Genomic DNA, 144179 nt, shown 5'->3' with positions numbered 1-144179 from the left:
TTACGTTATTTGTAAATGTGGTTTGTCTGGAATATGAAACCCATCATCAGTAAAGGATGTTTTGACTTCCGAAACATGTGCAAACGTTGCTTTTTGCTTATTTGCTCTTAACACGACACAGTATGATTCCAGCTGTATGAAGGGCACGTGTTCTGGACACATATTCCACCTCGTATCCCCACAACGGTTGGCGACAAAGCTCCTTTCTTGTTCAAAAGAATTATCTGTTGAAAGCCGAGCCCACTGTACTATCACGACTTTTTAAAAAGCATGTGTTTATGAATCCCTATGAACGTTAAATTCTCCAATGACAATGTGAAACCTTGTGGAGGGCTTAGGTGTGATGGACTTTATTGTGCAAACATAAAACCGCCACTATGGCAATGTATTACTCACATCATTAACGTCAACAAACATTAATTACAAGAACATTGTCTGGAGAACCCATACACATTGCCTAGCCGCCGTATTAAAGGTTACATCTGTGAAGTAATATCCGATTGCATTGAATGGAGAAAACACAGGGAAACATGTCAGTGACGGTCAATATCTGTGTGAATGATATTGAATGTAAGAACCCTGCCTTTACCCTCCAGCTTGAGAAGAAACTCCCTGGGGTAGTGAATAGAATCTACGAGCAGTGACTGGCTTTTGCTTTTGGCACAAAAGTGAAGAAATATTTGTCAATTGCGACCTTTAATTGACAGTTAAGTTACAACTAATCGAAATAATTTATTGATACTTGAAAACATACATATATGTAATGATGTTCGTGAATTTCACATATCTGGGATGTCACATGGATTAGATTTCAGGGCATTGGAACTTTTATATCACCGTCATTCTCAATTCCAACCACTGCATGTATGGTATTTAGAAACAATCCCTCTGCAAATGGTTACAGTTGTACCAAGTTTTGTTATTCATATGCAATGTTCTTGCAATGACATACTTGTTAGATCTAAAGAAAATACAAACCACGAATCCATTACCCGATGCATGCCATTTGTCATCCAGCATTATTTCGGGCTTTCCTCCCGAATCTGGCTGACACACTTTGATATTTCTGAGATTCTTTTCTAAGCTGCTTTAAACCGAACTGACTCCTTCTTCAAACCATATGCTTTGCCCGGACCTGAGTCTGACAATCCAAAGATCATGAAACATCATGTGCATGTACCACACGAACACCAAAATAATATACTTTTGTCTTTTGTTATAAAATACTTTTGTATAGTTCACACGAATAGACAGTTAAAACGACAAAGCGCCAACCAACATGGGGAAGTATCGGAGAATATTCGTAGCGGATTCTCTCATGCTCCGCCAGACACAGCGTGGTCTAGTACACTTTACATGACCGAAATGATAGCATCAGACAGTTTCAATTTGCTCCTGAAATGTAAATTTGAACAGACTGGTCTTTTCCCGCATCAATAGAGATAATGTGAATTTGGAAATTAAAAAATATCGTTCGGTTGCTAAATAGTCTTTAAGTGTGCAACATGATGTGGTAATACAAATCCAATTTATAAAAGTACTTGGGGCATGTTCCTATTGCATACATCATGGGATATGGCATGGATCATCGACATTTGAAGTTTGGGCGATTTTTTTTCATGTTCTGGTGATCGAGTCACTACGGCAACATAACTGGGGACTGTTCCAAAGATACTCTAACTATCCTTTAACTGGCTCTTTGTTTACAGACGTGAATGTCACCTTAAATAATTAGAAAAAAAATCTATTTGTTTAGCTTAGGATGATCATTTTGGTAAACAAAGTAATATTGCAGAGCCTATTACACTAACAATCGAGGGGCCGTATCCATTGCCGTTACCTGTGTCCATACTGTTATGAGACACATGTCGATATTGTTTGTTGAAGTCTGTTGCAGTAAGTGATATAAATGACGAATGTAGACATGCTGAATAAGGCGCGGACACTTTCCATTATGATGTGTGACAGTATAATTCATAGTAAAACATTGTCGTATTCGAACAACAGAGATTTAGTTAAGATTCGGTAGGTGTCAGTGTTGTGCCACTAGGAGGTCAAGAGTAATCGGGAAGCTTCTTGAGCAGCTGTAATAATCAAGCTTAATAAAGAGGTTACCGGAAACTTTTCATATGTATAAAGGGGTCCGCACTTGTCTCTCGTACATCACATCAACACCAGTAGTTGAAAGTCGCCATTGGCGTCCTGGGTATTGTCGTGTGGCAGTGTTGTTGCTCTATATTTAGATCTGTGTCATATTTAGACAGCGTTTAAGAGGCTTCCACCGTGTTCTGAGCCACAGCATGTTACAGTGCGATCGGAAATGTACAAATTCAATTGATGTCACTTTTTCCTCGTAACTCGTGTTGATGTATGGGTTGAGTTCTTTGTGTAGGTATGGCATGAATTCATTGTTTAACGTTTAATTGTTTATGGAGTGTGTAGAAATGGATCAATCCCTATATGTAGATAGGGGTGGGGGGATACTGTTTCAGATCAGAACGTCAGATTCTACCTCATAATATGGCTCAAAGTACTGTATATGTTGAAAATGTCCTCAATGTCAACTCACATACTGTCATTCGTTTGGTGACCGAACCCACATGTGACATGGTAACCTGTACAGGCAGATATTCATCAACTCAAATTCAGTTCGATGTGGAACTGCTAAATGTGAATGTAATGTCTAGAATATTCAAATTTTCACTTGAGCTTTAACCCTAAAACAATATAGTCTCAAATCCAAACAATGTATACCTTCATTATGAGGGTTTTCCTGCAGACAATGGTGTAGCCAATTCTCGCTATGACATGTGTTATGTTATAAGAACAACTAGCCATTTCAGAGACACCAATAAGACCCAGAATACAATACTTATGTATTGCAATTCAGTCACAATGGAAATTCAGAATGTAGTCATTTCGACTTGAAATATAAACCTTTATAAACCTTTTGCCATCAAAGCGGACATGATAAAATGTAGTTAGCGTACGCATACGTTAACTGAGTCTGCAATCAATTCCCAAACAATTTTCAGATTTCTCTTTTGAAGTGCTGAAATCGTTGATGGTATTCCCTTTCAGCAAGGATAAACCTTTCAGACTAGAAAAAATCTGGTCCTTCCAGCTCATTGGTGTTTGATGTCACAACACAGAACATTGAAAGATTGCTGTCTCTGGGTTCACCAGTCATATTTTACTTTAACTAGCCATAAAATCGCTTCTGTGAGCATCTTTGTTCCTTCTTTACAAACAGATATGTATTGTGGCTTTATTCCTTGCTTGACCATGTAGAAAGGAAATATTAAGTGTCATCAGAGAAAAGCAACATTTATTCAGGATTTCTCCTGATAGCCCACACCATTGTACTTTGACACAGTGTGTTTCATCCATTTATGAAATGTAAACTTTGTAACTAAAATATACTGAAAGTCACGTTAGGGTATCTAAACAAATATTTTCATTCAAAATCAAAATCTAAATAAGGAGTGTAATAAATGGACCATTTTATCACTAAAGTTCAAGTGGTGTATGTTTACAGAGACAATCTGGTATTTCAACGCTCCTAAGTACCAATGGGGTCAGTTACAATACACGAGGTATCTCACATTGTCTATGAAATATTTATGCTTGAAAGTCACACATTTTATTTGAAATAAACTAAAAAAGGCCGTGGTGCGATTCTAGCTTGTTCACATGCTTGTGTTTATAAAACACTATCATATAGCGGTGAGGCCAGGTGTTCGCCAAAAGGCGATCGTATATCACCAACGAGTGGCACTGGTCGCAAACACTTGAAAGACAAATCAGGGGATCAATTGCAAAAGTACAGTAAATATGTATACACATGTATGTATACATGATATGCAAGTCATTGTCATATTTGAGTTGTTGTTGCATGGCAAGTGATCAGCCGATCACGCTCAGCAGATAAAGACATAGTTGAAAAGAGATATTAAATGTAATACTTATGAACACCTGAAACAATATAATACTCATGCATGCACAATTTCGTATCACGTTTCAGTACTATAAAATGTGAAGTTGCATAATCCAGCATACAATATAATCCCTTGAGTGATATCTTGCAACCTGACGTTGACATTTGATAACATTATATAGGTGTAGACGTTGTGCAATGCATGGACATGGCTGTATCTTCAGCCTTAACTGACAAGATATAACCAAATGTTGATGATGTTTACAATGATGTATCGACGTGATCCAGAGTTGTGTGAACGACGGTGTGGCACATACAATGGTGCGGTGAATGATCTGTTGGCCTTTGACACTTATTTCAGAGAGCGACTATATATCTTCCAAAGCTGTCAACATCCATTCTTGGATTCAAGTTCCACCAGTAATTTTCTTTTGTCTGTCTGCAACTGACCAAGTTCTATATCAGTGACATATATTAGCGACATCTGTGACAGAAAGGATTAATATCATCTGGCATCGGAAGACTAAGCTAAATGAAAGTGTATCGAATAATTCTGTGGGACACTCACTATGGTTTACTTCATTATAAAACAATATTGATGTTTTGCCCAATGTCATAAACATACCAATGTAGGAGAAATATTCTTTTTACATGTTTGATCATTTCCCAAACCAAATAGAGTGCATTAAAATTGTGAAGGCCCGTTGGTCGCTGAAACCTAATTGTTTCATATGAAATGCCACACTTCTTCCATTGGATAGTAAAGTAGGCAGAAATATCAGAATAAAGTTATTTTCGTTTCTCAGATCTCACGCTTCAATACCGTTATATCATTACTTAATACAAAGGTCAGCCACCTTTGTAGACGCTATTTTTTGTTATATTCCCATTGCTGTTGTCAATTTTCACTGCTGAAGGTCGAGCATCACTCCGAGGAAGACGACGAAAATCCATCGCTGTTTCATTGCCAATGTTGCTACAAGTGCCGACGAGTACCACTTTGCCTGAAGCATACATGGATTCGGGATCATATGAATGAACCAGAAGTGTTATGTGACGCTACTGCCAGAAGGGGTATTGTCATGAATCTTGTTGATTCGTCTAAAGGATACCACGTTATTCTTTTTCAAGACGTATGTCAACAATGCTGATATATTTTTTTACGAAAAGGCTCTTGATATAAGTCTACAATAACAATCACAACTTCTTTGCTGGAACTGGGTTTAAAGTCAGTTAATTATTGGCTGTCTTTGTGGGTACGGGTAATTGTGGTTATTCAGTGGACACAATCCAATGACAAGCATCAGCATTTCACCAGGATTGACATTATGGTTCCTTTGGAGCTTAACATGATCAGCTTGTATCCGTGTCTTAAACGGAAAATTAGAATGATCGATGTCATCTTAAGCGGAGTCATTCGTATTTGATTAATTGACAAAGCTATTAAGGTCCTAATAGAGAATGTACCTGAACAATATGAAACAGATATGCCATAGACCGATATACATCAGTGATTAGGTCACAAATAACGTCATCCAATACATTTGGAAACATAATCTACTGATATGATTACCAGGGTGTGACTAAAATATTCTGGTCGGGACATTGCGTTGCCCTTTGATGTGTAAATGTCATTTCCATCCCCCGCAGCCAAGATAAAGCTCCCATTATTTGATGTGGCGACACGAAAGGCCTTCTGATTGCAGTCAGACGCAACATCAGACAACATGTATTCTCAGAAAGTCCATGGTCCTTGGCAACGCTATCATTGCGTCCTTTCAGACTTCTTAATGTCGCTGGCCTTTGTGGAAAATGTAACGGTGTTAGTGGATATCATCCGTCTGTATATTTATCGTAAATTAACCTACACGACCTCAATATCAATGTCAGTCACTAATGTCAATAATGTCTACTCTATTGAATTGAACACTATATGTACCATACTCTTGACGCAAAATTTTATATGTCACATTTATGAAATAATTGTTGATGCTTCGGTTAAATTGTACGTAAACGTTCCACGGTGGTCTGTGATTGGTGCCTATGTAACAAAGAACTGTGGCTCTGGTTGTTGAAGTATGTGAAAATATTTCTTTTACTTTTCGTACACTAAGCAATGTTAGTGGCTGCTAATGATTGATGTGGTATTAAACCACCAAGGGCTGTCGGTGTTAGATGTTCATAGCGGTCTGCAGCAGCGTAATATAGAGCTATTTGTATTCGTGTAAACGCGAACATAGCAAGCACAAACGTTCAAGAAGTTATGGCATGGAACAGTTTTTTTCAATATGAGTTTCACAAGAATAATAGCACGTAAACACATAAAGTTCCTCTCATCATCAGCACAAACGTCTTGGTGGTGTGTTTTAACCAACACATCATCGTAGTAGTAGTGCCTATTCCTGGTCAAATTTGAGGTCAGGATACCGTGGTCTCGATCTATTTTATAAGGACAGTTGTACTGACTAAACAATCTTCAGGGTGAACACAAAATCGGTTGTGTCATTTGAATATGATAAAGGGATATCACGACAGGTCTTTAACTGCTTCCTGCAAATTATTGCTATTGTCTCTGATGAGTGCAGTGAACATATGAAGATTGACTGTAGAAACCTTTAGTATAAACAAAGAACTTAATTAAGCAACCCTGTATGATAGGTTTTCAACACATGCATAAAACTTCTCGTGGTGACCACGATGGAAAAACATGAGTTTTACTTTCCCGTATGATCCTTTGACTCATAAAAAACCCACAAAATTGTTGGAATCGGTACAAGGGGCACGCCATTCCTCGTGTAAAGCAGCTTCCAATAGGACCAGGTTCTCCACAGGAGGGTCCCTTTGTTGCACACGGCGACCAATCATGTCCCGATTATGCTCCAAAGGGTTAAGATCGGGGCTCATTCAATCGTGAGCTATGTCAGGGGGTGCTCAACTATGTTCTTTGTGTATATATTCTTTAGTAATTATTAGCGGGAGCATATGCTTGACGTGTATAGCAAGTGCTGTTGTGGTCAAATGTTAGCAGCGTTCAAAGTCAACGAGTGGATATGTATAGCTTCAAGTCCACGAGGGGCGGTGGGGTAGCCTAATGGTTAAAGCGTTGGCTCGTCACGCCGAAGACCCGGGTTCAAATCCCCACATGGGCACAATGTGTGAACCCCTTTTCTGGTGTTCCCCGTCGTGATGTTGCTGGAATATTGCTAAAAGCGGCGTAAAACCAAACTCAGTCAGTCAGTCAGTCAAGTTCACGTTCAAAAAGTTAAGTAATGGAATACTTTCTAAAATAATGGTTACACAAGTACCTATATGAGAGCGTCAAGAACGGCAGTGAGAAAGCACTTATCAATTCTTTTAATGTGGTGAAATAAAATAAATTCAATTTCTTTCATGACAAAGCAGAAGATATAGCACAAGATGAGTTGAAAACGTCTATTTTGAAGGATTACGAGTTGGTCACTGAGATTTCGATCCCGAAATTCAAGTTCACCAGATGAAGGTTTTCTCTTGTTTAGGCTGGCTGAGCACCTGGCTTAAGTTTCTACAACTGTGACGATGTTTTGGTTTAAATGTAGCTACCTAAATGTTTGAGCTGAAGATTGCTGAGGAATAGTGGTTACGATTTCTTGAATGATGATGAGATTAGATTACAATATTTGTAGTCCTGTAACACATACATAAACTCAAGTAGTATACACAATAGCGGTTCTGTGACATGTCTTTCCCAAGGCCTTAATTTTCCAAATTAAGGCCTTGGTAAGGCCCTAATGCAGTTCCATCATTGTGTATACTACTACTAAGGTGCATGCAAAATGTGATGAAAATCGGTCTAATAGTTTCTGAAATATTGAGCATGGGGGTCGGTCGGGAAAAGGCAAAATGTCCAACTTTTTGTCGTAATTCAGTCTTAATTAATCTAATGAAGTCATCGAGAGGGTTCCCAATGCCGTTTTGCTATAGCGTAACCATCTGCCGAGATGCATGCAAAATTTCACGAAAATCGGTGAAATAGTTTAGGAAATAATCTCCTTTTAGTAGCAGTGGTCGGTCTGGCGAAAGGCTAACAATCCAACGTATTGTCGTACTTGTTATATATTATCTAGGCGAGAGGTGTTTTCAGCCGAATGAAACGCAGCTCTTGGCAGTTCCCCCGAGCTGCCTTGCTACCATCTCGTTAGGACGTACTTGTAGCGATGTGTGAGCTGTCTGAAGGTGAATGAAACACAGGTCTCGGCAGTCATCACCTCACTAGAAAGGCAATTAATCATATTCCTAAAATTGTCAATAATTTCTGGTCATACTATATATTAACAGCATACTCTTATTCTAAAAAGATATAACCCCAGTATATCATCAATCTTAACGCTTTCACAATTTCTTTTTGGTTAGTTTGACATTGATCCTTTCCTAAGGTATTTCCGAAATATCACTGACGGTGGCGTAAAACAATATTCATTTCCAACAGTGTAAAATGGTATTAAAACATTTCTGAGAGAGCATCGGTATTTTCCAAAATATGCACCCGTCAGTAACAGTTCCGATTTCGTTATACATATAATTTACTTGTTCAGAGATAACATGTCCAATATTGACGTCAAACCATGACGAACAGAACTAGAAGGATCTTCATGTAGCATATTGTTCTGATATGTATGAGAAAGCTAACAGATTAGATGCTGTGTTTGACTTGTTACTTGTCCAATTCGTTTGACACTGACTTACCATAATCGATAAATATTTTCCATATTCCATAGTACATCACGCTAATATTAAAGTTGGAGAAAGTGATATTGTCACAAATGCAGACAGTTCTCTTTGCAGAAGTAGTTCAAATTGGTGTTTGTGACGTGATTCAAACCTTACGTTGCGTTGTATCATTCTTAATTTAAGTCACTAACATGCATTTGCTGGATACATTGTCAGCTATGCCATCTATCTGATATTCTGAGTGAAGTCACGGCTGTAGACGTTTAACTCACACATGTCTGTTCCAGTCCCGATTATTTGTTGGTCCCTGTACTAGCTTGGTTCAAACTGTTGTTTAAACGCTGGTGTATAAGAAGACATTTGCTTGCAGTTATATTATTTACCATCTCTTCTTGTACCCTTGACATAACGATTGATTATATGCTATGACATCTGAAATAATATACCGTAACTCTTTTTAACAAATCCGAAAGAAATATGCACAAAACATGTTGGGGGGGGGTATCTATATACAAAACAGCATGAAAAATTAACAAGTCGATTTACACCAATGATTTCACTTTGAAGAGACCTAAGGGGTCAGCGGTGTATGGTTAACAAAATTTCGTTTTGAGACAACCACTTTTTTGTGTTTGCCTTGAGTTTTGTGCAATTTTTAACCCACTAGGAGTGAAACATAAGACATTCATGACATATAAATCAACAAGCGATTTGTCTATTTTCTACCGCAATAAGTAAAGGCTATGCGAGACGATTACTTTTCGGAAAGTCACAAACAAATGCATAGTTCATGTGGTCAGATAACCAAATAGTTTTTTCAAATGTTATATCGATCACAATACAAGAACTTCCCTGTGATCTGATTGTGATGAATGGATTCGATCCGTGTATTACATAAATAGTGTTCCAAAAATGACGTCACATTTTTGTAGTTTTTCAGTAACGCTTGAAAAGATATCCAGCTCATTTACCAAAAGTATAGTGACCTGCATGTAAGTGAGGAAAGAACAGGGCAGTTTATTGGCGCCGAGCTGTCACTGAAGGAATGCCCTGCAGAATCTGCCGTGACAATGGTATAATATTTCAACGCTGACTTCGGATTCTTGTAAAGTTCACAATTACAAAAACGTAATATATTGGCAGTGAGATTTGGCACAATTGGAACATTGGACAATGTTGCATCGGCGTCAGTAGAATAAAAAACACGTACTGTTCATGTACAGGATATTTGTATGCAGTGCAACATAACAAATACAGCCTCAAAGTCGTTTGGTGGGATATTACAGAAGCATGATCAGATTGTTGAGACTTAATCTATTTTTGCATGTTACAAAAAGCAAGTTATAGCACATACGTTCAGTTAATATTATGTATAATGATAAAGCATCATGAATAACTATGTGTTGATTATGGACATTTTGCATATCATCGGTTAGACAGAGTGAGTCGGAAGACCCACTTAAATGGTCACCCCACTTCGCTGTGCAGAGGTGCATACACAACTCTATTTGAAAGACAGAGTTGCTCCAGTTATGCATGCGACAAATTTATCATCCTTGGCTCGAATCACAAGATACTGTTCAAAGATGCCTTAACACATACTGGCTCACTCACGCGTATTATGTATTATCCAATTATACCAACATTTAAATGATTAGTGTGTATAGTTTGATAACCAGCATTTGCCACTATTATAAGATTATTAAAAAAAACTCACAGTTGATCTATCCGTAAAGCTATATAATCAACATCATCAACATCATCGTAATCAGTGATTAAAGTTTAAGTTATCATATTAGCACATGTGTTTTTGTCCAATTGAATACAGTCACTTTTCATCCGGAATAAATATTTATATTTGTCACCATGATCAACATTATCTTAATTTGTTGCATGTGTACTAACGTACTGAGAGTCGCTTGAGTAGTGTAATGGAACAAATGTCTCTTTGAAAAGTTTGGGTACAACAGGATGCTCATTGTTTGTGTACCGTTTGTGATTTTGCTGGAATATTGCTAAAAGCAAGGCTAAGGAGTGCTCAGCAGGAGCACTGCAGGATGCTGTAAAAGAATAAAACATGTTTTATATTTATATATTTAGTACGTAACATATCACAACTAAAAGCCTTATTATCCTACAATAATTAATTTCATATGCGAAAACGAGCTTTGCGTTAGAGGCAACTGCAGGAAGCCACGAAACAAAAAGAACCATATTCGCTTAGTTTATCGTTGCTCCAAGAAGCCATGTAAAAAACAACCATTTGCGGGTGGTTAGTGGTACCTCCAGGAAGCCATGGATAATAACCAATCATTTACGGGTTGTGATGGCAGCTTCAGGAACCCTTGGGAAATAAATAACAATTTACGGGCGATGTGTGGTAGCTTAAGGAAGCCATGCATAACAGTAAAGCATTAATGGGTATCTACTGGAATACAGAGAAAGCCACGTACAACAACAAATAATTTGCAAGCAGTTGAAGGCAGCTACGGGAAGTCTCGGATAACAAAAACAACAACAACAGTTAATTGTGGCTTCAGAAAGACACGGGTAGTTGATGTCAGTTGATGTCAGTTGCAGGAAGCAACCGGTCGTAAAGAACTTTTACATACAGGTAAGGGCGACAGCGAAAGGTCACAAATTACGAGAAGTTACCGGCAGATCCGGGAAACCAGTCATTATGTACTGAAAAGTGATACCAGTGAGATTGGATACTTTTCTACCTGTGACGGTTTTGTGATAAGATATGGGAATTATTTCAGTAATGTTGTCCATTTATACTAGAAGGTAATGTATCAGTGAATTAGGCTGGGCAGAAGGACTGTATACTTCATGCAGGAGAGTTTACAAAACTACGAGCTTCATTATGTGGCATAAGGGTTAAGTTATACTAAACGTGTCATAAGCATACTATCAGGATATTTTGACATTTCGAAGAAGGGGCAAAGGTCGCATTCGATTGATTGACTGATTGGTTTTAACGCCTTACTCTGTAAAATTCCAGCTATATGGCGGCTGTCGGCAAATAACTACGTCAGGATGGGACAATTAAGTGATTGACTTCATCAGCATTGATCTCCCCATTTGACAGGCATTAATCAAGGCACCGAACCTGACCACCCTATCCTGTTAGTCATTTCTGGTTGAAGATTCAACTGGCCAAACTCTCTTGTCTCTGTCCGTGATGGCTTTGGGGTGCATATTCTACCTGGGATCCGAAAGGTGGACAAAGGTTGGCGTCAACGCTCTTTCGCTGATCAAAAGAAACATTTAGAGTCCAGTGTATCATTATGGCTATTTTAACAAGCATGTGTTTATGAAATCCTGTCAAAGTCCATTTCTCAAATCATGATATGAAAGGTCTTAGGTGGTGTAATAATAATATGATAATATACAAAATTTGTAATGAACTGTACAGTAGAAACATAAAACCGCCTCTATGGCTATCAACAACATCAACAAACATTAATCACAAGAACACTATCATGAGAACCCATATATATTCAATAGGTGCCGTAGTAAAGGTTACATCTCCGAAGTAATATCCGATAGCGCCGAATACAGTAAACACAAGGAAACATGTCAGTCAGTGCCTAATATTGTTATTATTTTTTAACTCAGCATTTCTTCCCTACAGACAGTAAAGAAACCTTAGGAGCACCAAAGGGATGAAATACTTACAGAATGATATCGAAAGGATGAGTAAAGCACCAATGTATAGATGATTAGAATTGGTTTCTCTCATCACAACGTCTGCTGTACACAGTACACTTTGTACAATGCTCATTCAAAGTGGTTTCAAACATTTTGCCTATCACCAAATTTAAAAGAACAGAACAGAACAACTTAGAACCCCGCTCATTTCTAATCGACACAATTTGGTGACAGCTGAAAACACGTGTGAATGAAATTTGTAGCGATACCCTTTCCATATATTCTTCATATCAGATTTCGGACGCCATATTGAAGAAATGTTTTTTTCAAGGGATTGGACCGTTTTATCACTGCCATTCTTAATTCTGTGTTATTCATCACATTTCGTGTTTAGTAGAAGTCACTTTGTTAATGGTTAGTGTCGTCATAACTTCATTATTCACCATTCCTTACGTTTGCTTTAATGATATAAGTATTAGATCAATAGCAAATATGAACTATGGTGTATATGACTATCTTCATTTCTGAGAAACCTATGATCGGATCTTTGAATCTAGTTTCGTCTGAATTGTAAAGACAAAAGTCTACCGAAGCAATAATATCCTGAGATCCTGATCATTTCTGACTTTCACCCAACATCAGGCTGTGACGCTTTGATATAACTGAGATAGTTTTCAAAACAGTTGAACCTTGTTTCATAGTTCCTACAACTAAAACATTTACATGAATATAGCGCCCACTAATCATTCATTTAAAGGCGAAAAAGGCTTTTGTTAACTGTTATGGAATATTGCTTGAGAGCTATCTCATGCTCTGCCAGACACATCGTGGTCTAGTGCACTTTACATGACCGAAATAATAGCACCAGACAGTTTCCATTTGCTTCTGAAATGTAAATTTGAACAGGCGGGACATTTTTCGCATCATTTCAGAAACTGAGAACTCGGAAGATTAAAAAATAAATGTCATTCAGTTGATAAATAGTCTTATCAAATTTTAACCATTTCTTTGAGCATTTTCCCATTACGTATGTTCAGAAACATTGCCAAATCATCAACAAGGTGAATACTACGGATGTTTGGACGATGTCTTAGTTCAGATAAATCTGACATATAGAAAAGGAAGACATTCACAGATCCTCAGACCATTCTTCACTGATGTTGTCTCATGAGAATGTCACATTTCGAGTGTATTCATAAAACACCCTCCACGTGGAATTGTCATTTTCTTGAAAACAGTATATTGCAGAACTCATTTTGCCAAGGATTGAAGGATCTTGGTCAGGTGCAAGAGTATGTTTGCCCACACCTTTATTTGACAGTTGTCCATACACGTTTTGTGGAGTGATAGATTTCAGATGCCGAGCGTCAAGGAAACCCAAATATGGAGTGGGTACATACGTTGCATTCTGTCATGTAGCAGTGAATTTCATTGTAAAAATAATTGTACTATAGCGTTTCTAGTGATATTCCGTAGTGGGAGAGTGTTTAGTAAGTTACTATATTTAGACGGGGAGGTCAACAGGATTCGGAAAGCATCTGGAGCTGCCAGACTGTACATAATTTACTGCCTGTATCATGATTTGCTGTTTGGATCACTAATTACTACTTATTGCACCATATGTATAATGTATATGTATAACTCCACTGTATATGTGCCGGAGGCCTTTTGTACAATAAACATCTTTGACTTTGACTTTGACTATTCTAGCTAAGTGATAGAATAGGGGTCCACGCTTGCCAGCCGACTGTTAACCCTGGATCTGTTCGGGAAGTTTCGTCCCTTTCGCTGAATATTATCATCATTCATTTCATTGACACCCCCCCACACACACACACACACACACACTCACACCCTGCAATTCTATTATAATATATTGCCATTGTAGTTGTACTACCACCGATTTTGTACTACCAATTTATTGTGCACTGCCACTGTAATAACATTGCAGTAAATGGTATTGATTTATTATATTCATTTTATAATACAACTGTTAACTTATAAAATTTCTTCGTTGTTTCTTGTTTTCACATCGAATTCTTTTACAGATTACTGTTCACATACTGTTTCAACTTGAAAGCCGACACGTAACAATTCCACGTGTCGACAGTTGACTCTATCTCTTTACTCTGTATTTTCAAGTACACCTTTCGAGCGTTTGTGTTATTTAGTTGCGGAGTACCCATTGAGTGTGTAGAAGCAGGAGGATTACTACGTCAGGACTCTCCGTGTGAGCATGCAAGTTCTTTCAGACAGTTTGCTCACAGCCGTTGTCGTAGGGTTTATGGTGAGAGGGTGAGTTTACTTTGAGCAATATTCCAGCAACATCACGGTTGGGGACACCAGAAATAGGTTTACACATTGTACTCATGTGGAGAATCGAACCCAGGTCTTCGGCGTGACGAGCGAATGCTTTAACCACTGGGCTACCCCACGGTCCCAGTAGAGTTTATAGTGTGGTAAACCTCCCTTCGTCACATTGCATGTTCATACCCTAGACTATTTATGTTGAGTAAACATCAATGCCAACTCACATATTACCACTCGATTGTTTATCAGAACTATTGGTAACATGTTTGCCATCGCAGGTAAAGATTTATCGTTGTTTTGTTTGCTGTTGAACTGTTCGACGGGAGCATGAACGGTTTATTGTTTAGAAGGTTCACATTTGCACTTGACCTTTAACCCATAAACAATGTAGTGGCGAATCCTAACAATAGCTAACTTCATGATGTCTTAGAAATAGCCATTAAGAGACACCGAAAGATCCATAAAGATCCAATATTAGACTTACAATAATTATAAGTTCCGAATCTAGTCCTTTCGCCATAAATCGAACTTATTGCACAGGATATCAACCATCAAAGCGGACATAATTATAAAATGTAGTTGGCTCACACATACGAATATTGAGTCTGCCATCAGTCACTGCATCAATGTTCAGACATCTCTTGTGAAGTGCAAAATCTACAGTAATCCTTTGCAGCTTGTATAACCCTTTCAGATCAGAGACATCTGCCCTTTCTTCCTCACTGGTGTTTGATGTCAGCACAGAGAACATTGAGTGATCGCTGTCTCTGGGTTCACCCGTGCACTTTACTTTAAACAACGCAGGAAAGTCCTTCTTGTTCCTCTGATCATCTTTACAGCATCAGTACAAACAGATACTCACGATGTCTGTATTTCTTTTCTGGAAAGGGAAAAGGGAAATCTTGAGTTATTCTCAGAGGACCAACAGATATTCAAGCTTTCTCTCAATAACCAGCGCCCTTGAAGTCTGAAACGTAACAATTGTTTTTCATTCAATTATGTATGAAATATAGATTTTAAGTAAAATATAGGGACATTGAAGTTGGAATTCGAAAACACACATTTTTTTGTAATTTCTGCGACAAAAATCATTAAAACCGAAATCATCCTCATTTTCAACGAAAACATAAGCAAGTTTACCCTTAAAGCATATCTGAATGTGTCAGAGAAATCATCTGTGTTATATTTGTGAGTGAGTTAATCCACATTTAGAAATATCAAAATAATGTCACAAGGCAACACAAAAATAGACTTGAAAACATTTTATCTGTGTGGGGATCCTACCCAGAACGTCGGCGTGACGAGCGGATATCCTAAACAAATTCAAGAAGGCTAACCCACCTCCACTTTCTAGTTTTTATTTTGTAAAAATACGTGATGTGTGAGTCGTAATCAGTTGTTAGATTATTAAGACAGTTGCTGCATGCTAATGATTAACTTATCTAGTTTAACAAATAGCGAAACGAACAATTAATTAACGCAATTAAGGAAACATTTTGTAAATACCAATAACTAGTTCATACCTCTTAGGAAATAGAGAAGCAGTTGTTGCATGCTACAGTCTAGCTCATCACGCTTAGCCAAATGGAAAAGCAGGTGAGACTTCTGAGACTGTAGTTTCATCAGCATGTTTTATTTTTCAGTTGTAATGACTTGAAAACAGCACCTTTTACTTACAATATAATCCCATGTAGGTCGTTCTGAAACGCAAAGATACGGATTTGTCTTGAGCAGTCATTGGGTAGTTGACCTACTGGAGGACCATTATTGGCATGAGTATATATCTGTCCGTATTGTGATATATTTTACGTTACTGTTTATAAGACACTGCTTGAATCCCAAGGGTATGATGGATATGACCTCAGTTAAGTCCAGTTACAATCTCGTAACACAGAATTACCCAGGAAAATGTTATTTTCTGTTTGAAGATACCTTGGATAGACTTAGACGCTGACCACTTACAGAGACTCCCGAAGCACCAGTATTGTTTTGTTTTGCAAATGTATATGGTTCGATGCCAAACAACATTGACTCGAATGCTGTAATGAGACACACGCTCTTTAACCACCACGAAGACACCGAAAATTGAACCCCCTTTCACTGGGTATTTATTTGCCTGAAACCGGTTTATACATACATGAATTCATGATTGAAGCATGAGTGTTATGTGGCGTTACTGGCGGAAGGGGAATTCTCACAAATCTTTGCGCCGAAGTCAAGAAAGGAATTTATCATTGTCATACCTAAACATGTTGTTTTATTGCTGAACGATGTTTCATAGCCCAGTCATCTTATTTCCGTAACTATCTGTTTGTCCTTTAATGTGTGAAACCAGCGTCGGAGATTCCAGAGAGGAAAGGACGCCATCACCCTTGCATACAAAGATGAGCGATCTTTCTTGTGCATCCGTTACCTTACAACGTTGACTTGCTCTTTCAATCAGTCATGTTTGTTGTCTTTGGCTGCGGCATAAAACACCATTGTGTAAATGTTCTTGAACTATGCCACAGAGAGAGCATTGACTTTTCAAAACATCCCCGTCAGTGTAGGCTCGTATCAAGGTTTATTTTAGAGATTTCATGTCAAACATTGACGTCAAACCAAAACTAGAAGGATCTTCATGTACGGATGTGAATGAGAATGTAGTCAGATGAGACAGTATGATTAACTTGTTACATGTACTTGTCCAATTATTTTGACTTTAACTTACCAATATCGTTCAGGAATTTCCATATTTTATAGTATGTCGATGTCATATTGAAATCTGAGAAACCAATATGGTCACAAATGCAGACATCTCATTTTTGCAGAAGTGGTTCAAATTATCGTGTGCGACATGGCGAATAGTGCTAAATACAACGCAACAGACGGTTTCATTCTTAATATAAGTCATTATAATGCGTTTCTTGGATATCAAATATATCAGTTATGTAATCGAGAAAAGCCGAGATGTCGAATTTTCTCCATGATTGCATTCCAAACACACCCAAGGAGGCGACCATTTTTTTCAACGAATTTTTGTGTGAGATTGTTTTGACATTTGACATTTGAGCAAATTTGTAACCCACTTGGAGTGAATTGTCTGACATTCTTAACATATGCATCAACAGACAATTTACCTATTTTCCCCAAACGAAAAGATGCTTTTGCGAGACAAGTGCTTTTCGGACAAACACACCAGCCCAAATATATATAATGAATGGTGCCCATATTCAGATCACCAAATAGTTCTTCTGTAGGTTATATCGATCTCAACACAAATACCTCCCTGTGATCGGATTGTGAAGAGTGAATTCGATCAGTGTATTACTTAAGGGTTGAGTAGTGTTAAAAACTGACTTCACATTTCTTGCTATTTTCCATTAGGTTTTGGAAAGATATTTATTTCACTTACCAATTTTAAAAAAACAAACCAGCATGTAAGTGAGCAGAGAACAGGGACCATGATGCAGGTTACAGAACTCAAGATCTTTGGTGGACATTTCAGAAACGTGATCGGATTGTTCAGACTTAATCAAAGTTGCATGTTAGTAGGAGTCATTTATTCCACAACGTTCAATTAGAACTATAAAAAATGAAAGACATACAGTGCTATGAAAATGGCGTTGCATGTGTACTCCTGTGATGATTACTGACATTTTCTATCAGCTTGATACGAGGACATCGACGATCTAGTCATGTGAGGTGCCACAATTCACATTGCAAGGGGCGCGTGTGGTCCTGTCGTCTAAAGCGTGCAAGTACCGGTGCATGCCGTAAATCCATGGTCCGTAGGTTCGAATCGCTGAATTACTGCTCTGAGCTTTCTCACAAGTGTGTATAATTATTTCAGAAGGTTAGTTTTTGCGAATATGAAATTAACAAAGGATTTCTGAGGGTTCGTTAAAGATAGATGCGGAAAGCCACGGATGACAACGAACCAATCATGGATAATTAGAGGAGGAAAAGATACGGACAGGTCAGCGAAACCAAGGGCAACAATACAAATGAACTTTAAGTTCATTGGTCGGCGTTACGTTATTTGTAAATGTGGTTTGTCTGGAATATGAAACCCATCATCAGTAAAGGATGTTTTGACTTCCGAAACATGTGCAAACGTTGCTTTTTGCTTATTTGCTCTTAACACGACACAGTAAAAATCTAGCTGTATGAAGGGCACGTGTTCTGGACACATATTCCACCTCGTATCCCCACAACGGTTGGCGACAAAGCTTCTTTCTTGTTCAAAAGAATTATCTGTTGAAAGCTGAGCCCACTGTACTATCACGACTTTTTAAAAAGCATGTGTTTATGAATCCCTATGAACGTTAAATTCTCCATTGGCAATGTGAAACCTTGTGAAGGGCTTAGGTGTGATGGACTTTATTGTGCAAACATAAAACCGCCACTATGGCAATGTTTTACTCACATCATTAACGTCAACAAACATTAATTACAAGAACATTATTGTCTGGAGAACCCATACATATTGCCTAGCCGCCGTATTAAAGGTTACATCTGTGAAGTAATATCCGATTGCATTGAATGGAGAAAACACAGGGAAACATGTCAGTGACGGTCAATATCTGTGTGAATGATATTGAATGTAAGAACCCTGCCTTTACCCTCCAGCTTGAGAAGAAACTCCCTGGGGTAGCGATTAGAATCTCCGAGCAGTGACTGGATTTTGCTTTTGGCACAAAAGTGAAGAAATACTTCCAGGATATATCAAATGGATGCAGATAGCATCAACCTACACTAGGACAACAGGTGTGTGATTGTGATTAATTGCGATTAATCATTAATTGTGTTGCATTGTTTGATATTATGTCATAACCGTTTACCGATTTCAAATCAAACATGCATTGTTGTCATGAAAAGAGTCATTTGTCAATTGCGACCTTTAATTGACAGTTAAGTTACAACTAATCGAAATAATTTATTGATACTTGAAAACATACATATATGTAATGATGTTCGTGTATTTCACATATCTGGGATGTCACATGGATTAGATTTCAGGGCATTGGAACTTTATCATCACCGTCATTCTCAATTCCAACCACTGCATGTATGGTATTAAGAAACAATCCCTCTGCAAATGGTTACAGTTGTCCAAGTTTTGTTATTCATATGCAATGTTGTTGCAATGACATACTTATTAGATCTAAAGAAAATACAAACCACGAATCCATTACCCGATGCATGCCATTTGTCATCCAGCATTATTTCGGGCTTTCCTCCCGAATCTGGCTAACACACTTTGATATTTCTGAGATTCTTTTCTAAGCTGCTTTAAACCGAACTGACTCCTTCTTCAAACCATATGCTTTGCCCGGACCTGAGTCTGACAATCCAAAGATCATGAAACATCATGTGCATGTACCACACGAACACCAAAATAATATACTTTTGTCTTTTGTTATAAAATACTTTTGTATAGTTCACACGAATAGACAGTTAAAACGACAAAGCGCCAACCAACATGGGGAAGTATCGGAGAATATTCGTAGCGAACTCTCTCATGCTCCGCCAGACACAGCGTGGTCTAGTACACTTTACATGGCCGAAATGATAGCATCAGACAGTTTCAATTTGCTCCTGAAATGTAAATTTGAACAGACTGGTCTTTTCCCGCATCAATAGAGATAATGTGAATTTGGAAATTAAAAAATATCGTTCGGTTGCTAAATAGTCTTTAAGTGTGCAACATGATGTGGTAATACAAATCCAATTTATAAAAGTACTTGGGGCATGTTCCTATTGTATACATCATGGGATATGGCATGGATCATCGACATTTGAACCGGGGACTGTTCCAAAGATACTCTAACTATCCTTTAACTGGCTCTTTGTTTACAGACGTGAATGTCACCTTAAAAAAATAGAAATAAAATCTATTTGTTTAGCTTAGGATGATCATTGTGGTAAACAAAGTAATATTGCAGAGCCTATTACGCTAACAATCGAGGGGCCGTGTTCATTGCCGTTACCTGTGTCCATACTGTAATTAGGCGCATGTCGATATTGTTTGTTGAAGTCTGTTGCAGTAAGTGATATAAATGACGAATGTAGACATGCTGAATAAGGTGCGGACACTTTCCATTATGATGTGTGACAGTATAATTCATAGTAAAACATTGTCGTATTCGAACAACAGAGATTTAGTTAAGATTCGGTAGGTGTCAGTGTTGTGCCACTAGGAGGTCAAGAGTAATCGGGAAGCTTCTTGAGCAGCTGTAATAATCAAGCTTAATAAAGAGGTTACCGGAAACTTTTCATATGTATAAAGGGGTCCGCACTTGTCTCTCGTACATCACATCAACACCAGTAGTTGAAAGTCGCCATTGGCGTCCTGGGTATTGTCGTGTGGCAGTGTTGTTGCTCTATATTTAGACTTATGTCATATTTAGACAGCGTTTTAGTGGCTTCCACCGTGTTCTGAGCCACAGCATGTTACAGCGTGATCGGAAATGTACAAATCCAATTGTTATCACTTTTTCCTCGTTAAGTCCCCATGGTTACTAGTATGGTGATCTACCTTCAGTTGTTGGCGATCTATAACCTGTTTTTATCTTGTACTGTCCTAACAGTGCTATTAGTTTTAACCTTCCACACTAGTTTTAAATCTAATTGTGATATTCTAGTTGTTTTACTGTCCTTCGATGACACGTTTTATAATATACACATATTCCATTTCAATGTAAAATGTTCTCGTCACGATATGGCTGAAATATTACCGATGTGACGTTAACTATTAACTCACTCACTCACCTGTTCCTCGTAACCCGTGTTGATGTATGGGTTGAGTTCTTTGTTTAGGTATGGCATGAATTCATTGTTTAACGTTTAATTGTTTATGGAGTGTGTAGAAAACGAACAATTCCTATATGCAGATGGGGTGGGGTGTGTGTGTGTGTGTGGGTGGGTTACATACTGTTTCAGATCAGAACGTCAGATTCTACCTCATAATATGGCTCAAAGTACTGTATATGTTGAAAATGACCTCAGTGTCAACTCACATACTGCCATTCGTTTGGTGACCAAACCCACATGTGACATGGTTACCTGTACAGGCAGATATTCATCAACTCAAATTCAGTTCGATGTGGAACTGCTAAATGTGAATGTAATGTCTAGAATATTCAAATTTTCACTTGAGCTTTAACCCTAAAACAATATAGTCTCAAATCCAAACAATGTATAACTTCATGATGAGGGTTTTCCTGCAGACAATGGTGTAACCAATTCTCGCTATGACATGTTCTATGTTATAAATAAGAACAACTAGCCATTTCAGAGACACCAATAAGACCCAGAATACAATACTTATGTATTGCAATTCAGTCACAATGGAAATTCAGAATGTAGTCATTTCGACTTGAAATATAAACCTTTATAAACCTTTTGCCATCAAAGCGGACATGATAAAATGTAGTTAGCTTACGCATACGACAACTGAGTCTGCAATCAATTCCCGCAACAATTTTCAGATATCTCTTTTGAAGTGCTGAAGTCATTGATGGTAATCCCTTTCAGCAAGGATAAACCTTTCATACCAGAAAAGATCTGGTCCTTCCGGCTCATTGGTGTTTGATGTCACAACACAGAACATTGAAAGATTGCTGTCTCTGGGTTCACCAGTCATATTTTACTTTAACTAGCCATAAAATCGCTTCTGTGAGCATCTTTGTTCCTTCTTTACAAACAGATACGTATTGTGGCTTTATTCCTTGCTTGACCATGTAGAAAGGTAATATTGTGTGTCATCAGAGAAAAGCAACATTTATTCAGGATTTCTCCTGATAGCCCACACCATTGTAGTTTGACACAGTGTTTTCCATCCACTTATGAAATGTAAACTTGTAACTAAAATATGCAGAAAGTCACGTTAGGGTATCTAAACAAATATTTTCATTCAAAATCAAAATCTAAATAAGGAGTGTAATAAATGGACCATTTTATCCCTAAAGTTCAAGTGGTGTATGTTTATAAAGACAATTAGTTACAATCAGTTACAATACACGAGGTATCTCACATTGTCTATGAAATATTTATGCTTGAAAGTCACACATTTGATTTGAAATAAACTAGAAAAAACCGTGGTGCGATTCTAGCTTGTTCACATACGTGTGTTTATAAATCACTATCATATAGCGGTGATGCCAGGTGTTCGCCAAAAGGCGATCGTATATCACCAACGAGTGGCACTGGTCGCAAACACTTGAAAGACAAATCAGGGGATCAATTGCAAAGGTACAGTAATTATGTATACACATGTTTATATACATGATATGCAAGTCATTGTCATATTTGAGTTGTTGTTGCATGGCAAGTGATAAGCCCAACATATAACCAAATGTTGATGATGTTTACAATGATGTATCGACGTGATCCAGAGTTGTGTGAACGATGGTGTGGCACATACAATGGTGCGGTGAATGATCTGTTGGCCTTTGGCACTTATTTCAGAGAGCGACTATATATATCATCCAAAGCTGTCAACATCCATTCTTGGATTCAAGTTCCACCAGTAATTGTCTTTTGTCTGTCTGCAACTGACCAAGTTCTATATCAGTGACATATATTAGCGACATCTGTGACAGAAAGGATTAATATCATCTGGCATCGGAAGACTAAGCTAAATGAAAGTGTATCGAATAATTCTGTGGGACACTCACTATGGTTTACTTCATCATAAAACAATATTGATGTTTTGCCATATGTCATAAACATACCAACGTAGGAGAAATATTCTTTTTACATGTTTGATCATTTCGCAAATCAAATAGAGTGCATTAAAATTGTGAAGGCCCGTTGGTCGCTGAAACCTAATTGTTTCATATGAAATGCCACACTTCTTCCATTGGATAGTAAAGTAGGCAGAAATATCAGAATAAAGCTATTTTCGTTTCTCAGATCTCACGCTTCAATACCGTTATATCATTACTTAATACAAAGGTCAGCCACCTTTGTAGACGCTTTTTTTTGTTATATTCCCATTACTGTTGTCAATTTTCACTGCTGAAGGTCGACGAAAATCCATCGCTGTTTCATTCTTATCGTTCTGCCTGAAGCATACATGGATTCGGGATCATATGAATGAACCAGAAGTGTTATTTGACGCTACTGCCAGAAGGGTTATTGTCATGAATCTTGTTGATTCGTCTAAAGGATACCACGTTATTCTTTTTCAAGACGTATGTCAACAATGCTGATATATTTTTTTACGAAAAGGCTCTTGATATAAGTCCACAATAACGATCACAACTTCTTTTCTGGAACTGGGTTTAAAGTCAGTTAATTATTGGCTGTCTTTGTGGGTACGGGTAATTGTGGTTATTCAGTGGACACAATCCAATGACAAGCATCAGCATTTCACCAGGATTGACGTTATGGTTCCTTTGGAGCTTAACATGATCAGCTTGTATCCGTGTCTTAAACGGAAAATTAGAATGATCGATGTCATCTTAAGCGGAGTCATTCGTATTTGATTAATTGACAAAGCTATTAAGGTCCTAATAGAGAATGTACCTGAACAATATGAAACAGATATGCCATAGACCGATATACATCAGTGATTAGGTCACAAATAACGTCATCCAATACATTTGGAAACATAATCTACTGATATGATTACCAGGGTGTGACTAAAATACTCTGGTCGGGACATTGCGTTGCCCTTTGATGTGTAAATGTCATTTCCATCCCCCGCAGCCAAGATAAAGCTCCCATTATTTGATGTGGCGACACGAAAGGCCTTCTGATTGCAGTCAGACGCAACATCAGACAACATGTATTCTCAGAAAGTCCATGGTCCTTGGCAACGCAATCATTGCGTCCTTTCAGACTTCTTAATGTCGCTGGCCTTTGTGGAAAATGTAACGGTGTTAGTGGATATCATCCGTCTGTATATCTATCGTAAATTAACCTACACGACCTCAATATCAATGTCAGTCACTAAACGCCTATATCAATAATGTCTACTCTATTGAATTGAATACTATATGTACCATACTCTTGACGCAAAATTTTATGTGTCACATTTATGAAATAATTGTTGATGCTTCGGTTAAATTGTACGTAAACATTCCACGGTGGTCTGTGACTGGTGTCTATGTAACAAAGGGCTGTGGCTTTGGTTGTTGAAGTATGTGAAAATATTTCTTTTACCTTTCGTACACTAACCAATGTTAGTGGCTGCTAATGATTGATGTGGTATTAAACCACCAAGGGCTGTCGGTGTTAGATGTTCATAGCAGTCTGCAGCAGCGTAATATAGAGCTATTTGTATTCGTGTAAACGCGAACATAGCAAGCACAAACGTTCAAGAAGTTAAGGCATGGAACAGTTTTTTTTCAATATGAGTTTCACAAGAATAATAGCACGTAAACACATAAAGTTCCTCTCATCATCAGCACAAACGTCTTGGTGGTGTGTTTTAACCAACACATCATCGTAGTAGTAGAAACTAACCATGTAAATTCCTCTCATCATCAGCACAAACGTCTTGGTGGTGTGGTTTAACCAACACATCATCGTAGTAGTAGAAACTAACCATGTAGTACCTATTCCTGGTCAAATTTGAGGTCAAGATACCGTGGTCTCGATCTATTTTATAAGGACAGTTGTACTGACTAAACAATCTTCAGGGTGAACTCAAAATCGGTTGTGTCATTTGAATATGATAAAGGGATATCACGACAGGTCTTTAACTGCTTCCTGCAAATTATTGCTACTGTCCCTGATGAGTGCAGTGAACAATATGAAGATTGACTGTATCTAAGCAACCCTGTATGATAGGTTTCAACACATGCATAAAACCTCTCGTGGTGACCACGATGGAAAAACATGAGTTTTACTTTCCCGTATGATCCTTTGACTCATAAAAACCCCCACAAAATTGTTGGAATCGGTACAAGGGGCACTCCATTCCTCATTTCTACAACTGTAACGATGTTTTGGTTTAAATGTAGCTACCTAAATGTTTGAGCTGAAGATTGCTGAGGAATAGTGGTTACGATTTCTTGAATGATGATGAGATTAGATTACAATATTTGTAGTCCTGTAACACATACATAAACTCAAGTAGTATACACAATAGCGGTTCTGTGACATGTCTTTCGCAAGGCCTTAATTTTCCAAATTAAGGCCTTGGTAAGGCCCTAATGCAGTTCCATCATTGTGTATACTACTACTAAGGTGCATGCAAAATGTGATGAAAATCGGTCTAATAGTTTCTGAAATATTGAGCATGGGGGTTGGTCGGGAAAAGGCAAAATGTCCAACTTTTTGTCGTAATTAAGTCTTAATTAATCTAATGAAGTCATCGAGAGGGTTCCCAATGCCGTTTTGCTATAGCGTTACCATCTGCCGAGATGCATGCATAATTTCACGAAAATCGGTGAAATAGTTTAGGAAATAATCACTTTTTAGTAGCAGTGGTCGGTCTGGCGAAAGGCTAACAATCCAACGTATTGTTGTCGTACTTGTTATATATTATCTAGGCGAGAGGTGTTTTCAGCCGAATGAAACGCAGCTCTTGGTAGTTCCCCCGAGCTGCCTTGCTACCATCTCGTTAGGACGTACTTGTAGCGATGTGTGAGCTGTCTGAAGGTGAATGAAACACAGGTCTCGGCAGTCATCACCTCGCTACCGTCTCGGGGGTTGCTTTGAGCGAGCGCCGTGGACGAGTATAAGTGTGTGTGTGCGTGTGTGTCTCGGCTCGGCTATGATGATACACGGCCGGCTGACTAGCGAGGCTACAGATGTCTGAAGGTGAATGAAACGCATCTCTCGGCAGTTCCTCCCATGGGGTCGCCTCGCTGCCGTCTCGGTATCACCGAGCGAGCGCTGTGGGCGAGTCACAGTGTGAGTGTGTGTGTGTGTGTGTCTCGGCTCGGCTCGGCTCGGCTCGGCTATTATTCACCATGTGCAGCTCGCCTGTAGAGCTGGCTGGCTGTTGGCTACATTATGTAATGATAGTTTTGGACGAGATTCCTCAATTTTTACGATCCATTGCTCCTGAAGGAGTAAAAATATGGTTAGAATGATGGTGGGTCGTCTCTCTCTATTGACAGTGGTACAGCTTAGTTCGATAAGTAGCTTTCATTTGCCAGTGCTATGAGCATCCTCTGGGGTGTAATGGCTACAGAGCTGGGCTCACTATTCTGAGGTCCAGCGTTCGAATCACACTTTCAGCAGAAACTTTTGTGACTTAGATGCCCTACTCAGTTTGTGTAGTCACCGCGGCTCTGATGTTAAAATTAAAAGGGGGTGTTTGTGAGAAATGAATTTAGGCTTTGAAATTGACGGCTGATAACACGAGAAAATACAACTCTGACATATTGTTGTGTTAACATTGCGTCTCTAGCCACATAGCATACCACATCCTAATAGCACACACAAATAATCATGAGAATTATCATACAGTGGGCGATCTAAAAGGGACTGTGTCGTGAGGTATGATCATCAACTCCTCTCTGATGAATGCTCTCGGCGGTCCGTCTTTCAAGTAGTACAAGTTTGGTCTGCCGTCTTTGATGTCGACAAGGTCTACGTTGTACGTTTTCATGGACCATATCTGTTACGCCATAGCAGAACGGCATTGGGAACATTCTCGATGACTTCATTAGATTAATTAAGACTTAATTACGACAAAAAGTTGGACAGTTTGCCTTTTCCCGACTGACCCCATGCTCACTTAAAAGGTAATATTTCAGAAACATTTCGACCGATTTTCATCACATGTTACATGCACCTCAGTAGTAGTATACACAATGGTGGAACTGCATTAGGGACTTACCAAGGCCTTAATTTGGAAAATTAAGGCCTTGCGAAGGACATGTCACAGAACCGCTATTGTGTATACTACTAACACATTTTGTGAAAAGAACCCTTTTCCAGGAATAGCTTGCGTTAGGAATGTTTGACTGGCGTTCTTGAAATTGGTGAGTAAAGAACGAAACATAAGACTTTACGGATATCACGTTCTTGTGTATTCCATAGAGCGACGTTTCGGTGTAAGCATCAATATCGAAACTTTGCTGCATGCAATACACATTAAGTTGAAATTCATACAGTTGTATCTTTCGTTTTTGGCGTCAGGATGTGTCACAGTTTTGCGATTGCCATGCATGTCAGAAGCTGCCCACTGTTCCTTGAAGCCTACACTAGAAGAATCATTCAATGTGTAATTATTGATTGTGTTGCAGCCTTGCCTAAAACAAAGTCAGTACATCAGTATTTGTTGACAATCATGTCCGCTTCAATCAGAATCCGAGAAGCCATTCCATTAAGGAAAATTACTCCAACGACTATCGTGAAAGACTTGATAAAAGTGTTTAACATCCTTGTCTTACCCAAAGTACTTCCGTTTGATCAAGGGTCAAATGTTAATGTAAGCGTTGTTTTAGCAGATCATGCATGATGACATTGTGCATATGGCTAGGGGAGATCTCATCACTCTTACAACCATGAATTTTATTTACTGTTTAGCAAGTGATAGAAGTTAGATGAAGGCATGCATTTGTCATTTATCAAAGCTAGGAAATACTTTCAGGAATCGGTCATTATGATTGAGTCTTTGATTACACTGTTCGATTACCACTTATTGACGTATGGATTAACAAAATGCGACTACGATTGAAAAATGAAAGGATAAGATGAAGCCTTCGCTGGCTGAAATAAATGCAAACTATTACAAGAAATCAAAGGATCGACATGTCTTTCTGCTGTATAGTTCAGGTGTTATTATTACCTATCTCTTTTCAAACCTGAGGTCAACATACGGTGGTCTCGATCTGTTTTATAGGAAAGTCACTAATGGTTAAAGCGTTCGTTCGTCACGGCGAAGACCCGGGTTCGATTCCCCACATGGGTACAATGTGTGAAGCCCCCATTTTTGGTGTCCCCCGCCGTGATTTTGGTGGAATATTGCTAAAAGCGGCGTAAAACCAAACTCACTCACTCACTCTTAATTGTGACAACATTAATTGTTTACATCAAGAAGTCCCGCGTAAATAATCCAAAACGGTACGTTTACATGTAGGTTTCATCCGTTGTGCTCAAGAGAGGAATCAAAGCCGATTCGTGCCGAGCGAACACATCAACCACTAGTCTAACCTACCGCACCTGTCGTGTTCAGTTTAATGTTTCTAATTTAACCTAACATATCATTCTTTCCTGGGATCCATTCCTAGTAGGTCATCTGTGTTCACATGAGACTTGGAACGTACATGTACTTCTTGTGTCACGCGATGTGATGTGGTTGGAATATTGCTAAGCTTTGCAAAAAGCGGCGTAAAATCCTTTGTCTTCATCTGGTGACATCTTTGCACAGTCGATGATAACATATTACAATATATCTTTATACTTTGGACATTAATAACAGTGTGTATGTGTTCATTCTTTTAGCTGAACCTATCTACAGTTGCTTTTCAGCATTTGTTAGGCACAATGCATACGTTGATCACGTTGAACAAATCCTTGAGCATAGGTATTTTGCTGCTACACCAAGGATCATAATGACGGAGAATCTGGGTATTATGAAATCATCGATCATGAAAATCTGCCACGGCTAAGAGGAATAACCGCAACGAGGTTTGCGTGCGCCTCAGACCACTGGGCCAGTGAGACAATTACTGCATTTACGAACAGATGAAAGTATTTTCAAATGTTGCTCATTCCCTCTCTTCAACAGTCCCCGTATTGCGTGAAACGCGGCATCAATTATACCCTCAGAGAGGAATTGATGGAGAAGTAACAAGTATTCATTTTAGTTTCGATGTTTTTTGGTAAGGTGTGTCCTATTCTTTTATATTGGGCTCAGAGATTGAATGTTGCACTGGATATTGCCTGTCAGTCTCCGTGTCTTGAGAAGTTGCCTATTACCTGATCAAATACACTTATGCCACTTTCCGTGCTCATGCACAATGTAACATCGCAAGAAAAGTTGACAGCGACACGGGTTTCTTAACATATTTCAGATGATAGCAATTTTTGCAAAGGAAAAATGTATTTCTTAAACCTACTTAAAATGAAATGCTTTCAGAAGTTTTATTTCCAATTCTAATCCCAACTTTAAAGTAACCTTTTTAATCATTGACTAAAGTATTTTGTCCCATCGGCAGGTCTTTCTTTCTGAGACAGGTTTACTGCGTCCGTCGAACACATTGAGCTTAAATCTCTCCGGCAATAATGTTTACATTGACCATTAACGTGATCGAATTTTAGAATGAATGTGTGTGTATTTGATGTATGTATGTATGTATGTATGTATGTATGGTATGTAGGTATGGTAGGTAGGTAGGTAGGTAGGTAGGTAGGTAGGTAGGTAGGTAGGTAGGTAGGTAGGTAGGTAGGAAGGTACGTACGTACGTACGTATGTATGCAGTTTGTTCTCCCGATCGTACTTTATTGTGACCCTCTCTCGCACAATATGGAGTGTTGTTCCCTCAATCGTAATGATGCCTGCCCATAGCATAACCGATCCACCGATTCAAGGTCTGAGGACGACATGGACCTGACGTTCATTTCGACATAGCCAGACACGACTACGTCTTTCAAGGAAGTGCACATCGGGACTAGCCAGGAACCACTACAGTGTTCACCAGTGACTACCGCTTGCAATATGATTTGACCGTCGAGCATGCTGATTAGCTGCGTGAACATCGTCTGACCCGTAACTCTGACCTGGGACATGGAGTTTATCGTCAACATTTTGGATCTATTGGTACCTGTTCCATAGTGTGCTAATCACAGACTATGAAACATTGAACGTATTGACCTCTTCATTCTGCTAGTACCACCATGTCTGTTGAAGCTCCGCGGCTTGCAAACGGCAGATAGATTGTTCACGTACAAAAATGAAAATGACATCAAATATAATACAACTCTGTAATAAGCAGAATCAATATGCATATGCTATGTGACATGATTTGGTGTTATGTTTTACATACACAAAGGTTCTTTAACATAAGATGTCGCTTTTTCCACCAGTGCCTGGTATCAATATTTACGTTTCATAATTCCCTCCTTTCTGAAGACTATGTTACCTATACTGTTCTGTTATTGCAGTGTCACTATTGTTTACAAAAGCAATTAAAGCAAGTCATTATAATTCACGAGTACTTTATAGGCAATATAATGACGGGGAAGCGTTACGAATGATCTACACACATTGTACCTATTGGTGAATCGCGTGACCAATAAACGCTTAAACATTTCTTCCGTTCTCAGAGCAGAACATATAGTTTACATGTAGCGTGTAAATACTGACTCCTGACGGATTTATATCTGGCTACCTCAGACACGCTTTTCCAATGAACACTAAACACACGCTTAAGATATAAGTTCATCTATGTAACTGCAAGACAAAAAGGTAGAAACTGTAGTTAAGATGCCATCAGAGAGCATTTAAAGAAAACGGTGACAATAGTAATCTCACAAAAGTGAGTTCTTCAATGAAGGGGTGTGCAACGTCTTGTTAACCCTAAACAAATCGCTCATGCAAAAAAGGAAATCGTAACCTCTTATCAATATGCACATTTTATGTTTTATATAATGACTTAGTGGGTTAGATCGCTGATTTTGTGTGCTGACAATAAGGTGCCTGACTCTGGATGGGACCTAACAAAAGTATTAGAATCGGTACTGTTACATTTGACCACTTTTTAAATGGCACGTGTATTCATAACGGAAACCGTTAGGTATTTGCTAGAGTGTCACCTGATGTCCATGTTCAGATCTACATTCTCGTGGCACACCTAAAGGTAATATCTACGAAGAATTCGTCTGTCAAGTTTCTATACTGTGGTGAATAGAAAGTAAGCACTTGTCCGCCTGTCCATAACCACTGAACATCAGACTACAAGGGAAATCTGTTGAAAATATGCTGTAAACAGTAAATAAATACCTCAGTGACCACACGTGTTTCTTACTGTCAGTTGATTCCAGACAAATCATATGAACATTAGTTATTATATACATTTATGTTCAATTCTAGGTAATTACTGAAATTGGAGGATTTACGTAAGCTCAAGACGTTGGGTTAGTTGGGACATTGGTCTTATTCAAACAATACATTATATTTGTTAATAACATACATAACATCGTCTCAAATGCCCACAAAGACTGTATTTCATTTTATTTGAACTCACCAAAATCGTCCCCTTGAAACAGTTATCAGATCTGCTATTTGTCATCCCCTTATGATTAAGCTGCCCAATACTCTGTCCAGCATGTATGGATACTCGGATGTTCATACTTATATTGCTGATCATCAATGACATTTTAATCCAACATTTACCTGTGTCCAAACTAATAGGTTACAACAAAGGTTGCACAGGAACACATGTCATCAATTCCAATTCCCAATGAACGTTGCACTGATCAGTATCATACTCATATGTGAGGGTTATAACTACTTCCGGGTTTATTCGCTCGCGCGTACACACCTTCCACACGATGCATTTAACACTCTGCTTTGACACAGTTCATGAGGGCATGGGTAAACAGTAATATGACAGAAATAATCGTAGCTGTTTGATTGCTGTTCCTGAAGGTTAATGTGAATGTGATATTAGTCGCTTACGGGTGTAGAATACAGCTGTATGTAAAGGGTTGGATCTGCCGACTCACATCTAAATCCAGTCAATTAATTTATATTATTAATGTTTTGTATGAATTGTCTTGTTTCTTGTTTGTGTTTAATGCCACCGTCACCAATATGTCCCCTATGCGACAACAGTGCGTTAATAATCAAGTTTGGAACAGACATCCCAGTGACTACATCAACAGCATGAACCTGTGCAACTAGGATAGGATGATATAAACACTACAGCTACAGCCTTTCTACATTTCTCAACTTCTCGGGTACAATCGAGCATTCACGTTCTACCAAGGTTTTAAAGTCTGTCATCCGACTTTTGCGCAAAACGTTCTTGATTGTTACAACATTCAAGGCCTCAGTAAATATGAATGGGTTGATGACAATTGACGTTAGTGGAGGCCATGCTGTCATCACGCATCTCCAACTGAAAGGGCCAACTCCAACAACCATCCTTGATGACACGGTGTCAATCTGAGTGATTCATGCTACTTTCTTTGTCATGAATATGTGGTAGGCAGCGCGAGGATGATCCCCAGATAAGGAACACCTTCAACCGCCACCACAGAGGAAGTGTTGATAACATTCTAATACGATTATCGATGATCGGTGACTCACCACTCGTCATGTTGTCTGAAGAATGAACTAGGAATGGCAACGGTTTCAGCACGCTCGGTTCCAAGGCTTCTAGCTCTTGATCAGAACCGCACCAGGTTCATTGTCTCACGTGAGGATTTACGTGAGAAGACCTAGCTGATATTGAGCGAATTATAACCACAGGTCTTGTGTGACTACCGACCAGAGTTTAAACAACAATAAAGAGGATTCTGCACGAAAACAAAGTGGACTACATCCTGAAGCGCCACACGATTAATTGCCATTACCTGAAATGATCTGCTTAGGCAACTACGTGGCGATGTCAAAATTTGAAGAAAGATCTGTCTGGCTGGCATTATACAAATCATTGTGCAAATGATAACGACTCCGTTTCTACTGTCTACTTACACCACTGGAAGGAACCCTTCTACATCAGTGAGACCAAGGTACTCCAGCGTCGGAAGGGATACTGTTGAAACAAGGCAATCCAGCGTATTAAGGCTCAGAACTTTCTACACCAGCAGATGGAGGCACTCCGACATGAAGGGACACTGTAACAGATGATAAAATAATCCATCAATGCAATCCATCGCTCAAAACCTTTCCGCTCCGTGTTTAGTGTATATACAACCCATTATCGGAGATTCCTATCTACAATCGTTTCATTGCAAGTTACCTGTCAATTGAGGTCAACCTTAGTGTCCAGCAATGAATTTAATTGATCACAACCTTGGGCAAAATATAGCTTGCTGAATACACTAAACATTGCGACCAAATATACGTTGAAGATTATCATCAACCTTTCACAGCGGAAGGTTTCACTTTGACGGAGACATCGGAAATGAAGCTATTATTACATTGCCGTTGCTGTTGTCGTTCTGGTGATAAGAAGTTGCCTGAAGCCGATTCACAGTTCATAATAACATAAACGAGTAGAGTTCTTGTGTCTGGGATCTGAGGAATATAAGGCCATTTCATTCTCAGATCGTATGTCAATCACACTTACATGTGTTTGTTAAAATGGGTTATTTTCATGAATCTATGACGGTCAGAAAAAATCCTCCACTGACATTTAAAAAAAAAATAAAGTACTTGAGTTGGCATAACAACATTGGATTTTCTTTGTGAGACCATCAGGGGATAGGGATAATCATAGTCATGTAGTGATTCAATTGCGTGAACGTATCACGAAGGTTTTCAGTTAAAGCTTTTCAATACCATGACACTAAGATTAAGCCACCAAGTGGATTGGCTTTTCCCTTAGCCTAAACATTTACAGTAGCCAACTTGAATGATATGTTGATCATGAATATTCCAAAAAGCACCAGTTTGATCGTTACGGATAATAAACAAGGCTCCATACAGTACTAAACCTTCAAAGTAATAGTCCGTGAAGATACGGGTTAGAATTGGTCTTCAGTAACCCATCTTTGTCGTTAGAGGCGACTAACGTAATCGGGTGGTCAGGCTCGCTGACTTAGTTGACACATGTCATCGTATCTCAGTTGCGTAGATCGATGCTTATAACGTTGATCACTGAATTGTCTGGTCCAGATTCGATTATTTACAGACCGGAATAATGCTGAGTGCGACGTTAAACAACAAACAAACCAACTAACCAATCCAAGTAATATTCTACGTTTCAGAAGGTACGTTTCAGATAAAATATTCAAGGATGAAATAAATGTACTATTAAATCGTGGGATACGCAAGTGAATCTTACAAAACACATGCAGAAGCAACAATCATACGTCGAGCAAAACATGCTTTCTCTTGTTTAGTCCTGTGTGGGCAATGCATTTATATGTACTTACAGATGTTTGCAGATTGCCTTATTTCAGATCAAGGCATGTATCTGTTAGCCCATTTTGATTGACTTCAAACGGAAAACCCATAGAAATTCAACTTTCTGGAGATTTAAAATTAGATTTGTCAAACTCGTCCATGCTCGTATCATGGTAGAAGACAGAAAATGCACATGATATATTGATTTAATAATAAACGTATGACTAAAATAGTTTGATGAGGCCATCGTGGCATCCTTTGATGTGTAAATGTCCCCTTCCCCTACAGCTTAACTAAAGTTCCTATTGTTTGATGTGGCGACACAAAAGGCTTTCTGATTGCAGTCAGCAACAACATCGGTTATTCCAGCACTGTGTACTGCGCTAGACGATGCAGCATATATGATTGTTAATTGTAATAAACACAGCAAAGTTGATTCCACTTTTACCCCACATGGCTACTAACTACTAACTAAATTTAGTTTGGTCTTAAATGCAAGTTAAGATTAGCTAAGAGACTAATTCGGCACCAGGCATAATATTCAATATTTAATGTGGGCAACCTAAATAATGATATTAACACAATATATAGTAGTGGTGTGACGTGGTGTTTTACATTGTCGAATATCCCCATACGATACTTCAAAAGGGCCACGATACATCGATTTTTAACTTTGAATATTGCCGAATCGCGATATCTGTCAAGAAAAAAACACAGTTTTCCCCTTCATAAGTAAACGTTTTCTTGGAAATTCTTGCGTCAGGAACTGTGTCAGACATAGCGCTCGCATGTTATTAACATTCACAAAGTCCGTGTATAAACTTAATTATCTCGTTTCCGAATGAACATTGAAAACGCTGGCGGAATTTGACGAAATACTTCAAAATGGTTTTGCTTTGATCTTAAGGTGTTTTATAGTTGGTGTTAGAATGAATGATTTTAGTATCGTGATACGTATCGTATTGCCACTCTTATATCGGGTTTCGTATCGTATCGCCGTGACGAAAATTTTAGCATCGTGATGCTGTTGCAGGTTGTATGCCAATACCAGCACTAATATATAGATAACATATATTCACATCACGCATGAACAACACATATAGAATGCGCACAAACAAGCTTAAAATGTATCTGAGATAGTATCTCAATGTCAGACAAGACAGCGATTTGTGGGTACGAAATATACCAAGTTACCCGAATACCAGAAATATTCCACTGTTGGGTAAGTACCGTCAAACGGATGAGGCTCTGACAAGATCGCCGCATTACATTAATTGCACAACGAATTACATTCAAAGCTTCTCCTGATATCAAAACATAATTCCGTCCAATAACAGGAAAGGTACTTGTAGCTTGAAACATCGGCTGGGCGGCCTGTCTGGATGGCAGAGGACAACTGTATGGAGGTCAAAGAAAGGGAGAACTGTATGGAGGCTATAAGCTACAGGCTGCATGGAGGCCATGGGCTGTATGGAGGCTACGGACTGCATAGTATGTATAGGTGTCACGGACTGGATGGAGGCTACAGACTATGAGGACTTTATGGGAGAGGTTGAGGTAAAGGAATGCAAACAGTTGTAAACATACACCTTCATAACACAATTTGTCTTTGAGTACGCTGCGGTGAAGTAATTCTGCATGGTTTCTGAATCTCATTCTTTCCATATTATTCTAATCTGGTCAATTTTAGAGGTAAACATTGCTGCAAATTTGTTTCATAGACATTTTTCTCGTGTTTTTACCAAGCTAGGCACAGAGTCTTGGCATTAAGCTTGAATTTCAAATATATCATGGTAAAAACACCAAACTAGGTTTTGTTTTTTTCACACTGGAAATGGCTGAATGGTACGAAAATGAATGTATGGTCGAGCTTCATACAACGTAAATATGTGTTTCATTAAATCGCAAAAAACGGTAATCAAATAAACTTCACACAAAACCTTCCTACCACACTGAATAATTCCTCTCGTTTATATGCTTGATTTCCGGATATTAAAGCCATCGTCTAGCCTAGTGTAAATCAACCACTGCTGCAAGAGTACTATAAATGGCAAGACGATAGACTCGCTGTTGAGCTCGATACCTTGGCGCCAGATATTCCTGAAATCGCTGAATCAGATGATTCGTCTATTCACTGTTACTGTCATACAACGTGTATCATGGTTTACATTTCCCCTGAAGTGCTTTCCTTTGTTCAGGTTATTTATAACACGTAAGAATTGCATCATATTTACAATCTTAATGTATTTCAACAAATCAGATATATGTTCCGACGCAGCCTATTGCTGTACATTATACCTTCTTCATGTATTGCCTATTATTTATCACTAACAGTTATTAAATTCGAGGACCGCCTCCGTGGTGTAGTGGTTAGAGCGTCCGCCCGGAGAGCGGAAGGTCGCGGGTTCGATCCCCGACCGAGTCAAACCAAAAGACGGCATGGTATCTCAGTGGGCTAGCACTATAAAACCAGCTTCAGTCTGGGCTAGTACAAGCAGCCGCACATACACATACACACGCATGCACGTCGTCATATGAGCGAAATATTCTCAAGCACGACGTAAAACCCAATTTCACCTCACCTATTTTATTCGATTTCCTGAAGTGAAATGTGCCGTTGTAGCCTGTCACCTTGGCGTTCATTGTAGGTTATCCACGATGTACTTTTATATTGTAAAATACTGTTTGGTTGTTTTATGTTGATGTTCACCTTCACAGTCAGCAATATTCCAAGTATACATTAAATGTCAGGATATATGACTTATCCAATGCAGAGAACAGTCATAGTAAGTATGGTTTAGCTATAGCAATATATAGGGCGGGGCACACCGGAAACGTGCATCACACATTGTTCCTAAGTGTGGTATCGAACCCGAGTATTCAGAACGGCAAGTGATTGCTTTAACCACTGTACTACCCCACCTCTCCTCGTTATACACTGCCGCCGTGATGTTGCTGGAATATTGCTGAAAGCGGCGTAAAACCAAACTCAGTCAGTCAGTCGTTATACACTGCTTTAAGTTTCGCCCTACAATTATAGGGATAGCTCTGGCCAGTAGGACAGGAGTTGGATGGCTGCATACGATGTCACCATCTTAACCATGTCGATCGTGAAGCTGTTAAAAACAATATATATTCAGTTCTCACAGCTTTTGCGAATTTCTGGTTTTGGCACGAGCATTTGCAGTGTCTAATGGCCAAGCAAAACAGCGATATTGTTGTTTCTGTTACTGACATTACTTCTGTGCAGGTACCGGATGCTTACACATGATCCTGGGAGGTGGGATAGCCCCGTGGTTAAAGCGTTCTCTCGTCACCCCGAAAACCCGGGTTGGATTCCCCACATGAGTACAATGTGTAAAGCCTATGTCTGGTGTCCTCCGCCGTGACATGGCTGGAATATTTCTAAAAGCGGAGTAAAACCAAATTCACTCACTCACCCACTCACTCGATTACACATCATCCTAAGCGATGGGATGCCATTGCTGGAACAGGAGATGTCACGAAACAGCTCAAGGCGTCTGAAGAGGCGCCCATATTAGCGTACTATACCGAGGGCCCAACGTCTTTATACATGTTTATTTGTTACAATATGTGCATTTAGCAATGACATTAAAATGTTGATATATAGACAAATCTTTCAGTTTAACACAAAACATCTCTAATTGTGTTATATAGAAAAACGAGATTTTCCGCCAACGAAACTCAACAATCTCTTTTTTTACATGCACTTTGCACATTTGTTTCTCCCCGATACAATTTCAGAATCTCAGTTCTTTATTCAAAATGGTTATCTTGCTATTGTAGTGTAAATATAATAGAAATAATTTCCGCAACAGGGAACGTTTTTTGTCAGATCACCTTGGGCATCGCCATGGTAACTGTATGTTTTACTGAATAAACTGCAACACGGACATGAATGAAAGCGAGGACAAGTTAACTGTGGCTGTAAACGTTCATGTTTCTAGTCAAACGCTTGACATTAAGTAATCATATTTTCCTTATATTCATATCCATATTCATAAGCAATATCCACGTGTCAATTATATGTTTTCTACTAAATGATATGCCCGTGTCAAATGAAACTAATCATTCTCAGCTAGTGATGACACGGGGTGTTCGAAGTTTAGCGTATGCTGCCTTCCAGATGGCATCCGGTACAAAGGCAAATTAGATACACCGGAGGAAACATCGGAAGATATGGCACAAGTCAGAAAAGGGAATGATTACAAAATATCCATTTGTGTCCATATGGATGCCTGTACGTACTCCATTCCGGAATGACACATCATCTAATTTCACATTCATTTTATATAGGAAGTTCATAAGTCTTCTATGTAAACTTTAGATCAGATGACAGATGTTGTGAGTTTATTTTTTTCCTCTGTCTTGTTTAGTTTCTATGTTTCTAATTTTGTTTTAGGAGTCTCCTTTGCTTTCTTTGTTTCTCTGTCGAACTTTATCGAGCAATTATGGTTAACGCTTCTCGTGAAACATGCACCACAGATCAGGGAATAGTGTTTTCTTAAGTTAGGACAAAGGATAAAGTTAAGAATAGGATACCGATGTATAAAGTGGTACAATCAAAGAATTGAACATTCTTTTCTGATATTGCAAAAATAAATAAGATATTCCTATGAAATCTTGAGAATCCACACGCTTTGTATACCGCTTGTCTCAAACACTTTTTGTGAAAGCAAAGGCAGTCTTTCTCTGATAGGATTGAATTTAATCTCATGGATTTGGTGCTACGTTTGTTTGACCTTGCTGCAATATATTCTTCTTCGTACGAATATTTATAGAGCTTTGGAATCCAATATGCAAGGTGTACATAATAACAATATACTGCACAATGTGATTAGGGATCAGCAACAGAATTTACGGTTTTGGTCTCCTTCGTTTTCTTATTATTTTAACACACGTTACCAAGCAATCATGGTCCTCGTTTTTGGTGAGAAATGCACCATTGATCATGCCCAAACTATATATCATAACAATCTTGAAGTATGCGTATAGTAAGTCCTAGTTTCAGTTAAGAATGCATAACCAGTAAAAGCATTCTTGCCTTAACTTGAATTGCTTGTGAATTCGAACCATCTGGACCCCAGTAAGGTGGCCTAGCTTTGGTTGTTGGTGGTCCATAGCCCGTGTTTTAGTGTTAATATATGTCACATCGAGTTGCATTTTTAGAATTGGAAATGATGAGTGTTTATACTTGCATTCTGTGATACGTTGCTGACGTTTTACTGTCCTTCGTGACAGATATTTATCATATATACTTACTTTGTTCTCGTCACTATATGGCTGAAATATTGCCGGTGTGACGTTAAATTTTAACTCACTCACTCACTCACTCACTCGAATCATCTGGGTTTGTGACAACAGGATGAGACAAGATTAGCTGGTTTGATGCACTCTCCGGATAAAAGCTACGAGGCGTAGAGTTACCCAGTTGCTCTCATGTTCAGGTCCCAACGTAGGTACAATGTCTGAAGAAGACGTATGTTGTTCCTTCCATGTTTCTTTTATAGAACGAAATAAATGTTACATATATTTCTTTCGTGATATATGTCCTATACATATCATATAACTGACCTGTCATAATCCTTAACACCTTCAAGACGCCCAAGGGACATTTCGAACACAGCAGAGGTAGCTGGCATTGGCCACAATATCAGTAAAAGGTGTCAGCCAAGTGTGACGCTGGTCATACACGTTTACCAATCTGGAGCATGCTTTTGTCACCAGGAACCAATGTTCGGCATTGAGAATAATTTGGCTTTCGAAAAGTATTTTCGGGCCCTGTCACGACTTGGGTCCGATCATTTACAAAGTGGATTGGGTGCACATGAGACCACTGCTTCTTCGAACGTTATGTGATAACCACGAAGGTTGATCAGAAAGAGTTATTTCTGAAATACAAGTGACATATGCCTTTATGGTAGGATTCTGTTTATACCACGAGCATGTGTTTATGAATCATTATCAAATAGTGATGGCACCAGGTGTTCACGAATAGGTGAGTGTATCTTGCCCCGCAGAAGACTCCCGTCATAAACATAAGCAAAGGTTTGCCAATTGATCCACTGTAGAAACACGAGTAAATATGGTACTATTAACATGGAGAAAATGGACATAGTTCTCCAGATATTTTATGATATTATATGCTTTTGGATATTGGAAAGATCACTAATGACCAAGGATCAGATTGGTAACGGCCATCAGACATAATCCGGGACCAGTATCTCTTAAATTTACAGAGCCAATGTGCAATACATTTATCTGTCTTTACGGCTGTTTGTATTCCACGTTGGTCAAATGCCACATATACCTTCGTGGCATACTCGCAATTGGTCATCCGCTGTACACATTTATTAATGATGCTTCGGTATAATTAAATGATATAATCTCAAGTTCACAATAACAATGTGGTCGTCAGTTTAACCAGTTAATGCGATCACCTGTGATAGCTGGAGTAGGTATGTAATACGGACGACAGTCACACATCATTCATTCATATATTCACTCAGGTAAGAAACTTTATTATCTTCTACGTTGATCAATCTTTATTCTATGTTAACTTTAATATATTGAACATATCTTCACTATATGTTACCCTTGGAAGTAGCCTCAGGTCTATGTGCAACGTGGCAATAGTCTGTGATATTTCCAACAACATACAATATCATAAAATATTTCGATTGCAAAACCGTGTCCATTTTCTCCATGTTAATAGCATAAATCAAAAAGTCAACTGAGAAATCCACAAACATATAAATGTTAAAGGTCACATGCAACCAAAAAATCAAACATAATCAAAACACAATTATCACTTATTCATGACATATAATATACATTGCTGATTATAAAAACACATATAAACAAAATTATAAGCGTACAATCGCAAATCAAAAGTGCAATATTTCGTACTTGTGTTTACTTCCCAAGAAACGAAGCAGTCGGGATACCGAACCCAGTCAGATCGGGTGGGTGTGCACTCAAGTGTAACGGCTGGTTCATTTGCAGATGCCCTCACTGTTCATTGTGTGTGTATACATAGAGATGTTGGGTTTTGTAAATACATGCTTATTTTATGTATATAACATTTTGCAATCAACAGACATCATAACATGTCACGTGTACAAGTATCACACCTGCCTTTCTGTGTAATTACATAATGTGATAGAGACCGAACTCGGGCCATAAATCAATGCGTTTTGTTTATGGTGTATAGCCTGATAGGTGTTAAGTTCAAATTGCATGTGGTCAGTGATCGAAGTTGTGTATTGAATATTGTCATTAGCAAACAGACAGGCAGACACATAGGTGTCAATAAAACAGACATTGAGTTTTGTCTGTGACAACGACATATCTATGTCACAGTTAGAAATTCTGTCAACGCTAAATAATGACATTGCTTTTAAGTATCGAACTGGGAAAGTGACTTGGTAAGAAGAACGTGTGGTAACAAATGAAATTATATAAACAGTTAAATCGGTAATCTACTGTCATAACATATAAAAAGCTCGCGCCTGTGAAATATCAACAAAACATTAGAAAATAGCTCACACCAAAGCCTTCACCGAGTATTCACCGGACAACCCGCTTCCAAGCTGCGCGAACCTATCTAACTGCGCATGTGCTATGAGCGCAGCGCAACCCAGCTGTTGAAACCACTTTTCCCCCAAGCGCTGGGGGGAAATTATTGAATCGTTTGAACTCCGATTTCGCACGGGTTTTTTCATCGCGTTATTTTTCAACTTTATAAGTTGAATTTGCATTTTTGATGATTTGTTTCGGTAACTCCATACCGAAAGGTATCAGAATCTGCAAAGTTGTGCTTTACGTTGCATGTGACCTTTAAGAATTGTTGACAGCGACACAAATGCAAGTGCCTTGGTAAGTCTCAGATGAATGCATTGTGCGACGAAAAAGTACAGTTCTTTATCCTTCTAAAAGTGAAATGCTTTCAGAAAGTTGATCCAAGCAAACAAAACTTTGAGCAGTGTTTTTGTCTATTAGCAGTTGTTTTATTTATATTTTTACTTATTCCCATTTACGAGCACGGATTTACATTTCCCCGTGAATGTCAGAATTCAGAAGTGCACAAAATGTTGATAAGTGTTGATAAGTTGAGTATAAAATATATGAATCAGAAAATATAAATTATAAATCATCGCTGACGGCTATTACTTACAAATGTACCATGGGTGGAAAAATCATGTCCAACTTAAGGAAGTGTATAGAAGTAGTTCTAATCTACCGCCTTGCTATATCCCTCGAGAGTACTTAATCACAAACACCATTTCTGTAGTTACATGACAGCATGTTATTATCAGTTGACGCAGGGCTATAACATTTTTGTTTGGTACTTGAGTGTTAACCAAAGTGATAACATAATGTAGGATGTGGACCCTTGACCGAAATATCCATCTAAGTCGAGTGTGAAGTAGGCCAGATCCATCTTCATTTCCCTTAAGGCTTATTCACGATGGCTGTTCATTTCCATGAGTGGTGCGGTAGCTTAGTGGTTAAAGCGCTCGCTCGTCGCGCCAAAGACCCGGGTTCGATTCCCCACATGGGCACAATGTGTGTAGCCCATTTCTAGTGTCCCCCGCCGTGATATTGCTGGAATATTGCTAAATGGGGCTACAACAATATACTCGCTCACTCACAACCCATTTCCAGCCTGCGCCCTTCATGCGTGAAAGAAAACAGACATAAACGACCTCAAAGTGAAAATGGACACTAGTTGCGACGTTATTTACTTATATATAACACTGCCAATTCTTCATATAAATTCCATGTGTTTTACAAAGTTGAGTCCTATTTTTGTCGGCTTGACTGTTGAACTGGACATTGCCTGTCAGTCTCCATGCCAGGAGATATGTCCGTTACCTGATCAAATACTCTTTCTGTCACTTTCCGCGCACATGCACAATGTTACCTGGCAAGAAATGTTGACAGAAACACATATATTTGGTTTAAGAAGAATGCATCTGTTCGACGATCAGTTGGTTTGTTTTACTTAAAACGTAATGTTTTCAGAAGTTACATGCATGTGACAGTTGATCAAATTGTCATTGAAAAGTACTTTTGTCGATTGCTCTTTCTGCTTTTGCAGGTACTGTTTCCATTGAAATTTTCATGGAATGTTAGAATGACTGCTACACTTTTCCTCCTAACTGTGCATCAAAGTCAGACTTGTTAAATTTAATGTATTCAATCATGTAACGACACATATACTAAGAGCGTTGTGGTTTTATTACAATATAACGTTTTTTTTTTTAAAACTAGTGCAAGACTAATCATTCGTTAAGATTCTACATCACCTTTCAGTGTATATCTTTGCAAGACAGGAAGCATAGATCCGAAGAGAAACACAAAATCGCCCTCACATTTAGTTGTTTAAGTTGTCTGACTATTGTTATGCCAGGGTTCGATTCCCCACATGTGTACAATGTGAAAAGACCATTTCTTGTGTCCCCCGCCATGATATTGGTGGAATATTGCTAAACGCAGCCTAAAACCACACTCACTCATTCACTAGTAAATTGTTAATAATATTTACGAACTGAAGATGTATGTATACGTACATGTAGGACTGCCTATCCTAACAGGTGCCACCTGATATTAGCACATATGAAACAGACACAGTCTCCTTTTTCTGGATATTGCCCGTATGTGCCTATTAAAGCTGAATCCCCTGGACATGTTTGCTGTTTTGAAGTATATGACAAATTTAGAAATAGCGTTATTTACACACATAACAATAAAAGTGGTAAATAGCAATCACAAGCTGGTATGATATATAATATCGGACGGTGTTCTATTCAAAGAGAATGTAACAAACGTATGTAGCCTGTATCAATACATAAGGGTATTTTTAGTGTTCCAAAATGAAACTTATTGACCTCGATGCCTGCTTGGCAGTCGTTATCTTCGCTGAGCCTTTTAGCTACATGCGTTGTCTACATGTATTTACTGATCATGATGCTACGAATGATAGGTCTACACGGAGGATACGGAAAGATCGGTACATGTATTTATGGAGGGTACGGAAAAGATGGTATTTACAGAGGCTACGGAAAGGTCGGTGGTGTACGGAGGCTACGGAAAGGTCGGTATTGTAGGAAGACTACGGAAAGGTCGGTGGTGAGGTTATGGTGGGGTGGGTATTGTAGGGAGGCTACAGAAAGGTCGGTATTTATGGTGACTACGGAAAGGGGGGTATTTATGGTGACTACGGAACGGGGGTATTAATGGTGACTACGGAAAAGGGGGTATTTATGGTGACTACGGAAAAGGGGGTATTTATGGTGACTACGGAAAGGGGAGTATCTATGGTGACTACGGAAAGGGTGTGTTTCCAGAGGTTACGGAAAGGGTGGTATTTATGGTGACTACGGAAAGGGTGGTATTTATGGTGACTACAGAAAGGGAGGATCTCGATGGTGACTACCGAAAGGTTGTGTTTCCAGGGGTTACGGAAAGGGGGTATTTACGAAGGCTGCGTAATGGGGGGATTGAACGAGGGCTACGAAATTGTAAAACTATAGTCCGTATGGCTCAAAAGCGGACCGATGAATTGCAATCTAACTCGAAAACTAATAAACATAAAATACTCAATGAAACGCTGATCATAATCAAAACATCATACCAACTCTGTGAGGTTTTTGCAGAATTTTTGTCCTAAAAATAAAAAAGTTGTTTAACAATCTATCATTAAAATATTGACACTTCATTATTTGTTACGAGGAAGGAGTGCAGAGAAAGGGACAGACAGGTGTTCGAGAACGGATGGAGACGGCACAGCACAGGTTAATGAATAAATAAATTTGTCTGTGAACGTGCTTCTCGAACACCTGGCTGTCCCTTTCTCTGCAGAAAAGGTAAATCTCCATAATTATGATCATGCCACACAATCTTCATAAAACATAGCTGTGCTTAATTCATCTCCTGCTTTGGGAATACATTACTTATCTGTCGATATTTTTACGGTATCTATTTACGAAATTTACAAATGATATGTTTGTATTTATATAACCTACGGCCACTACTGAAAACGGGTCACACCAACTTCATACTTTAATTAGATTATAAACATTTCTACACATTGTATTTAGTATTATATGCCTCATGCATATGATAAAGGCAGTCACGTAAAAAACAGGGATGATTGTACGTTAAGAAAGTATGAAAACAAACATAGGTTCATTGGTTTTCGAGTATTTAAATGACACATGTAAGTTTAGGTGCGTTTCATACTGTTACTGGTTGATATAAGGCTTCTTACTGGCAAACCCCTGTCGTACTACATTATCCTTGAAGTCAATTGTACGTTTGATATCCGAAATCCATCGCCATCTATAGGCCACGAATTAAGCAAAGGAATTGAATCACTGGGTCAAGATCCCGCACTGTTAATCATGTTATCTTGGGGACATATAATTTCCTCAGTCACATATTCAGCTGTCACGTGAAGGGTGTCCCAGTTTGTACACGATTTAAAGTTCTGTAAATCTTTCACCTTATTCCTACTCCGCTTAGTCTCATATTATCCAACATTATCTATTAATGACATATAACTGCCTCAAACCGCAAATAGTCTTTGTCAGAAGCACATGTGTATTCAGAAGAGGTGGAAAGGATAGTAGGTCAAATCCATGTTGGGTTAACTTTTTCAAGGCCAGCTTGAAGGCACGCTTGAGCCTGAAATACTGCGACTTTGTAAACGTTTATCACGTCGATGACATCATCGAGTCCAGGTATGATGCTGACATTTTTCAAAATATGTACTTTGTTTTACAGAAATTATTATCCGGAAAACTATTACAGTTTTTCTGTACCTGAGACATAGGTAATGTTGGATGGTATATTCATTTTATTATCAAAAAGCAAATTCAACATTGGACAATGTAATTAAAAGTGACCGTTGGCACTACTAATGTTGTAGCATCAGTGAGTGAGTGAGTAAGTATGGATTTACGCCGCTTTTTTGCAATTTTCCAGCAATATCACGGCTGGGGAAGCATTAGTATGACACACCGAAACCTGGATTTATTGTCACCATTCCACGACCACTCATGATTTCCGCAGATACGTACTCGTTTGTCTGAAGTTGATTCAGAGTTCAGAATAATGTCGACGAATCAGACATGTATTCTGACGATGTTACGTATGTCAACGCGTTGATGTGTCGACAGGGGAACTTGCTCAGAATTGAGACGAACAATACGTTGACGAAGACGAAGGAAAAAATGAGTTCAAACTATACAGAACATAATAAACAAATATACATGAATAAGGTGAGCAGAGTTCCAGCTCAACCCTAAGGCGTTTCCTACGAGCGGCATTATCCTGCTCGCGGTCATCCCTACACTGGCAGTCGGAATACCCGACTTCTTGACAATATAGATGTGAGCATATACATACAGTTATAGACAACAATGGAAGGCGAAGACTCAATAATGGGCAGATAGAAAAAAAACAATAGCACTTCCTTTGACCAGTTGATTTAATGGCAGACACGGACAAGGGGGATGACCAATTAAGGCTATAAATGTCATATACAGTAATTAATGAAAGTGGCAGAGTGGTACGGGTTTACTGACACTGTGTACACCGTGGTAGTGATAAGGATTAAGAATGCAGATTAAATAATTACAATTAAGTGCTACATGGCTTGGCTACATAGTTTTTGGTCTTTAGTAATATTTGGACGATGACTGTCCTGAATTAGTCGCTATGGCACAATTTTCAAACAGTTCCTCATTTCTAAGAATACCAGCTGAACACTACAGTCATGCTCACTGCTTTATAAGGGAGAGCAGTTTCTGGGAACTGGTGTATCGCTAACTTTGTTTACTTGTAGATCGGTTGTTTTTAGCTCCCTATGATCCTGGTATAAAGGGCGCCCTGTCTGATAGTGCCTCGGATGCCGATTAATGAGTTGCACTATTTCTTAACGCTCGAGCAACACTAAGTTGCGACAGGTCGTATTGCCGTTGCTCGAGTGGATCCCTTGGGTTGTTATCGACTTTTTGTCTACTAGATTGCGGCAACTCTCGGATTACCTCTTACCTATCTGACAGCGTGTCGGCAGCGAGCGAGCCAGACACTCAGAACAAACATTTCAACCTTACTTACACTAAACATAGATACTTGCTAAGATTATTCGCGCGAGACTATATATGATATTCTATGCAAATTCACATCACGCTCCATATTTGTTATGAACCTTTAAATACCGACAAAGAAATCCATGTTTGGAAGGTCTTTCCAAGTAAAACTAATTTCTTATGGGGTGTTATAGATAATGAAATTAAATAAAGGACACATATTCTAAGCTTGCATTGGTGATTTGGTTATTCTTAATCGATATGGAACCATCAAATGGATAAAATACTCCCAATTTGTAAAGTTGACATAATCAATCATTCAGACAGACAGACAGATTTATTCAATAAAGAGGCCTTGGGCCCATGATACATACTTTCCTGGCGACAACATAAAAATCTGAGTGAGAATATAGCTGCACAGCAGGCACAGGTATGCAAATTTGTAACAAATATTATATTATATGGACAAAATGCATTTATAAACCGTTGGTTTCAAATGATGAGCCCTATTGTGTACCAGTGACAATCATTCAGACTTTATTACATACACTGTGGCTTTATTACAGTGTCCTCCGAAGAGGGTACTTAAGGCCACATCATTCAATGTATGTTGATCATTGCCAGAATTTTAATCGTAGAATGTTTGGAGTTTTGATATATGGCTAAATTGCTGAAAACAGCTGAAAGGATGATCTAAATCCAGCCAGGGCCGTTGCACGTAGCAAAAGTAATATAAGTCCCCATGGTCCTTAGCATGGTGATCTACCTTCAGTTGCTGGCAATCTATAGCCCGATTTTATGTTGTGTTGTTTTGAAATGATTTAGCATTTTACACCGAACTCAAACTAGTTTTAATTAATTAGTGATAATCTAGTCCTTATACTGTCCTTCGCTGACAGGTTATAAAAATGTATAGATATATTTATTCTTAGTACATAACTATTTGTCGTCACGATATGGCTGAAATATTGCCGGTGTGACGTAAAATTTTAACTCACTTACTCACTTTATTACAATGTCACAATTGTTTACAAAAACAATTAAAGCAAGTCATTATAATTCACGAGTACTTTTATAGGCAATATAATGACGGGGAAGCGCTAAGAATTGCCTACACACATTGTACCTATTGGAGAATTGCGTGACTGATGAACGCTTAAGGTAGACAACTTAAGGTAATATCTTCCAGATTTCGTCTGTCTGGTTTCTACATTGTGGTAAGTAAGCACTTGTTAGCCTTTCTATAACCACCGAGCAGCAGACTACAAGGGGCATCTGTTGAAAACATGTTGTAAACAGTAAAGAAATATTTCAGTCACCACATGACTTGCTTACTGTCAAATGATTCCTCGACAAATCATATGAATATCATATGTTATACGTTCAATTCCTGGAAATTACTGAATTTACAGGATTTACGTAAGCGCAAGATATTGGGTTGGTTTGGACATAAACTATTCAGATGATACATTATATTTGCCAATAACATACATAACATCGTCTCAAATGCCCACATAGACTGAATCTACATTTATATGACCTCACAAATATCGTCCCCTTGAAGCAGTAATCAGATCTGCTATTTGTCGTCCCCTTATGATTAAGTTGTGCAAATACTCTGTCCAGCATGTATGGATACTCGGATGTTCATACTCATATTGCTGATCATTTTAATCCAACATTTACCTGTGTCCAAACTAATAGGTTACAACAAAAATTACACAGGAACACACGTCGTCAATTCCAATCCCCAATGAACGTTGTACTGATCAATATCACACTCATATGTGAGTTTTGTAATTACTTCCGGGTCCATTGGCCAGCGCGTACACACATTGTATTTAACACTCTGCTTTGATACAGTTCATGAGGGCATAGATAAACAGTAGTTTGACTGCAATCTTCGTGACTGTTCCATTGGTTTTCCTTTAGACAAGGTAACTGTGATAGTAGTGGCTTAAGGATGAGGAATACAGGTGTATGTAAATGGTTGGATCTGCCGATTCATTTTTAAATCCAGTAACATTAACACATATTCTTATAGTCTTGCATTAATTGTCTTGTTTCTTATTTGCGTTTAATGCCGCCGTCACCAATATTTCCCCTATGCGACAGGAAAATGTAAGTAATCGATTCTGGACCAGACATCCCAGTGACTACTTCAAAAGCATGAACCTGCGCAACTAGGATAGGATGATATAAACACTGAAGGGGAGGGCACTATTGCTACAGCTACAGCCTTTTTACATTTCTCAACTTCTCGAGTACAATCGAGCATTCACGTTCTACCAAGGTTTTAAAGTCTGTCATCCGACTTTTGCGCAAGAGTTTCTTGACTGTTGCAAAATTCAAGACGGTGTCAGTCTGAGTGATTGGTGCGCCTTTTCCAGGCCTCATATCATGCTCAAAGCACACAATCTGATCATTATTATCCCCGGATAACCCATATTACTCCGAGAGAGATGGAGGCACTCCGACCTCGGAAAGGATACTGTAACGGTTGAAAAAATACTCCAGCAATGCAATCCATCGCTCAAAATCTTCCCGCTCCGTGTTTCGTGTATTCAAATCATTATCAGGGATTCGAACCTACAATCGCATCATAGCAAGTTAATTGTCAGTCGAGGATAACCTTAGTGTCCAGCAATGAATACAATTGAACACAACCTTGGGTAAAAACTAGTTTGCAGTTCTATATGCAGAATACATTAAACATTGCGAAATAATAAACGTTGAATATTACCATCAACCATTCACAATTGAAGTATCAGTATGACGGAGACACCGAAATGAATCTACAATAATTATTACATTGAAGACGATTCACAGTTCATAATAATACAAACAAGTAGAGTTGTTGTGTATGGGATCTGAGGGATATAAGGCGGTTTTATTCTCAGATCATATGTCAATCACACTGACATGGCATTGTGTTTGTTAACATGGGTTCTTTTCATGAATCTATGAAGGTTAGAAAAAAATCCTCCACTGACATTTTCTAGAAAAAAAAAACTATATTGAGTTGGGTTAACAATATTGGATTTTCTTTGTGAAACCGTTAGGGAATAGGGATAATCACAGTCATGTAGTGATACAATTACGTGAACGTATCACGAAGGTTGTCGTCATTAATTTCCCTTTAAAGCTATTCAATATCATGACACTAAGATCATTGGGGTATTTGCAGTAGCTAACTTGAATGATATGTTGATATGTGATGAAACAGATTATTCCCAAATATACTAGTTTGAACGTTATGAATAATAAACAAGGTTTCATACAGTACTGAGCCGTCATAGTAATAACCCGTGATGTTCTGGGATAGAGGTGGTCTTTAGCAACTCATGCATGCCGTAAGAGACGACTAACGGGATCTGGTGGTCAGGCTCGCTGACTTGGTTGACACATGTCATCGTATCCCAAATGCGTAGATCGATGCTCATAATGTTGATCATTGGATTGTCTGGTCCAAACACGAATATTTACACACCGCCGCCATAGAGCTGGAATATTGCTGCGTGCGGCGTTAAACAACAAACAAACCAACCAACCAATCAAAGTATTGCTCTACGTTTAAGACGAAATAGTCATGGATGAAATAAAAGTACTATTAAATCGTGGGATACAGGAGTGAATGTTACCTCTGGAATGTAAATGTTTTCCATCACCTAACATCATTGAACAAGGCATTCAAAGCACATGCAAGAACAACGATCATACGTCAAGCAAAACATGCTTTCTCTTGTTTTGTACTGTGTATGCCATACATTTATATGTACATACAGATGTTTTCAGAGTGCCTTATTTCAGATCAAGGCATGTATCTGTTAGCCCATTTTGATAGACTTCAAACAGAAAACCCATAAAACTTCACCTTTCGAATTCTGGAGATTTAAATTCGATTTGTCAAACTCGTCCATGCTCATATCATGGTAGCAGAGAGAAGACACACATGCTATATTGATTTGATATTAAACGTATGACTAAAATAGTCTGAAGAGGCCATCGTGGTGTCCTTTGATGTGTAAATGTCATTCCCCTCCCCTACAGCTTAACTAAAGTTCCCATTGTTTGATGTGGCGACACAAAAGGCTTTCTTATTGCAGTCATCCGCAACATCGGTTATTCCAGTACCGTCTACTGAGCTAGACGCTGCAGCATACAAGTTTGTTAATTGTAATAAACACAGCAAAGTTGATTCCACTTTTACCCCACATGACTACTACTAATAAAAGTTATTTGAAAAAAGTTATTGGGTCTTAAATGCAAGTTAAGATTAGCTAAGAGACTAATTCCGCATCAGCCATAATATTCAAAATTGAATATTTTATGTGGGCAACCTGAAGAATTATATTGACACAATATTATAGATCACATAATATTCACATCACGCATGAACAACACCTACAACAAGCGCACAAAGTAGCCTAAATGTATGAGATTGTATCTCGATGTACAGACAATTCAGAGATTTGTGGGTACGAAATATACCAAGTTACCCGAATACCAGAAAAATTCCACTGTTGGGTAAGTACCGTCAAACGGATGAGGCTTTGACAAGATCGCCGCATTGCGTTGATTGCACTACGAATTCATTCAAAGCTTCTCCTGTTATCAAAAGATAATTCCGTACAATAACAGGAAGGCGATTTCTAGCTTTAAACACCGGCTGCGCGGCCCGTCTGGAATGGAAGAGGATAACTGTATGGAGGTCAAGGAAATGGAGAACTGCTACAGGCTGTATGGAGGCTACGGACTGCATAGTATGTATGGAGGTCACGGACTGGGTGGAGGCTACAGACTATGAGGACTTTACAGGAGAGGTTGAGGTTAAGGAATGCAAACAGTTAAAAACATACACCTTCACAACACAGACTGCCTCAAATAATGCAGCGGTTAAGTTATTCTGTACGGTTTTTGAATATATTTCTTTCTTTAATTGTAAATTTGGTCAATTTTTTAAAGGTAAACATTGCTGCAAATTGGTTTCATAGACATTTATCTCGTGGTTTTGCCAAGCTAGGCACAGAGTCTTGACATTATACTTGAATTTCCAAATAATATATCATGGGAAAATCACCAAACTAGGTCTTGTTCTATTCACACTGGGAATGGCTGAAAGGTACGAAAATGAATGTATGGTCGAGCTTCATACAAGGTAAATATGTGTTTCATTAAATCGCAAACACGGTAATTAAATAAACTTCACACAAAACCTTCCTACCATACTGAATAATTCCTCTCGTTTTGTGCTTGATTTCCGGATATTAAAGCCATCGTCTAGCCACGTGTAAATCAACCACTGCTGCAAGAGTACTATAAATGGCAAGACGCTAGACTCGCTGTTCAGCTCGATACCTTGGCGCCAGATATTCCTGAAATCGCTGAATCAGATGATTCCTCTATTTACTGTTACTGTCATACAACGTGTATCATGGTCTACATTTCCCCCGAAGTGCTTTCCTTTGTTCAGGTTATTCATAACACGTAAGAACTGCATCATATTTATCTTATTTCAATTAATCAGAAATATTTTCCAACGCAGTCTATTGCTGTACATTATACCTTCTTCATGCATTGCCTATTATGTATCACCAACAGTTACTAGTATTTAATTCGTTTTCCTGAAATGAAATGTGCTGTTGTAGACTGTCATAGAGCTCTTTGTTGTAGAGCTCTTTGTAAGTTATCCACGGTGTTATTTTGTATTGTAAAAGACTGTTTTGTTGTTTTATGTTGATGTTTACCGATTCACAGTCAGCAATGTTCCAGCTATACATTAACCGTCAGGATATATTACTTATCCAATGCATAGAACAGTCATAGTAAGTATAGTTTAGCAATAGCAATATGTGGGACGGGGAACACCGGCAACGTGATTCACACATTGTTACTAAGTGTGGTATCGAACCCGAATCTTCAGAACGGCAAGTGATTGCTTTAACCACTGTGCTACCCCACCTCTCCTCGTTATACACGGATTACAGTTTGGACCTACAATTAAAGGGATTACCCAGTAGGACAGAGCTCCCATGCAAACATGATTTAAGCCTGAAAGAAAATGCATGCCAGGAATTGGATGGCTGCATACGATATAATGTTACCATCTTAACCATGTCGATCGTGAAGCTATTAAAAACAATATATATTGAGTTCTCACAGCTTTTGCGATTTTCTGGTTTGGGGAAACATATATATGGCATGAGCATTTGCAGTGTCTAATGGTCAAGCGGAACACCGACATTGTTGTTTCTGTTACTGACATTACTTCTGTGCAGGTACCGGATGCTTACACATGATCCTGGGAGGTGGGATAGCCCCGTGGTTAAAGCGTTCTCTCGTCACCACGAAAGCCCGAGTTGGATTCCCCACATGGGTACAATGTGTCAAGCCAATGTCTGGTGTCCTCCGACGTGACATCGCTGGAATATTGCTAAAAAGCGGAGTAAAACCAAATTCACTCACTCACTCACTCGATTACACATAATCCTAAGCGTGGGGGGTATTGCTGGAATACGAGATGTCACGAATCAGCCCAAGGCGTCTATATTAGCGTACTATACCGAGGGCCCAACGACTTTATACATGTTTATTGGTTACAATATGTGCATTTAGCAATGGCAGTAAAATGTTGATATATATGTAACAGGCATGAAGTCAAACAATTATATACTTGTTTATTGGTACCAATCGGGTTTTATCATTGTATATAGTGTATATGATTGTTCAACAGACTACCGCTTGTTTATAATAAGTAATCTAATTAGTTGTTTGTCTATCTTCACCTTATGAATAATACTCTTATAGCTCAATCAGCTTATAGGGTCAGTTCATTCTTGTTTTAAGGGTAGTCAGGTTATTCCATTTTCGTGTATTTATTCTATTGTCTTGATCAAAGGACTGAAGCCTGATTCTTTGTCTTGATTGGTGATTTTGAATATCTATGTCACCAGCCATTTTTACACCTCTCAGCACTTTCACAATCACTGCACTGCATCCACAGGTTAGTTAAAATTTTTACTTACTAAACTAAGTATACTGTCTGAAATATATTAATCTTATTGATTGTATTAAATACCTTTAAGTAATCTTATGTGTGATATTGTAAATAGTTAGGGATTTATGAGCATGAATGTTATGAATGGAGTCATGGATGAATATGTCAGATCTCATTGTAATGGTTGTGTACTATTTTAATCTAATTGCATATTGTAAGCTTTATCTGTATGATTATTGTCCAAGGTGTAATAATCAGGAAATTGTAAACATGGAAGTTATATTTAGATTATGTATATGTTGTCTGCATTGTGTACTCACTTTCAACAATGTGCTGTCATTTATCTTATTTACACTGTAGGTTACACCTTCCGAGTTTTGCTCAGTGTTCTAAGCGTTGGCGACCACCCAGGTCAAAGGCTACACTTTTGTGTCACCCTCAGGGTATGCGTTTTTATAGTTTCTCATCTTGATATGCCAAGATGCAAATGTTATATTGCATGTATATTTATATATGATCAATCAATGCAGATTTAGTAAGCGTTTAACTATCAGTGACTATCAACTAATAGTTGTTTAAGTATGAGCTTATGTTTATGAACTTATTATGCAATTATATTACTGCACATCATATGTATGCAGTGGCTTGATAATAATATCTTAATTGTTCTTTGAAATATTTAATTTACCCGTGTGTATATATGTGAATGTGTTTGGAAATATGGATTGCATATATGTTATTATTATTACAGAGTGTCATGCCATAGCGACACAGCGACACAGCAAATAAATATATTTCTCACGACCCGCCGCCTTGGTCATTTTTGACTGGACCAGCACAGGCTGCAACATATAGACAAATCCTTCAGTTAATAACAAAACATCTCTCTTTCTTGCATGCACATTGCACATTTGCTTCTCCCTGATACAATTTCAGTATCTCACAGTTCTTTATTCAAAATGGTTATCTTGCTATTGTAGTGTAAATTTAATAGAAATAATTTCCGTAAGGGAACGTTTTTCGTCAGATCACCTTGGGCATCGCCATGGTAACTGTATGTTTTGTTGAATAAACTACAACACGGACATGAATGAAAGCGAGGACAAGTTAACTGTGGCTGTCAACGTTCATGTTTCTGGTCAAACTCTCCCAATACTGATGTTGACATTAAGTAATCATATTTTTCTTATATTCAGATCCATATTCTTAAACAATATCCATGTGTCCATTATATATTTTCGGCTAAATTATAAGCTCGAGTCAAATCAAAGTAATCATTCTCAGTTAGTGATGACAAGAGGTGTTTGACGTTTAGCGTATGCTGCCTTCCCGATGGCACCCGGCCATGAAGAAATATCGGAAGATATGGCAGAAGTCAGAAAAGGGAATGATTACAAACGCACAATTTGTGTCCATATGGATACTTGTACGTACACCAGAATGACACATAATGTCATTTCACATTCATTATATTTAGGAAGTTCAGAAGTCTTCTATGTAAACTTTAGATCATATGGCAGATGATGGTGTGTGTTTATTTTGTTCTTCTGTTTTGTTTAGTTTCTATGTTTCTAATTTTGTTTTTAGGAGTCTCCTTCGCTTTCTTTGTTTCTTTGACGAACTTTATCGAGCAATCATGGTTACCGTTTTTCGTGAAAAATGCACCACAGATCAGGGAATAGCGTTTTTCTTAAGTTCGTCGTAAAGGATACGGATGTATAAAGTGGTACAATCAAAGAATTGAACATTCGTTTCTGAAATTGCAAAAATAAATCAAGCTATTCCTATGAGTTCTTGAGAATGCACACGCTTTGTATCGTCTCAAATACTTTTTGTGAAAGCAAAGGCAGTCTTGCTCTGATAGGATTAAATTTAATCTCATGGATTTGGTGCTACGTTTGTTTGACCTTGCTGCAATACAATCTTCTTCGTACGAATATTTATAGAGCTTTGGAATCCAATATGCAAGGTGTACACAATAACAATTTATTGCACAATGTGATTAGAGATCAGCAACAGAATTTACGGTTTGGGTCTCCTTCGTTTTCTTATTTTTTGACAAACTTTACCAAGCAATCATGGTCATTGTTTTTTCGTGACAAATGCACCATTGATTATTCCCAAACTATATATTAGAGCAATCCTGAAGTACGCGTACAATAAGTCCTAGCTTCAGTTAAGAATGCAGTCAAACCATTGTTGCCTCAACTTGAAGTGGTTGTGAATTCGAACCATCTGGGCTTGTGACAACGGGATGAGACAGGATCACGGAACACAGTAGATGTAGCTGGCATTGGCCACTATTTCAGTGAAAGGTGTGTCAGCCAAGTGTGACGCTGTTCATACACGTTTACCAATCTGGAGCATGCTTTTGCCATCAGGAACCAATGATCGGTATTAAGAATAATTTGGCTTTCAAAAACATGAACGTATCTTCGGGCCCTGTCACGACTTGGGTCCGATAATTTACAAAGTGTACTGGGTGCGGATGAGACCACTGGGCAATCGACACGTTCATGCTTCATCGAACGTTATGTGATCATCACAAAGGTTGATCATTCCCTACCTTAGTGGGTAGAGTTATTTCTGAAATACAAGTGACAGATGCCTTTACACATCAATAAGAAATCTTTGCTAAAAGCGGCGTCGATGTTAGGATTATACCACGAGCATCATTATCAAATAGTGATGGCACCAGGTGTTCACGAATAGGTGAGTGTATCTTGCCCCGCAGAAGGGTCCCGTCATAAACATAAGCAAAGGTTTGCCGATTGATCCCCTGTAGAAACACGGGTAAATATGGTACTATTAACATGGAGAAAACGGAAACAGTTCCCCAAATATTGTATGACATTATAATGTTGTTGGATATGGTAAGTGTCACAGGCTAGTGACCACGTTCCACTATCTTAAACCTATCTTATTGGAAAGATCACTAATGACCAAGAATCACATTAGTAACGAGCATCGGATCTAATCCGGGACAAGTATCGGGACAAATTTACAGAGCCAAGGTGCAATACATTTATCTGTCTTACGGCTGTTTGTATTCCACGTTGGTCAGATGCCACATATACCTTCGTGGCATACTCGCAATTGGTCATCCATTAATTGTACACATTTATCAATGGATAGATATAATCTCAAGTTCACAATAACAAGTTTAATCGGTTGAATCGGTTAATGCGATCACCTGTGACAGCTGGAATAGTTATATAATACAGTCGACAGACACACACCAATCCGTGACTGTCTAACCAAAACACGTTTATTCACTCATTTATATAAGAAACGTTATTATCTTCTACGATGACCAATCTTTACCATCAAATTCATAATCAAATAGTGATCAATCTTTATCATTGTTATTCTATTTTAACTTTAATAAATCGCATATATCTTCAACATATGTTACCCTTGGCACTACTTTCAGGTTTATGTGTAACGTGGCAGTAGTCTGTGATATTTCCAATTTCCAACAACATACAATGTCATAAAATATTTCAGTTGTAAAACCGTGTCCATTTTCTCCATGATAACAGTACAAATAAAAAAGACATCATCTCTGAAACCCAGAAACGACTTGCCAAACATATAAATCTTAAGAAGTGTTGATAGCGACACAAGTGCCTTTGTAAGTCTTAGATGAATGCATTTCTGCGACGAAAAAGTACAGTTCTGTATCCTTTTAAAAGTTAAATGCTTTCAGAAAGTTGAACTTCTACTGCAATAAAGAAGTTGTCTATCCATAAAAAGTGTTCCTCTTCATTCAAGAGGTTCCTTTGCTCATGTGGCCCATTTTTGGCACATGCTTCGACAATGATTACAAAGTTGTAATCAGAATTGTTTGGAGGCTGATTACGGCCATGTTTGAGTAACTGACGGAGGTTTTATTGTCAAGGACAGAGGAGGCACCTGGGATTACTTGACCTACCGTTTCAAAGCTGTCAGCCACAAGTAGTAGAATTTACATCATGAACTGTCAAGTCTAAGTTGTCCAACACGTTCGTGTAACTGAACGGCCTGGACGACCGTATAGGAAAGGAAATTGTTAGTAGTTACTGAAATATTTTGGACACTGACTTTGTCTCAGAATATTATTTAAATTTCAGGCATCAATTCCCTCGTTTGCACGTTTCAAATTCAGGACTGTCTCAGTCTTTATCTCGAAGCAATAACAAGAACTGCGCTTTAGTTGATACTGCGGTCCATTACTGTCTGTATACCCACCCATGAGCAACATTGGCTGGTTTCGTTTAGTTACGTTTCAATGCCACAGAATACAGTCTTTTTGTTACATTGTGCTGTCCCAATGATCATTTGTTTTCAGCATTCCAAAATAATGAAACTTATCGAAATCGATGCCCGTTTGGCAGCCGTTCCCTTCGCGGGCCCTTTTTTAGTGGGTCTACGCATGTGTTTATTGAGGAAAAGGTGATATTGTTCGGATGCTACAGAAAGGTCAGTATTATACGGAGGATACGGTAAGTTGGGTATTGTACAGAGGCTACGAAAAGGTCGGTATATATTCTACGGATTCTACGGAAAGGGTGGTATATTATGGAGTTTACGGAAAGGGTGGTATATACGTACGGGGGCTACAGAAAGGTCGCTTTTGTACGGACGGTACGGTTAGTTCGGTACTGTATGGAGGCTACGGAAAGGGAAGTGTTTACAGAGGTTACGGAAATTTACGATGGCTGTGTTATGAAGGGATTGCGCTGGGGGTACAGACTGGGGTGTTTGCACGGGGAAATTAGACGTTTTAGAATGAAAGGTAACTGTTCGCATGATTAGGACTGTCCATCTTCATAAAAATTAGTTGAGCTTAATTTATCTGCTGCGTTTGGAATTGTAATACTTATTCCAAATATTTACGGTATCTATTGATGATGACGAAATTTAACAAATGACACATTTGTTTTAATATAATCTATAACTGTTTCAGATGTTGAACACGGCAACAACAAAACACGTGTCACTCCAACTTCATACATTATGTACATTACAGTCACAGTGCCTTGTTATTCCCCTCAGTCACATGTTAAGAAAGTATGAAAGCAAAGGTTCATGGGTGACTGTGTATCTATGTGACAGACATAAATTTAGGTGCGATTCACACTGTTACTGGGTAATCTAAGACTTCTCAATGGCAAAAATCTGTCGTATTAAATTATCCTTGCAGTCAGTTATACAATTGTATTCCGATATCATTCGCCATCTTTAGAGATGTCATATATTGCGTTGAGTCACTGGGTCAAGATCCCGCACTCACCGTTAATCTAATTATCATAGGGACATATAATTTCATCAGTCACATATCCACACTTACAGTCGTGTGAAGTGTGTCATAGTCTGTGTCCATCTTTCACTATATCCCTTATCCTCATAGTCTCATATCATTCCAACATAATCTATTAATGAGATATATTCCTTGTCAGCAGCACATGTGTATTCAGAAAAGATGGACAGGATACACAGTGGGTCAAATCCATGTTGGGTTAACCTTAAAAGGCCTGCTGAAAGGGAGTCTGAAATCTGCAACTTTTTGAAAGGTTATCACTTTGATGACGTCCTCGAGTCTAAGTATGATGCTGTCATTTTTCAAAATATGTTTGTTTTACAGAAATAAATATGATAAAAATCTTACATGGCAGAATAGTTGTTACGTTAATTTTGGATCGTTTATATTTTAAATAAAAACTACATTGCCAAAAAGCAAATTGAACATTGGGTCGTATAATTAAATGTGACCGTTAGCACAGCTAATGTTGTAGCATCAGTATGACACACCGGAACTTCCACCATTCCACGACCACTCATGATTTCCGCAGATACCCAAGATCTTGTGGTTTTTTCATCCCATCTCCACACGACTAAAATCAGCCTATTGTTTTGTGTGCCGTGAAACTGTAGCCCCTGACCACACAATAATGGAATCGTCTGACCTACTTATTTTCTTCGAAGTAGACAGTTACGCAACAGTTTGAAATGGCGGACGAGCCAGTGTTTACATTTTGCGAAAGGTTGAAATTTGAAGTGACAGTGGACAATACTTGACTGACTGTCGAATCGAACCCTGCAGAATCGAAGAATAGATCGATCAACCTACTACCTGTAACTCATCAAAGACTGTTGATTTTTATGACCGGCCGATCATGATTTCACGTACTGCCTCCACCCCGGCATGGGACAACAGAGTGACAAAGTGTACATGCACTGGACTGTGTCCAAGCGTTTTCCAAAGTAGATGAACATTACAGTGACAACCTCAAGCTGGCAGAGAGCAGAATTATTTTGTGAACGATGCAACGCCAACGGGATATGATGGAGTATGACCATAAATGTGGTGTTTCGCCAGCCCGTTAGATCTATCTTGGAAATTTCCCATTCTAAACGGAATTAAATATACCATTTACCAGGTAGGTAAATGTTTACTAATGTTTTGCTGCATATTTTGCATAGATAGGGATGATTTTTACAAGGCTTTCTGATTTATATGTTAGATATTCTTTTTGTTTATGTTTGGGGCTGTGTATTGTAATTGAGTTTGAATATTTTTATAATAGAAGGTAATATGATAGTGAGGTTCTCATAATTGTGTCATATAATTGTATTTTTCGAGTTTAAAAATGTTTTATCAGCATTTCCATCACGTCTGTTGTTGATATTAGTCATGTAGGTGGTCAAGCTGAAGTAGTGCGGCAGTGTTCTATACGTGCGCAGTGAAGCGCAATGAAATCAAACGCATTTTTAATCCAAAAATTTCCAATTGCCTAGGTGGAAAATTCGAAAGTCAGCGTCAAAATCCATGGAGTTGTTGTTATGATCCGCCATCATTATGGTCAAACGGAAGTAGTTCTCACAATACGATTTGTTAGTGCGCGGTAAAGCGGCCTTACAATCAGATGAGCGTCAATCCACAATTGATGCCGACTGATTTTTCTGAACAACCAATCAGAATCTAGTATTTTCTTGATTCATGGTAGAATCAATCGTTTGTCTGAAGCTGATTCATAGTTCAGAATAATGTGGACGAATCTGACGATGTTACGTACAAGCCAAGAATTACAAATTTCAAACAGTCCCTCATATCTAAGAATACCAGCTGAACACTACAGTCATGCTCACTGCTTTATAAGGGAGAGCAGTTTCTGGGAACTGGTGTATCGCTAACTTTGTTTACTTGTAGATCGGTTGTTTTTAGCTCCCTATGATCCTGGTATAAAGGGCGCCCTGTCTGATAGTGCCTCTGATGCCGATTAATGAGTTGCACTATTTCTTAACGCTCGAGCAACACCAAGTTGCGACAGGTCGTATTGCCGTTGCTCGAGTGGATCCCTTGGGTTGTTATCGGCCTTTTGTCTACCAGATTGCGGCAACTCTCGGATTACCTCTTACCTATCTGACAGCGTGTCGGCAGCGAGCGAGCCAGACACTCAGAACAAACATTTCAACCTTACTTACACTAAATATAGAGACCTGCTCATATTACTCGCTCGAGACTATATGTGATATTCTATGCAGTTTCTCATCACACTCCATATTTGTTATGAATTCTGTTAATACCGACAAAGAAATCTATGTTTGGAAGGTCTTTCCAAGTTAAACTAATGCCTTATGGAGCGTGATAATATGATTAAATACAGGATATATATTCTATGTTTGTATTGGTGATTAGCTTATTCTTAATCGATGTGGAACCATCATCAATTGTACAAAATTGGACAGTTCGTAAATTTGATTTAATCATTCAATGTCGGCAAAGGGGGGTATACATCATGAAATACATTATTCAGTGTACAAGACAATTTTATTGTAGAGTCACATCATTATGTCTTTTGTTACAGGTTAACTGATGAAGATCACAGATCCGATGACATAGGTACAGTTATAAATATGGACTGTCAAGTCCAAAGTAAAATATGCTCGAACGCACACCTCTTCCTTTTGCTGATATCAGACATGCCAACTACTGGAATCCGGCGCTGTTCCTGAACCAGTGCACGATCAGGCCTTTTCTTGAGATTAGAAAAACCGGTCGTTCTCTGACCAAGAAAGTCCAACAGATGCACAGTGGGGAACATGTTGCTAGATCTTGGCAGTAGTGCATAAAGTTGATTGCTATCGTCGCTATGTGCTGTCGTTGTCTTGTTAAAACAGAGTGTTTGATTACACAATGCCATTTAGAAATATATATAACATATGCTACAGAGTGTTTGAGTTTTGCAGAAACTAACTTGTTGATATGACGCTATGCTCTCAAATTGGTATCGAAAACGTAACCCAGCATTAACTGTACAGTTTAATGCAATACTGTTCCCGTTAACCGTTACCCTAGTTGGTGGTGTCCTCTGATTCTCCCACTAACCCTGGAGTGTTGGAAGCGACTCGTATCAGAAAAGGGAAGTTTTCTTTACAACAAACAACGTTCTCCACATCGATAACTGCTGTAGCTGGTTACGTCATATCACGAATCGTTTTCTGAGGTGGAAAAACTGCAGGTACTCTTCCACGTATGTCCTGGCCCCGATTTCTCGAAAAAACTTGAGTTTTTTCTCAAATTTCAAACTGCGTTTGACAAGTTTAACGTTTTTTTTAACTCAGTTGCATTTTTAAAATAAAAGACCCCAAACAACTTAAGTTATCTATCCATCAAACACATATTATCTGCTATGTTCGAGTTTAATATCGATTCATTCTGGGAAATGCACCTCAAATTTGAGTAAAAACTCTAACTTAAGTCAGACTTAAGTTTGTTTCGAGAAATCGGGGCCTGGTCGAGGATGGTCAACAACTCCTAGACTTGACCCTTTTATTGTCAGTTTGACGGAAACAAGTCATCCATCTGAGCAGTCCAAATGTTATGCAAATGACAATTTCTCTCTTCTCATGAAATACATTTGGCATGATTGTTGTAATGATTTGCAAATTCCTATCTTAAATACCAATGAACCCTCATTTCAGAGCATCTTACCCCCACTCGCATTGGTGAATTACATGTAATTAATGACGATGACTGCTTTGGTTGGAACATCAAGCTATAGTTTATTACATTAGAACATTCTAATGTTTGGTAAAGTTTCTTACGCCCGTCAGTTTATTATACATAATCTAATTACACATCTGGTGTTATGTCGTATGTGTGTACAGATGACTAACTTAGTCATTTAATTTGATATGGACAGCTATACATTATCAAATTAAAACTTGAGTAAGATATTATATATTTCTGTACAATGAACGTGTCATTTAAGTCGGTTGTTTATTTTCAGATGATTTAGTACAAAATATATTGCATAGCAGCTCTTCTCTCTGTCGGTGTATGTGTGTGCGTGCATGTGTGTGTGTGCGTGCGTGCGTGTGTGTCAGTGGGCTTGTGTGTGTTGTTTGGTTGGGTTTTTTGTTTTGTGTGTGTGCGTGTGTGTGTGTGTCTGTCTGTGTGTAACAATATTTTCTTTAATTAGGCAGGGATACCGTTCGACAGTTTCCCTTTTTGGTTTAAATTTTGAATAAAATTCTGATACATGTAAAACTGCCAGGGTATAAAGGTACATTGGTAATTACAGTTTGGTTGGATTATGAATATTTTCATACCCTATAGCAAACCTTTTAATACACTTATAAAAGTAAGAAGGAATATTACAAACGTTCCAAATTTAAGATTACATAGGGCTGCACCTGTCGGCTGTCGGGAATCATGATTATGAATTGACCAGACATACAATATATATATATATATACGGCATATCAGTATGACTTTGAAACTCAGGCTATCCACATCTTAAAATAACCAGTTGTCCTAAACATGTCCTGTAGTGGTTGCATTTGTTACATTTCTATGCTATTGAAGTCAAATGTATGTATCACATTTCTCTTCACCTTTATATAGTAAACACATTCACTTTGAAAATGGGTACATTGCAGAAATAATGTGAAGCAGACCAGAGAATACATTTTGAAACCATAGTGTATTGATTTCATAACAAGCTCGTGACCAATATACTCGTGATGTTCTTTGATATATAAATTTCAGTCCTATCCCCTGTAGGTAAATTACAACTCCCATTGTTTGATGTGGGGACACAAAGGTCCTACTGACTGCATTCAGACGCATCATCAGGTTATTTCACCACAGACAACTGCGCTAGACAATTGGTCCAACCGACATCAAACTATCACGGATATCTACGGCAAATAACATCGCGTTAGTGGATTTCACTTTTGTGGTTTTCGGGTCCATATATGTAAAATGTTCTTTCCAGCCGTTGGTCAAATGATGCAATGTTCATTGAAAACAATGAGGATGTGTTTGGCTCATCTTTAACCTGGTTGACTGTCATTACCTGCGGTCAATACCTCGTCATTTGTATTTGTTTGTATATGCAACTTGCAGAATGACGAAACGATGATTGTCATGAATATTGTAAACATAATTTGGCAACAATGTGCTTTCGCATTTTCGAAGAACTGTTTCCCTCCACAAGACTGGAAACACCTGCCAGTGTTTTAAACCCAGATGTGCCCCTTGTCAAACGTTTAATGGACCTAAAATGTGTGAGATAAATGATTCGATTTATTACGAAATCATTCTCATACTGATAGTAATACAAGAGTTTTAACAGTATATGTTCCAATTGTTGAGTTGGTCACAATGAATATTTTTTCACTGCCATGGCGTAGTCATGTTTCCCCGGGTTATATTTCCGGAGCTCATTTCATTGTTAAAATGGTTATATAGCAATTAATGTAAAAAAGCAAGACAATTTAAACAAATTCAGCAAAACTTAATGCCATAAATCCCAGGGCGATGCAATGGTCAATTAAATGCTGTGCTATTTAGTATTGGATGAAGTACTGCTCCACGAAAAAGCTTCAGCAATTATCTAAGGATATTTCTTCAACGTCCGAATGTTTCTTGCCATTCCTTTGTGCGATTCTGTAATTCAGTTGTCAATAATTTAATCCGTCACCTTGTAATGAACAATATTTTCCCGATATGAATTTCCATCGTGAATATATCTGGATGACATATGGATTCCTAACAAACCAATGATCGGATTTATGCAGAATCACTGTTCCGTACCCACGTTCATTAAGAACATTCATGATTTTACTTGACGAATCTTTTCAAGCCCTGATGGCGTTCACTTCGTCATCACCGTAGTTCCAAAAAAGCGTGAAGTCCGGCACCCACAAACGACTTCAAACTGGACTTGCATATGTGTTGCTGAAGATGTGTTTAATGGCTCCCAGTGTTCAATTTAGTTTCCATGTTGTTGTTGTCGTGAGCTGTGTAATGCCTATTTCATAGTGTGATTGGTTGCTCAACTCGATGTTGTCTGTCAACCCCCATGTCTGGAGGACACGTCTTTAAATTAGTTGATCAAGCTACGAAAATGAATGTATTTGCTTAGAGTGCAAATGTGTTGCGTTTTTTTATTTAAATAAAATGTTTTAAAAAGTTTCTGACAGATAATCCGAAGATGAAAGCTTCTTTTATTCAGTGAAGAAGCGTTTTGTTTGTCTGTTGGCTTAAATCTAAAACTACAATACTTTTGCAACACAGAAATATAGCAAAACAATGAATAGTGTTCAGAATTGAAGATGTGCTTGAAGGAAAAGGCTGTTGTCATCACTCAGTTAATTGATAAAGCTATACTATGCAGTGAATAAGTATGAAGGATATTTAAAGTGGCTTTGTACATGGCATTGTGATGGGTAATAAATGTAGGTATCTCAAAGTGACTGAAGAAAAGGCTTTGTAAAGAATGAAAGAAACGCAAACAGAAAACTACAAATGTATATTCCATGTTGCGACTTTTAATATCCTTTTTTATAACAGATAAGTTGTAAATGTATAGAGGGCACACGTGAAGGTCCGGGGTAGAATATTGATCTTCAGGAACCCATGCTTGTCGTAAGAGGCGGCTAAAGGGATTGGGTGATCAGGCTCGCTGGCTTGTTTGACACATGTCATCGGTTCCCAGTTGCTTAGGTCGATGCTCATGCTGTTGATCACTGGATTGTCTGGTCCAGACTCGATTATTTACAGACCGCCGCCATATAGCTGGAATATTGCCGAGTGCGGTGTAAAACTAAACTCACTCACTCACTAAATTACTCGAGTGACGCAACAGTTGACGGAGCCCGACTAAGCACTCCTTTCTTTAAAAAGGAGAGAAACAGTCGAAGAAACCTTGACTTCCAACGCACGGCCTCTGCCCACATGCCACACAAGGCATTTGATAACTGGTGAGGGCGTTAGAAATATTCCATTTTAGGACAAGCATGGGTTGCTGAAGACCAATTCTAACCCGGATCTTCACAGGTCACATTACCTCTTGAGTTACGTATGCTTTTTGTCATGCGACAGTCTTCGTGTGCTCTTGATCCATCTGAACATTCGATTCGTAATTAACTGCACGAGGATATTATTGATGAAACATAACCAGGTTATTTCATGTTTCACATTATATAGCTGTCTCCATAAAACGTTCTCTATCCACTTGTCAGAATTCTTTGGAAGTAAGCCGTGTTGCAAAAACAAGAAAATCCACATTTTACTACTTGTTGCAGTAACAGTCATGTTTGGCGAGCATGAAATAAGTCAAGCTTCCAGTATTACCGCGTTGGAGCTTTTTTTGGTTCAATTTGTCTAAAGCTATGATCGACTACGTAATCGATATGTTCAATTTTGATTTGCCGCTCTCGTAGAACGTTGTTTACACTCACTGACTACAAGGGGTAATACATAGAACAAATGTGGTTGACGGCGATGCCATACGGTCACAGGACTCTGATAAATATTATCCCAATCGAACTACATTCATTACATTGAAAATTGTAGTATGCATGTGTTTTTATAACGTGATAATGACCAGGGGTTAGGTGTTGAACTTTCACATAAACGCCTAATCACTTTCTGGCGTGGTTACGTGTTATTTACTTCCTCATCATGAATGATCATGTTTCTTCTATCATCACTCAATTTTACATGCTTCATATTTGAACACTTATATTATTTACGCATTCAGATAATTTTCACTACTAATTTGCCTTTTACGCCAAATTGGATAAACTACCTCTGCGAATAATTTGTTGATTATTCTGACTTTTCGTATTTTGTAGAATAGTACTGAAATCGTTCTTTGTTGATTTAGGAATAGTATATCTTAGGAATGATATGTTGGCATACTCTGATAAATCATGTAAAGTAAGCAATGATATAATCCTAGTTGTTACAAAGCAGTATGCGTGCAAGAAATGTAAACATAAGAAGGAAACTTAACAATGGTCATACCATGTGTAACTTAAAGTTATGACAAAACAGGATAACATTGTTGAATTTATAGGTAAATACTTCTAGGTTGCCAAAGAAAATACCATGATCAATGCAGCCTAAATGAGCAACGGGCATATCCGGACATCTGGATTGCTAAACAGATATGTGACATACAATAACTTACTTATGAAGAAAACATTTTAGAGTCAGTCATGTCAATTCCAGAAAACAAACTTATGTGTATTAAACATATTTGGGCAGGCACTGCTAATATGGTCCTCTCATTATTCTTTACATAATATGGCTACCTGTCTCTGATGATTCAAACTATGTCAAACGTTTGTGTTTAAACATTCCAAAATTACAAAATATTTACGTTTGTCAGTTCATTTTTATACATCATCCACTAACATATAGGCGTAATATTGCATATACGAACAGGTTATTTGTTTTTTTACGTCAGAATTGGAGTAATACAATTTGAGAGAAATATTCAATTTCGGAGCAGATTGAAGTGGCATTGTAAGTCTTTATTAATGTATACATCATCAAACAACGTAGAACAAAATATATTCCATGGCGTCTGACGTTCAATAAACGAAATTCTGTTTATAGTTACAACGTGGGCAATTTATTTGAAATGTGATGCTTTTGTGCCAGAAAAAAATGACTGATCGTCTTTCAGCCAATAAATAACTTCTCCCAACACATGGAAAAATGCCCTGAGCAGAATGAGTTGCAGTAGCCTTTCACAAGGGTAACGCCTGGACAGTGTACACCTGAGGGGTAAACGACTGGGGACCGGGATGCGAAAGCCTGAACGTACAGATGGCCATGACAGCCATAACAGACTCCCTGCTAAGTAGCATGTCCTTGGCCTGTAATCCTGCAACAAGACAAGTAACCTAAAACAATCCATCCATGTTTATATCAAACCACACCTGTCGGAGTTTTTGTAGGTAGGGCCCCTAAAGCTCAAAGATGTATCTATCATCTTTTTTAAAACAAATCATCACAAGAATAACATGCATGGACAGTTGACCATGATTGGAATCAGGGATCTTCATGAAGGCATAACAGTATCATCGCACTCGAGATATTTATATCTTTAAAATGTCATTTGGGATATGGGAAAGATAAGTAATATACGTCCACGTTGAAATATGGTACCTTTGAGAACCGTTGGGCTTTCCTATCACATGAAGCAGACGCGCTGTGATAATACTGGAATATTGTTTACCGTTCACTCACTCACTCATCGCTGTGCATAATTAGTCCACATATATGTATCCACTACACATATTCTTTACGAGCGTATTCTTTTCCAATCCAGGAATCTATCTTATGACCAATTTCAATTTTAATGTGGAATTCAATTACAAACCCTTGAGAAATCCAACTCGTGCAGAGATTTCTGAACTCTGAAGACGTGATGGTGACGTGACCATAGAATACATTTTGTAACCATAAAAATCCATAACAAGCACATGGCAGATATTCTCATTGTGTCCTTTCAAATGTAAATGCCATTCCTGTCCCCTGCAGGTAAATTAAAGGTTCCTTTGTTGGATGTGGCGACACAAATGCCGTTATGGATGCATCAAATGCAACATTAAGTTTCCACAGTCTACTGTGCTTGGCGACTAGTCATTCCGACATGACAATGTCATCGATATCAGGGGCAAATATCGCCTTGGGTTTCACCTGAATGTGTTTAATTGGAGAATGCATCTGACAAACAACTATATTAAAACAGCCGCTGTAAGCATGACAAAAAAGCAAGCTACGAATATGAAACAATTCGGATCAATTGATTCAGTTTTAACCTGGTAGTTATTGTCTACGGACTATGACTCATCGCTTTCGTATATATACTATTCCAAAAAGGAAACGCATAACCCAGAAATCTGTTGCGAAAATGTTGTATTTTCAAACATGTATAACTCGTCCACAAATAGACTTTAGTACATGAATTTTACATCATTGTAGAAGAAGGTAATGTCTATACAACCAAGTGGATAATTTTAGATAACGTTGGTAACATGGTCCCGACGTCGGGTCTCCTGGCTCTCAGTCTAATTGCTCTCAACCTGTTCCGTACAGTTTGACCGGATGTCCTCCGAAGTCCAGGCACCCTGGCTGCTGTGCTCTCACTCGTGGCAGTACGATAACGCAAATGTAGTACCCGTATGTACCGATCTTGGGCTGCAGTGGTGACTCGAGGTCTGTCTGTAGAGAGTCATTTGTCATACCTGTTTGGTTGTAACGAGCTGCAAGCAGTGATATCGTGCTCAGACTAACAGAAAATTGGTAATCTCCAGCGTGCATTCTTTCAATGGCGATGTTCAGTGTCGCAGCGTTAATACGTGGCGTAGTGACTTGACTTTTAAATTCCTTCAAAATGAACGCCGATTTCCGAAAGTATTCTGGATTTTATAGCCAGACAGTGCATGCTCTTTGCTGCACAATTTCAACTGGAAGATGATTTTTGTTGAGTCGTGGCGATGCCTTTTGAATTATTGTGTGAAATCTCATCAAAATCAACATTTTCAAGTAAGTCGATTGTGCAATTCTGTAAAATCATGTTATCAACACTTTTGTTACATAGTTTGACGATTGTTTGAACACAATATTAGGTAATTAATAGATTTTTTACAAATACAAAACGCCTATGCGTTTCTTATATACATACAAATACTTGTAGCATGACGTAAGAATGTCTTGAATGTTGAAATACAAATCTTGCGACGATAGGACCACCTGCCAGTGTATTTAACCAAGAGACCTGCGCCTTTCCCTACTCTTGTTTGTCCCCGAAAGTGAATATAAAAAAAAATGTTTATATTCAGATATTTAATAATAATAGCAAAGTATCCAATGTATTACGATACCTCTCTGATACTGTTAGATACACATGAGTTTCAAACTCAGTGTCTGTGCTCAGTTCTTCTAGGGCTAGCAACAATTTCCTTTTTTCACTATCGTGACATAGTGAGCTCTCCCCGGGTGATATTTCCGGAGCTCATTTCATTGTTCAAATTCTTACATTGTAATTATTGTGAAAAGATCCTCTAAATAATTCAGCAAAACCTAGTGCCTGAAAATGGTTTATCCCAGGGCAATGCAATCGCCAATTAAATCTTATGCTTTCTTCTAGCATGAATTCCTGCTTCACTAAACAACCTGGGCAATTATCAAAGTATATTTTTAGCGTCCAAATGTTTCTTGTCAAACCCTTTTTCATTGCGATTCTTAAAATTAATCGTCTTTATCGCATCTCACGTAAAGAATAATATTCTCCCGATAAAAATGTTCATTGTAAATCTAGCACATGAGCACGACGGACAAGGTTCTTTTCTACACAGAATAAAACACAAGCCAAATTGGTTCCTCATTTCAGTGGGGACAGTGAAGGAAGTCTTTGACATGATCGAGTCAGAACGGGTGTTAACAACGGCAACCTTACGCTTTTCAGCGGCAGGTCCAAAACGTTACAAAGACCTTTAAATATAGTTGCTGTACCCACTGTCCGGATCCTGGTGAACAACTGACCCTTAGTAAATCCTGAATTCCTGGTCCAGTCACGATTGAATCATATCCAAGAGCATGGGTATTCTGCTGACAAACCCAGAATTATGGAAAATGTGGGATTTGAATCAACGTTCATGGGATCCTGGCGCAAATATAGAACGCAGCATCACTGATGTTACATGGCCAAATAAAACATTCATACCTTTACTAGCGAATCTTAAAGAGCGTTAGTTTCATAATTAGTTCCCACAAAGCCTGTATGTCCGCACCCACTAACGACCTTAAACTAAAATATTATTCGAGTTGCTAAAGATGCGTTGCTAATGGTGCCTGGTCTTAATGATTTTAGTTTTCATGTTGTTTTCCTGAGCTTTTCATGTCTGATTGTTGAACTGGATGTCTGTCAGTGCCCGTGTCTGGATATGTCTCTCAGCTGATCAAATACACCGTCCACCACTTTGAATATTAACAACTCACTGGTTTCCAAGCATACTTTAGTGAAATTGTTTGTATAGAGAGCAAATGTATTTCTTTAATCTACTTAAAACTAAATGCTTTTAGACGTTTTTGACAGTTGATCCAAAGATGAAAGTGTATTTCTTCATAGCACAAGTGTTTATATGTGTTGGAGGTGGTGGGGTCGCCTAGTGATCAGAGGGTTCGTTCGTCACGCCGAAAACTCGGGTTCGATTCTCCACATGGGTACAATGTGTGAAGCCCATTGTGTCCCCCGCCGTGATATTGCTGGAATATTGCTGGAATATTGCTACATGCGGTGTACAACCATGCTCACTCGCTCACTGATATATGTTGGCGGATCATTTTTGATTCACTGTATTCCTATACAGCACAGAAAAACTGAACACAAATGTGATCCAGATCCGCTCGAAGAGAACATTCTGTGTTCCGCTAATATTTCTTTTCATATGCAAGGCTTTACGAAACTTTTACTCATGAGGGAGCATGTTCAACGTCTGACACATTCTTGTTTGTTTCTCTTGATCCATTTTAACCTCCACTTCCCATCTGCCTGAACACGGGGTCATTTGAGATCAATAGAATCGAGAATACTGGGGTTTTCCAGGGTTTGTTATCGTACATTATAATGTTCTCTGCATTGAACTGTCTCCACCCACTTGCCGTGTGCTAATGAGAGCTATTGTTACATTCTGAGGCTACGAAAACAACGAAAACCCACTCTTTACCAGTTGTTACATGTTTGGCGAGCGTAAGCCTGATCTCAAAATTGTCTGATGATCCGATGGAACATGTAATCGATATGTTTGAGTTCAAATTTTCTCCCCTCAAAGAGTGGTGTCTCTTCCAAAGTGTAAAACATACTAAAATGTGGTTGACGGCGATGCCATGCAATCACAAGGCTCTGATAAATGTTATCCCAATCGAACTGCATTAATTACATTGAAAATTCTAGTGTGCATGTGTTTTAGAATGTGATACTGACTAGAGTTTAGGTGTTGAACTTTCGCGTTTTCCGCCCACAGGAACACCTAATAGCCTTCTGGCATCGGAACTCGTTATGTGATGTTTCATCATCACTGATCATGTCTCTTGTATTATCACTCACTTTTACATCTATGTTATCACTTATTTGAGTTATCCATTCAGAAAATTTTAACTGCTAATTTGCCGTTCGCATCCAATTGAATACTAAACTAGTTCTCTAACGTTCATATTTATTATAATGGTGTTCAGCTCGGGCTTTGCTGATTTCATATCGAGGATGATGTTAACATACTCTGATAAATCATGTAAACTGGGTAATAAGAGAATCCTAGTAGTTACAAACCAGTATGCGTGTAAGGAGTATAAACATGCGAAAGAAACTGTGCGTCTAAATGTTCATACCATGCGCATATATACGTCACAGACCGAAGGCTATGTTAGAAGTAAACACCACTTCCACGACAACCGTATTTGCAGTATATTGTCTTCAGAAGCTATTAAAGTCAAGAAAATAACGAACGCTGGAAAATGGGGATACTGTATTTCGCTGAGCCTTGTGCCTTTTCAGGGGTGGCATGGAACCTCCACTTCACAGACAAGCTATTAGTCAAGACAATAATGGGGGAGTGGGGGCGCATGGTGCAATATAAACTTCTTAAATCAATTCCTAGATCCTAGAGTGCACATACAAGAAGAAATTGCCATTTCTGATAACATTTAATCATAATTCTGAATTTATAATGCGCCTTTTCCATATACAAGGCACATGCTCACAGCTCTAACACACAATCTGAACAGAGGCAACTCTTTTGCCTAAGGTGATACCATATGTACCACACGTGCTTCGTGATGAGTGATGCGTATGGTATAGGTTTTGTTTAATGCTCGGAGATAGTCCGTTCTGAAAGAACAACGTGTGATGCTTTTGAAACGAACAGTACCTCATGTGTGCAGTTTGATCTGACCTTCGTTATCATATCATATCATGTCACATGTACTGTTATTCAAATGAAAAAATAACAGTTCCGTCAACATGACCTAATTTTATCACAATATCTTACTGATGCACTATTTCACAGTAATGGCAGCAGATGTGTTCGACATGTAACACTCGGAGTGAGTTTAGTTTAGTTAACATTTCACCTATATGGCGGCAGTCTGTAAATAATCGAGTCTGGACCAGACAGTTCAGTGATCAACAGCATGAGCATCGATCTAACCAATTGGGAACCGATGACATGTGTCAATCAAGTCAGCGAGCCTGATCACCCAATCCCGTTAGTCGCCTCTTACGACAAGCATGGGTTATTGAAGGTTCATTCTAACCCGGACCTCCAGGGGTGTAACACTCGGAGGAAGTAATAGTGAGTGAGTATGGTTTTACGCCGCTTTTAGCAATATTCCAGCAATATCACGGCGGAGGACACCACAAATGGGCTTCACGGAGGAAGTAATAATGATCAAATACAAATGTAGTAATGATAACAGGTGTGGGTGAAAAGGTGTGAGTATCCTGCCCAACACTAAACAACCGTTACAAACACACGCAAAGGCAAGTCGATCGAAAAGAACACGGTGATTTATGAAAGAAGTCAAAGTGGGGGACAGCCTCCGATTCTGAAGCATTATTGTCAATAATGCGTCAGAAGTTTGGAAATGTCTACCATAAAACGTTTGAATATTTTAAACGATTGAATTTTGTACACGTGAGTCTCGGGATGACATTTTGCATAATAGAAGTGTATTAGATTAGTACGGCCACTGGGCTTGTAATCTGCATATTGTGGATCTAATCTGCGATAGAACCACTTGACTAAACTTTGGATTGTCTCAACATCAATTTGGACTGAACTGTTTACTGTCCTCGAGTGTACTGTGAAATTTGCAGTCGAAATCTCTAAATTTAATCAGAATACATTAAGGACACGTTTTCGAAACACTTTGATTGCCGGTTACAGGTAAGATTACAAGTGACAGTGACGAAATTAGTATTGGCTGATTTAATTTCACCCAAACCTTCATGACTGATGGCTAAACTTAGATGTAGACACCAGAGACAACTCCAATTCTTATTTCAACTCCTGCTGGTCTCAGGAAACTTACAATCTTACAAAGGAAAGTATTTCTCAGCTGACATAAATACGATTTTGTCAACTTCAGCTGAAGCCATCATATACATATGACCTTTGGATCAGAACATCAGAATCTGTTTCGACAACTGAATATCTTGGGAAATTATAGTTTTGCTGTGGCTTTAATGTGTGACATTATACCGTGTGTATACGAATGCTGTATTGTTGCGGTCTGTTTTGACCGAGTTGTGATAGGAGATGCCAGATAGTGTGGAATTTCTATCAATCCGAGTCTGATCAACCACACCAGGATCATTGTTCACTAGTCTATCTCACAGTCCCTGAACCACACTATTTTCCCTAGCCCTCTCTGCAGTGCTAAAGCCCTAAATAAAGCAAGTCTAGATATCTCTGGTCTCCTGTTTGTTACTATCAAAATTATATATATACATATATATTCAGAGACCAAGCGTTAGTCTAATTGTTCACTAACGTGTAAACATCTGAGACAGTATCTAGTAACAATCACAGAAACAACGCTTTGACATAAGTTACATCGTTGTTCCGCTCACTAACACTCATCACCAGCTGCGGCAGAGCGGTCGTCAGAGGCGTCGCACCTTGCTACGAAGAGGTCAGAATCAGTGATCACGGGTTTGAATCCAGATCCCCTTGACTTGTATTCTTTGTCTGTCAGTACAACAAATTGTCAGTTCAAAATTTTCACTGAGGCGGTAATCGTCTCAAGGTTGGGTTTCCTCCAAGATTAATGTGTCATGATTCCCGGCAATCAGATCACCAGCAACCTATTCCTGGCGTGAGGCCTGGTTTCAATCGTCCTGGTAGATATCGTCATTCTACCTCTGACAGAGGTCAGTCTTAATAAGCAAAGAGAAACACATTACCATGTCTTTGAAGTAGTTATCTTCATCAAGGCCAACATAGACCTCGCCATCTACGGAATCGGAATAAGCAGCTCGGACAATGCCCTCGGTTGAGACCAATAAGCTGCCAAATGTTTGAATGAGCACAAGGTTCGACCAGGACTTTCAATGATACGTGGACGGCATCTAAGGTTCCTAAGATTGCTTTTTTAACGCCGCACTCAGTAATAAGGTTCATTAGACCAGTTTGGGACAGTATGTGTATACTCTTCACAGGTGAGTTCGAATTTCATCTGGACACCTCAGATGTATAGCTGTGACACCACACCACCCCTCTATTAGAACGAATCTTCTCTTATAAGGCACTGTGGTTTCAACGAATTTGTAATGATAGAACATTGATAAGGCGAATTACCAAATATAATGTTAGGTGTTTTTTTACACATATCAGTTCCAAACCATGGTTAATGATTGAAAAAGTTAGGTCTAATGGTGTATTAATTCGGGCTCTTCTTACATATTAAGTTGACATACCGTGATTAAACCGCAATTCAAAATACTGTTCCAAGCAGCGGCACTACCAACCCACTCACACTTGCAAAACTCTTCGCTGCCTCCTCCACTCAGTCCATTCTCTGAAATCAGAGCAGTATTTAAAGCACTGAAATAACAAATGCAAGGTTTACACATCTAACCAATCCTGATGTAATAACGAAAAGGTTAATGCATCATTACGGCCACAAATTTGATTTGATGGATGGATCAAACAAACGCCTCTTCTGTCAGTCTGTGATACACAGAAAATCATTAGCATGCTGCCCTTTGAGTAAAATCTGTGTTACAAGTGTCAAAAGTGTAGCCAGTGCAAACACTAGGCTCCACAGCATGTGTGTAATCAGGAAACATGCGCCCGGTATTTGCTCAGCAGCATGATACGACCAGTTACCCTGTCGTATTAACATGGAGCACACGTATCCTTTCTCACGTTCCTGAAATGACCGTACTTTATCATTGAGTCAAATATGCATTGGATCATGTAGACAGGTCCTAAGAAGCAACATAAGCTGTCGAATTTTAACATGGTCCAATCGCCTCAGCACATACACGACTTTATTATATTGATTTTTATTGATTTACAAAAATATATTTTTAATGTAAATGCAACGAAAATATTGTTAATTTTGTTCATGGGTAATCAACAGGGAGAACATTCTCTAATAAGCCTGAAGATCCGTTGGGCATATCGCAACATTTCTATTCTCATGAAAAAAACACATTTTCCTCAATGTTACTAATGTCTTTGGAACAGCTGGCATTTTGCGCTTAATCCCACTTCGTTGAATTACGAGGATGTATACGTGTAGCTGAAATCAGAGCAAACAAGCCTATGTGCTTGCAGCTAAACAAGCTTGTTAACATTGTGCTATAACATGGTTCATGAAGGTGACTTGTATGGCACATACGTTGAACACTCAAAATGCCAACCCTTAATAGGTGGTTATTACAAAACACGCAGTCGTGCAAGGGTTTCTAAAAGCCTTTTTGTGTGGAATGGAAAAAATCTCTTAATCACATACCAACGTACGCCTCGAAAAGGTTTCAACAAACGTAAAAAGACACATTGGTCCAGTTGTCCTAAAGTGCCAAATCCCGATGTGAAAAAGTAAAATCTGTTCATTGGTTGACTATTAAATGTTTATGGGCATGCCTACCCATTTCGCAAACACCTGATGTCATCGCTGATCTTCATGTATATGACTTTCACTACAGTTTGTATTTTACGTCCAGTAGAATCTGTTTTGTCTAGTAATCGATCATTCACTGAAGTTGAATTTTATACATTTATTTATTTTTGGTCTGTCGCCAAGATACTATCCAAGATAAATATTCCACCCTTGGTATGCTTGCGTATGAATTTGTTCTTTACATGTACATAATACGAGACGTTTAAGAACACCAGGTGTCAAATTTTAACTGTAAATAATCCAGTCAACAACTCAGTCTAGTGACTAATATCATGAGCAATGCAATGCTATTGATCACATTCTCGAGCCTGACTTACCGAGTTGCAAAACACCCGATTTACAAGACTCAGGTTGTTACTAACCTAATTTAGATGTAATATTGATATCAGACTTTCTGATTAACTGAGTGAGTATGCCTTTTTCGCTTTTTTCAGCAATAGTACACCAATATCATGGCAGGCGACACCAGAAATGGGTTTCACACATTGAACCCATGTGGGGACTCAATCCCGGTCTTCGGCGTGACGATCGAACGCATTAACCACTAGACTACCAAACTCCTTTCTCGATTAACTAATTAACTTTAGTTTGAGAACAGAAGCCGTGCACCAAAGCGAAGAGAGTCTTGCTTAACTGGAAACCATGGCTTGTAAATAAACCGGACATGACATGAAACACTGACATCCTGGGTCATTTATATGACGCTTCACAGAAGTCTTGTGAATGTTTTATAGTCGCAGATCAATTGTGAAGGTAGTTTCATTTGGCATGCCATCCATGTGTGATTGGTTGCTAAAAGCGCCAGAGTCTATTAATACAACTGATAAATACATCCAAGCTTTTACAACATAAAAACATTCTAATGTTGTTGTTTTTTCAATCGTACCCCTCATTGTCCTTCCTAGTTTCACCTCCATCAGCTATTGGCAGAAAACTGAAATACTGATTAAGGGGGCATGACAAATCAACTAACTAAACAAGTAGTGTCACGAAAGTCTCGTATGCTGTTTTGTTCACATAATATTAAGTTTGGATGATACTTTAACATACACTTAGCGCTACGATTTTTTTTGTAGAATAGGGCCAATGCGCGTAGAAGTTTATGAGAATCTTTATTCTTTTTATAAACATATGCTTTAACTGAAATACGCATTTATGTATAATATTACGACTCTCTGTCGTTTCAAGTAATGGACATTTTCTAAATTATATCCGAACATGTCAAATTCTATCAGCTTCAGCGAAGAAATGGATATTCGATTATGCATAGCTCATGACATTGTTGCAGTAAATGTTTTGAAAAAGAATCGATACACTTCCGATCTGCTTCAGAGAAAACTGCTAAACTTAATGCACTATATTATGACATAAATCCCTTATGAATACTACAGATATCTTCAAACGCAAATACGCCTTCAATTACATTTACATGTTCCGTTTCTTTGACCCATTCTTTCCACTTGTAATGCGCTCTCTATAACTAAGTCAATCACAAAGAGCAAGCATGATCGACAACAACATCGCCCACATGACACGAGGACGATCGCTGTTGTGGTCACTCCAGCGAGTATTGTTCGACGCTTCACATACAGAAATGACGAGGAAAGTCAATATTAGTATCAGGTCCACTGCACAGCTCGTATCCGGCTCGTCAGTGCATTACTTCACAGTATAGATGAAACACCATTCAGTCTTAATGGGATCACTGAAACTGAAACGTGGGTTCAATGGCGGTTATTTATTTGATGGACATGGTCGTCCTACAAAGCACATACTCCTTGTTTCAGATTCGTATGATTTCCATGACAACTGACCTCAACTTCTGATAGTCACTGTGGTAATATTTTGCTTTTGGACTTACAACCATTCTGTAAATGTTGACGAATGGTGACTTTAGAAACGACTCGAGCTGCCTTTTGAACATGATACGGTAACATATCGGGCATGTTATACATGTCACCATAGTACAAATGATACTTAGGTTTCATCTATATATAACCTTTTCTATTTGGAATATTACTGGACATATCAGCGTTTTGCATACGGCAGACATGGGAATGGGTAAGTTCATGGCACTGGTCGAACATTCACCATACAGATAAATACTAGTAAGCGACAAAATCATTAACAATGAATGGTGTCCAACAACGCCGGAGAAGAACCACTCTCGGTTATCTGTCCATACAGATTCCACTCTCTATATTCCATTCCTTCCACACTAATATTAAGCAGATTTATAAATATTAGTTTCGAATCAGGCCTTTGTGCTTTGTTTGTATATTTTAGTCGTTTGTTTGGGTTATACCGTTATACCATGTTATGAAAGTTTCCATCATGTCTGAAGGCATTGCGAAATACATTCACATACAAGTCACAAATTCTATAGCTGTGGTTATTACAATAATAAAGTGGTCGTGGCAATACATTTTTCACACAAAACACACTAGAATATCGACTAAGTGATTGTAGCCGAAGGTTCAGAGACAACATATTGCATTTTGACGTCATGTTTTTGTCGCCCTGTGAAGAATAACGTCATAATGCTGAAATGCGGTGTACCAGAGCTTGAAGGCATGAGTATGCCCTAAACTGAACTAAACTAAAGCATAGTGACTTAATTAACCACTTTTTAAACGTATACAACGTCGTAGTTTGTTTATGTTTCATTATTGGCGTGTCCGTAATTCAGATCGTCTCCCTGATTATAACAGCTAAACCTTGCCGCTTTTACGCTTTTACTTACCAACGCGAAGATAAAAATGTACATACGTAAAGAGCTAGTTTACCAAAGATAAATATTTAAAATCCCACGCTCTGCTTTGTTTTCAAATTCAATTTGGCGCAGTTACTTTGTACCTTCGATCTATCTTGGAAACACAGATGATTATCTACTAATTTCACACAGCATCCTTTCAGACTCCAGCTCATTCTTTGAAGTGTGATACGGCCGTCGTCATCAGGGCATTCATCAGTTGAAGAGTTAGCCAAGCGAATGATGTCTGTTTGCCCTTCAGTGAAGATTTGTCTACGAAATGTAACAGGTCCAAATACATCTATATTTGTCAGTGTCATCATCCAAAGCCAAGTCTAAAGTCGTTGTATATTGTCCTCCCGGCCTTGACCATTGTAATTGTGACTGACTGGCTCATAAGCAAGTGCCAAAAAGAAAATTGCTTAACTTTGCCTTATCAACCAGAAAACTACTATCCTGTCCATTTTAGTCTTGGTTAAGTGACCTTGGATCTCGCTAATATCGAATGTGATCTGAAATTGCATATGCCATATGTACAAATTGAATTTCTTGAAAACCATCAATATTTTTAGTTGCTATCAACTGGTGACCCGCCTTGGGCAAATTGCAGCCTGGTCGTTCTGTCTTTCACCTACGATGCAGAGTGGTCGGAGTAGGATGGTTATACACATGGCATGGGATGGTTGTGTTCTAATTGCCTTTAATGAACCCTCAGAATTTAAGCTAATCATATCTTTATATACCAACTGAAATATCCATTTCAGATCCAGTAATTTTGAATATATTGAATTTTGAAGTATTCAATGAACGTGCACTTCAATAAACGAAAGTCAAATGTCATGCTGAACGTTATCCAAATGTCACGGATCGATATGAATGTGTACACACGAATGTGCGTTTCCTGAAGGTTTATGGCCACTATTAAAACTTATAACAAAGTGTGCCTTAACGTGTGCGTGTGTGTGTGTGTGTGTGTGTGTGTGTGTGTGTGTGTGTGTGTGCGCGCGCGCGCATTTGATGAATGTGGGTGAGTGAGTGAGTTTAGTTTTGCCTTTAGCAATATTCCAGTAATATGACATCGAGGGACACCAGAAATGGGCTTTCCCATGTGGGAAATGGAACAGAGGTCTTCGGCGTGATGAGCGACGACGCTGTAGCTACTACACTATCCCACTGTATGTGTGTGCATGTGTTAGCTTGCTTTACGTTTAGCATGAATGAGTAATATATCTTCTCGCCTGTTCATTACACACACATACTATTCAATAGTATTATGTCAATAGTTTGAAATTATTTATGAATGAAAAATGATTATATGGGCACTTCCACCTTCTACATAATTTCATTGAAATGAATCAAGCTTGTTTCTTGATCGAGCACGTATGTTAAGCATGGAACATATCATGAGATTCGTCATGTAGATAACTGTTACTTGTCCACACATGCACTGACGCAATGCCTGGCACATGATTGCTATGTTTACTTAGCCAGGGGAGCTGACAGTCCAGGGTCAGTTTCTCACATCGGTACAATGTGTGCAGCCCTCCTGTCCCCATCACGTCGCTGGGTTCATTACGATAACGGTATAGATCACGCTTAACACAGTCTGCTAGACTAATGCTTAGTCTCTGAATATATATATTTTAATAGTAAGCCAATTTAAATTGAAAAGGAGCCCTAGGTAGGCAAGAGATTCAGAGGAAATCTAGACTTGCTGTATTTAAGGCTTCAGCATTGCAGATAGGGCTTGGCAGTAGGGAAAATAATGTGGTTCAGGGACTGTGAGACAAACTAACAGTCTGCATGCAGTCCAACAGTTGTAGAGACTGTCGATCTAATTGGTAAATTAATATGCATACATTATCAATAGACTGAATCGCTCAGAGACTGTGTCCTTGACGTTTCAGTTATTCCGACAATACCATTTATACAAATCTAACATCTTATGTAACATCTGCTTTGAAAAACACTCTGAATGCAAAAAATGTCAGAATATCATTATTTGTCATTGATTTACTGTGAGTAAATGCGATTGCTTGTCTTACTGCTTCGAATGGTGTTCCAGTTATTGCACTGCGTGATAGCCAGGTGCGATAGGAGATACCAAAGTGAGGCAGGTAGTAGACAAATTTCCCACTTTTGTGACACCCACGAGCACCATGGGTACAGTTATGACTAACCAAACAGACATTATCAGGACGAGTCTAGGATTCAAACCAAAGAACCCGTGAACATGGGGTTAGAATTGGTCTTCAGCAAGCCATGCTGGCCGTAAGAGGCGACTGACGGGATCGGGTGGTCAGGCTCGCCGACTTGGTTGACACATGTTGGCATATCCCAATTGCGTAGAACGATGCTCATGCTGTTGATCACTGGGTTGTCTGGTCCATTATTTACAGATAGCCGCCATATAGCTGGAATATTGCTGAGTGTGGCGTAAAACAACTAACCAAACCAAACCCACGATCATTGGTTACAGTCAACTAAACGTCTCTGCATTTCGCCTTTTGGTTCAATATACCACTATAGTTTGGCATGAAATGCATGTAGACCCGTTTTTTTGTAAATATCTCTTCATCCAATGATCCAATCGATCTCAAACTGTGCAAGTGGATGTTTTGTCAGACAACCTAATCACATTGTAAATCACCGATTTTATGCATTTGTATTAAAGAATCTGTCTATTTAACTGTCAACAAAATAAACAGCAGAACGCAGACGGCTTGCAGAGGGAGGGAGCCAATGACCTGTAACAGCGGCAGTGTTGGGTCATAAAGGTCAACGTTCGTCAATGTAGATCAGCTATGCACGTGACAGGTATGAAGAGGTGTCACAGGTCGTCAATAGGGTAAGGTGGGTGCCAACTGTTAACCATCATACGGAGTTTGTTTCTCTGAGTTGTTCAACATTAACCACAAAACCAATTAGTGAGAATTATTCTGTAGGTTAAAATCTTTAAATTTGTAATGTTAATGTCATATTTTGTTTATGCAGTACCTAAGTGGAAATGCATTTAAAGAACACAGAAAGTATATTTACACTAAATCATTAATCGGACCACCTATGGTTAGAACTCAACAACTGTTAAAGGCCCGTTCCCTCGGACACAAGCGCACACAATCATGCACACTCATTGAAGAAAAGATAGAATGAAGACAAAAGTGTTATGTTTTGATGTCGTTCACATTCCAAATTAAGCAATGCATTTCTAATAGCTTTAAGCATATAGATAGTTAATATTTATATTTTCATGATAATTTTATGTAAAATGAGTGTTTCATGTTACACTATAAGTCGTTGGAATTAGTCAGTGCTGTCATTGTTAAAAGAAGTTATATTTCTTTGAGCATATCTGGCTGGATACTATTATTATCTGTAAATATAATAACAGAATTAAACATCATCAAGTTCACTCCATTTTTCCACAGAGGAGTCATCAGTGTCCAGACGAATGACAACTGGATTAACTGTTTGCTCCTTCAAGCCATCTTTGAGCCAGTACTCTTTCTCCACCTACTTGACATGTTCAATACATGCATGCCAGCGTGCAATATCAATGTCACATATAGCAGTGTTGACAATGTGCTTGACATCATTCAACTTGAATGATTGATTTTTCAAGGGCCACTGTACTTTTAAGGTCTCCCCAGATAAGTTCGATTGGGTTGAGATCACAGTGGTACGGTGGTAATCTCAAGACCTTATGGCCGTGTTGGCGTAGCATGTTGTCAATGTTATATGTGGGTGGAGGTTTGTTAGGTTTAATCAAAGAGTACAACTGTGGTTTAGTGGCCTTAATTGAAAATTTATATTGTTATTTGTTAGCCATTGCTGCATATCTGACTTCTTTGTATTGGAAGTTTGGCACCTATTATGTGGATCTCGAACACTGTGATAGGGAGCATTGTCATTTCTAGCAAATAGCCGGCGAATGACATCTCTGATGACCCTGATGTCAAAAGAATCTAACTTTGGATGCCTACCTTTTTGTACAAGGTTTTGTTTATTGGTTGTTGGTTTATTTTTCACAATTTTTAGCACGATGTTCTTTTTCATGCCAAGAGCAAAAGTTGTACGTTTCATGTAATCCGACACCTTATAAATCGGTTTGCTACGTTTGCTCTCTTTTTAAAAAACCCCAACACATTTCTAATTAAACGTTTAGCATCATCTGAATAAGCTTTCATGATGTCAGCTAGAAGTAGTCAATGTGAATGATCCAAACGGTCTATCACTGTGCAGTGCACAGGTAACTATCATGAACTGCACGTGCATTTACCTTTATGACCCAACACTGCCGCTGTTACAGGTCATTGGCTCCCTCCCTCTGCAAGCCGTCTGCGTTCTGCTGTTTATTTTGTTGACAGTTACATAGACAGATTCTTTAATACAAATGCATAAAATCGGTGATTTACAATGTGATTAGGTTGTCTGACAAAACATCCACTTGCACAGTTTGAGATCGATTGGATCATTGGATGAAAAGATATTTACAAAAAACGGATCCACATGCATTTCATGCCAAACTATAGGTCTATTGCTGTTATGTTTCAAGTAATACATTAACTGTATCGTATTCTTTTAACGGGGTAGAGGCATACTGAGTGACTTATGTCTAACGTCAAGAAAAATCAGATAGTAAACGCTTTAACGATAAAATTCGAAAGGATGTGCATATGTGATCTTTCCACGAGCTATCAGCTTCAGGCTTCCACAACATAGAATTTATTGGTAAAAGAAGATTCACGCGCTAACGTCTCCAAGAGTCTCACGTAAAACTGTTGTCACATACCAATCCTTTCACTGTCTAAAAATTGCCTGGACAAGAAGAGGTATTTTTTCCCACTTCCGAATTGTCGTTTATCTCAGGACAATTAGCATAGGATTCTAATGGCTGCTCTTCCGGTACGTTTCCCCGTGTCCATCACCCGAGACAATCTGCCGTTGATCCGCTCTTAAGATACCTACAAAAACATTCAAATTGCTTGCATATAAAAGCAGGGCTTTATTTACAGACATAATTAGCGACAATTTCCGCGCTTTTGATGTATTTGTTGTGTGTCGAAATACACACCACAGGAGATCAAATGGCTCAGACAAGCAAGATCCCAATCTTTACTGCTTCCACTGTGTCTATGGGTAACAAATCTATGGTCTTTCAGCAACAATTTAGCCTTCTCCAAAGAGACTCCTCATTGTAACGGGCCGTCTTCCATATACGTGTTTTCACTAGTTTAAATGTATTTGGAAACAAAATTGGTTATTCATCGACATTTTGTCTTTGGGCATTGCCTTGTTTAGTCAAACACCACGAAGTATTCACCGTGTCATATTCATCATATGACAGAAGCCTCTTCATTGTGCAATTGAGCTAGTTATAACTAATTTATTGTCATTTGTTCCGTGTACTTGAGACAGACAGTCGTCAAATCTCCGAGATGACAATGGACATGGCTGACGTTTGCAATATGATTTACTCGAGTATTATGTATAGAATTATTCCAAATCTCCTCAGTACATCCTATCTATTAAACTATTAAAATCATCTCTGCACCATAAACTAAGTGATTGCACTATTTACTACTCACTCGCTTCTGTTTATTCCAACGTCGTGCGTATATCACAGCGTTATCCATGTATACGTACATACCTCCAATTCCCAATGTCGCAACTGGCATTGGCGTATTGGAAAGAGAACGTATGCAGTGTCTAGTGTCCACACCTTGTACATGTAGATCTACGAATCTCCAACCACATGGGGAATACATCTTGCAACTAAAATTAGGATTGGGTGTTAACAACAGCTGGTGCCTGATATTGAAAGACAAGTATTGAAAGACAGGGATTAGAGAAGGTAACTTTCAATGTCACCTGCTAGAAAATATTTTGCATCCGTCAACTGTAAACTATTTTCTTGTGATTACAATGTCGATTTAGAGTGGATACAGCTGTTGTTATTGCTGTCGACAAAGATTTGATTCCCATAGTCATTCGCTCTAGACATGTATATTTTTTGTTTCTGTATATTTATTTGCAGGTGAAAAAATATTCCATGTGGCAATTGCATCACAGCATTTATTCCAATTCCACATGGATGTGAGAAATTCCAATTAACGAACAACATGGGTTTGCACTTTTCAGCCATGCGAGGTCGTGTTATCAACGAAATGTTAATCTGGAATGTGCTAATGGCGATTGATGGTTTTGGCCATTAGATTAATCGGCAATGTTCAACCTTTTAAAATATCTTGAGTAAATTGTCATCTCCTAAATTGACAAAGGTTTCACGATATGTATTAATAAATTCATAGAGATAATACATCGGATTAATTATTAAAGTTGCAGTTGTCACAAAATGCGGATTCGTGTTGAATATCAAATATCACCAAAGTCATAAACACGTTTGTAATTTTATTGAACTATATCAACACAATACAATGATGATTAATGACATATATCGACCTGTTACAGATATAACGCAGGAACATCAACAAGAGTAAATGACAGTCCACGCACAAACAACAAAATACTTTTACACTGCGCATATGGTGATCAATTCTTCACTACAAAAATATCCGCACTCTGTTTTCAAATATAGAGCATGTTATCAAACGTCTTCGTGGAAATCACGTCTCCGTCTTAGCACAGTGTCAACGTAAACATGAGGATGCCAAATCCAGGAAAATATGTCTATTTACAAATGCATCCACCTATATGGAAAAGGATATTATCAAAATATACTGATAACATATATTGTTAATATTAATAACGTCAAAGTGGTATTCCGATACACACAATCTTTTTTTTTAATGAAAAGGAGCCAAAGGTTTAACTTTGATTTCACTATCAACGGAATGAAGTTTGTATGTCAACAGATTAAAATACCTCATGATGTTTTATGTTTCATAGGTCAGTATTTGCTGAGGGGACAAGACTGGTGAGTCTTCCAAATCTGGAACTTGTACTGAATGTTGATTGTCTTCTTGGCGAAGATTTCTTCACCTTCCTCCTGATGTAGCAAACGGCCATATTGAAACGGTTTCGAAAGTTCTGGCTGAATATGCTGTAGAGTATAGGATTTGCAGCTGAGTTGACGTAGGCGATTATCACCACGAACACTTGGAATGTCCAGTTGTCCTCAAAATGCCTGGCATTGAAGGTATGATAAAACAGAAGAACCTGGTTAGGCGAGTAGCTGATGAAGTAGACGATAACACTCATGATCAGCATCTTAACAACACCCTTACGAGCCTGCAGGGCCTCAGAAGAGCGTTCCTTTGCCGTTCCGTTTTCGTCAAGAACTGTCAATCGACGGTGCAGCTTTTCAGATCCGAGGAACAGCTGTTTAGACACAATAGCGTATAAAATACACTGGAGGACCAACGGCATGACGTAGAAGAGACCAAACTCACTGTATTTGAAGACCATGATGTAGAAGTTATGGTGGACTGGGAAGTCCAGCATACAGTATTCGGTGGTACGCTGAGGATGGCCTCGCTTGACAGTGTTAAACAGGAGGGTAGGGGAACCACAGAGGATGGAGAACGGCCAGATGAATCCCACAACACAAGCTATCCGGCGTCGATTACACAAGATGTGCGCTTTGATTGGATGTATAATTCCAATAAATCTGAAAATTGAAATATCATATGATATCATATCATATAACAATAATCATTTAAAGAGAACATCAAATAATTAGAATGAATTATGCAAATGGTTTTAAATCAGGGGAAATAATTCGAGAATATTTAATTCTATAAGTTTCTGTAATAATTCTAGTAGCTGGACTTGTTCTGTGTAATGAGTATCTTGATAAGTGAATAATGTGTCCTACCGTTGTCAGCAATATTATAGCTATATCAAGTCGTTTTGTAGTAATCGTGTGTAGACCACATAGATCAGTGGTAGACAGCAAGGTCACACTCGTTCCTCATGTCTTCTTAATTATGATTACAGAATGGATTTTTATAAACGATGATTAATCATGTTTGTCCATGAAGAATAGTGTGTCATGCAACCCTAGTGCAACATCATTTTGACTGAGTGATGAGTGAGTGAGCGTCTGAGTAGGTATGGTATAGCAATATTCCAGTCATATCACTATGGGGGGATCATAGAAATGTGCCTCACACATGCTAGCTCTTTGGCGTGACGATCTAGCGTCTTAAGCAAGAGGCAACACCATCGCCCCAATTATGATTGAATTGGCATACAACCGTGATGAAAATCATATTATGGTTATTGAACAGTATTTGTATTACTTGTTGGCTAAATTACATCTGTGGTGGGAATTTACAGATCGCTAATAACCATATCTCTGTCTGTGACAGCAGGGGGCGGCTAATAAGCGAGATACTGGCACATGATAAATCGAATGAACAAGGTGGCTTCCCTGCTCCAGATATTTTAAACATCGGAATATTCACTAGAATGAATGGCAATGTCCGGTTAGTGTTTCCTTGAGGAAATCGAACATCCTAAAGAAAAATACTAATGATTGATGTTGTTCAAGCGAGAATGATTTGCATTGACTTCAGTGGTGATATCAGTATGGTTGCGTTTAGGCATGGGATGAGTATACATGTAAAATTCCACTTGACCTTGAAAACAGGCATAGTGGGTCAACCCAGGGGAATTTGAGTAAATTGCCTACAGCATTAGACGGTTCGTGATGTTGCTGACCCGATTTCTTCGGTTAAATCTCTTTCTAATACCTTGTTTAATCGTTTTGTGGGGGAATTAACTAAATTCTGTGCGGGTGATATCAATCAAGACAAATATTGAAAATTTTGTACCATTGAACTTGCTTACCTTTATTTGGTCATTTGCAATATTATCTCATTTTGGGGTGTACAATTTTATTGGCTGTTGAAAATAACACGTATTTTTGCGTCTTCATGTCTGGTGTAGCACATCGGTAATGCATTGAATATTCGTCAGTATACATGAGATCAAATCGGAGTTGGTTCGATTTTGATTTATTCAATAAGGAGACTATCTGATTTCCTCGCACATCTCCGTTATACCATGATATATTTAACGATTTTATGTGTGTACATTATCCTACATAGCTGTCAAGATCAGGTGGTACTCTCACCAGTTTTCACTCATTCTTGGATAAATGTGGTTGTATAACCTAATTTCATGGACACTAAATCACAATTACTGACGCAAATTGTGATGAACTACTTGCAAAACCCATTGCTATGTATATCATCTGTCTCGACGGATAAATCCCTCTTGGATTACTGTTTAAAATATGACTTCCCTTTAATCAGGTTTCACAAGTATTATTCGATAAGTGCCCAAGTCATGCATTGGAGCGGATCCACATATTTGACCTCAATGCGAGCTCACTGTTAGCTGAAACCTCACATGATCTTGTCCTCATGTTTATTGAATTATGCTAGATCGATTTACTCCCACTTCTTATTGGTTCTTTTTTTTTTTTTATGGTCCACATACGTCGTGTGTGCCTGATAAGTCCTATTCTGTTATGGGAAAACAAAGGGAAGCTGTTTTTATTTGATCTTTACGCCTCTCAGCATCTGCAATCTAATTCAGAAGGACATGGCATTACCATGTGTGATATAAATGGGCTCACGAAAGTTTCTTTGTGTGTCTGGCTGTTTCCATAACAGAATAATATCTCATGAATTAAAGAAAATTGCCTTATCAGGAATGACCTATGAGCCTTTCTTATCAAATGATATTCAATTATTCGCATTTATGACGTTGATTCTAATATATAAGATGGTTCGTTCCAGTGATTCAACTAATGTGGTCAACGTTTGAACAAAGTGCACTTTCCTCAGTCGGCAAAGATGACGTTTTGGGGTAATGAATATATGACGACTGGAATAAAATACGATTTTTTACAAAACATTTTAACCTAATGTTTCAACGTTTTACTAACAAAAACAAGTAAGTCAAAGGTCTTCTGTTCACCCAAAGTAGGTTTTGAACACTCTCAGAGAGTTTGAGAGACATATGTGGTTATATATACGAACTAATTCACAGTGTTTCATAAACGCAAATCTGCGATACCGTCAGAATCGTGCAATCGACTCTGCTTTAGTAGATTATTGTTCTTATGGAAAGGGTTTTGTCGGTCATGAATTATTTGATGCTGATCAAAGAACGCCAGTATGCAACAAAACAAAAAAACCAACAAAGAAACAATAAAGTTCGTATGTAAAGGCAAAGAAGATCGAAGAACAACACCCAACCAACGTAAAGACATAAGGCATATAAGAACAGAATAGATAGAGTGAAACAAATACGGTTGCTATTGCTATCGTCTTCTGAATAAGCTGTTTTCCGGAAATTACAAGAGTGAGCGAGTGAAAGGATGTTATTAACGCCGCTTCTGAACAGTATGCTAGCTATTCCTAGATCATAGTTGGATAAAACCTCCAAGCATTGTGGGCCTTAGACGTTGTCTGCTTTGCTGAAACCTATAAGTACAGACACTGTGCTGACATAATACAGAAACAAAATAAACATAATTAGGGCGAACCGGGAGTTGTGCCCACGGTCATGGGTTTCTGGCGTGCCGAAGGGAAATTACTACTGAAAAGAAACCTGAGTAGGTTTTTTCTTAAGAAATATGACTTACAATCAGCGTTACCATTGACTCATAGCTGAGATACGTTCACATGGGAACCTTCACTTACTATTCCAGGCATCCGACGTCCACAAATGACGGTATTTTATACCTGGAATGTTATACATGCATACTTTTGCCATCGTATTCAGAAAGCGTGAGTGTGCTGTCAGCTTCTGGCTTTCTTGGTTGTCTCAGTAACAAATTAATGGACCGTTGATGAATGCGGCGTAAACATCTTCAAGTTAATAAATATTTTCATAGACAAATGTTCCCATATTCCGAATGCCATTATTACCAAAACTGCATAGCTGCCCTTAACACGATTTCAGTATTTGAGATCAGTAAACACATGGTCATTGTGGACACATGGTCCTCTGCTCTTGTTTGTAAAATAAAAGTTATTATGATGAGGTGCCCAATTTCTGAGATGTTGGCAATTATCTGAATTCACATTATTTCATTTGGTAGCCCGGGAAACGAGCAAGCAATTCCACCATTTCAAACAATTTGCATGTCAATCTTTAGTGTCGATGTTCCACTAGTTCCAGACGGTACAAGGATTAGTTATTTTTCTCATGGCATAACTAATGTTCCTTTGAGAAAATGAGCAAGCTAAATCAACACTCTTAATCGATGCGTGCTGATATTCAGCATCTAGCACAACCCGCAAATCTCTTCTTTAAATTTACGTTTCCAGACACTAAACCCCCTAAAACATTTCTAACTTAATGGGCATTATATGTCATTCTAGAGAACCATGGCATTCAGTATCTGCCATGGGATAATAAAAGCGTCTACACAAATTCTTCGAGACATTTGTTGCTTTCCAGTAAGTTTATAACAGTTCCACAATTACAAGAGACAAATAATCAATATGGAAAGTTGTAACGTTTCTCATATCAGCACTGATATACTTTTCTAACTGCACCAATAACATATGAACAAGAATAAGTACACAATAAAAGCGAGCGCAAGAGGAATTACCAGCGATGCTGTGAACACTCCCCGAAGAATCAGCAACACCATGTCGAAGATTCGCGGATGTATTGCGCAGACTGCTTTAATCTTTGGAAGCATACATCAACTCTCAGGTTCCATCCTGCCTCTCTTAGCCATAGAAGTTTCAGTAATTGGAACACCTTCAGCAGCGTGTTATTCATGAGGTATTAGATGGACCTACCGTCCTGACGCTCTTAACCATAGAAGAACTTTCCGTAATTGGAACACCTTCAAAAGCGTGTTATTATTTATGTAATAGTTGGATCCACCGTCCGTTATTAATGTACTCGCAATAAGACCCTTCCAATTGTCTGTCTTCATCCTCTAGACCCTCTTTATTTCCCTACCTATCCGTTGCTCTGATCGCCCTCTACTTCACCATATAAAGGATAACGAGCGTCTCAAGGGACCAATATCTTAGCAGATCAATAAGCCGTCTTGACGGACGAAATAATTAACTGGGAAAGAATATCGTCATGGTTCGTATTTTCAGACAGGGGATGTAGTTGCTGACCAACACGTTCAGAATACCAATAGGCCACTTCACTTCACTGTCGCCGCACAATAAAAGGAACTGGCTCAGTCTGGCTGCATCCGGAAAGAGGACTTCAGGTCAAATCGATCGTAAACAATATAAACAAGATGGAATATAAACAACCTCATTGCTGACCTTCTTGGTCCTCCAAGTTTAGCAGAAATGTACACACAAATCTTTTGACATGCTTTTAGGAGAGGAATAAAACCTCGATTCCTGAACTTTTTTACTACATTGTATTTAGCTGTAGAGAAATCTTTGCCCTTTGGAAATGAACAGGCCGTCCTGACAGAAAGTGCCTTCAGTATCCGCTCTTTTGGTTTACCAAATTTTCCCTCTGGATCGTCATAGGTTTCCTTCCAACTTCGGCTGACGCGCCGCCCTTGATAGAAGCTGCTTCGTTAACACGTCGTGCACTCACACCAAACCTCAAACAGTGTTTAAGAAACCTTGCATTTCATTTGTTTTAAATAACATTTGTGATCAGAATAAAGTATGATACAGGAATACCACAACTCAAGATAATTTCAAGGACACTTGAATGTGTAGAATAGCGAAACCACAATCCGCTCTAACCCTTACTTAAATAAAACACCATACTTTCAGGTATGGTATATGAAGGGCAATTCCTTAATCACTTGACGAAGTTTTTTACCGAACGAACCTATGCCTAATCATGAATCTGTCACCTCCATCTCCTTAACAGCAGCAAGATTTAAACTATCAAGTTTCACGTCCAGGAATGATATATAGCAAATAAAAGGTTTATTGTTTTCTTTGAAATTTATTATCACATTCAGGTAGTTTATGATCGGTTACAAGAATAAAAATCGACTTTGATACAAGTGATTATTCTTTTATTTGACAGTCATAACCTAGGGACAAATAATTGTATTTAATCCTGACCCGAACCGATGCAATGATTACTCAGTGATATTGCTTTGTATTGGTATGTGTTAATATGGGATGCTTGTGACTGGTTGTCTTGACCTTTTTGTGACACTAATGTACCAAATGTCAGAATAATAGCTTGAACTGATGCAGTGTTGTGATGAGGATGCTCAGTTCGAGAATAGGTGTGTGTGTTTTATGAGCGAGTGAGTTTAGTGTTATGCCGCACTCAGCAATAGTTCAGCAATATTGCGGCGGTCATTGAATAATCGAGCCTAGACCAGACAATCCAGTGATCAACATCATGAGCATCGATCTACGCAATTGGGATACGATGATATGTGTCAACCAAGTCAGCGGGACTGTGTGTTTTATGGGAACCTGTAGTGGCAATGCACAGCACTAGTTCACGCTTATTTAATTGTATCTTGCAATCAGCATTTTCAATTGCCTATTTAACATCTAGAATTCCTAGCCTTATATACAGGTTCTAAATGTTTGGATGTAAAATTGAATCCATTAAAAATGTTACTTCATCCGTTAATGCTACTGTTATACGTTTGGATGGAGGTGAGTACACTCCACTACATTTGCTATACTTGTAGTCAATTAGAAGTGATTCAGAACTGAATTGACCGCCTCCGTGGTGTAGTGGTTAGAGCGTCCGTCCGGAGAGCGTAAAGTCGCGGGTACGATCCCCGACCATGGCCATGGGAAACGTAATTGGGTAACAGACATAAAACAGTTTATTATCATCTATCGGCTTCGGCAATGCCTGGCATGAACAATTTGTAGAATCTCATTCTCACTTTGTCTGTACAGTTAAACAAAGACCTAAAGATATATTCCTTCAAAATTGGTTAACTAGTCTCTCATTATCTAATAAATGTTTTTACTACAAAATGATAAAAGATTCCATATATGCAGAACATTATCTTTCAGTCTTGACCATAAGGAAATATAAATCTTCATTGGCGAGATTCCGCTGCTCCGCGCATTATTTATATGTTGAAACTGGGAGATACCAAGGTATTGAGAAAGAAAGTAGAATCTGCCAAATGTGCAACTTACACGAGGTCGAAGATGAGTTTCACTTCTTATGTGTTTGCCCAGCATACTTAGCGTTAAGAAATAGATATATAAAGAAATATTATTATGTACATCCTGAAATGCATAAGTTTATATCATTGATGAATAATTCCAGTAAAACACATATAGAAAGATTGTCCATATATATCCATAAAGCTTTTATTCTCCGAAAGAATGCTCTACTACCCGCACATGATTAAACAATGTACTACAGGCCTGTGGCCTTTCAGTATGAAATAAAGATTGATTGAGATCCCCGACCGCGTCATACCAAAAAGACGTTAAAATATGGTACTTGTTGGTCCCTGCCTGGCGCTCGGCATTTATGGGTACAACAAGGACTGGTCGGCTCGGAGTCAGTATAATGTGTCTGAGTGGGGTATTCATGCTTCACTGCGGCATGGTATCTCAGTGGGCTAGCACTATAAAACCAGCTTAAGTCTGGGCTAGTACAAGCAGTCACACATACACATACACATACACATGCATGCACGTCATCATATGAGCGAAATATTCTCCCATATAAACCCAATTTCACCTCACCTCACCTCAGAACTGAATTATAACGAACGGAAGAACTGCGATATCCTGATATCGAGAGGCACCAGTGTTATATATTTCTTTATGTCTTACGCTTGTTTATAATTGCATGATCACGGTCTTCTGGTTAATTGGGATACAAATTACCGCAACACACTATCAAATGACAAATCATGTTTTCGACGTCAGCTTGTGAAATGATGAACATCAATTATAGCAATAATTGGAAAATATGGTATAATCATGCATAGTAACCATTAGTTAGTGTAATTATTGTCTCGTGTGTATGTGTAATCCATACACGTTCTATTATAATGAACATATACCCTATTATCATGATAATCGTGTTTGTATTACGACAAGCTGTCAAATGGCAAATTAGATAATTGACCTTAGCCGGAGGGACCAAATGGCGAGACCTGATCCTAATTCATTCTCATGTTGTCTAACCGATTGGATTGGATGTCAAACATGTCAGTGATTAACGATGGCGAGGCATTTTTCATTTTCCTCAGTCATTATAAATAACCACATTAGTAATTCAATAATGATGCAGCATAACCATATAACGAATGACTCATCTCTGAATGCATCAAATGAAAACGTTATTATGAAAATGTCATATTCAGGTTAGGTACATCAGTGGAATGAAGTACTCGCCTAGTGTAGACAAACAGTGCCTGTGAATGCTTGAAGTCTTTACTCAGTGCAACAAATCCCTCTAAGGCCACCTTTGCTTATATGTCAATGTGAGTTAAACATAAACACATCAACTCACTCAGTCAATTTCTCTTTATATCATATATGAAACCAGTAGGGACTATCAAGGCATGTATATACAACAGGCACATATACTGAGGGAAACAAATAAGGGAACACCACTTCATTGCGGTGTTCCTTTGTTTATTCTTAGATTTCATTCCACAGCACTATTCAAAGCTGATGATGAAAACTAGAAAATATTAAAGGAACACCTGGATTTTCTTGTGCTCCCTTATTTGTTTCTCTCAATATATATATATATATATATATATATGAATAAATATAAAAATATATAAATATAGGCTTTGTTACATCTTGTCATGAGTGAGTGAGTGAGTTAAGATTTACAGTCACATCGGCAATATTTCAGCCATATCGTTACTAACCAAGTTCACCATAAATACTTGTAAATAATTAAAACCTGTCATCGAAGGACAAGGACAGTAAAACCAACTAGAATATCACTGTATCAAGGAATTAAACTAGCATCTCTCTCTAAAACTGAAATTCAAATTAGCACAATACAATATAAAAATGGGCTATAGATCGCCAGCAACTGAAGGTAGAACACCATACCAGGGACCATAGGGACTTACAGTGCCTTTGATATCTGCATGGACCCTAGTTGGATTTACACCATCCCTTCAGCCGCTGGCGATTGTAGGAAAACTTTAACCGAAATTTAAAAGAACAGAAATACTATGTTTAAAAATCTGGTAAGTTTAAATTTTACTTTGAAAGTTTGGGGACTTACGTACCCTCTCAGGAGGACAATCATTTTAGGATACTTTAACCCCCTTTGCGGGTACAGCCACTAACAATCGTAGTTGCTAATTTATTCTACAATGTTTAAAATACCATTGATCTCTTTACAAAACTTATGATTCAAAATGTATCTAATAATTCTCTTTCCTTTAAAAAATTAATTATTAAGTGATAATGAGCATTATAAAAACATCCTTAATTGATTTGACATGGAAATATATATCCCTTGTGACGGAAAAATCAATACAGTCAAGCCATCTTGTCATGACCGACTTCCCATCATTAACATCCTATCCTGAGGTGTAAATTTACGTTTTTTCGTTAATTCAAACAAGCTGAAAGAAGTAATAGTTTCTGGGTAAACATTCAACTGGAAACCAGCTTAAAACATTGTTAGTACATTTAGAATATTTCAATACAATATTTCTCTACACGCTACAGGCTGGTTTCATGTTCTATTAGAATATGGCAGAAACTTTATTAGACAAGGAAACTACCACATTGTTAAAATATGTGAATTAATATCATTACAACAATTATACTGTGAATGAGAACACAATTACGGTGTTGATATTAACAGTTTGGAGGGAGGGATCAGTAGTTCATCAATTCACACCATTCATCAAGAATGAAATCAGCACATCAAACTCCCGTTACATCTTCAACATGTCACACTTGTCAGTCAATATCCAGCATGCTCACCATGGACATCAATACCAATAGAAGATCTGAGACGTCTGATCACAAGAAACGGGAGAAATGAAGCATGTGGCACCCTTTCATCTGTTCGAAGGCGAACTGGTCGTGCTCTTACTTGTGGGTCAAGGTGATCCCACAAGGATTTTATGGGTGATACGTCTTGTGAAAGAGCTGGCGGGGATAGGATGTTACGTTATTGACGTGCATGAGATATCCGTATTTGTATTGGGCCTTACTATTTTTCAGAAGCAGAGTCCGTTTTTTGTGTTGCCAGAACGGAAGCGGGAATAAATTGCTCAATGTTAAACTGTTCAGTGTTATTTCCTGCAAAAGTCATCAGATCTGTTTGATCTGGTCCTGATGTCACCCCAAAACAAAATACCCCCAACCTCAAAATGTTCGACGTCTTTAACTCAACAAATGGCGTACGTTCTGCGTGGCAGTTACTCTTTCTCTCTGAAAAGCTGGAATCTTAATTCGCCTGTGATTCTTTGTCAGTTTCCACTTGACAAGTCGACATTTTGGAGCTGATCAATGTCGTCAACATCGTAGTTATCTGTAAGCTCTGGTACAGTAAGGACATTGGCCAAACTCACTCCAAACTGAAGTTCCGCTGAAATAGGTACTCGAGCATGTACATCCCATAGCAAAGTGTTTGGGCGATTGATTCTCAACACTTTTGTCACAATATTGGACTCAAAGTGTCAACTTTTCAGTAGAGTCAGGTTTCTTTTACTGGTCTGTTTAATGCTGGTGTTCGCTTTTAATTCACAGAATTATCGATTATGATCATCGCGAATGACATTAAACTATACACAACACAATAAATCCAACCAACTCCTAGAATGGTCATCTTTATACAACCTGTAATTCACCATGCTCACTGATACTTTTGTGGGCTATGCACGTTTATTGAGACTGCAGCGTCTCTATACACCAAGTCATTTACTATGGCTACTTATTCCCCTTTGGCATATATTCACTATGTTTGTTTTAAATATGGAGTCGCTATATACCAACCACACTCATTCATCTCTTGAAGATTCACAACGTTTGTTGAGAAATTAACAAACCTCTACTCTGACACATAGACAAACTCATCCACTGGTATATGTTTAGTGTTATACAGCTAAAGGCACCGGACCAATTTGTCTCTTTTGGACGATATCCAACTGTCCAATTTCATTAGCAGTATTCGTTTGGAAAAATCGTTACGGACTTGACCCGATTCATCAAGCAAACATTCCCCTAATCTACGGGTATGGAAATGTCCTTGAATGATTTGAATAATGACTTATAGAACGAGATCTGGTTGAACTCATTATTGATGACTGAATTCTTAACTCTGATCCCACTGTGAAACATACTCAAAAAGGGAGGTCGAGGTCAAAAACACAATAAAATCAATGTTTTCAGCTGTCATTAAATTCATCATATGCCATACCTCGAAACATAATCAGTATTCATAAAAAGACAGCTGGAGTCGGATGTCTCATATTACCACAATGTGCAATTAAAAGGATTTCGTAAATTATTTTTAAAAGGACGAAAACAAATCAACAAATGAAATATGGTAATAAAAGTGTATTTTTTATGTTGAATAATGCATTTGGATCATCAATTAAATGTGAAAATAGTGAAAGGTAAAAGAAGAGGTATCAGGGTGTTTTTAAACGTACTGCATTATACTATATTGATGTACATTCAGATCTTCTTTGATCTTATTGCCTTCTTAAAAACATATATATGGTTAAGCTTATACGATTTCTTACAAGCGTGTAGGTCTGTTGTCAGTATCTTTAAATAGTTTTGTTTGCAAATTGTCTACACAAGCATATTTCCTGTGAATTATTTTTACGAAGTTTATAAAACAGCATCCTATCGATAAGTGTGTTTTGTTTTGTTTGTTTTTGTTTCTTTGGTTGTTGTTGTTGTTCTTCTTCTTCTTGTTTTTTGGGTCGTTCACCAGGGAAACGTACTTGGAATTATATGTCTTGTATAAATGTTCTGATTCAGGAACATTGTCCCATTCAAAGAACAAGCGTAATGTTGATAATTATGCAAAATGTTTGGTGCAATTACGCTACAGCACAAATGTCTTTGCAAGTAGCTTGGCTTATGAACGTTTTATTATTCATGGTCTCTTCAAAAGGAAATTGGGCTTAACTCCCAAACGAATATTCAATTTTTGCATTATTTCACTACTCTGTTTTCTCCGTATGACATATTACATCAAAATGAAGAGACACAAATTGAATTATGATTTCACGTTATCTCCTTCCGCCATCTTTGATTGCAAGTAATTAAGTGTCAGAATCAGAAGACTACGACCTCAATCTGCGATCGCAGGGACACAGTTTGCATACAAATTGTTCTTCATCCTACAGCACTGGAACGTGATGAAATATCAGCTAAAACGCCTGCCTCTTAAATTCAGTATTTATGCATTTGTTTGATAACAGATGGATATTGTCTTGACATCAGTAATACTGTAAATCATTACAGGAAGCTGGACACGTTTCATTGGTGTGGTTTAAGAAAACAGGAAGTGTTTTGAGTATATCGCTACTTCCGTCATTCATTTCACTGTCTATGATGGCATTGCCATTTGGCGAAAGCAAATTGATAGTATTGAGTTCCAACTCCAGTCCAATCATGTTTAACAAAATGTCACCAAAAGATCAGAGAAAAGAAGGATAATTTATTGACGAAATCAAAACAACATATCCAGTAATTCTGAAGAACACTGTTCGCTAGTACTTCTTCATTGAGGTTTGGTTTCTCATCTTACAACACAAAGAGTATTTTGTGGTTTTGTATTGAACTTCATCTTAAAGGTGTCGTTGTTGTTTATAATTATTTCCTGTGCCCGCGGGGATTCACAAAAGAAATTTCAGTACGTGCAGATATTTTCCTCACAAAATTGATTGAATGTTAGGAACGGACAGACTAGAAAATTCAATGTTTTATGGCGCTTTGTTTCTTACATTAATTTCTCTAATATAAAAGCGACAAACCCCTAAAACATACATAAAGAAAGAACTATCTGCTGAAATCAGAGTTCATTAATGTTAATGGTTTCCATTACTGGATCAGACACGAGGGTTGAAAAAGTTCCGTAATGGTGAAATCTATTTTGAAGACATTACGTGATAGTAGGGATGATGCCCGACGTTCTTGAAAATGCAAATGCACATAGCTCCACCGGTGATCCATCACAAATACATGCAAAGGTTAGTCAAGTGTCACCTGAGCAAGAACGTGAACAAGTATTATTTCTGTCACTGATTGGAACATTTTGTAATTTGTTAAACCTATGGACCAGACAGAAAGTACATTTTCTGATTAAAGCGGTGAAAACCCTACTCATGAACCCACGTGCAAAACCACGATAAAATAATACATCATGAATGTCCGTATAGAAACATAAGTAACTTTGGATCGTATTTTCCTACAAATCATTACTTTTCATTTTATCACATTATGAGAGGGTCTGAGTTTAACTTCGATGGACTGCCTCGAAGGAGTTAGTTGCTTTGCTGAATTATTTTTCATCAAATTCCCTTCCAAGGTCCTCTTATTCCTGCCACCAATGCTGGAGAACCTGGATAAAACTGGTGCAGAAGTGGCTAACACAAGACTCAACAATGGTTACAAATCTCTCTGCACAATCAAATGGGTCTGCCTCAAAACGGAGGAAATTCCCATGAGAGAACCAGGAACGCTTCTGATCAGGAGTGAGAAGCCTTGTGCTGATTCTTTGTCATGTCAGGTTCATTCATTATAACGATCTCAACTCTCTCATGATGCTTTATTGGCTATGTGACGTGCGCGGTTAGTTGCCGATCATCCATTGTTTCATCAACATTTTCCTTAATGATGACAGTTTTAGGTTATCCTGATCTTCGATGTCAATAGTTAAATAATACTTCTACATGTATACATACTTTATTGCGAGTGAGTGAGTTGGGTTGAGTTTTACTTTAGCAATATTCCAGCAATATCACGGCGGGTGACACCAGAAACACTTCATAATAAGGCTCGTGTTAGTGCACACACACACACACACACACACAAGTGCTTAATTTACTTAAACGTGACTACAAATGTATACTGTGTACTGTATACTTACCTTTCAACACATATTGAAACGAGAGTGAGGACTGATGCGTAGAGGGCCATGACAAGCACAAAACGATTAACCTTACAAGCTAAAAGGTCCAGTATCCAACCTCTATTAATCATAAACTGGATTATCTCTGGTACGCCGAAAACCATAATCAAGAGGTCTGCGACTGCCAAGTTGGTTATAAGAAGATTAGTGACGGATGCCCTCATCTTCCTGTCGCATACAACAGCGTAAATAACCAAGAAGTTCCCAGTGATGCCAACTGTTCCGATGATGAAGAAAAGCACACTGAAACACACGACTTCCGGTAGTCCTGCACCACCCGAATGTGGCGTTTCGTCCGTGGAGGTATTCATCATTGATTCGTTGAGTGTCATTGTCAGGTTTTCAAACTCCGTTATGTTCATTTCGAAGCCCGAGAGTCGTTCCAACGATTCCTCCGTCTCTCACCTACAAATGATAAACACATACATATTAGTTCAAAAACCTGTACATGGCAACTTGGGGTTTGATTAAAATACCGGGTATGTTTTAGAAAGTATCTAAAGAGTGAAAGTGAATTTTTAACTGTAGCCGTTGAGTATTTGACATATGTGTCAAAATTTGGCAAATCACGTGAATGCTGACTATGTTTCAATACCAGTTTATTTCGCCTTATTTCTTAAAAAAATGTATACAGTGTACGAATTGGAATCCATTATATTTAATATATGTAAATAATAGCTGCTACATTATTCACTTGTACAGAACTTTAACACAAGATATATATGCAAGATGTTACGAAAGTCGGGATAAATCAAATGTAAGTTTGCGGTACGTCAATTAGTTCCGGGAAAGAACATGTCACTTGTCACGAGCAGATGCCATAAGTTACTAGATGGATCGATCATTCATAGTGGTACGGTTTGCATCATATGGCGTCGTCAGCCCATGATGTATGAGTCATGCAATCTAGATATAAGACATTTAAGATGTGATGAAAGTGTGCTTAATTTTCTAAACCTTTGCAGTGTGTCAATTACCACTGGTAAAGAATGTACAACCTGCCGTTAGACGAAATAATAAACTGCGAGTGTTCGACCAATCAATCAAAATGGTAATTTAATTGTATGCGCCTTGAGACACGGCTACCGTGATTAAAGGGGAAACCAATATGTCTTTAATCTGTTATATATAATTCATAGATAGGTTCACGTCTTAAAGATATATCACCACATCCGTTACATTCTTGGTAATAATTTAGTTGGAAAAGACAAAGATTATACATAACTTATAATTAGATTCATACAGTTCTTTTAATACGACTCAAAGTTAAAAGTCATTTTTATGGTGAACGGTCATCCAACAAAGATTAAATATTTGTGTACATATAAATTCCAGTGGCGTACAGTCATGTGCACGATGTGCTTGAAAACCTACGTATGGATGTATCGTGACAGAATCGTTGCACACCATTATCAGAGGGCACAACAACAGCTGCTGCGGATTTTCTGAATGCCGCAGGTCATGTGTTCGCATCTTACTGACCTGACATCCCTGCTGGCATTGATAAATCTGGACATTCTGGGACGACTGTGGTGTAGACAAGGAGGAGGATTTCATGATTCCAACTTAACCAAACATAACCGGTGCAGTGTCAAAATCGTTGATACCTATGGACCAGTCGGGTCACCAAACAAGATGAAAGATTCGTGTCAAGGTCGTCGATACCTACAGGCCAGTCGGGTCACGAGACAAGAAGAACGATTCGTGTCAAGGTCGTTGATATCTACAGGCCAGGCAGGTCACCAGACAAGGACAAAGATTCGTGTCAAGTTTGTTGATACCTACAGGCATGTCGGATCACCAAACAAGGAGAAAGATTTCATGATTCTCAACCAAACATAACCGGAGTCATGTCAAGGTTGTTGATACATGCAAGAGGGTCGGACAAGGAGAACGATTGATTAAAATTTAGCCAAATATAACTGCAATGGAGGGTGATTAATCGTGATTTGGGGGTGGAGTCAGTACCGCTGGTACAACTGATAACCATGTCCTACAACGGGACACCGTAACATGTGACACTTTCCAAGGGACTTCTGTTTAGGAACATGTCTTCATTCAATATTGGCTTTAGCAATACCAAACGGTGCACAATATGTGACGTATTCCTTTTCATAGTGATCATTATAACTAAACTTGGACTTAGTCCTACTAGGCAGTAGTGTAGTAATGCCATCACCCGCCATTCTTTTATTCGTGTTCAGAGCACCTAATCCTAAAGATAATTAAGGACTACACTAATCCTGAAACATTTGGACACATCGTTAAAGATGCACATTTGTATTAAAAGCTCTGTAGAAAAAGCAGCGATTGAATTGTAAGTAAGGACCAATTTTGGTCTTCACATTCTCAAGCATAACAGCAAATTGGGTACTAATTGATAAAAGTAGGACGACATGTGTTCACAGTTCAGTCCTTGAATTAGATTTGATCATCACGAGTACTAGAGGCACTGAGTTTCTCATAGTACCACTCTTATCGGAAAGTACTTCACGTCGATCTTAACTGATTGAAGAGACGGTGATAAAATGAAAGGTCCATGGAGCAAATCCTTCTATTTCTGCACTTCTCATGTACTCAACTGACATTCCTTTTCTAACAAGATGTTTCCATCCCTTTGGCCTTAATTTGCCCTGAAATACGTATTGACGGATGCTCATAAGACCACGAGGTGAACTATGATGATAAAAGAAAATATGTGTTTACACAATAAAGAAAGAATTTTGTTGAGAGATATGAGGTGAAATTGTATTAAATGTCACGTACAAGGTCATTACACGTTTTAATGCGTCAGGCAGGCTAACTGTTGCTATCGTCTAGCCAGGTATGGAATCATCGACCTTCGTTTCTCCAATTAAAGACGGTCTATTTTGAGAGAATAACATCATTGAGCCAGTTAAAGTGTACCGTTAATTGGGATGTCATATCAACTGGTATTAAATGTGACATCAGTCTTAACATTTTATGGTAGTGTGATTGTAACTTTAATTGCAACTTGGATAGAAATGATAGCACTCCCTGCCTTCTTCCCGTAGCGTTTCTGCCACCGTTGCATTTCATTACATGAATTAGGTTAACACACCAAATGGTTCATAAATACTGCCAGCTAGTTTGGTTTATGACCATGGGCGAACACCAGTCCTGAATCTGAGAGAAAACCACTTCTCTATAAATATTTAATCTTCCCTCTTCACGTTAAAGATATGGGTGGCTCTGATAGAACGAGAATATAAAATACTTAGGGGCGGTATGTCGAGAACACGGGCTAAAACCATTGCGTGGTTCTTTCTTTCATGATATATTTAGCTACGTATGTGTGTTCCTCAAACGAAACCGCATTGCATGTATCGCAAATCGATACCTACCAACAGAACACTTACACACGTAATGTGGTGGCTCAAAATATTGCCCAGTTTTGTGACGAAATCCGTACCCTATTTACAACGCGTTTGTTAAATATGAACTCTTTTGGTGAACATTACATTTGCAAAAGAGAGAATTCATTGTAGAAGGTTTTAGATGTAATTGCAAAGCTTTGTTCTTGTAGAACATTAATTCACAAAGAAATCTTATGAATATGCATTTTACTATTAGAACCTGTAAGGTCCTGTGAGCCATTCGATGTGAACCCTAAAATGAAGAGAATTACTTCACGGGAGGAGGGGGATCGACAGTTACTCACGCTTGCCTTTTGTTCCGCTGGCTACATTGAGGAACGGCCAGCCAGGCGCTGTGACCTGACTGATTGTATGTCAACGTAGCCCAACGGCGTGGAATGTTGATCATGCCATCAACAACAGACTGACATCACACAGATGCGACTATTTACAAGCAAGTGAGATATAGCTGGAATGTGTCTGACAGCGAGGCGGAACAGTAACCAGTAACAAAACAAGACACATCCTCGTTACACGGATGCAACGTAGAGTTTTAAGGGAGGATTTAATGCGTCCGATTGACCATTTAATACATAATAAGGCGATACAACTGCACAAATTTATTAATTTACAGTTCTTTCTTCAATTCAGGGTAAAACTGAGATGACAGAGATTATTGTGACTGACTGGCCGTCTCACTGAGAATAGTTTAACGCCGGTTTGAACAGTAAATCAATTAAATTTCGGCGTGTCAGAAGGGAAACTCAAAGGGATGCAAGTCTAAGACGTTGACCATTATGAAGAGATCCATGAGCACCAGTAAGGTGCTGACATAACTAGTGCGCAGTAAACCTTAAAGGAGGTTTGCTCTTCTCAACTACTCAAAGTCTTCATTTTTATACTTTAACCCATGGCTTCAAGTTCATCATGACAACTTCTACATTTTGAATCCCCACAAAACGATCTCAGGAGTGCTGAGAAACAATAACATGAACTTGTACATATATCTTTCTTAAATTCATGGTTTCGACAATATAGATTTGAAACTAGCGGATACCTCGTCTGAAATAAATACTCACACATTCCAGACTTACAATTGACATTCTTTCCCCGTTAGAAGCGGTATAAGAGCCGACATAAGAGCGGTATTACCAGGCGTCAGAGTCCCATTCAAAGTTTCATTTCGACAATGATCGTGAAAGCCAAACACGTGTTACGCGTTTGGTCTTCTTCACTGGCAATTACTTAGTTTCAACCATTAGGTAAGCAATCGTGTTTTCGGTTTACAAACCTTTAAGATGTGTTACTTTTGAGGTCACTGTCAAAATAATTCCTTCCAGAATAGTTTGGGTTCATTGCTGACGTAAAAAGACAATACTTCAACAAGTGTACCAGAGTAACTTGACATGATCTACTAAACAAACGTATGTACATGTTTTTGTGTACGATAAATATAAGGAACTAAAACATTCTATAATCAGAAGAGGTATCTGTCACAAGTACCCAGTACCAATTACTAGGTGGTCGCTGAAAGGTGAGCGTATTTTGCAGTACCCGTGGATTCGGTCGTAAACACATGCAAAGGCACGTTAATTGAAACAATACGGAAATACCTCATGATGGTGAGGTGAGGTGAATTGAAATTGGGTTTTACGTCGTGCTTGAGAATATTTCGCTCATATGACGACGTGCATGCGTGTGTATGTGTATGTGCGGCTGCTTGTACTAGCCCAGACTGAAGCTGGTTTTATAGTGCTAGCCCACTGAGATACCATGCCGCAGTGAAGCATGAATACCCCACTCAGACACATTATACTGACTCTGAGCCGACCAGTCCTTGTTGTACCCATTAATGCCGAGCGCCAGGCAGGGACCAACAAGTACCATATTTTAACGTCTTTTTGTATGACACGGTCGGGGATCGATCCCGCGACCTTCCGCTCTCCTGGCGGACGCTCTAACCACTACACCACGGAGGCGGTCACCTGATGATGGTGTAAGTCAAAATAGCACATACGTTGAGTGACATATACGTCATATTTGAAAATGTCCTCTTTAAAAGCTATGCTGAACCTTCGAATTCTTTGATTAAAGAACTTTAAAGACGTTTAAAGAGCATTCCCGGTTGTACCTAACACATTTTGACATGGCTCGTGGAATAATGCTTGACATACTGGGAAAGTTTTTTTTGTCTGAAAGTAGAAGTCATCACTCTTGTGACACGGACGTGTTGACAGTTTCTCTTAATCTTTATTCATGGATTGAATACCTTCATATTTCCATTTCAGGCAGGTATCTCACGAGAAGGGAATTTGCTTTTGGCCACTTTTATAAGAAATCAGATCATCGATATAAATCATAATGAAGCTGAACTAATACAAACAGACCAAATTCCAGTGTTTTGATTTTTGCCAATCAGAGCAGAACTTCCAATACATTGAACTATGATCGGTACACATGGGAATGCCTACTTCGTGCCTAAATGTCCTGTTCCAAATTTTCCCATCAACGCTTTCATACGTGTATAACGTACATACATGTGCATGTAATGAAACTATTTCTGAGTAAATTTTGCATATGTTTGGTGTGTTTTTTTATAACTAGTGTGCATGTTGTCAACAAACTATATTCGTGTATATGTGTATATTGTTAACCAACCATGCTTAGATAATAATTACACAATAGCAGATTTATTCTCCACAGCCTCTGTCTCATCCTAAACCCATGTTGTACATGGTAATTGAGTCCGTTGCGCAAAAGGTATTTGATGAAGTCTCTCGTCAAATGTAACCATTTAAAAAGTATCAGTAATTACATTTCCAGAAGTACACCAATGAATATTATTGCGATAGCTGTTAGTCCTGAAGAACTTAAGGAAATAACTTCGATATTTAGCAAAGAAACTGAGACAGAATTTCATTGGATGGATTTCAAATGTGTAATGGCTTAAAGTATTTTTCACAGCAAAATGAATTTTGTTCCGAACGAGACATTATATATTGTTCCCAACAAGACAATTTGGTTGGTGTTCTCTGCGCTAACGTTCAAATGATCCCAAAATGCCTGTGTCTGATGGGTCTATTAACTATCTGTTAGTTTGCTGAAGAAATAGTGCAATTTACATCCACTGACATGCTCAAGAGTCATTTATTGACCAATGTAATTGGTTCAGTCTAAATCGAATGACTTTGAAATATTGCCAATGTAATTGAACGATTAGCTGCCGTCTCTAATAAATCTACAAATAATAATGCGACCTTCCATTACAAAAGAAGTTATCAGCCTGAAAAATATAAACTGAATTTCGAATACGGGGAACATTTGATGAATTGGTTTCCTATCCCAGGAACACATAGTTCACGTAAAATACGGCGTTCTTTTTAGTGTCCGTAGAATTGATTCGACATGTCTGTAAGTAAAATTAGTATGAAATACAAAACTATCCATATTAGTCATTTCTGCAGATAACCACATTGATAATCGTGAATGATTAATAATTAACGAAAAAACTCGCAAGAGAAATGAATGCTCACCTTTCTTCCAGTTTGGGTAGGATTTTAGGTCGACAATAAAGAGGCATAACACGTCACTCGTACAGGTCCTAGGTTCATGTCTTTGGTAGAGACAAACTACATTCCTGACAGTCACTGATATATCAATACGCTTTCCAAGCACTGCTAGTTTGAATCAGCTACCCACCTACGACAAACGCCTAAGGTCTCCTCCCCACATATGCACTTTGCAGCTCAATTACACAGTATGACATCAAGTGGTCCAGGTAATCAGTGTCAATGCACTCGTCGTTTAAAGGTCTGGAAAAGACTATTTACCTGGATGCACTAGGCGCGAATGAGCATGCGTAGTAACATGGAAGGTAAATACCAAACACTTCACGTAAACGTGCGACTGGATTTGCCTACGTCCTGCCAACATGTACAGCGGCGAGAACTCCACATTGCAATAATGGCGATAATTGCATTTCTCGCTTTGTCAACCCTTTGTAGGTTTGTCCATGGCGATAAACTGTTGTGGTATATATGACATTAGCTTCCATGTCTGCAGATACAGTCAAACCCGATATATATCGAACTTATGGTTGTCTGGAAGTAGAGGTTTGGTCAACACTTCTTTCTTATTAATCATCATTTTGCGATTGTATCGAACTTCGGATAACTCGAAGTATTTACATTGGTAGTTTACAATTCGAAACAAGGGTGTTTGACTACAACTAGCATGCTGTTATATGATGGGCCATTCGCTCTTAAAATCTGTGAATTTTACAAATAAGACAGACAGGCATACAAGTGTATGCAAAATTAATCGTCATCTCACCTATATGTATTGAAAGACAATCTAAGATAATATCATGCTGAGCACAGTCACGCTTTCCGACGGAAAGAGGTGTAGGTCATCACATATAAGCATCACTTACAATGCTTACAACTTTGTGTTTCGATTTTTCATATCATCAACTACCGTTTCTAGCTTTCTCTCTCCGTGCTTTCAGAACAAACCATATTTCAGATGAGGAATTACTAATGTTGTTCTATGCTTAGTGGAAACTATATTCTAAAGTCATAATTCTACTTTCTAACTTTCCTTTATTATGTTGATGTACGTATACATTCAGTCTCACATCGATATGTACACAGGTAATATACATTTTTGACAAATATTTTTATGGTCCTTGCTGTCAAATGCAGGCGTAGTGGGAGCAAAAATAATCAAACAGTGTTCGGGGTTTCAAGTTTAAAAGATCCTGGTACATGGGTTGTTTTCGGTTCAGCTTAAATTACTTAATACGTTAACAAATCTGTGAGTTTCAAGGTAATTACAAGAGAGAATGTGTGGCCGAGGATTGAGCAGGAAAGCATCGACAAAATGTCCACAACGGCTTTGATGTTAATCTCCCCTTTGATGTTTAGTTTTATATAAACAATGGATATCCTTCATAGCTCAAGAGGGCAGGTAAAGTAGATTTTAGGAAATGTCACCACATTCACATCTTCAAGACAAACAGTAGACTGCCCAGTTCAGCTTGCGTGCTGTGTGGTATTGGGAGCTACTGTGCGAGACGGTTCAGTCCAGTGTGTGTTCAAAGGTAGTAGACCAGCTTGATTAAAAAAACCAACAGCTTCTCATGTGCAAACAGTTCTTTACCCAATCTTCCGTTTCGGAAGAATCAAACATCAGATGGGCCGTAATTCGTTAGCGTGTCTTTGAAGACGCGGCTGTGTGTTCGGTTACGTTTACGTGACATAAATCTTCTCTGGCTTACACATTCGAGGTTGCCTTTGATTTGAGTGATAGGGGATTTTTATTCTTGCAAACAAATACACTGGAGTCCATGGTGAAAGCATTTATTTTCTAAGTGTTGTAAGAGATGTGATTAAAACAGATAGTTTCTGTAATCTGAAAGGCTGAATCTGACTATGCAGTAACCATGAAACCAGCTGAGACGGATAGTTCCTGTTGCGAACAACGTGATAATGAATACAGCCACAACAATAACAACAGAAATGTATGTCTTTTTGATAAACACTGGTATGTGTCCGTTTGAACTTTTATGTGCGCAAGGTTTGTGCAAATAAAAGATTATTGCCTCAGGTTTTAATTCATTTTATGCATTCGATGAAAAATTATCTCTTACTTTCAGGCAACATTTTCAACCCAAATGCCGTTTTCTTTTAAATTATAAATATATCCTAAGATTACACCTGTACTTGTGCAGTCTCTGATTACAGTATCATTTAATACTAACTCATTGTTGTACTGATATAGTCTCTGCGTACAGTGTGATCTAACACTCAATAATACACTGATGTACTGATACAGTATCTGCGTACAGTGTGATCTAACACTCAATAATACACCGATGTACTGATATAGTCTCTGCGTACAGTGTGATCTAACACTCAATAACACACTGCTGCACTGATACAGTATCTGCGTACAGTGTGATCTAACACTCAATAATACACCGATGTACTGATACAGTCTCTGCGTACAGTGTGATCTAACACTCAATAATACACTGATGTACTGATACAGTATCTGCGTACAGTGTGATCTAACACTCAATAATACACTGCTGCACTGATACAGTCTCTGCGTACAGTGTGATCTAACACTCAATAATACACCGATGTACTGATATAGTCTCTGCGTACAGTGTGATCTAACACTCAATAACACACTGCTGCACTGATACAGTCTCTGCGTACAGTGTGATCTAACACTCAATAATACACCGATGTACTGATACAGTCTCTGCGTACAGTGTGATCTAACACTCAATAATACACTGATGTACTGATACAGTATCTGCGTACAGTGTGATCTAACACTCAATAATACACCGATGTACTGATACAGTATCTGCGTACAGTGTGATCTAACACTCAATAATACACTGATGTACTGATATAGTCTCTGCGTACAGATACTGATACAGTCTCTGCGTACAGGGCGATCTAACACTCAATAATACACTGATGTACTGATATAGTCTCTGCGTACAGTGTGATCTAACACTCAATAACTCACTATTGTACCGATACAGTCTCTGCGTAGATGGTGATCTAACACTCAATAATACACTGATGTACTGATACAGTATCTGCGTACAGTGTGATCTAACACTCAATAATACACCGATGTACTGATACAGTCTCTGCGTACAGTGTGATCTAACACTCAATAATACACTGATGTACTGATACAGTATCTGCGTACAGTGTGATCTAACACTCAATAATACACTGCTGCACTGATACAGTCTCTGCGTACAGTGTGATCTAACACTCAATAATACACCGATGTACTGATATAGTCTCTCTGCGTACAGTGTGATCTAACACTCAATAACACACTGCTGCACTGATACAGTCTCTGCGTACAGTGTGATCTAACACTCAATAATACACCGATGTACTGATACAGTCTCTGCGTACAGTGTGATCTAACACTCAATAATACACTGATGTACTGATACAGTATCTGCGTACAGTGTGATCTAACACTCAATAATACACCGATGTACTGATACAGTATCTGCGTACAGTGTGATCTAACACTCAATAATACACTGATGTACTGATATAGTCTCTGCGTACAGTGTGATCTAACACTCAATAATACACTGATGTACTGATACAGTATCTGCGTACAGTGTCATCTAACACTCACTAACTCACTGTTGTACTGATACAGTATCTGCGTACAGTGTGATCTAACACTCAATAATACACTGATGTACTGATATAGTCTCTGCGTACAGTGTGATCTAACACTCAATAATACACTGTTGTACTGATACAGTATCTGCGTACAGTGTGATCTAACACTCAATAATACACTGATGTACTGATATAGTCTCTGCGTACAGTGTGATCTAACACTCAATAACTCACTATTGTACCGATACAGTCTCTGCGTAGATGGTGATCTAACACTCAAAAATACACTGATGTACTGATACAGTCTCTGCGTACAGTGTGATCTAACACTCAATAATACACTGATGTACTGATACAGTCTGATCTAACACTCACTAACACACTGCTATACTGATACAGTCTCTGCGTACAGGGCGATCTAACACTCAATAATACACTGATGTACTGATACAGTATCTGCGTACAGTGTGATCTAACACTCAATAATACACTGCTGCACTGATACAGTCTCTGCGTACAGTGTGATCTAACACTCAATAATACACCGATGTACTGATACAGTCTCTGCGTACAGTGTGATCTAACACTCAATAATACACTGATGTACTGATACAGTATCTGCGTACAGTGTGATCTAACACTCAATAATACACCGATGTACTGATACAGTATCTGCGTACAGTGTGATCTAACACTCAATAATACACTGATGTACTGATATAGTCTCTGCGTACAGTGTGATCTAACACTCAATAATACACCGATGTACTGATATAGTCTCTGCGTACAGTGTGATCTAACACTCAATAACACACTGCTGCACTGATACAGTCTCTGCGTACAGTGTGATCTAACACTCAATAATACACCGATGTACTGATACAGTCTCTGCGTACAGTGTGATCTAACACTCAATAATACACTGATGTACTGATATAGTCTCTGCGTACAGTGTGATCTAACACTCACTAACACACTGCTATACTGATAAGTCTCTGCGTAGATGGTGATCTAACACTCAATAATACACTGATGTACTGATACAGTATCTGCGTACAGTGTCATCTAACACTCACTAACTCACTGTTGTACTGATACAGTATCTGCGTACAGTGTGATCTAACACTCAATAATACACTGATGTACTGATATAGTCTCTGCGTACAGTGTGATCTAACACTCAATAACTCACTATTGTACCGATACAGTCTCTGCGTAGATGGTGATCTAACACTCAATAATACACTGATGTACTGATACAGTCTCTGCGTACAGTGTGATCTAACACTCAATAATACACTGATGTACTGATACAGTCTCTGCGTACAGTGTGATCTAACACTCACTAACACACTGCTATACTGATACAGTCTCTGCGTACAGGGCGATCTAACACTCAATAATACACTGCTGTAGTGATACAGTCTCTGCGTGCGGTGCGACCGAACACTCACAAACTCACTTCTTGACGGATGCAGTCTCAGAGTACAGTACAATCTAACACTCACAAACCCAATACTTATACAGCCTCTCAGTACAGTATGGTCTAAGACTCATTCCACTCGCTCTGGAGCTGATACAGTCTCTGAGTAAAGTATGATCGATACAGTTTCAAACCAATACTTGAGAGATTTAGACATGATAGCGGGTAAAGGTCTGCACAGAGAAGGTGGAGCTGGAGCTACATCGGTATCTATGAAGACTCAGTCGTCACGATCCCAATGTGTACTCAATCTTCTACCCAATCAAATGGATATTGTACTGATCTTTTACACATGTCATGAGTATTGACATGACATCTGTCTTTAGTCTCAGTACGTTGCGAAACAACCTGTGCTCTTGGGCATTCAATAATTACAATGTATTTGTTTTACCCAGTTTCGCATAAAATAGGTTTTCTAACATCTGCTTGAAATTAATATCATCAAATGTATTGCCTTATAAAAATTAGTTCTAAACTTTTTCCTGAACCAAACTTCGGAAAGTATTTGAATGTATTTTCTTTAAAGATAAAGTTTGAAACTGTTTCAGAAAACATTTATTACAAAGTGTTCAAATGTATTACCTTTAACCATTAAGACGAAAAACTAGTGTAAGAAAGGGCGGATAAACCCTGAGAGTATTGATAAAGGTGAACTGGCTTTCAAATGGATTAATGTGGTGCGAAGAATCAGCACTATTGCAATATTAGCTAACAGAGTAAAAACTACACACTAATCCGTACTAAGCTTTTGTTTTTGGACCAGAAAAGGTTTGGAGACATTCTCCACAAACCTGTTTGATGTATTTGCTAATTCCCTGTTTCTGTGTCTTATTCAACCGAAGAAAGACACCAGTGGGATGGAAAGATATGAGGATAATGGAAACCACATTGATAGTTATTGCATGGATCTTAAAGAGAAGTCACAGGTAAATGTTGACGGGGTGCGAGTTGCCTCAAGGTTGGTTTATTCAGAACAGTGTAAAGAAATACTCCAACGCGGCACACTTTATTGCGTACCTTAGGGCTGCCGTGACACATTGTATTGTCGCACCTTAGGCCTGCCGTGACACATTGTATTGTAGCACCTTAGGCCTGCCGTGACACATTGTATTGTCGCACCTTAGGCCTGCCGTGACACATTGTATTGTAGCACCTTAGGCCTGCCGTGACACATTGTATTGTAGTACCTTAGACCTGCAGTGACACATTGTATTGTAGCACCTTAGGCCTGCCGTGACACATTGTATTGTAGCACCTTAGGCCTGCCGTGACACATTGTATTGTAGCACCTTAGGCCTGCCATGACACATTGTATTGTAGCACCTTAGACCTGCCGTGACACATTGTATTGTAGCACCTTAGGCCTGCAGTGACACATTGTATTGTAGTTCCTTAGGCCTGCAGTGACACATTGTATTGTAGCACCTTAGGCCTGCAGTGACACATTGTATTGTAGCACCTTAGGCCTGCAGTGACACATTGTATTGTAGCACCTTAGGCCTGCAGTGACACATTGTATTGTAGTTCCTTAGGCCTGCAGTGACACATTGTATTGTAGCACCTTAGGCCTGCAGTGACACATTGTATTGTAGCACCTTAGGCCTGCAGTGACACATTGTATTGTAGCACCTTAGGCCTGCAGTGACACATTGTATTGTAGCACCTAGGCCTGCAGTTTGTAGGCCTTAGGCCTGCAGTGACACATTGTATTGTAGCACCTTAGGCCTGCAGTGACACATTGTATTGTAGCACCTTAGACCTGCCGTGACACATTGTATTGTAGCACCTTAGACCTGCCGTGACACATTGTATTATAGTTCCTTAGGCCTGCCGTGACACATTGTATTGTAGCACCTTAGGCCTGCAGTGACACATTGTATTGCCGTACCTTAGGCCTGCCGTGACACATTGTATTGCAGTACCTTAGACCTGCCATGACACATTGTATTGCAGTACCTTAGACCTGTCATGACACATTGTATTGTAGTACCTTAGGCCTGCCATGACACATTGTATTGTAGTACCTTAGGCCTGCCGTGACACATTGTATTGCAGTACCTTAGGTCTGTAGTGACACATTGTATTGCAGTATCTTAGGTCTGTTGTGACACATTGTATTGCAATAACTTAGGCCAGCCGTGACACATTGCCGAAACAAACCAGATAATAATGTTTTGGTCATATTTTATAATGGGCCATTCTTGCAATAATCAAAATGCAAATGTGAAACGACCCTTTTTATCATTTGGTGTATAATTATTTACGGAAACATCCACATCGGGAAACCTTATCTTAACTTTCTTTAGGCAACAGTTTTGCCATAACGTGTGTACGGAGCTGATGTATGGAGCTCATGAAAAGTATTTATCGGATTATGATAGCCAGCTGGTCAGGTTGGTTCATGGCACCGATAACCCTAGCATGAAAATGCATTGTAATGTATAAGCCCGTAGAATGTAAGATGGACACAAGCATATATACTTGGTAAACAGCTAGATTCAACAATCAACCAACAATCAAGATTCAACAATCAACCAACAGTCAAATGGCTCCTGTAAAGAATACTGAACCCTGCCCAATGTTCCCACTAAGGTGAGACGGGCGGCACTGATGTGTATACTTATTGGAAGAGTTTGGAACCACTGTCACATGATAATAATGTAAAATTTTGCTCATCAGTCATGAGGCTGCTCTCACCATCTGCGACATAATCAGCCGCTGTCTGAGTGTCTTGGTGTTAATGAAACCTACTCCTCATACAAAACGGAACTAACTTCGTGGTCTCTGACGTTTATACACTTCTAAAGGGTCATTAGTCAGGAATATGGTGAGAACAGAACCACAGTGTCATGATGCTCTTCAGTCAACGATATGCTTGCTACAAAAGGCGACTATGCTTGTCGTAAGAGGCGACTAACGGGATCGGGTGGTCAGGCTCGCTGACTTGGTTGACACATGTCATGTCACATGCTGTTGATCACTGGATTGTCTGGTCCAGACTCGATTATTTACAGACCACTGCCATATAGCTTGAATATTGCTCAGTGTGGCGTAAAACTAAACTCCCTCCCTCAGTCAACGATACAAATGAATCTGTTCACAAACTCCACGTAAACATGTTAGGTATAAGTGAACCTTCTGAGGATTTGAAATCTGTCAATCATAAAAAATTCAAATTTGACTGTAGGTGAGCCATTTAACGTTTCCGGAGCATTAATATTACAGTTCAACTTTCGAACATACAGTATGTCCTCTGATGCGGGAAAAGCAAATAGGTCTGGATTGTCTGGTTATTAGATATTAACTGTATTTGCTCTGACAAACTATGCACACATATTGCAAATGCCTCTGTGTTAAAAAAGTCACTTAGCAAATACATGATCTGCCGCCACATGCTCTCCTGGATAAATGTCGATGGTTTGTATACACTGGCTACGTTTGTGGTCCCATTTTACCACAATCCTAACAGTGATCTCAGCAGAAGGTACATCCTGAAACGGCCCCTGGTGTCTGCAACGCGTTGAATCTGACCACTCTTCAACATATAGCCAGTGGGGTGTAAATATTTGCTTTATCACTGATCACTTGATTGGACGATCAATACCAGTCACACATGTAGTCCACCTAGCCTTTAGTTCTCATATGCTGTAAATCAGCCTTCAGGCCTAGATAATAAGGGATTGAAACGACGGTTCGGGCGTCTTCAACACTCCCTTGGCAAATTCAGCACCATTATAAAGATGTCCATAAGGACGACCACAATCGATATCAGAAGAAAGCTCAATAAATTTAGCGAAAAGGGTCTTGATTGTCCAGTTGAGGCTGTATACTAAATGCAAGATCTATAGATCGTATGTTAAAGGAGAGAATTGATTAGCCGTACTGAGGAGTGACAGTAAAGATCGACTCATGGTGGTTCACGCACTTGGATGTGGGAGAATATGTTTTGTGTCGTAGCAGAGAACAGATGGTCACTTCAAGTTCACGTGTTAATCAATGACATGTCCAAATAAATCATACGTCTGGTCCCTCAATCTTGTCCCTTGAGTATTTTGTCAACTGCTGTTACACAGAGTATAAAAAGACTACTTCCGTGGGTTCAGATTAGTGAAAGAGCGTCTGCCCGGAGAGTAGAAGGTCGATAGTTTGATTCCCGGCTTCCTCTTACCAGACGTTGTTAAAATATGTTAGTTTTTGTTACCGTTGCCGGGCCTGATGCAGGACAGTATACTGTATCTGAGTGGCCTACCATAGTTACATTGTGTCTCACATGTGACGATCCGCGTTAGCATTGGCCTCCAGCATCTCATGGGCGTCTTAAGAGGCGACTGATGGAATCGGGTGGTCAGGGGGTCTGATTTGGTTGACACATGGTAACGTATCCCAGTTTATTATTGAATCATCATGCTGTTGATCACTGGATTGTCTGGTCCAGTCTCGATTATTTACACACAGCCGTCATAAAGCTGGAATATTGCTAAGAGCGGCGTTAAACAACAAACGAACATGATGTCTCAGTGGGCTAGCACTATGTTACGGTTTAGCACACGCACGCACACACACACACGCACGCAGGCAGTTGAACTCGAACGAGTCTTTACATTTGTTTCAATTTCATACATGGTACTTTTACGACGGTGTTTTTGATGTGCACAAGTGGGGATTTTAATATTATCAATGCAGAAACTACAATTGCTTCGGGTTACTATTAACAAGTAAGGACAAAGAAATGTGGAAGGAATTGACTACTCGGGGCATTGATCAGATTCCATACATGTAAATGAGCCTTCAGATGGTGATTACAACCGTTTGATCATAAACAAGAACGACAAGGAAAGTTTCAATTAACTCTGAAGAAAGTCAGCTCCTAAACACAGCGTGTGTGACTGAAGTGTTTATGACGCTGCCGTCAACTAAAATTATCTAATTTCAGTTGTCCTCAAGCAACTGATAAGTTGACAATAGGGCTTTGAAAAATCCGAAGCTGTCACGCATCTGATATAATGCTTAACTTCCAAATACGTTCCAATAGACTTATTTTTGTGAGGATGTGTTGCGAGGAACATAAATAAGATTTTAACAGATTGTGCATGCAAAAATAGTAATCACAGAATTAAAAGTGTTCCTACCAATTTACATCAAACATATTTTTAACCAACAAGTCAAGTTTCAGTCAGTATTTCAGCTTTGATAACTAGTCCTTTTTATTCTCAAACTTGGATTTGACACCAAATAACTGCAAAAGACGGAATTTCTTGCTGGGAAAGACAAGCTAAATACATAAGTAACTACAGAGCTTTATCGAAGTCGACAGTTCAATTAAATGTCCCACTAATGCCCCAATGTCGGGTAATAGGTTTCCCTCAGACCAAGTTAATCAACTGTGCAGCTTAGTGACCACCTTCTCTAATGTAGTATGACAGTTTGACGTAGAGCATATGGACATCAGAGATGACACAGACGAGGAACTGTACGTTGCAAATAGTTTAATATATTAAAACTTAAACGATAAAAGACATGTTGGAAATATACCGATAGGCGAAATTCATCATTCTGTTGCAAACGTTTGCAACGTTCGAGTGATTGAGTGAGTTTAGTTTTACGCCGCACTCAGCAATATTCCAGCTATATGGCGGCGGTCTGTAAATAATCGAGTCTGGACCAGGCAATCCAGTGATCAACAGCATGATCATCGATCTACGCAATTGGGAACCGATGACATATGTCAACCAAGTCAGGGAGCCTGACCACGCGATCTTACGACAAGCATTGGTTACTGAAGATCAGTATTCTAGCCAGGACCTTCACGGGTACCGTAATCGTAATGATACAAGGTTAATATGACATTTCAAGAAATGATGGTTCACACAGTGTAAGTCAGCAAAAAAAACAATAAATGTTAAATCCATAGTTTACAGCTTCCCATTTCCGTGATAGCTCCTTGATGCAGAAAACACATAATGGATTATCTGTTGACATGTTTTCATACTCATTTATCAAAAGCCGTGAATTGACAATTATTGATTTACCCGATATCAGGTATAGTTAGAGGTATTGAGGAGAATAAAGCCAACTAATTTCCGGGTACGTGCAAGAAATCTGTAGCAACAGTGTCGGGTCGTTTTCATGTAAAATGAAAACTTTCATAATGAGTGAGTGAGTGAGTTAATATTTAACGTCACATCGGCAATATCTCAGCCATATCGTGACGAAAACATATTTGACATTGAAATGGAATATATGTATATGATAAAAACCTGTCTACGAAGGACAGTAAAATAACTAGAATATCACAATTACAACTAAAACTAGTGTGGAAAGTTAAAACAAATAGCACTATTTGGACAATACAATTTAAAACTTTCATAATGAACTTGGTATTAGCTGTGAAAAGAAATATTAATAAAAAGCCGGAGAATAAGGATCTCTCTATTTTCCAACGAAACTGATTCAGTTCAGCTTAAAATGCAAAACACTATATAGTGGATCACTGAGAATCAGTCGTGATTCCATCTTCGTGAAACGGTAAGCAAGTTCTGTCCTTCCGGGACACAAGGCATGTGCATTTTTCTGTAACTGGAAGTAATACCGACATAGTGGTCCTTATGTAAGTGGGATTTTATTTATGTGATGATATCATTTAATGTTATTTTATACGGTTCTGAACCATTACATAGGGACCCATTACGATATAATATTTGAGTGTAAATGTCCTTTGCTGATGTCTGCTTACACGTACAAACAGAACGAGCAAGTAAAATTATTTCCTGATAACAATACTTATATTACTAAATCATTTCATCAGTAAATACCTAAACACCATATGAACTGAACAATAGTACTATTTCAATCCATCATATATCTGAAATCAAGATTGAACTTTACGTTAGCCCGCTACAAAGATCAAATGGGTATGTTTTAACTATTGAAGTGGATTGTAAAGATGGCAGTATTTCTTACCTCACAAAAACAGGGGGTAATCAGTCATAGGAACTCAGAAGCACATCAAAGTTAGCCTGTTGCTGCTACAACCTTGCGTCGGCAAACTGAAGTCTACTCAAACCATTGCTACACTTCCTTGTAGTTTATCGACTGGAGCGACTAGCAGCTGTTCCCAACTCACCCCTCCGATTACACACATCGACCAGTTGTGTGAGCCTGTAGGAAGTGCCCGCAACAAAAGATGGGAATCTGGCTAGGATTTTGCATATGCATTACAAACAGATCGTTACCTTTGCATGATTCATAGAAATTAATGGTAGAATGTGGGAACATTTACGATATCCAAAGAAAAATGATTAATACATAAATTATTCACACCAAACACAAAACAAACTACAGGGATATGTGTGGGAATTGAAATAATATCACAGGACGATTTATTATTCCGAAAGAAAGCAAAAAGTTATTTGCTCAACAGTTCCGTCAAAGCAATAGTTTAAAGTGCATGATTGAAAACGTACCATTCCATGCATCGATTAGGAATATGGAATCGTATCCATAACGTAATCAATGTATTTCTTGTTAATACATTTAAAAGCCAGGCACCTTGAATTTCAGTTGGTCTTGTAGCGTATTAACTTGATAGTTTTGGTGTTATAGTCCAGAGTGCTCCGATAATCTGTTTGTGTTGAAGTCAATCTCAAATTGTAACAACTGCACTCTCGAGGGGAGCAATAGTGTTGGTTCTAATTCGTCTTTTTTGTAGGTTGTAAATATTGCTTGCCACTGGATTATGATGTTTTGACATAAAGTTTATCCGTGTCCTCCGCCATGGATAGGAAAAGTGACTAAGTGGACCTGGTGAACCCGCTTGAAGGCCACTCCATTTATCATACGGCATGCCGACTTAATTTTGAGACTAAAATTCAAATTGACGAAGGTCGAAGACGTTTAAACTATTGCTTAAATCAAAGCACATCTGTGTGCTTCAGACAGACAAGGGGTGAATTCTTGGATTCACACTCGGGATAAGCGAACCATTGCCCGACTAAAGCCGGCAACTCTGCAATGCAAACCCTGGTACCAGGCAAACAGCGTCTTCGCAATTTACATGGCTGTGATGCAACAATGTTTATTTGAACTGGACATTTTGTCGCCAATGTTTTTAATATAGGTTAGAACATTTTGATTAAATACCTTATATGTCAGGTCTACTTAGTTACATTTGGGATGAGTATGAGTTCGAATCCTGGTGCTAATAACATAGCTGACATTGTTTATTCTTGTTGCATCAACTTTGGGAAGCATTTAAACTGCTGTCACAGACCTTAGGTAAACATGCTTAGTGTGTCTAAATGAGTATATGGCTTCAAATTTGATGCATATCTATCGATTCAGCTGCCTCAAAAGAACGTTCGTGGTAGACTTTGTTGACTTGGTCAAATTAAAGCACTGATCACATAACACAGGTGGAGGCTCCAGATATGTGTCTCATATGCCCCGTGGAGCTTTGTGTCGTGGTGAAAACCAGCAAACTCTCGATTATCTGGAGAGTAAACTTACAAGCATCGCGTATACCGGATGACCTGTCTCGAGTGATAACCAAAACCTACCTGCATACATGCACACACACGCATGCACGCACGGACATACATACATACATACATACATACATACATACATACATACATACATACATACATACATACATACATACATACATACATACATACATACATACATACATACATATACACATACATACATACATACATACATACATACATACATACATACATACATACATACATACATACATACATACATACATACATACATACATACATACATACATACATACATACATACATACATACATACATACATACATACATACATACATACATACATACATACATACATACATACATACATACATACATACATACATACATGCAACACGCCCACATCCGCCTGGCAGGCTAAACAGAAGGCTACGTATCGTGACAAAAGAACCACAAGCCTGTACCTGCACGGCGTGAAATCGGTCTAATAACGTCTCATGACGTCATTCGTTTATTAATCGACAATAGTTATGTCATCTTCCTATTTGACGTAAGCTGTGGTGCGCTAATTAAGGAAATAGAACTGTCGGTGAAAAACATGGTACAAAATATAAATCGAAATAATGCGAAAAGAAATAGTAACTTGTTGTACTGTTTTCGCTATGAAACTACTGGATAAATAATTATTATTTTGAAAAAGTTCAAGACAAACAGGTTTATTTCGTGTAATCTAGCCATTTCTCTGAAAATGTATGAAACATGATACATGCACATTAAAGAAATACGCTGTAATGTATCTCAAAGTTTGATGTATGAAAACATCCCATATTTCAAAGCGGCCTGTGAGACCATGTATTTATCTAATTGTATTCATTCCTCGTTTCTTTTAAAATAGAAATCGGAATGAGGAAAATTGGCGACAATACTTCATGGCGTGACAAGGAGACTCACCGTCATAATTTCGAGCAACATACAAATATGATGATACCCACTTCGCTTCTATGTTATGTGTACCTATCGGTTAAATGTGTGATCTATTTGCTAGTCGAGAAAGAAACCGAATCCTCACTGACCACGCAGCTGTCTCCATTCTAGTCGATCACGCCCACTCGCGGTAAGTTATTAGCTGTAACCGCCTACAGTCGTGACTGTCGTTTATCATTGGTGGTCCCGTTTCCTGCAATCTCATTGTCTTTCATCTATGACTGATGGCGTTACAGACAGTGGTGTTACTGATACGCTGTTTCGTGTGTCTGCGACGGAGCTTGAGGCGGTGTGAGGACGCATGTAGGTGGATGTGTTTCTGCCAACTTGGAAACACTGTAGTGAGTGAATAAAAAGCGACGAAAGCTTTTACATATCCATTAAAACAATGTTCCTTCGAAAGAGAGTGTATGTTACAATTTCCACAATACAATAAACATGTGTTCTCATCATTTATTTACGATACCTGTCTTCGCAAAAAGGGGAGCATAAATTGTTCCTTTTCTCAGCTGATGCCTGTAAATATTCAAATTAAGAGCAGACATATTTGTTTTATACCATTAGCGATGATAGCTGAATACGACTACACATTAGGAGTTGAGACACAAATGACGACCCAATGTTTCCCTTTGGCTTGATAATTGGGGATTAAACCCATCTTCCCTCCTGGTTTGACTCGTATTATTGTTAATATGTATTTCAGTTCCATATTTAAGGATATTGCAGTAAACAGAACATGATTTTATCCTTCCTCGACATGTTTTGGTTTCATGTTCAGAGCGAAATCATGTTCGAATTTGGTTAGAAAATCCAGGTCACAAAATATCGTTTCTTATATATACACAAGTGAACGGGCACTGGCCAAATGCTTTTGCAAAATAAAAGATAGATATTTTCAGGCATTTACCACCCGGAGCCGCCTTTAACCTACTATATCGATACAAGGAGGTCATTGATGGCACTGAGATCATTGAAACATATGTGTTAGAATCGATTAATGTGAGCGATACATATTTTTATTTAAAAAGTTTGTGATTAACTGTTGAACCTATGACGATTTATACTTTAGCATGAGTGTATTATCAATATAAGCGCTTACTATCGTAAGTTAAAATTAAACCAAACATCACAAGGATGATCTCTGGACAACACTGGTTGGTATCTTGCATACCCAGTAGCTAACAACAAGTGTCGCTTTAATACAGGACATCTTATGTAGTCTCATTCTGGATTATGACCCCAATCTAAATTCATACTTTTAACCGATATTTGGGAAAGACGAATGTTTCCTTTAAACATACATTGCACATAAATATACCACATTATTGTTGTTAGGAGACGTGGATGAGCCATTCATCAAAGGCCCCGTATTTCAAGTTAAACAATTGGATCCGAACATTGAGCATACACAGGCATGTTACATATGGAGTATTGATTATGGATAGATATGTTGCACGTGCATTTGCATACTATACTATTAGACATATCAGCTACACTTCATACAAAGCAATGCATATACGTTTTCACATTCTATGTTACGCATCCCCGTATATATGGACACATTCTATACAGAACAATTGAAATTTTTAATGTACATAAGCAAGCTCTGTCAAGAGTCGTTTTATATACATGGGCCCATTCTAAACAAAGTATTGAATACACGTGGGTACACTCTGTGAAGAGCGTTTGTGTATACATGGGCACATTCTACACAGGGCGTTGCATATGCATAATTAATGTCCTCGTAGAGCGAGCTCTTTTTGAGCATTTCCATGTACATAGGCACACTCTATATTAAGCATTTTCATATGCGATGGCACGCCCAATTATATAGAACATTTTAACACACGTAGGCAAGCTGCGTATGGAATGGTGCTTAGACATTAAAAGAGGAGCATTTCCACACATAAAGAAACGTGCTGTATGGGGAAACGGGTTTGTCAAAACTGAAGTATTAACCCTGGTAGTAATGCATGTATGCAATTTGGCCGATCACATCTTACATGTTTCGCTCGCGCTGCATATGCTTAAAGGAACGAAAGCCTATCCTCTGGCATGTATTGTCTGATTCTCATGTCTTCGCGAAACGACTTGTAACGAGATTTTGTTAAAAACGAAATGAATGGACATGTACATCGTGTAGAAAAGTGAACGCTAATAGAGTTTAAGCCTTGATCATATCTTTGACGATAAAACATATCTGTAAATTGGAATTTCGAGAAAGGATCAAAGAACACAAAACGTGAGATGACGCGAACGCTGACAGTAACAAACCTCTTGTGGGCAATGTTCCCTGCAAAACACACAAACAGAACGAGAGCATTCTCTATATATTGTGCACACAATTCATTTTGTCTGTAACGGATGTCTGAGGTTCTGTTTGCTGATCAATTGCGTCTGCTATATATTATACGGAACTCTTAAGAAAGCCTTTTATCTCTCTTGGGTCAGGAATAGTTTGTTTTCAAAGCTTTGTCACCAATTCCTTTAATCACAAGAGGATGGACGAAACGTTCTAAGGGTAAGTTTGTTACAAAAAAAATGCGAAGTATACAGTTTTAAGTGTTATGTGTGAAGCACGATACTTTTCCAAGTTCACAGACTGTTCCATGTTCCTCTTTGAAGAATTGCAGCATTTAACATATTTTTTTCTCAGAATGGTACAGACACCATATGGTTTCTTTTTTTTTGACAAATGGCCCTGACACGTTTTGGGACAATGAGTATTTTCTTCCGTTTGTCATGTTGAATATTAAGGGCCGGTATGCAAGGTTTAACAATCAAACTAGGCAGCAATGCAGGATATAGAGAATCCTACACGAGGTCTCATTACATACGAATTATACGAAACGAGTGTCCTTCCTATGGTATCTGACCGAGCGAAAGCGAGGTCAGATAACATAGGAAGGTCACGAGTTTCGTATAATTCGTATGTAATGAGACCGAGTGTGGTATTTTATTTATTACCCAGGTCTTACATGCATTAAATTGAGAAAATAGCGTATTTTTGTTAATATTTTGGTTTCAAACCGAAACCGGTTTCATAAAGAGGTTGCGGAAGAGTTTTGCACTGTAGTACAATATTTGCATGACGTCACTGTAATGACGTCACTGCCTTGGTAACCGACGTCACGATGCATGTCAGTTGTCATCGCCTCGTACAGCCTCCTACAGTAAACTACTCCGTAGCACCCCGTTTCTTGCTTTGCAGTTGCTCCATCACTGGTGGAAACATTGCGTTTACGTTTTTCGACGGGTATAATGTCTCAGTTCGGCTCACAATTAAACCGCGACACGGCAACGTTCGCGATGTTTACATTCCCACAATGCATTTAAGTTGTAGAATGAATGGATTCACGTGTTTGTTATGAATGAAAAAATAGTTACGTCAGAATGTGACCTAATTGAGAGGTCATCGGTTATCCAATCAAATCGTTAGAATCTCAGGTCAAGTCGTTACGACACAGGTCAACGCGATACGACACTCGTGTGACGTACGAGATTAGTATGCAACTACCAATACGTTGACCACGCGGGTAATAATACGTAATACTACATACTGGCACGTTCTCTTTTTCACCAGAGTGTCCATATAGGAAGGTGTGGGTTCCAAACTGATACATTGCTATGACCATCAAATACTAACTAACAGCTATTCGCCACGCTATTCTAGTTTGCTGCTGCAACGCATTCCAGTGTGTGGATTCAGAAGTTTAACATGGTGACAAGTCATAAAACGATGTCAATAAACACTATTCACTGTCACTGTCATTATGCATAAACACATATGGAACACACATATATACCGTGATGTGCTTATTGATACAATCCTTGCTTGCACAAGAATGTTAGATACAGACCTCAGAGAATAGAGATTATCACCTAAACGGATTTCATTTGGGCAACATAGGGTTAACTATTTTATGAATAGGTCACTGAAAATCAGTGGTGACACCAGATGTTCACGAAAACGGAAAGTGTGTCCTCCTCCATCGGTAACAAAGCCGAGGAATCTCTTGAAGCAAATATATGCCTGAGCCGCTGCCAAAAACCAGACCAGTCCCGTAGAACATATCAGTTTATGTCATACGGCGTATATCTAGATTTATCTGTAAGATTGATTATTCTATCTCACAGAAATTTCGAGACCACTATAGATATAATGTCGATAAAAGGTTATCACGCCGAGGGTGAGCATTTAAGCGTTATACCGGCGTCCACCTCTGCGTAACCGAACCCACTCATGTAGTGATTTAGGACAAGATTGGGACAAACTTACGAGTGCAAACCAGGTGAAGATAATGCAACACTATCTATATGTTTATAGGCCGATAGTGTCATTTGAAGGTAATATACATCATTTAATATCCTTACTAGGTCAGCCCTAAAAGCCTTGCTGATATCAACATAACAGCTGTGAGTTTGAGCAGACGTTTCTGGATGTTTGTCCTGTAAAATCCTTGATCCAACTTATGATTATGCCTCTTCGATAACGTCATATCTTCATGCATTAAAGGTGTGAATAACTAGGAATTATTTGTTTGCGGATATATTTCAGAATCACGGTCATAATTGAAATGGAAAAGACTCTTCGGGTTAAAATATATTCTTTGGAACGTATTCCTCTAAGACATCCGTGAGCTAAATGACGCAGATACATTTCTTCCTAGGGACTACATTTATAAAATGATCGTGCAATGTTCCTGTCTGTTTACTTTAAGGTTGACCCTTTGAAGCCTTACCGTTAAGAGTAGTCAGTCACAAGGGTTATGTTAGTTAATGACGCAATGTTTCCCCTACATCACGCCAGTTTGTAAATATTCGAGTCATGGTCAGGCCAACAAGTTAATAATAGAAATACATGAAAGGCTGAAAACCCGATCTTTCACCAGATACTGAGGACCATGGCCCAGTTCCTAAAGATGTACTTGTAACAGATAATAGTAGTCCTGAAAAATGTTGAAAGTGTTTTCAATGTCTGTTTGTCAATTACATCTGTAATATATGCATATCTTTACACAAGCGCTCTATAAGGGAAAGGAAATCAACATAGATTTCGTTATCTTTCTTCATTCAAAAAGGTTTCTACAGTTAATCTCGGAGATGCTATCAGATTGATTCGAAATAATTCCCCCAAAGGAAAGGTTTCTTCAGCACAGTTCAGTGTGACACGACAGTTCCTCAAATTTTCTCAAGTATATCGATTTTAGATTTGACCGGCAAAATCAGCTTTAAAATGCTGTCATAAGAGTGGATTTAGACCGGTCGATGGCAGGAGCAATCCTTGCTGTACCGCATACTTGCAGCCACACTTAATATATCAGTTTGGTTAAGGTGTATTGTTAACTACTTTGTTTAATGATAATCTTTGTCCAAAGACAAAGGCGCGTTACAAATTAAGAAGTAAACATGTTCGATGCAACTGTACTTGCAACTGCAACTTTTGCCTTGCATATTAACCTTGACAAAAGCTCTAAAAATAAAAATAAAAGGTACATCCCCCTCTTCTTACTAGATACCAATATTTATCATCCTTCTAAATATGACGTTCGGTGTGTTCCTGTATGCCTCTATAGTAAGGTGGACGGTGGAATAGCCTAGTGGTTAAAGCGTTTGCTCGTCACTCCGAAGACACTGGTTCGATTCCTTACATTTGTCCACTTTGTAAAGCCCATTTCTGGTGTCTGTGAATTTGCTTGAATATCGCGCAAAGCGGCGTAAAACCATAATCACTCACTGACTCACTCACTAATGTTTATACATGTATGCATACCAGTATGCACGGTTATAGAAATACCTATCTCAGAAATGTTATAAACAGACCAGTGTCCATCCTGATTGTAATAAAGACACAATTCATGCCATAAGTGTCAACAGATACTTGGTCATCTTCAGGATTGAAGTGGATTCATAAGGTAGCGTAATGATTTCGAAAACGGCATTTATCCAAACTAATTCGATTCATTGGTTAACACACTAGATTGAATCATGAGCTCATGTTGGTGAAAGGTTCTTCCTTTAGGTATTCTTACTTTACACTTTATATCAACTCACATGTAATTTGCTTTTCATTTATAGTGACTCAAGATGTCGCACATCGGCAATAGAAATATGAATGGTTGACAGATTCGTCTTCACTGCAATGAGAAGAATGACACAAACCTTGAAGCTTGTGTCATAGTAGTATCCTAACTGACAAGCTTTGCCATGACTGTTTGTTCTTCTAATTGCTGTGATGCATTGTGGCACGTCGTTTATTTAAATAAAAAATTTTTCTAAAACGTCCCATTCAAATGTGTCAAACGCTCCTTATTTCGAAAACGTAAGACGCACGTGAAATCATTCATTGCAATAAGCTCCCAATATGACCAGCCGAAAGATATCAACATTTTCATGGGCATAGATCGCCTCAATTCTATTTCCTGTAAGAACACAGTGAGTGCATATCAGGTGTCAATCTTCAGTGTCTCCAAAGCATGACACTAGCGAAGGTTAAATGCTATCTGGGACATATTTTATTTTGTATATTATTCAGAATTGATACTGACCAAATTGATTCAGGAATCAAAATAACACAAAAGCGTATAAAAAGGATCTTTTCATGTAATATTTCTGTATATATATATTGCAGCATGGCTGGTTCGTATAGTTTCGAGAAACAAACCATAGTCATTGATTTGCCACTCCACATTGCACAGCCCCGTGCTCGTGGTATCAAATATTACAACGAATCAATTTTATAATCTAATTTGCATCACGAGTTTTTACGTATTACCAAATTAGTGAATGATGTCGATGTGATTGTGTGTTTACTTTCTCTGTCAATGTCGATCATATAAACACTTAAAACCCAGAGTGGATGTGTGGTCTATTCAGAATACAATATATGCCTTTTTTATTCAATAAAGGAACGTCAATTTTCTAGAAATTGTTTCGATGCATCCTTCAATAATCCTTAGCACCTGCGATATCACAATTTCATGTACACACGTAACACAGGAATATACAAAGATTTCCTAAGTGGTATTCCATAGGCTTATGAGAAACTTGAATTGCATTGTAGAAGAATGCAATGCTGGAATACTTTAATCCAAATTACCAAAATGAGACAAAAATGGATGAAATGTTTCGTGGAAAAATACTTCATATTCACAATAATGCGACATTTTACATCATATAACCATCTACACACTTACGGCTGCATATAACCATCTAACATCCATCTGAAAAAACGCATTAGGGCAGAAAGCGTCCCTTCAAAAAGGAACACGAATCTTGATGTGCTCCTTATTGCTACAAGTATGCTCTGAAATGCAAGACAGTGGAATACTCTAAACATGGTTTTCTATGAAACAGGATTAGTTCAATTTTCTAATCACTAGTTGCGTTGTTTGCGTCGGGGATTTATTTTCTAAAATGTTATTATTTTCAATTCCAACAGCAATCAATGCGCACAATTCTAAAATCTAATCTCCTCAACACTAAGACATAGATGAAAGTGACGCAGCTGGCCAAACGTTGATGAAATCCGCGAATACACAGTGTTGTTGCTGCTGATAACAACGTACCATTTACAAAGATCAGAGTGCACATAGGATTTTAACTTACAATTACATGATCACGTAGATGATTGCGGCAGCTGGGAACGAGCTGCAGCGAGAGAAAAACCTAATTATGTCGCACGTCGCGGCCTTCCCCTACTGTTCGGAACCTCTATATATGACGTAAGTAGCACAGATTGTTGTGGAATTATAGCGGTGTTGAATCGAGAGAACTCCACTTGAAATTAGTTGTTAATGCAATTAGACAGTCTCACTTCCGATGTGAACAACACGATAGCAGAAATCACTTGTACAACAGAATAAATATTATGATAAGATAACATTCATATGTATCTCACGGTTTCATTGCATGAATATGCAATAATTCGTTCATAGTCAGGTTAATGTGCCTGAAATATTATATTTCATACTTGTGATGTCTATTCATGTTTTCTGATGCGCACAAATAGTATTTAGCTGCATCAGAACATCTTTAAAGCAGTTTACAATAAAACAACATTATTAGAAGAAAACAATTATTTGTTTCTGTAGATAGTTTGCCATTCAAGTCTTCCCTGTATCAAGAAACACATCGGGTTTTTTCACTACGTTTTTGCAAGCTGACCAGGACAGGTTGTTCTCTCCGACCTCCGCGCATATGGAAACCCTCGTGGATAGCTAATCAGTTTGTTTATTTATTTTGATTTAATTACTGTGATCACTGTCAGGGTATTGAATTGAAGATTTTTCGTCATGTATTGATTCAATTAGCTGACTTATAAAAGACGTAAAAAGCTTTTATCACGTTTTCAGTTATTACATTAGTCTTGTAAAATGACACAATGGTCTCAGGAGAACAGCTCAGTGAAAGTGTTCATGCACCCTTCCGTTTGTGACTGCTCGTGGCTGACTGTGACTCAGAAACTGCTTGAACTAACCTACGGCATTATTTCAATGGCGATGTCAGTGAGTTAGTGAGTTAAGATGTAAAGTCACATCGGCAATATTCAGCCATATCGTGACTAAAACTAGTTCTAAATTCATAATACATAGATATAATATATAACACCCTGTCGACAAAGGACAGCAAAAAAATTACTAGATTATCACAAAATGAGTTAAAACTAGCTAGCATATATCTTTATAAGTAAAAACTATTTTTGGACAATACAATGTAAACATGGGCTATTGATCGCCAACAACTAAAGGTAGATCACCATACTAGGGTCCATGGGGACTTACATTACTTTTGCTACCTGCATGGACCCTAGCTGGATTTACACCATCCCTTCAGCAATTGGCGTTTATGCTGTGATTTAGCCATACGTTAAAATGACAAAAATACTACGATTAAAAGCCTGGAAGACTCATATTTACTTAAAATGTTTTTGGACTTACGCAATGGCGAAAGTACTTGTGGCAGTACAAATTGCAACAACAGAAAGAAAGAGACGGTACTGGCACTGCCCTGAATCTCCCTGCAAGGGTGCTATCTAGACTGTAGAAGGCCGTATTATGAGGCAGAGTCATACCTATCAAATAACCAGAAGAGAAGCATTGTGTGTGACGATCAGTATACTCCGCCAGGCCTAATTGCAAATTGGATTACTATTACTGCGACGATGACTTAACTACCATTGACTTAATTGCTACAATCACTACTCTTGTATTTTACTGCCTCTGAACTTGTATTGCCGCTCTATTTTGTCCTGCCTTAGTGATACCTTTGAACAGAATTTGTATTGATTTGTGTACTTAGTTAAATTTAGAATTGTTAATTACATCACATTTCTTCGTTGTTTGTTGGTTTCACACCTTGTTCGTTAACGGACTGCTTCCCGGTTAACTTTCTAATTTTAACTTGGGAGTACAAAACATAACAACCGACTGATGAGAAAATGGATCAGAACACGAGCAACTTTCCATCTACATGACGCATTCAAAACTAAGCTGATCGACTGTGTGGTTGCCCATGTGCAGACAGTGTCAAAAGAAAAAAATCGATACATGAAAATTTTGTTAATTATTTGATTATGTTTGTCTTTGTTGTAAATTATGTATATTGATCACACGCACAGACTATGTATCTGAAATAATGTAGTTGTATAACCTGTCATACATATATTCTAATGATGTTACACCTATTTAACACCTTCTGAACAAAATGTATGGACTTTAACAATAACCAAAACATGATATACGTACATCATCAAATTAGTTCTCGGTACCAAAGAGGAAATAATATGTTTTGGTTTGGTTTGTTTGTTTGTTGTTAAACTCAGCAATAATCTAGCTACATGGCGGTGGTCTGTAAATAGTGGTCGACAAAACCGAATTGTATGACACTAGATCGTCAGGCAGATTTTCGTAAAGGATACTCGAATGTTGTAATGTTTACTCATTTCAGTCTACGATTCAAAAAAATATTTATCAAAATCTAAGGGTAGATTCTATTGTCTATTTGTGGAATTTCAAAAGCCTTGGATTCTTTTCAACAGAGACCTTCTTTGTTTTGTTTTGTCAGAACAAAATTGTCTAACATTAGCATTTCAGAATATTCTTACTGCTCACGTGGTGTCATACAAGGTTGTATATTAACTCCTCGTTTATTGTCGATGTGTTTTATCAACTTGAAGATGAATTGCAACAGAATAATACTACATTGTGTAGGGGTATGTTTGTATGCGAACACTCTGAAATTATATTTATTATTATATGCCGATGATCTGTGCTTGTTTTCTGTATTTGGTTACCAGGAGAAAGTTGTACTGTAATCCTTTTTGTAGGAAATGGGCTTGAGAGTAAACGTCAACAAAGCAGAAATCCTTGCATTCCGTAACGGCGGTAAGCTAAATATATTGAAAAGGTGAAGTATATTTAAATTGTTCTAAATATATCAACGTACTATAGTTATTTTGGAACTATATTTCCAAATAGATTGTTCGAAGTCAGTACAAACGCTTATGCAGAAAGCAAGCAAAGCACCCATTCCTGTTAAACAAATATTGTATTTGAAACTGAAAAATATTTCTATCAAAGATATGTTTAATTTTTTTTATTCCCATATGAACCCTACTATTTTGTATTGCTCACAGATTTAAGTCTGGCACAAGCGGAAACAACTGAGCATTTTCACACACATTTTTGTACATTTATATTAGGATTTAGAACATCATGGACAAACGCAGATATTTCAGGTGAGCGTCCACGTTTAAATATTTATGGTGACATTTCTGCAAAATATGTCAGATATTGGTAAACACGTATATGCATACCTAATAGTTTGTACCCAAAACAATGTTACAGTATGTTAAACAGATTAGGTCATCACGGTAGGATTACATGGGCCCCACATATGGCTTTGGCTTTGTTTGGGAAAATCAAGCTGTAGGAGATACTGATTTGTTTATCATGGACTTTTCAAAACGAATTACAAATTGCTACATCCAAACATGGATTTCTAAGATCGGTGATCACTCGAATTTAGTCTGTTATACGTGTGTAAGGTGCACCTTCTCCAATGAACCATACTTATTGAAAGTACATCCAAAAGATCTTTAGCGCGTATTAACATTGTTAAGAACAGGGGAAATTCAGAGAAAGAAAAATGTTGGTAGAAGAGGAGGCTGCTAGAAATTTGGTGTTTGTGCATTTTGTCTTAATATTGTCATCGAAGATGATAATCATTTTAAATGCAAATTCCCCTTTTATTTATTATGGTTTGAGAGAAATACATTTTCCATACACCCAATTTAAAAGAACATACTCTTATATATATACATTCAAAAGATGCAGTGACTTTAATTAACAGTTCAAAATATATCAAAGATGCTTTATCTGTATGTTCCTCAACACCATGAAAGTAAACCCTATATCTGTTCAGCTTTCGAAATACCACCGTATTGGTGACCCTTCTACTGAACAAACTTCTTCTCTAACTGTAGTGGCCATGGAGGCTGATGGAACAATAGATATAAAACAGACACATCGGTCTCAACTATAACTATCAAATACCTATTACCAACATGGTTCATAAATACATACTTTTGATATAGTCGGAATCAGCGAGCAACTATCTATTTGTGGATATATGTATCACTGACACGTGTATCATTTACTAAGCCGCCTTTTGAACTAGCCATCTGATGTGGAATATACTTAAATTTCATAACATGTTCAAGGTTATTACAACATTATGGTCATGCATTATTAGAACAGAGCAAAGCGGCAACGTTGATTATACATAGTTCATTTGTATTATCATGATGTATGTATTACATATTCATGTATAAATGTGTCTGTGTATTAGTACTAACAAGTCAACTGTATGTTTCAGCAGTCTTGGAACTTATGAAAACGTTTCTATCACCCTTAGATACAGCTAGATGAATACAACCCCAAAACGCGCCTTTCAGCTGGGAACATTTCTTCGCAACTTCTAGGAGTAATCTTAAAATATATGACAATCAAAATTTAAAAGAACAGTAGGTTTAGAGAAAGAATAAAGAGTTACGTGCCTTTGAACAGGTACAAGAACATGTATGATCAATGGGCACATGTGCACAGTTCCAAATACTTCTTCCGCCGGTCTGTTTCTTTGCAAGTAATTCTATTAAAAATTGCTCGCAGTGACAATCACCTGCCATTCACGATCAAAAAGCTGTAGTTTAACGTACATAAAGCACTGAGAGGGCAAGCCAACACTCGTGTGGCTCTGTTCCTGACTCTGATGTCATGTTGACTGCGTCCATCAGATGTCTTGTACTCAGAACATTAAAACTTCAAACCAGAGAATGCCCGATGGTGTTCCGGGGTAAAACACGTTCAGACTATCCAACACCTGAAACATGAGCCGAATCATCAGGTGCTTACAAGGGTGATTGAATGTGTGACATGGTGTCCAGATTGTGTAAATCTTTCTCGTACAAAGAACGATGGTTTATTCTCTACCAGATTTGTTTCTTACACTTTAAAGGTTCCTCTACTCTACAAAGCTCACAGGGAACAAGGGAAGCTTGTCTCATGTGTTAACCTTTCTAAGGGAAGTTTAAACCATACATAGCTTTTCAACGTGTCGAGAAGTCGTCCACATTGCCACGTCATGAGCGCATGAACTCCACATTTTGCATTTTTTTACGTTGCTGTATTCTTCACGTACATGTTTTTGTACCTGTTCAAAGGCTCGTAACTCTTCATTATTTCTTTAAACGTACTACTCTTTTGAAGTTTGATTGCCATATAAACGACTACTTTCACACACGAATAAAATCATTTTTAGATCTTTAATCCCGAATTCATGGTTCTGGCATTCTCTGGGAAGAGTGAGTGATTTCAGGTCCGTTAATGAATATCCTTGCTACGACCAAACATATGAAGTGTTATTACGTCACATTTACGAAAGACATGAGTAAATGCCTATGGGTCAGAACTGGCAGACTACTGATTAAAGTGAATCTAGTAATTATGTAAACTTACACATACAGCCATGATGTTTGGTTGAACGGCTTCGGGTGCACGTGGGTGTGTTCAGTTTAAAGCCTGTTTGAACAGTATTACATAACTATCACGGCGTGTTTGTTGGCTTAATGTGGGAGAAACGCCCAAGGGATACAGGTTTCAGGATTTATCAAATCTATGAGCGTGGTATAGTCACGAAGAACTGGTATTCAAACTCAAAACATCGTTTTAATCGTGTTGGTATGTTAATATATATTGTATGGAGGAGTTCATGGGCTCTTTTGCCTCCGGTGGGGCAGTATGCGTTCGCCTTTCGAAAACACCAAGTTATCATCACTTTTTTTGTAGACACTGTTTCATTAACTATACTATAGTCGGAATGGTCATTTTGGTTTGAATGTTCTGTTATGTTTTCATTGTCACATCAGACTGTCAACGAATGCTGTTCAGAAGGATTTCGTTGTCATAGATACCGTTTCAGGTGGCCAAAAGAATGCACTAAACAAAACACATACATTTATGCTCCTTTGACAAGTGCCCTTGCGAAAGCGTGCACTGTCCTTCATTATGTTTGTTGCTAACGTGACCGGACATGTCTCATGTATGGAGAACAAAATCCTATTCTACTTCAGTTTAACCAATTTGGTACGTTTGGCAGACGAGGAAAAGGAATTATGTCCACCGTAAATGAAATACCAGTTAGGCACTGTGTGTGAGAGAGAATATTGTTTGGTAACTGCTTCAAGACGTTCAATTCGTTTCCCTGTAAATTCCAAATAAATCCACATCATAGAATATCAAACGGCTTGTTCGTTTAATTGTATAACTCTGCACTGATTGGTGTCCTGAAATGAGATGCTCATAACAAGCATGGTCGAATTAATTCTACGATGTAGACTCTGCCGTAATCATATTTCAGCCTGTGATGGTGATGAAATCCCGTGGATGGTGGTCTGTACGCAAAGGTATGAGATTGGCTCAGTTAGATAAACAAGTCGATGAACAGTGCTGGTCAGAAGTCAGATTGGATTTCAAGTCCAAAATATTTGGAACAGGACGTTATAACTTTAGTAATATGCCAACCTGCTGAGGCTTCCAGTGCTGATTACAGGAGGCTAAAAATGGATTGAGTTGTCAGGCCCTATGAACGGGTTTATTCCCTTTCTTTGAATTACTTTCTTTCATGATATTGATCACATGATTGTCTGGTCCAGACTCGACTCCAGACCCGATAACTTTGTTATGTTCAGAAACACATTTTCACCTTCTCCTCCGTGATATAATCAGCATTAGAGAGACATTGAGACACACTACTGCTCGAATCTTATAATATATAATATATCATATCGCTGCGACAGTTATTCGATGTGGTACATGTAATTCTACCAATACCGTACTAATGATACTTCCGTTGTGCTTTTTCGTATGCGGTTCTATTTATGTCTGCAGTTACGTGCTTTTAAATACAGAGATAGGTTACCTGTCGGTTTCGCCGTGCCAAATCTGAATTTGGTTTCAAACAAGTAACCTAGAACTACATTAAGAACAAAAACATTTTGGTAGGTTTATAACCATTCTACCATATAAAGAAAATAATTTGGCCTCCTCGGCAATAGCAAACAAACCATTGAAATAACATACTGTGATAGTCATTTCGTTAGCCAACGGAAAGTGAAGATATCTCAGTGATAATGTAGTGAAATATAGTCTGTGTGGGTCAATAGACAAGAAGGCACTTCAGAGTGTATTATGAAAAAGGTATTATTTGAGTTTACAGTTTTGTATTCTGTCTAAGACCTTACAACAGTAGGCACATCAGTGAAAGAGTGAGTTAAGATTATAAGTCACATCGGCAATATTTCAGCCATATCGTGACAAAATCAAATTTTAGATACATAGTAATTGAAAGTAAATTTATAAAATCCGTCAACGAAGGACAGTAAAACAACTAGATTAACACAGATATAAATTTAAAACTAGTAATTAATTCTAAGATATTTTAACTACCGGTATAAATGACAATACAATATAAAAACAGGCCATAGATTGCCAACAACCGAAGGTAGATCACCGAACTAAGGACGTATGCACGTCAGAGTACATACAGTAAAGATATATTAGTGATAGTGTAATCACAATCCGTTAAAGTAGTAAATGTTTAAATAACATCAAATGTCGTGGTCCTTATATGTGGTTGTCTTAAAGATGTCTGGAGTATTCTTGACGGCTAACTCATTACAAAGTTGATGATTCCGTATTTGTATTTGCGAGGATTTTGTACATTCAATGTAAAACTAGTAACAAAATTATGCGACTGAAATGAAGTGATACTGGAATATCTTCACTATCGAACAACCTCTATCATTGATCAGCTGTATTACACCTGACGTCACATATGTCAGTTGACAAGTACATCGCTTACTAATCTCCACGAAATCGATCACATGGGCTTGATGGCCACAATTACATGGAGTAAATTACACACGGCGAATTCGAATGTTCATTAGCACAGTTTTATTGACATTTCTGTGAAAGGATTTGGGAAAGGCGGATAATATTTGACGTGTGATTGCTTTCCTTGTCAATTAATAGTTTGCAATTACTATTGTACTCAAGTATGAAGATTACAATGATGGTATAATATGATTAATGTGTGTATCATCAAGTAAAATCTTAGAATCACGATTGAATTTTCCTTACTTCTGAAATGTGTAACTGTTTTGTACTGATAAAACATCGAATATGACTGAAAAAACATCCATATAGCTACTCTTTGTACCACTCCTTCACTTGCCTCACTGCCCGTCAAGTCAATTCTGGCACGAAAGCCAAAGACAGAAGAGATTCGATGTTTCTTTCAACATACAACTGACGCCTTCAATTGATATCCGTTCACATCATTCTGCAGAGAAACCTACCCAGTGTAAGATAAATGAGTTTCTTTATTGGAAAAACTGTAACCACTCAATGCAGTTGAGAGAAATGATACAAATATACCATTGTGTTGAGACTGTGCTGTAAAAAGTTGCTATGCAACATTGCAAAGAATATCTTAGCATTGTTACGAGGCGGTTTAAACGTAAAGTATGTTTATACTAAACGTTGTACGAAAGTGTCTGAACGTAGCACTTTATTTGTAGCATGTTAGTTATTAATTGCTGGTGGTTTTCAAATGATTGTGCAAATTACAGCGATACAAGTATAATTTAAACAGATGCAATTACATTTAACCGGCCACGCTGTACTTCCGTTGACAGTCGATGCTGAATTCAGTGCTAACTTCCAAGCCATCCTAATACGTTGGCAATCACTGAAGAAGCAGAACCTGGCCGCCTGACCCAGTTGGTTGCCCCTTACTACAGGTACACGTTGCTGGGGACCTATTCTAACCCGGATTACGCCAATGACGGCATTAGAGGAAGTACCTTGTTATATGTCACCTTGATCTATTGAATTCGATAAAAGACAATAGAGTATTTGTGAGTGAGTAAATTCCGTTTGATACCACCACATTAAGCTAGTTTTCAATTAAATCGCTGCGTGTCAGCTCAATTTGAGAGGAACGTCTGCAGAGGTCTAAGACGTTTACCATTTCAGTGATACCAACGAATGCGAATATGGTGCTTAAGGGTCCGTATTCATTATCGGACAAAAACCCATGATTCACAGCCTCAGCTTACTAATCCAGGCAGCTTTTGGTCACAGCTCTGAAGAGTGATAGGGGCGTCCATTGCTGCCGAATCACCCCCCTGTGACAGCTTTGGGTCGTATACGTGTATAAGGTATCTTTGTTCTGGTTTGTGTATCTATTTTCAAGTGTAAGACATTACCGAGAACGATCTTTGATTCACACATTGTGTTGTGACATAGTTGTTATCCCTTGTTCAACGCTCTTGTAAGTTGAAGTTACGCTCTTCGAGATAATAGCGACACACCCTTTTCCAAAAGAAGAATCCAGTGTTCGTTATATTGTGTGAATGTATTTATGAATTAGCGCCCAATAATGATTATACCAAGTGTTTGTGAAAAGCTATGGCAGTAAACAGAAAAGGAAATGGCATCACATTTCATTGTTGTCTCTTATATGTCAAATTTCTAAATTCCACCATACATCTATTTGAAAGTCATTACTCTGGACTTGAATGTTGTAAACCTGACTAATGAACCTTTAAAGCAAAGCTCGTAAGAGTCTCTTTGATACCTTTGATTACACTTCAAACCCTGTTGCAAAATCTAGACCCTAAAGGCTCGGACTGGTGGATTACTGTCATTGTCATATGGCATATATCTGACTATTTGATAACTGAAGTCATCCTTCTTGAAATAGTCTTGTAGATAGTAGTTTGTCATTCTTAGTCGTTATCCATATATCTAAAATATCGGCGGCCAAGAATTTCTACCTTATTGTCTTATATGTTGCGTTATTTCAGATATCAACAATACCCAGTTCTTTGATTAAATAATTAATGTAGAGATGCTAAGATAAAATGCTCATGTTTTTTGAGACCTTGTTTGTAGGAACATCTTGAAGGTTTTGACAAAGTGCAGCGTAACCTTGGATGACAGCTGGATGGAACAGACTAATATGTTTTTCATGTTTGTGCATTCCATTACACCACCAACGAATTTTCTTTTTCTTTTTCTTTTTTATTGGTTCCCAAGATTACAATATTGCAGATATACCAAGCCGTGATACGTACGGCTTAAAGTAATATGGCTACATGATGTACAGGTGAGATATTTTTGTATCAATATATTTATAAACATGCATAATTCATTAAATAGATAATGTACAGATAATGTCAGGTACAAGTCAATACAGTTTGAGTCATCTAAGTACTGGGGAGAGAAGGCTCCATTTATGATGGAAATTATTTATGTTATTATTTTTTGCTGATATATGTTTTTCCAGAAAGAATATTTCTTTTAGAGTTTTTATTATAGAAAGTTAGATTTGGAAGCATATTTTTAGTACAGCATAAGTGAATATGTCTCTTTGCAGCAATGCTGATGTGATTTAGTAATCTATTTTCATGTTGAGTACCAAACCAAATCATGTTTTTTGATAATTTCAATGGATGTGGATAATAATTGTTAAGCCAAATTTGTAGGTTTATCCAAACTCTTTGAGTCTCCTGACATTCCCAGTACACATGACACACACTCTCATTTACATCTTTGCAAAAACAACTCAAACTGTTGTCAATTTCTTTCATTTTGACCAATTCCTTTTTTGTGTAAATAATACCTTGTAGAAATCTATATTGAAAGTCTATAAGCTTTGTATCTTGCAATCCCTACCACCAACGAACTCTAGAAACAGTGGAATATTGCTGAAAGCGACGTAAAACTAAACTCACTCTCTCACATTGATGGATGATCAAGACTACTTGTTTTCTTTCAAATATCATTTTCTCCCCTTTAAATACCCAATCCTGTTGATACCTTACCAAATGGTAACATTGTTGTAACACTTAACATTACACACAGTAATTTAACTGAACACCTGATCAGAATGTCTTTAACCAAAACTCAGTCAAACACGCAACTACTAAAACACATGGAAATACAGCAAATATTTATGTCAACATATAACCAACCATACGTGAGAACGAGGGGACAAGGAAATATCCGAGTTCTACTAACTATGTGCTACATTCTCCGTGTACAGCGTGTGACCAATATATACATTCTAATGTAACCCCAGTTTCTTTCTGAGCTCGTTATCGTCTCTCCGTGTACATTTTCAGACAGCACTAATACCACATTGTTTTCCTTCAAACGCAAATATACGATCATACTCCACATTCATCCTGGCATAGTGAGGCGTATTACCTCATTACTACCTTATGGAGTTGGTGCTCTGCTTAGCTTTCACCAAGCACTGTTCTTGTGTTCACTGTGTTTCATTATGTCAGTTGACCTTACTACTGATTAAATATCCGCACTCCTTGACTACGCGCATATAAATGAAAGGGTATGTGTACCAAATTAATTAAAACCAGCAGAATTATGTTATAATTTGATTTAGAAAATAAAAAGAAATCAGATAACAGTGCACTGATACGTCCAAACACAGCCTTTTGAGTCGAAGATGATACCCATCAGATACACTCCATACATATCTACACCGGTAATCTAGTAGTTATATGGTTACATGATATGCACCTGGATGCCTGAATACATGTTATATGCAACTGCGTGTCTATGTGTGCTGCGTGAAACGTCTGGCAACAGTTAGTGATCTGCATTCTCAGATATGCTAGCTATACGATTCTACATCTAACTCTTCATGTTTCTACGGAAGATATCAGTTCCAAAATCTAATCCCTTCCAGAAGACTTCATTTACTTACGATATTTACTAACACAAAAAATCCCATTTTCTTTTTCGTGAAAACCCTTTTCCAGATAGTAATGGCACTATGCAAAAGAAGAACGCAATTACCACGGTGGGCACTGCAGATGCCCCCAGTCCATCGCTGTTAAATTGTATGTTATTACACGTTGGAGGTAAGTTACTTAGCGAACGCACCAGTGTTTCATCTACTGACCACTGTACCAGGAGACGGAGTGTGCTGGACGGTGTTCTGGGAGGGCGAGTGCCCTGGGTTAATTCTTTCCATACGACGAAAAATGTTCACAGCTGCACATATATCCTAAGGACGTGATATTACGTCCAGTCATCTACAACCCTTGCATACGACCAGATTTTTCCAGCTGTAGCCTCTGAATTCGATGGACGAGATATGACGTCGGATTTTGTACAGTGTTTCCATACGGGGGACGTGATAACTCGTCTACTCATACTACACATATTTCACTGTTTTCTAGCCGTGTATCCTCGTCCTTCGAATGCAATTCGTGTACTTTGTGACAGTGTAATTTTTAGGATTTTCTTGATTATCTCCCAGGGTCAAAACCACGTGCTATATGATCTTGACATTCGGTCACCATACAGCGTTAAATGGCTGGTCGTTGCAAGCCAAGCTCTATCTGCCAGTTGTGATGATGAGAGTAGCTGTTACGACGTTTGAATTTGATTGTTAGCAATGTTCTTTGACTTTTGACTGTTCTTATAGTTGTTACAACAGGTAACACTCGTTTCATCGTTCTTTGGATTTGGATGTAATGACCCTATAATGACATAAATCTACTAAATTGTGGTTGGTCTTCCACCGTAGTGTAGTCACTGGATTGAAAGAAATTGTCACAATTGCCACACTGATGTGTAAGTTCAATTATTTCCAATGTTTCTGTGCTAAAGACGACCTAATGTTTTCTCTTTTGGTATGAAATAGTTTAATGAAAATGAATAAAGATGTTTGGAAAACATTTCAGTTCATATGGATTTTGATGTTATGTTAGTCATGAATGGTCCATGTCAACCGTTGCAACCATGGAGACGTGATATCACGTCCCTCGTATGTAAGTGTCATGTTGCTAAAAATAGTCTCGTATTAAAGGGTTGTGACCCCTCAGACGTGATATCTCGTCCTTCGAATGAGAGAGTTTAAGTGGATGTTTACGTCAATGATAATGCAACGGTGTATTCTATCATAGGAACCACAGTCTCATCAATGGCAATATCTCAACTCATCTGTAAACTATTCGTTTACTAACCTGTACGTAAAATGACCTTTTCAGGAAATTCATTCCTGTAATGTCTTGATTATACACACTCACACTGGCGAGTTGAAATCGTAAAAGAAGACTCGTATTGTAGTGTTTGTTTATGCATAAAATTTGACGTATTTACATTGCATTAGCTGCTTGCACGCAATTTGTAGGTTATGAAGTCTGAGTCCGTGGGCGTTTAATGGCGCCCATTGACGTGAAATGTGACAACGACACAAAATCACATGGTTGTTGGGAGATTTATTAAATCATACGGTGTATAAACTGCAACACCACAACAAAATGTCAATAACACTTTAGATCATAATCACATCATCTCCATTATTCTTTTATATGAAGCCTCGAGCAGGAAAGCCTCTTGTAACCTGTGATATTCGCCAGTGTTAAAACGTTCTTGGAACAAGCAACAAAAAAGTCAAATATTCTTACACATATTTGACATACATTTTTTAGTTCGTCAGCTCAGTGAAAATTAAGTTAACATATTGTTTACGAACACGCTAAGTAATGTCTCACAAGCC

The 144179-nt window shown here is 38.3% G+C and overlaps 1 protein-coding gene and 1 long non-coding RNA gene across 2 annotated transcripts; one reads left to right on the top strand and one right to left on the bottom strand.

Annotated features, from left to right (window-relative positions):
* Positions 1 to 76701: 76701 nt before the first annotated feature.
* Positions 76702 to 96077, top strand: LOC124291849. Its single transcript, XR_006902294.1, has 4 exons — positions 76702 to 76712; positions 76898 to 76902; positions 79963 to 79968; positions 95940 to 96077. It is a non-coding gene; the product is annotated as an uncharacterized LOC124291849 (long non-coding RNA).
* Positions 86827 to 120639, bottom strand: LOC124291848 (neuropeptide receptor 15-like). Its single transcript, XM_046728919.1, has 3 exons — positions 120493 to 120639; positions 101453 to 101899; positions 86827 to 88058 (listed from the first exon to the last, which is right to left on the bottom strand). Exons 2-3 carry the CDS (start codon positions 101854 to 101856, stop codon positions 87332 to 87334), a joined length of 1131 nt encoding a protein of 376 aa, XP_046584875.1. The 5' UTR covers positions 101857 to 101899; positions 120493 to 120639; the 3' UTR covers positions 86827 to 87331.
* Between the last annotated feature and the right edge of the window lie 23540 nt (positions 120640 to 144179).

The sequence above is a fragment of the Haliotis rubra genome, unplaced genomic scaffold, assembly GCF_003918875.1.
Source record: "Haliotis rubra isolate DU_JTF1 unplaced genomic scaffold, ASM391887v1 Scf50, whole genome shotgun sequence".
NCBI lineage: Eukaryota > Metazoa > Mollusca > Gastropoda > Lepetellida > Haliotidae > Haliotis > Haliotis rubra.
Note: the sequence above shows the minus strand (reverse complement) of the source record. Positions and strands in the feature narration are given on the sequence as shown.

Excerpts from the sequence above, each read along its gene's own strand:
- LOC124291848 (XM_046728919.1), bottom strand. The coding sequence starts at position 101,856 with ATGAACATAACGGAGTTTGAAAACCTGACAATGACACTCAACGAATCA. Across the intron at positions 88,059-101,452 it reads GTTTCAATATGTGTTGAAAG|ATTTATTGGAATTATACATC; the intron begins GTAAGTATACAG and ends TTCAATTTTCAG.